We start from the raw sequence: 144,179 nt of genomic DNA, 5'->3' as shown, positions 1-144,179 counted from the left end.
CCCAATAGAAATGTTTGAGAACAGGGTGACAATGTTATTTCAGCCAACCAGAAGCCACCAACGGCAATTAGTCCTCACCACCTGTTCAGGTTTGTGTGTAGCAGGGCTGCGTTCTTGTTTTGTGTGTGCAGTTACAGAGCATAACGTTGGAGCTGAGTTGATAAAAAGTTAATTAAACGACAGAAAAACGGGAGAAAACTAGGAGTTACATTTAAAACGTAAGATGACAGAGGTATTACCAGAGTGGTCACTTGTTAAAGTATTTACTCGTGAGTTAATTCAACTCAGTAGCTGTGTTTACATGTTGTTAGCTCCCGATTGTTAGCGCTAGCTCAAAGTGCTAGCAAATTCGTGTCATGTTTTTGTTTTGTTATTTTTTGATAATTAATTTCAGACCCAGCACAACCTCTAGAGTGCATCATCATCATTATCATCCATCACACCAAATTGGCTCTGCCGTCTAAAATGTTGTCTCTCAGAGTATTACAAACATTTCACAGCTATATCTTTTTCTATCTTTTGTAAATCTACAGACACTGAGGACGGCAAAACAAAGGATCCAAACGTCGGCATCCTCCTGGTGATAGAAGATGAGGTCGTCCTGGAGGATCAGATCATTCAGCATGGCATGAAGGACTATTTGCATATGGTAGCTACGCTCATGGGTCTGCTGTATGCAATTACATTGACTACCAACAGGAAGTGCAGTATACATTTAAAGTCATACAGAAGAACCTAATGAATATCGGTGGACACCACTGCCCCCCTGCAAGGGTCCATGGACTGACAAAGACTTCTTCATCAAGCTGTGTAAGCACTACACTGAGGTCGGGAGTTTTCTGAAAGCTGCCAAGAAAGATTTGAATATTGTCTCAGATCTTTTCTGAAGTGTATGTTTTACCATAGTAAGATCACCTCATTAAATGTGTAAATTATTGATTTTATAAGTTTATTGCATCTGAAAATGCTGAGAAAAGTGACAGATGAATGGTAAATGCAGTGAAAACATGTGTAAATGTTTAGATGCTATTTTATCTGATCTGCTATTAAAGGTTGAAGAACTAAAGTTTGTTGGTTTCTATAATAAAACGAATAACCTGTAGAGATTAAACCTTTTTTTAAATTGTTATTTGAAAGGAAGTTGAAAGTTTCCACAAAAGCAAAGAGAATCACTAAAATGTTAAAACTAAACTGATTTAAGTTGACTAAAATATAAATATATATTCAATTTAAATTGATGGATTCATTTAACTCAGTATTTTAGGTAGATTCAACTTTTGATAAAGTATTTAAAATTTTTCATTTCAAGTCAAAAGAAATTGAAAGACCATTTTGCCTGAAATAGATAATTTCACAGGAACTGAATTGTGATTTAAAGTTTTGTTAACTTAAAGATTTAAGTTCAACTGACTTGATGTCAAGTTTGACTTGAAAATTGTATTTCTTCTCACTTCTTCTCTTTCTAATCACAAATTTATATCAACTTATCTATTTAAGTTCAGTTAACTTAAAATTTTAAGGCAGCCTGGACACAACCTAGTTATAACAACTAGGTTTTATTTTTACAGTGTAGTAACATGACTAAACGGACAGCATTTTACTTCAAACAAAAAAATACAAAGGCATGGGACAGTAAAGGAAGAGCCTTCCGGCTTTGGACTGACGCAGAAAGGATTTGGTCAATTTTGCAACCAGTGTTGTGTTCCTGTTGGTTTCCCTAAGCCATCGATCACTGTGTTCAACTACAGAAGCTGCAGTCTGTCTCTACAATCAGATTATTTGTATATATAGTTAATGTAAGCTTTTCAATTGCCAAAGAGGTTACAACATGAAGTGATGTTTTTTTCTTTGGACACATACATTTCGTAAGGAGAATAAATCATATTTGCAGATCTTAATAAAACTGGTGTCAAACTATGGGTCTGTAATTGTGTTTTGAACATTGATGAAATGGACTAAATCTTGAACTACAACATTTCAATCAGTTTAAGCCTTCATTAGCTGCACAAATGTTCCCAACATAACAAACTGTTTACCACATTAAATTAAATCTCCTATTTTCATCCTTTCTTGTTTTAAATAGATAAAAAATAAAAGTATATTCCAGGTGTGTTAAATTACTTTGTGATCACTTGTCAGACTCTGGAGATGTTTTCCATTTCCAGCAGTAAAGTATGAAACATCACTGCATCAGGCTCTCAGGAGGGAATTTCTCTCTTTTGTCGTAAGATTAGACTCAGTTCCAGTGATTACTCAGAGCTCAGCACTCAACCTGCAGGTGATAATTATATCCATGCATATCTTTGCATATTTAAGCCTGAATATTTGAATGTAGAACATTTAAATCACTGAATATTTTCATGTCGTCGATGTTGATACTGTGTCGTTCTCTTGGTGCCATTTTGCTCCTGAGGTTTTGCCGAGAGCGACAGAGGAAGAAACGTTCCTGGGAAGGTGGCTGAGCGTGGACAGACTTGAAGGACTATAGCCTCCGTACATGGGACGCGTGACCTAACCACTAGGCTACCAGTGCTTCAATGAAATTATTTTTGACTACAACATGAGCCTCTTTACTAAAAGAAAAAGCTGCATCATGTTGCTTCTCTCAAAATGAGTTTGACCTACAGTACAGGATGTCTACATTTCACACTGCTGCAGAGGAAAATCCATACAACACACATATCGGTGCTGGAGCAGGAAATTGGCTACAAAAATGATTCAAGTAAAAAACAAATATATTTTCTATCTAAAACTTTTCTATCAATGTCAGAGCCTTTATCTTGATATCCTGGTATCCATAGCAAACAAATCCTGGATCTCTAACCCTAAAACACTAAAGCAAAACATAAAAGTTGATCTGAAGGCAACCTTTCCTTGAAGAATTTTGAGCTGCATCCTTACCTATGAGAGGCTTTATGTTGGACCTTTGCACTCAGACCATGGATATCTCCACTCTTTAACAAACAGGCTGCAGACACAGCACCCACAGGCCCTCTTCCTTATTACTGGGGACTTTAATCATGCCCACCTTCACACAATATGTCACCTGCCACACCAGAGACAATAAAATACTGGACCTTTTCTATGCCAACACCAAGGAGGCATACACCTCATCTCCTCTCCCTCCCCTTGGAAGATCAGATCACAACCTGGTGTACCTCCTGCCTGTGTACAAACCTCTGGTACACAGATAACCAGCTGTCACCCGCACTGTTAAAAGATGGTCCGATGAGACGGAAGAGGCTCTTAAGGACTGTTTTGAGACATCTGCGTGGGAAGTGTTCTGTGGTGACCATGGGGAGAACATTGACAGTCTCACAAACTGCATTACTGACTATATTAATTTCTGTGTGGATCACACCGTACCCACCAGGACTGTACGTTGTTTTGCCAACAGCAAACCGTGGATTACTCCTGAAATAAAGGTCCTCCTCAAGGACAAAAAGAGGGCTTTTAGGTCAGGAGACAAGGAGGAGATGAAGACTGTGCAGAGAGAGCTGAGAAGGAAGATCAGGGAGGGGAAACGCATCTACAGGAGGAAGATGGAGGAATAGCTGCAGCAGAAGAATGTCAGCGGCGTCTGGAAGGGCCTGAAAAACATTTCAGGTCACAAGGACTCCAACACTGAACTGGTTAGGGATCAGGAGTGGGTGAATGACCTGAACACTTTCTTTAACAGATTTGAACAGCCATCCACCCCTCCCCCTACCCATTCCACTCTGCTGCACCACCCCCACCTCACCCCCCTGCACATCACTCTCTTCTCCCCCCATCAACAACCCCATCCCCACCCCCACCCCCACACCTTCCAGCACACAGCCCCCCTGCTCCAGCCTGTCACTCACAACAGCCCAGGTGAACAGAGAACTGAGGAAGCTGAAGGTCAGAAAGGCAGTTGGTCCGGACGGCATCAGCTCCAGGCTCCTCAAATCCTGTGCAGACCAGCTCTGTGGGGTTATGGAGCACATGTTCAACTTGAGCCTGAAACTGGGGAGAGTACTAGAGCTCTGGAAGACATCCTGCGTGGTATCGGTGCCAAAGATCTCCCACCCCAAGGACTTCAACCACTACAGGCCAGTGGCACTTATATCACACCTGATGAAGACCTTGGAGAGGTTGGTCCTTCACCATCTGCGCCCCCTGGTGAGCTCATCAATGGACCCACTGCAGTTCGCCTACCAGCCAGGCATCGGGGTGGATGATGCTGTCATCTACCTCATGCAGACATCTCTCTCACACCTGGAGAGGGCACTGTGAGGATCATGTTCTATGATTTCTCCAGTGCTTTCAACACCATACAGCCCATGCTTCTGAGGGACAAGCTGGAACACACAGGAGTCGACCTGCACCTCACATCCTGGCTCCTGGACTATCTGACCAACCGTGTGTCTGACCGGGTCATCTGCAGCACAGGGGCCCCACAGGGGACCGTCTTGGCTCCCTTCCTTTTCACCCTGTACACTGCAGACTTCTCCGATAAGACACCCAACTGTCACCTGCAGAAGTTCTCTGATGACTCTGCCATTGTCGGCCTCATCACTGATGGGGACGAGGGGGAGTACAGAGAACTCAACCTGGACTTTGTGGACTGGTGCCAGCGGAACTGCCTCCAGATCAACGCGGGTAAAACCAAAGAGCTGGTGGTGGACTTCCGCAGGCGCAGACCCACTTCTCCCACACCGGTGAACATCCAGGGAAAGGACATTGAGATAGTGGAATCTTATAAGTACCTGGGTGTTCACCTGAACAATAAGCTGGACTGGACTGACAACACACAAGCTCTCTACAAGAAAGGTCAGAGCAGACTTCATCTGCTGAGGAGACTCAGGTCCTTCGGTGTGCAGGGAGCACTCCTGAGGACTTTTTATGACTCTGTGGTGGCATCAGCCATCCTCTACGGAGTGGTCTGCTGGAGCAGCAGCACCATGGCTGCAGACAGGAACAGACTGAACAAACTGGTGAAGAAGGCTAGCTCTGTCCTGGGCTGCCCCCTGGACACTGTTGAGGTGGTGGGAGACAGAAGGATGATGGCAAAGCTATCATCGCTGATGGAGAACGTTTCCCACCCCCTGCATGGAACTGTAACAGCTCTGGGCAGCTCCTTCAGCGGCAGGTCCTTCCTTCCTGCTGCAGTCAGACTGTTTAACCAAGCCTGCTCTCAGTAGATCACAAAACACACACACACACAACTGGACAATTCACTCTGACATTGTGCAATAATAATGTTATATTAATGTTATATTATGTTTATCAAACCACTTTGTGCAATAACATGTTACACTTTATGTGCACTGTGTGCATGTCTGTGTAACACTGAATATTACAGACTACATTTTTGTCAAATAGCTGATCTATTTTTTATTTTGTAAATCTATTTTTTAGTATCTATTTTTTTTTTGTACATTCTTAATTTTTTATTTTATTTAAATTGTACTGTGTTCACTTTTTGTCTGCAATCTTTGCTCTTTGCTGCTGTAACACTGTAAATTTCCCCGTTGTGGGATAAATAAAGGATTATCTTATCTTATCTTAGGACCATTATCAGGAATGACTTGTGGTGTTTGCACACATGCACACAACATTCCTGAATATCTCCTGTAATTCATGCATGGAGTTGGGGTGAGCAGATGGGAGAACACAGCAGGTAATAAATTAATATTTTATTTAATTAATATTTTATACTTTAGAATCCAAAACTGACTTTCACATGAAACGAAAACGGAGACTGATTGCTGCCACTTTTAGTACTGCTCTGGACAACAGTGACATATTAAGTATGAATGCCTTCTGACCAACATCAGACAGAAGAGTACAGGAACTCATCATCTGGTCCCAGGACAATTGCTTGAGGTCTATTTCGAAGGTCAGAACTGAACTGTTGATTTTATCCACCATTTCCATGGTTATTCTTTAAATGGCATGTTCTAACCCCTGAGACTTCTGCCCCCTCCTGTCCAGGGTGTCCAGGGGTGTGCTGCTTTGAGGTGCACATGTGAACAGGCGTATCCGGAACATTTCAGAGGCAGACTGTCTGGAAATTTCCAGCTTTTCAGGAGTGCATGTGTGACAACAGCTTTAGCTAAAACAACTGCATCATAGTGGGGTTTTTTTTCCCCAACATTATTCACACTTTTAAAAAGAAGTTCAGATTTTCTGACTTTACAAAGATTTATTTTATTCCTTGAAGCCTTGGATTTCTGCTAAAAATATTCTACAGATTTCTGTCATCCCTCCAAATCAGAGCAGCAGCTATTGTCATGTGTTTGATCCTCGCTTCCTTCGGTCCTCTCTGATCAGTGAAGTGCTTTTTCAAGGAGCACAAGCCTGCCCGGGAAGGCCAGATGGCGCGCTCAGCTGGCCTTCACAGAGCTCGCCATGACTGTGGCTTGTCCGCACTCAGATCCCTTTGTCGTCTAATGCCTGCTTGGATCTCAGTCAACCTGTGCCAGGCCGGCCGGATCAAAGGGAATATTCACGAGGCGCTTCTGTGTTTTCGTCCGGCTTTCGAAAATAATCAGGAGGTTTCCTCTCCTCCTGCACTTGTCAATCCAGCAGCAGGAGAGCTGAAGGCCAACCTTTAGCTGCTCAGTAAAAGTGCAACCTGCAGGAATATGTGTCAGAGTGGCTGATGGATGGAGCATTGATTTTATGTTGTTTCTAACTATGTCTGCTCTGGTGTGGCTGATTATCAGTTTGTGAACAGTCGCTCTGCATCGAGGCCCCGTGAGAGAGCAAAAAAGCAATGCGATTTTAGCACAGCCCACTTGCTTTATAAATAGGTTATTGAGCCTCTCAGTGACGTCTCCTGATATATGGGCCCATATGGTTCTTCTTCTTTGTATCAGTAGTACTTGAGAGTACTTGAGTGTTTGTGAGCAAGTGCATCAAAATATATAATCTTTGACAGGAGAAGCCGGGGATTGAGCAACTGATCCTACATCGTCATTCATTGTCTCATTCAGATCACAGACCGCAGACACATCAAGCAGTTGGTTAAAACTATGACATAATTTTTAGTGCTGGTGGTCAGGGATGAAAAAGGTCCAAACATTTGGAGGGATTTCTGCAAGCTAGTTCAGACTGGCAACTCGAGCTGCACTGATTTCACAATAGATATTTTTTATTCTCCACAATCACCTGACAAACACACCCTCCCACTTTGGGATTCTATTGAAGCTGCAACATTTCTGAACTCTTCCTCTGCTCTAACATCGCCAGCAGTACTGCACTCTTGCTCGCAACTCCAGCACCTCCCCAGCATCCACCTGCAGGCTTATGGGGTTGAAGATATTTTCCTGAAATTTCTGAATGTAAAACAATCTGAAACTATGTTTTTATGCCATAATAAACATAATAAACCATTGGAATGACAGGTGTTTGACTGAACTGGGATTCCAACAAGGTACCAAAAACCAACAGTAACCTATCTCCATGTCTTACTACTAACTGTTCCCTTACTGAAACTTCTCTCAATTTCTGCAAAAAAAAACAACAACATTCAAATAGTTTAAAAAAACAGCCATCTACCTAAACTGCACCGGGTTTGAAAATTGGATAAGGATATGAATGCACAGAGAGGAACGTTTTAAGTCTATTCTAAAAAGTACAGAGTGTGTCTCGTGGACCCTGACTAGAAGATGATTCCAGAGGAGAGGAGCCTGGTAACTGAAGGCTCTACCTCCCATAGTACATTTAGAGACTATAGGTACCACGAGCAGGCCTGCATTCTGGGACCGTAATGTTCTTGAAGGCTAAAACTGCAATATTATCTCTTTAAGATAAGATGGTGCCTGACCATTATGAACTAAATGAGAAGAAATTATATCTTAGATTTTATTCATTCTATATTCATTAGACCTCTTTATCAAAAAGGTCCTTATCCTCAAGCAAAAATACTCAAATGACACCTCACATGCCTCAAAGGTGCAGGATCTGCATAGATGTATAGTAATGTAAACTATTAAGGAATAATCCAGGTCCTCAGTAACCAATATTATTAATAACCTGAGAGCTTAATCCTCCTACCTTCTCCTTTTTTCTTCTGAATCGAGTGTAGTCCAAGTCACAGGAGCGTTTGATGCAATGAAGGATATTTTTTTGTTTTATCGCAGAGATGAACGTTCCAAGTGTGGGCGTCTGCTGGAGGCCGAGTAATCCTCCTCGGTCTTAGAATCCAAACAGACCAAACATGAAAGAAGAGTGCAATTACCCAGACTTCTTCCAGATCAATTGGACGCCACCACCAATAAATGAAGAGTCGCCCGTCTTCACTCTGACTCAGTAGTGAGCGAGAGACCATGTGGACTTTTACTCCGAAACTCTGTGAGAAAAGTCAGTCACTGAAAAAGAAAATGTTTTAATCATCTATCTGAAAAGGCAAAGTGTAAACACCTCAAGAAACACATTCTTGCAATAAAAAAAAAATTGAAAGATGCTGAGTGATTCATCTTTTTATTTACTTTGCAACATTTTGTCAGACACCATATGATTATATTTAAATGCTGTCATTATTAAAAACTTGTTTATTTGATTATCCCCCCCATATTTTGTTACAGTTGAAGCCCCACCCCATGTATGATTAATCATTGTGGTGTGTGTGTGTGTGTGTGTGTGTGTGTGTGTGTGTGTGTGTGTGTGTGTGTGTGTGTGTGTGTGTGTGTGTGCGTGCGTGCGTGCGTGTGTGTGTGTGTGTGTGTGTGGCTGTGTGGGTGGGTTTCCCTCTAGATTGGAAATTCCATCCACCTGTGCTGCTGGCTGGGGAAGCCTGATTGGTGTTAAGCTGCAGAATGACACGTCGATCAGGGGAGAGCAATCTGACGACCACCTGACGATCCTCTCCTTTAAGAGCTCGACCCGTCATCATTCTGGGCACAGCCTCGCTGGGATCAGCTTTCAGCGCTGCCTTTCGAAAGTGTTGTGAATTATAGTAAACGGTACGAGTTGGATTGTGTATTATCTGTCTGGATGGGTTTAAGTTTTGTTTTAATGCATTCAGACTCTCACACACACACACACACAGCATTGCCATTTGTTAGACTTATGAGTCAGGGGATGCTTGTTAATTTGCTGTTCGGTTTGGTTAGTCAATACAGTTACTTAGATAGATAATGATACAAGGTTGTCTCATGACGTATGAATAGATGAAATCTGATTTAATATTTGGAACTAAGAAACAGGGCTGCATGACGGTGCAGTGGTTAGTGCTGTTGCCTCACAGTGAGGAATCCCTGTCAAACAGGGCCTCTCTGTGTGGAGTTTTCATGTCCAAAGACATGCTCGTTAGGTTACTTGGGTACTCTTAATTGCCTGTCGGTGTGAATGTGAGTGTATCTCTATATGCTACCTCTCTGCCAAATCACAGCCAGAGATTATGGACAGCAATCCCATAATCTTACTCATGGCAATCTTATGGGCTGTGTGGTTGTCTGAACCATCAAAGTTTTAATTATGTAAGTTTGCTCCAACAGCTTACCTTTAACCATTGTGTAGTGTGAGAAGACTCTATTTTAAAGTTATGAACCTTATTGAGAGACTTCTGCGTGAAGTCTGTGTTAAGGTCACTGAATAATCAAGGTAGCATACACGACCTCCTCTTTCACATTTTGCTTGGTGTGAAATTACCATTTTAAATTTAAAACCTGTCAGACAGCTCAAGGTGCAGCTCTGACACTGACAGTCCAATTTCACCTCTCGTTCATTCTGCGCTGTCACCTTTTTAGCTAAATATAGTTTCACATTTCTGGCCCAAAGTATCCGTCTGACAGGCGATGAAGGCATATTCTCCGTCACTCAATCACAGTGACATCCATCCAGGGACGGCTCTTTCACACCACACAATGGCTGCCTTCTATCAAATATGTATTTTATTCTTTTCAGCTACGAAAATGTATCCCATTCTTCATGCACAGGGAAATAACACCACTTGAATGTAAACCAGACATTTCCATAAGCATACAAAAAGTCAAGGGTTTCAGCAGAACTATTTCATTTCACAACAAGTGGAATCTCAATTTTTTTCCACTCCAGAATAAACCCACTCTATATTCTCCTCTCATCTCCTGCATATGGATCCTCAAAGACATAATCCGCCTACACCCTGCTCAGCTTATGACAAATCATCCCGATGCATAACAAATTCTCCCATCCTGAGAGGCCCTGAGAGGGCTCTGCTTTATGTGTTCAACCAGATATGTCCTTCTTTAGCTCTCCCTGAACCATGAAACCATAATTTCATCATCACACATACATTGAACGCGTTCGGCTTTGTAAAATAGATGTTGAATATATCATCCTGAAGGGATAATGGGGTTTTAACTGCAGCTGCTGCATGAAGAACACATACTGTGTGTCTATGTAAATAGAATTTGTAATATGTCAGACATAACTATAAAAAGGCAGAGGTTTATTTTTCTTCCCTGTTTTGTAAAATGAATTACTCCAACTTTAACAGAACCTCATGAGGGGGCAAATTAACTGGAAAGGGAATGTCAAGGCCAATGCTCCCATATCTTTCTATGACAATAAACAACTCTTCACAGCCAAGACATGAGACTTACTTTTATTTATTAATTTTTTTAAGATTTTTTTTTGGGGGGCTTTTTGTGCCTTCAATGGAGAGACAGCACAGTGGATAGAGTTGGAAATCAGGGAGAGAGAGAGTAGGGAATGACATGCGGGAAAGGAGCCACAGGCTAGATTCGAACATGGGCCGCCCGCTCGGACTAACCACGGCGCCACCAGCGCCCCAACATGAGACTTACTTTTAACTTGCAAAACGAATGACTTTTTCCCATGTTTTTTTCTCTTCCAACTTGTTCCTAGCTAACTTTGCTGTGAACTCCTAATTAAACTTAATATATTAACTACGGCTGTCAAATGATTAACATTAACATTGCATGTTTGATATTCCATTATTTTGCATTTCAAAAGTTTTTGTTAAGCTTTTATTTTGAATTCATGGGTACTTTAAGATATTTGATGTCGGAATTTTGATATTATTTTTGACTCGTCAATTGAGCTTTCTTGGATAAAAAAAAAAAAAAAGTGAATTTAGCCGCTCAAAGGCGCAGCGGGGATGTTCTTTTAAATATCTGTGACTGTAAGGAGACGCTGCGATGGCTTACCTACGGTGCGCCTACAGGGACAAAAAAGGCATGTGATTAATGTGATTGAAAAAAATGATCAGTATCTACATGACAGGACACTATTATAGGTAAAGATGGGATAATGTACATCTTTTTTATTTGGTTGATCTGACCTTTAAGCAGTAACCATGTAGCGAAACATTTAGATTCATTTTCACTAATCAATTGTTCATCAAGGCCTTGTGTCCAGCTACGCTTGAAACAGCTGCAACATACCGTCATGATTGCAATGGTATAGAATCTAAATGAAGATTAAACGACCAAAAACTAGCAATCTTAATCTTTTATTTTATTTCTGAAGTCTTAGGGTTGTTTTTATTGCTCAATGATGGCGAGATTAGCAGTGAAATCTGAAGGAAACCGTGAATATAACTCATTTTAGGCCCACGTAAATGTGAATTAATATCGTAATATATTCCACAACAATATGGAATTTCTGAGGCTGTTTTGCAATCACATCACAGATGAGCACCCATAATTATAACGGAGGAAGAGATTTACTGTGGGAGGGGACATCCAGAACATCAAAGCTACAACATGCATGCACTGCTCCGATTCCTACATCTTATGCAAATCAGAATGCAGGCTTTAACATTTCCAACACAAGACACACACAGAGAAAATCAAAGAATGCGACGGAGAAACTGTGTGCAGGATGACGTAACTGTTTGGACGAGGACACTGTGTTCATGGGAGGTAAAACAATACCAGAAACCTCCCAATGTGAGAAGTAGTGATAAAGGAAGCAGTGACCTGGTTTATTTAAAATCCATGCAGCTGCTTTGATCAAAAATTGACACCTGAGGAGACAGCTTGCAGGCACTTGATGCAAGTGATGCAACGATATTGACTTATTGAAGCTGGGCCAAATGTGCTATCGACTTCCTGTGAGATAATTGTTCCCCAAGGCTCCTGTCTTTTGCTAATCTCAGTGAAATGTGGCACTCTCTCTTATACGGGTAAACAGAAAGTGTTTTATAATATATGCCCTAATCTGGATGGCAATTCAGATGTGTTGTAAAACTCATATAAAGGGATGTTATTATCTTTGAAAACCGTGCAAGCGTATTCTTCTCCGGTGTTTTTCTTCTCTTGCTATATTTCCTCGCTGAATACCCTTTGTTTGCTTGTTTTCCATCATACTAAATCCCTGTTTCATAAAAAATATGGGAATTATTACAAAAGAGGAAGGAAATTAGGGTGAAATCATGGCTAAACAGAGCTGCCTACTCGAGGAGAGAAACTCAAAAACAGTGTTAAATAATGACCTATTTGCAGTCTGCATTCTTCCTCTGTTGCTGTGCATTGTGTCGGTTCATTGCATGCAGGAAAAAAATTCCCATGACACACAATCCAAAGTCATTTAGTGGAACTGCTTCTGGCTAATACCCAGGAAATTACATCAGATTGCATTGTGTACAGTGTTCCTATTTTCAATTTGGACTCTCTCTTGAAAGGTTATTTTATCGGCCGTCAGGCTGTTGTTAGCGATTATCTGCTGCTAAATCTTTCATTTCCTCTTTAAGAAAGTCTCACATGAACTCCTTAGGAAATAAACAGTCTACCTTCAGAGAAACCGAAGCTAGAAGCGTTTAAATATATGAACGAGTTCTATTTGTTTCTCAGTATGAAATATAGTAAGACATTGTCTAACAGAATCTATAATGAGGGGTCAAGTATAGAAATTATGATTCCCTAAAGAATCTTATCCTCAGGGATCAGACTTTGAAGAGTAATGTGGGCTTTAATTACTTTTCCATGCCTTATTATTTATAATTAATGTAAGTTATTTGTCTTGCTTTGAGTTTAAGAGGCCGCAAACAAGCCGTAAGCCTCTTTCATACACAGTTAGTTTGTGTGTGTGTGTGTGTGTGTGTGTGTGTGTGTGTGTGTGTGTGTGTGTGTGTGTAAATGGTAAATAGACTTGAGCTTATATAGCAACTTGGGGTAAAGTGTCTTGCCCAAGGACACATGGGACGTATTTCCACAGGAGCAGGGGATCAAACCCTCGACTTTCCGGTTGAGAGACGACCGACTCTACCAACTGAGCCACAGCAGCTGTGTGTTTGTGCACGCACATGTGTGTAGTATGTTGGTTTAAAATGAATGTCTGCAGAATCCCTGGACTCAAAGCAGCCACAGATAGGTCATCGGGTGTTGACACGGGCTGCATTGAGTGAGTCAATTAATCCATTTCTATTTGAATAGCACCAATTCATAACAAATGTTAACCGAAGACACTATTCAAAAGAGCAGGTCCAGATCGTTCTCTTTGTTTTAATATTCAAAAAGACCCAGCATTAATCCACCATGATCAAAGCACTTGGCAAACATTTAGCAAAGTAACATTGGCAAGAAAAAAAACTGACTATTGACAGGAAGAAACCTTGAGCAGAACCAAACTCAGCGAGATGCAGGAAGAAAGAGATGGATAAGAGAACACAAGACAAACAAACTGAGCTGGAAAAACAATTACAGGCGTTTTCAAAGATTTTCTACAGCAGTAACAGTACTGCTGATCATTACAGCAATGTGGAAAAACTCAAATACAAAGTCAAAGTGTTTATGAAAATACTGTTGACAGAAATAGAAAGGAGAAGTTTGTAAGTATAGTATATTTTATATGCAAAAATGTTTGAGAGTGTGCAGAGCTGTAGTGATTCAAATTGAAGTATATCCGCTCCATGAGATCCATTTAAAACTATTTAATAAATATAGTTGAAATGGGTTTAGTGTATGTGCTATGTAAACTAATGACACAACATCAAACATTCACACTATTCAAAAGAATTTATATTTTTATACTTAGTTGTAAAGTTTTTGGGCATGAGCTTATGTTTTTATGTTTTGTAAGACTTCATTTGGGGCTTTTTATGTCTTTATTTTAGAGATAGGTCAGAGGATAGAGTCAGAAACCGGGGAGAGAGAGAGTAGGGAGTGAGATGCGGGAACGGAGCAATAGGTCAGATTTGAAGGACTTATGCCTGTATATGGGGCGCACACTGACTACTTGGCAACCGGCACCCCAGCATGAGCTTTTTTTGATGAAAGTTTTGTTGAAGAGAGGACATATTTGTTTTTAGTTTTGAACATTGTGCTTTGAAGAGCTATGTTTCGTTGTAACTTTGCATCTTCTTTGGAGAAGATTTGATTTAAATGCTGGATTTCAAGTCTCGCGTCAGAAAATATGTCTCGGAGGTTGAGAACAGTTTAATAGTCTGTTATTGCTACTGTATATCTCAGTGTCAGCTCACTCTGAGTGTTGCATTAGATGAATCTGAGCAGTGATCCGTTCTGAGAGGAGACATGGAGGAGATAATTACACTCGTATATTACATCAAATCAGTTCAGGGGAGAATTCTGCCTGACTTTTTTTTTTACCAACCTTGCAGGTCAAAATCATTTTGTTGGACTGAAAGATATTTGATGATGATGCCTCTTATAGGAGGGGGGGGGGGGGGGGGGTACACATTTAAGTGAACATGTCAGAGCTCTTGTCACCGTGTTATTATTGAGGGCAAGATTCAAAAGGATTTTGATTGCAGCTTCATTGCTTTAGATTTCACTGCTTCTCCTCTCTGCTGGTGTTGTCTTCACTCCCCTTTAAAATACTTTACAACATTTGATATGTGACAGAACGTGATGTGCATGCTGCAAAGACTCTCCTTTGGCTGAGCTAGATTATACTCAAACATGTTGAACACAATGATGTGAATCACAATGACAACGTAGCAAGTCTTTGATGATTAAATACTGTAAATTAATTAACTTAGCTCACTTGCTATTAGGATAACTTTATATAACACAACACTTCATCACAAATATTTGGCGGATGGTGAAGTTTTTTTCTTTATTTCTTAATTATGTCATCAGGTTTTTGTTGTATACATCATCTAATAGATACATTTCATTAAGGTTGTCTGATTTCAGTACCATTATCAGCAGCTGTCTAATATTTTTAATCCCACTATCCATACTGCTGCTGTCACATTGAGAAGACAACAGCAGAATGGCGGTCAATGCTTGATGGCGACGCCCACAAACTAAATGTCTGATAAGTCTATTTCAACCTCTTTCCCAAATTAGTGACCAGAAAATACTTACAAGTATTTTTCATCTCTTCTATATGGATATTCTTGTTGTCTTTTCCACCGTACCCTTATCATTTGTTAGAATTGTTAATGCATGCAGCTAAATTACACTTTAAACCTCTGGCTGTTCTGTAATGCGTTTTCATGTTTGTATTATATAATTTGACATTAACCAGATTTCCTCACACTTATTACATAACCTGCAGTATCCCACCCAAAGACTTTCAGTGTTTTCCAAACTCAATGTACATCACCAGTGAAATTGTGGGAGTCATGCTGGCTGCAGAGCTGTAGGCTCACGACGCACAGGTCAACTTATTCTCCTTTCCAAGCTGTTGCTATGCAACTACACGATCCGGCGCCTGAAGACCCAAAGTAAACAAGCTTTTTTCTGTCTTTGCAATGATAACTCTGAAAACGCATGCAGAGCCAAAGCGGCTGAAAGCTTCTTTCAATACACGGGGAGCTTCAATAGCAGTGTCATCTCCTGTTTATTTGCCGGAGGGTTTGCGGTAAACATCTCAGGATGTCAAAAGAACCAGCTCTCAGCGAAAAGCTCCAAGTCTGTCATAATTTGATGATGCTTTTAGTGTGAAATTCAAACCATACAATGCCTCCAAGTAATGTAAAAGCTGAAAATCAATCGAGGTAGAATTTTAAGTCGTCTAACTTCAGAGTGATATTCATACAATAAAAACTCACATTTACATCAGCACTGCACAAATTTCAAAACTTATCTACATATAATTACATTAAGGGTCCCTGTGGAGGCGTCTCTCCATCACTCAAATAAATCAGAGCTGACGTTTTAATGGAATTTTCCGTTAACTTCCATCCATCTTTTTACTTTTCTTTTAACCCAACGAGCAGGCTGATCCATGAGCCACCAGCTGCTCTCTTTAAGCAAAACTAAAAACAATACACCATACTGTCTCTGAAGAACTTATAGATTCACGCTCCACAGACTGTATAGCAGATAGTGTTTAGAAACATGCAGCACAGCATGTGGAAAAAAATGAAATTCAGTGATGAGTCTTTGCACAGGTAAGAATAACCACAGGTGCTAATTGATGCATTCCATTCAATACAACAGCACTGCTTCGACTGCCCACTATCCACATCCCCATTCTCTCTCTGCAGTGTTTATATCAAAAGGCAGAGGGGTTAAATGAGTCACTGTGTGCTTGGAGGCTGGAAAAGACCCCTGTACATATGTGAGGATTGTTAAAACTGGAAATGCAGCATACTCATTATCATTCTGGGTTATGAAGGGCAAAAACAATCATAACAAACATTGTTGCTGCTGTCTAACACACAAAATGAGAGGCGGTAATTTAGGCAACAAATAAATCAAGTCGTCTGTATTTTTCCTCAGGGCAGAGTCACTTGACGACACGTCCAATCGGCGTCATGGAACTGGAAGCAATGTCCGTCGTTTAACACATTTTGTCTTTCGGGAAGACGACACCGAACAAAAATTAGTCAAATAGAAACACTGCGGAAAAACGGTTTGCAAGAAATTATGGTTATTGTTTTTTCTAATGGTTTATAGAAGTTAATTTCTACTTTACAACTAAAACGTGTCGTTTTCAGTTCAAGCTTTGATTTCAGTTTGAAATATTCAATAAATAACCACAAAACAGTTCAACAGATATGCACTCTTTCATTAGAAAAAAGATCCCAGCTTTAATAGTTGAGCATATTTAAAGTAGAGACCTTGTCAGTGAACTATGAGGGCAAAAAACAAAAATGAAATAATTGTCCTTAATCCTAATCGAGGTGAAATGTTCAATTAATTATGATATTGGTTTGGAGGTCATATCGCCAAGCCCTACTAGTTTTGGTAGAGAAATGTGAAAGTTGGAGAAGTGTACAGACTCTGTGGTAAATGTTCATAACTCTTTACATAAACTGTCCTCAGAGGAAACTCTGGTCACTGTAACACTGTTTGAAGATAAAATGCTACTCGAGAAGTTATGGTGGAGGACCCGCAACAGTGAAACCGTAACTCTCCTGGTAGCTTTTTAGATCCAAACAGTGTTCCAGGGACCCTTATTTTCTTTGAATGAAGTTTGTGTATTTAGTTCAGAAAATAGAGCATAGATTTGTTTCACTTCTCCAACTTTCAAAGTCCACAACCAAATCTACATAGTGACCTTACTTTCACATTATAAGAAAAGTTAGTTAGCGTGATGATCATATTCCCAGATGGCCAGAAAGTAAGCATCTAACTTGTTGATGATATTCACAATGCTACTTACATTTTTGGACCAGGCCTTGATTTTCCTTTCTCAACACCGAAGCAGAGGTAGTATGATGGTGTTAAAATACTACAAGGTATTTTGCGCTTCTCTTCTGTTTTCAAGGTTACCAAAGTTTATTTCTACTCCCCTTGTAGTGACCCAAAGGTCTGTTTTTATAGCTCCATGTGCTTAATATTTGCTTTGATTGAGGGATATCACCAAGAAAACATAGAAAACATGTAAACATGCCGATTTTGTCCCTTAGTTGGGTTGTTGCTGGAATCACTTAAGAATATCATATTTAGCTATTTAGGTAGCTGGTCACACTTATTTAACCTTGGCATCATTTGCACATTTGAGATTTAACTACAGGCCACTATGCTTTAACACGGCAACATTTAAAAATATACAAGAGTGAATCAAAATCCATTCATGTGCTCTGTATGTGTGTATAAAGTCACTGTAATCTCCTCTGAATAAGAGTAATGGAATTAATCTCCCATTCTGAGAGCTTTGAAAGCCCACAGGTGCAAATGAATGGCTCTCAATTGACGACAACAAAGCGGCCATTCTCTCCTCCACCTCAGAAAACCAGTGTCTGCCAATTACAATCATTTCCTTCCCTCACCGCACTCCTCTGCAACATCCTGCATTCATCTCCCGCCTGTCTATGAGAAGAGAAGCTACATTCCTGCAAGGAAAGAAAAGGCTTCTTTTTTTTCTTTTTCTTTTTTAAAAGCTCCCCAGAGGCAGAGCACCGCAGGGCGATGATGCAAAGATAGCACAGGCTGATGAAGAGGAGCTAAACACTCCGGGTTGAACTCTTGTTTGTGAGGAGCTTGATAACGTGAGCATACAAACGACAAGAGAGAGAGAGAGAGAGAGAGAGAGAGAGAGAGCACCATCAGAGCCTGAGGAAACAATCTGTGTTATCTGCTGCTTTTCTGGAGGATTTCATTGACATTTGAGCTAATTGTTTAAAGGTCAATCTTTAAAGCACAGCTGTCAATTAAGCAATACAATGAAGAAAGGTTATTAAACACCTGAAGCTCTTTGTGTACAGTTTGTGGTGTTCTGCCCGGGTCTCATGCAACAAACTGTGTCGAAACTGTTTGTTGGCATCCTCAGACAAACATATGGTAAACAGTGTAAAAAGGCCTACGTTGGTTATTGTGAGGCATCAAAACTATTAATCTAGGTTTGGACAAAATATGATTCTGGATCAATAAGTAAGCTTGCACGCGCATCAAAAGGATCATTGATGACTTTGAATTCTAACTTGACTTAAAGATGTTCTTACTCGACTGGCACACACTAAAGGATTTTGAAAATCTTTAACGATTTTGAAAATGTTCGAGAACCCACACCTGACGACAAATCATGACAGATTAACAGTTCAGTTCTTGGTGTGTGGGGTGCAACAAGATGACCTACCCAGCACACAACACACTAACCGATTCGTTCTCGACTATCAAAGCGTATAATCTTATAATCGGCCCGTTTATCTTTCGGTGTGTACATCTCTTTAAATTCACGTGTCCTGAGTAAAAGTCCTGTGTTTGTTTGACTCAGAACACAACACTCACTTCAGCCTTTCTCTTCTCATGATTAAATCAGCACTAGTGCATGCTGTCTAACTTTAAATGTAAGTGTGGTTTGTGTATGCAGCTGCACAAATAACCCCCAAAAAATGTCATGAGGACAATCTGCAAGACAGAGTTACCAATACCTCCATTGAAATACACAGATACAATACACAGGGGTATAAATGGCATTAAAAATAAGTTATTTAATATAAGAATCCTTGGTTGATAAAACTCTTTTTGCTCTGCTTTACAATCACATATACTGATTACACTAAGATGTTCTTTGTTAATGGGGGGGACGACCCCTTAAAGACATCAGCCTGTGCCCATATCCCCAACTTTACCAATGTTGTAATCCATCGTTGCCTTGATGAGTGCATGAAAATGGAGGGACATCAAACACTTTAGTGTTATAAAACAGAAGCAGAAGTTTCGAGCCCCTGCACAGAGTAAACAATAAAAAAAATCCCTCTTAAGTGTTTTTTTCTGGTGCAACACAAAGTTTGATTTAGAAGAGGCAAGAATCCAGAAAGTAAAAAAAAACACTGAGTGAAAGTTTATGCAAGAAAAAAAGAAATGGAGGCAAAGATGTGTGAAATGATTTCATTTGAGCAAAACATTGCGTTTCTGAGCTGTCTTTTATTGTTGATGTCTTCATTTTATTTAATTATTTTTTCCACAGAGAACAGAGAAAAAAAAACTGTCTGGAGAAAAATATGAGAAACAAACAAAGCTCTTTGTGAAATAAGAAATCAGACTGTGTGAGATGTCAGACACAAAAAACACTCCACACACATGTAGAGTGGGTGTGTGCTGGTAAAGTCATAGTGGGGGAACTTGTTGTTCATAATGGGTTAACAAGTCAAATTTAGGGAGTAAAGTGCTGGTGCATCCGAATTGTCCCTCCTATCTCCTTTCACTATCCACTTTACCTTAACCCCGGGGAAAACGTCATGAGGTTAAGGAAAGATGTCAGGAGAATTCATAAAGGACTTTGGGAAAGGCGATCGCGTTGCTCTGTGCTGACCACATTTTCCACTAGGAGACATAATAATACGACGGGCCGGCGGAGGTTAATGACGTGGGTCTGCCGTGATGAAACTACAATGTTCCAAAAATGGACTACAGAAAACGCATCTAATAAACGTTCCCCTGTGCCTTCTTACCGGTGAATAAACTCCTAATTACCACAAGGAATTGAAATAAAAGCAATATAGACTACCAGGCTACGAGTAAGAAAAGTGAAACCGTCACCTTCCTGTCCACTCAGAAATCAACATTCATCCAACTTAGCCGAAGTATGATTGTATGAAATTAATTGTTACATTCATGCAAGATATGCATATACATAATGTTTTAAGCATACAAATGTACAACTGCACAAAGCATTCTTAAGTGAATGAAATATGTTGTATGTATGTAAATGTCCCTTACATGATCTGTGTCACTTTACGATCATCGTTCATTTTCGTGAACAGTCGGATGCGCGACTCACTTTAAATGTTGCGGCCGCAAGGAATTGTGGGGCGGCATATCTCATCTCCTTTGGTAAAGGATGGTCTATTGTATCCTAAGCTAAAGGAGGTTAGAAAGGAAGCCACCTTTCCTTTGCTTTTACAGAATTCAAACTGCTCTTATCATGGCCGCCACTTAAATGCTTCCGGGTCATTTCACTCGGTTAGGAACCGTCCTGAGCGAAAATGACAGTTCGGACGCACCCTGTAAGTTCTTGTGTGAGTTTCCCCATCTTTTTTTAAATAGTACTCTTCAGAGAACAGGAGGCACTTGTTTCACTTGTTTATTTCCTTCAGTCTGTCACATTGCAGTGAACTGTCTAACTTTGTCTCTTGGGTCCAGTTGTGTTAAAAAGTCCATGTGAGTGAATAAATCTGTGGAACATCCATCTGCCTCTGCGTCTCTGCATCCATGAGGCTTCTCGCTCTGATGAAACTCTTACACAGTAACAGTCTGATGCTCTTATTTTACACCAGGGAGACATTTTTATTATTATCAGATGTTCTTACCTGGGGCCCTACTTATGAAATAGTTTAATATAAAATAATGAGACATTCAGAAACCAATATCTTTAGTGTGGTGTATCATGACAGTAAATTTCCTATTACAATGACACATCGATTATCACCGTAAAAATTTTCTAAATCACACACTTTTGACACTTTTTTAAAAAGTTTGAAAACTTTTGCTGTTTATTTAATAAAGGATGTAGAAGCCAGTTGTTGTTTTTTTTCACAAGGTAACATTACTAAAACAAGTTTTTCATTTGCATGGCAAACTGAGGGGCGTCCAAAGCGGCCATGTGGAGTGCCTTAAAACTGATTACTTCTCTGGTCAAAACAAAAACAGACCATTCAAGACCAGAATCTAAATTTAGGAGGAGGACATACTGGCTGCTGCATTGTTGTCAGAGAAGCCAGCACTTCAACATAGCATGTTTCCTTAATGGACATTCCTGCCCTGATGAAGGCCTATTCGGCTGAAACATGTTGGCATGTTTTTATGAACCTTTAGCCCAGATGACTTAAAGGCTTTTTATACTTAACCCTCTGAGTGACTCAGACTTTTTCAAAAGCTTCTTAGTTGGATCCCCGCACTGAAGAGCACCAGAAGGACGAATTACCAAAATCATTTTCAACACCCATGCAGCACTCCATGCATCTGCTTTTCCACCACGTTTCCTTAATGTCTGACCATATAGTAAGGTCATTTTATGATTTAATTCAGTAGATATCTGACATATCGGTCCTTTAAGATAAGCAGTGCGCTAATTCTCTAGGTGCAACAAGAAAAGGACACGGTCAGATTATATATGAAGTGCCACTTAAAATAACTCCACTCAAAGTTATTTTTTTGTCTTAATTGTGTCTGCTGGTGTTTGTTTTGTGTGCTGAATGCTCTTGTTTGTTATCTGAACTTATTTCCATTAAATGTTCTCGAGTAATGAAGAAAAGTTAAGTTGTCAACTTTTTCTGATTTATCTGTTTTTTTTTTCATTAGTCCGTAAGTTACTTTTACTGTTGTACATTTTATTATTATTAAACTGAAGTTGTTCAAATCAAACTTAAATGTCTTCTGCAGCACTGAAACAAACAGGATGCAGGAGGATCCATGATTCTTGTGTCTCTAATGGAATTTCTTAATTACTTCTAATCCCAGTAGGAGAGCAGATACAATAGTATTGAAATAAAGTACACCGTTAAAGTCTATGTAGAGGGAGCAGTGCCTTTGGGAAGGGAACCTTCAACCCTAAAAGAGCAACAGGACCACACATTCAGCTGATTTTCACTTCTTTCCCTCCTCAGAGTCCCAACAGGCAGCAGCTTCATTGTCTCTGCACCTGAATGATTAAACAGCAGCTTAATGGAGCCTCAGGTGGTTTGAATGTGGAGTGGAGCAGGGCGGCTCGGGGGAAAGTAGATACATTCTGCTGTTGTTCCGCTCGGCTCTAAATAAGGAGAGAGAAAACTTCCTGCATCCAGTTCGGAAATCACAGCGGGGGACACTTCCTTGTTTTCCTTTTCGCTTCAATTTAAATTGTTTGTATCACTCTCAAAATTGCAGTGTGGAGAAAACTGCTTCAGCTACGTGTTTGATCAAAGTCTTGACTCGATGTGTCACAAAAGTCTGAGAGGAGAGAGAAAAGCAGACGTAAGGAAGCAGCTGGATGTATTAATCCTCATGAATCCAATGATTACTTTTCCGATGTATAAATCAGGTTCTGTTTTCAAATTTAAAATTTAAAATACTGTGCACACACCTCTTTACTTCAGGACCACCGTTTGTCACACACAGAGAACAGCCAGGCTACTCCCTTTGAACATGAAGGAAAGAGCATCAATATCAGCAGATGTTATAAATCTGAATTAGTGTATGTTGATAAGAGTTGATGTGAATGATGTGGGGTGGGAGCACTTTAACATATTTTCATCTGTCCATGGGGGGGGACAGGCAGAAAAAGTGTTGGAACTACTGCCTTACAGGATAACTTTGTTACCTGTATTCAAACTTCTTCTACAGCTCATATTTGGGATCAAAAGATTATAGGAGAAAAAAATAACATGTTCACCCCAATGATGGAGCAGGATGAAAAATCATCCTGAGGGACAAATGAATTGTTCGCACTGAATGTATGTGAAGCTGCAGCGTAAGTTCAGTCAGGAAGACTTCGTTTTGCATTTACAGTTGTCGATTATTTCTAATTCTTCCCTTTTCATTGCATGCTCATTCACAACTCATGCAGTCATCGTCTGCGACTGTATTTGGTAAATCAGCTGTCCCATCAGACAAGTGGATGGGGGTGATGATTTTTATATCACACGGCTGGTGAGCGAATAATGAAGCGGCTTCTTACTTTTCACGGATAGAGATATGGTCTTTAGCTGATATTTAGAAGATGTCAGATTACAAGTAGCGTTGATATAAAGACAAAAGTAGTCCTCATTGCTTCAGGCGCGGTTGCTCCATCCGCCATTAATGTGTTGTTCTTTTTACATCATGTCTTGCTTCCTGAAGACCCCCCTCCCCCCTCAAGACCAACAAGGTACAGTCCCTCACTGTGATGTGCCACAAGGCGAGTCAGGCCAGTGAATAGTGCAAGCAGTGTGTTCGTGATCAGTCCTGGGCTGTCAGATAAATTACCCCGGGCCAGTTGTATCTATTGTTACCTGAGCACTGTAGCACAAGGCTTTCAAGGGGTGGAGCCTAATCAGTTCAAGACGGAGGTGTGAAAGAGAGGATCAGATGAGGGCAGCGAGAGACAGATCAATGAGGAGTTGTTAAGATCAGTCAGTCAATAGAGGAAGTAAAGGAGCTGATTGTTTGCATTGATGCCTCTCACTACATGAGAAAGAAACAGGCCTGAGGAGGATTACAGAGCTGAGACGGAGCGACTGTGATTCTGTGGGAAACTGAGAGTCTCTCTGCTCCCAAGAAACTGCGGAGATGTCTGAGGAGGACACTGGTGTTTGTACATGTGTGGGTTTATATACATGTCATTCACGTTTGTGAATGAAACATGTAGTGCTGAGAAAATGTAAATGTCCTGAATAACTAAAAAATGTTTTACCAAAATAACAAAGGGCATCAGCAATCACATACTATACAGAAAACATATAATGTCACAAAATCAGACCTTAGTTAGTAGTAGCTCAAGGTTGCCAAAACTGCAGTACTAATTTTTTTGTGCTTTTTGCCTTTATTAGATATTAGGTACAACTAGAGAGAGGCAGGAAAAGTTGATAGGAGAGAGTGGGGGGTGATACGAAGCAAAGGGTTGGGGGCTTTTCTACTGTCACAGAAAAATTAGCTAATTATTGTTTGCTTCTTTAGTTTAGATTTTGTCCTCAGTTGCCTGCCTTGCCTGTGGACATGCAGCGCCTCTAGTCACAGCAGAGAGTGTAACAAATGTTGTCGTGTAGCTTTTGGCAGGTCATTTTGGCCCCTCTCCAAGCTGATTTTTTATTTTTGATGGCGGACTTTTGTTAATTCATTAATGAATTAATGAACTACATCTCTCTCAAAAGTAATTTGCTACCAGGTGATTGCTAAAACAGTAAAGCCAAATAAATAACATAAATACAAGTCTCAAATAGGCTCAGTCAGATTCAAAGGGTCTAAAGTTTCTTCAGTTTTAAGTTTAGTTTAGACAAAGTTTTTTGAAACTTTCACAAGAGGGAACCAAAGAAAGTGGTTCCCCTGAGGGAGAAAAATGAGCCCTCCTGTCTCCAGCTGTGCAGAACAAATGGAGAGGAGAGAGGACAACCAAGACCAGAAACTTTTTCCTTCTTATTGAGAGGAAAGTGGAAAATTTCTTCTCACCAGCTGAGAAAATTTGGCCATGCCAGATGAATCTGTGACTATCGTGCTGTTTGGCTCACAAGAGCCTCACAGGATTTGTGATGAGCCCAGCTGAAATAATCACAGAGCTGTAAAGGAAATGTTGGACACTTGGTCAAAATACACTCGATGAATCTTGAGTTTTCATCACATCTGCAGCCAGATGTGGCATTTAAATGACTTTCGAGGTCAATGAATCTCGTCCTTTGTGTCTGTTCAAGCATTGGGGTTGTAGCGGTCAAAAAAGCACCAGCAACACTTTTTGGCAAGATCAACTTTATTAACTTTTTTATTCCTCAATGTATTTTATCCATCCATACATTATCTATACCGCTTTTCCCATTCAGGGTTGCTGGGGCCGGAGCCAATCCCAGCGGTGTACAACCTAGACTGGTCGCCTGTCAATCCCAGGGCTGACAGACAACCAGCCACACTCACATTCACACCTACGGGCAAATTAGAGTCAAAACTTAACCTAACAAGCATGTCTTTGGACCATGGGAGGAAGCTGGAGTACCTGAATAGAACCCAAACATGCACGGGGAGAACATGCAAATTCCACACAGAGAGGCTCCTGTCTGCCAGATTCTAACCAGGAACCTTCTCGCTATGAGGCAACAGTTGTTCCTCTGAACAACCGTGCAGCCTCAATCTATTTTATATGTCATTTAATTAATACAACTCCTTTTTTTTTAGGTGTGGATAAATAGTTAATGCAGACTGAAATAAGCTACTTCTAATAATCTTACATATTATTTCTGCCCCAAGAAAACGTGTTTTAAGCTCCATTCTCCAAACTCATCCACCTACAGCAAGTTTTGTATCCAACCTAAAGTTATTTGATCTCAGTTTGTGGGTTTCCTGAAGGTTTAAAGAAGCTAGTTTAGACATACTATTTTGTCCCCAAAAACGACCTAATAGACATGCAGTGATTTATTTCCTGGATACTTGTTAGCTTTAAAGAGCAAAAAGCTACTGCAGTCTCTGCACCACTTGTGTAGTTTCCACACTGTATATACAGTAAGTACAGTCTGCTTCAGTCTCAGGGGAGGTAGTGATGTTTACACAGATTCACCACAGTTTCTCTCCTGTGAACCAATCTGTGAGGCTGCTAATTGGTTCATCCATGACTTCCCTCTGCATGCTTTTTTGTGTATGTGTGCCTGTCTGCACGTGTAAGTTTGAGCCTGTGTGTGTAGGGGTGGAGGTTGAGAGCCGTTGCCATGGGGACAGTTAATGCCAGGGCTTTGGGAGATGCTCCTCTGAGTGTCGTTACTCCCAGCTCATAGGTGATGACACCAGCTGTAGTTTTAAATCCAGCCGACATGGATCACAACCCGCAAGATTCGGCTCTATGGTTCTTAAATCAGCAAAACAGGAGCATAGCAGAGTCTTTTTTTTTCTTCTTTTTTTTAGGTACAAACCATCGGCTGCAAAAACTCAAATCTTTTTTTTAAGCCCGGCACAATTAGGCAGATAGATCTTCTGTGCCATCTCTTCAGTCAATTTGATGTTCTCGTTACTCTATAGTTGCTGCTATACTTTCCATCCACAGAGCACTTTGTTGGATGCAACAGTGGGATTTGTAGTTTCTTTTGCTCTTCAACATAAGTCTGGTTTTGCCCAAATATTCAAGTTTTTTCTTGTCCTTGTCTCATGTTGGGTATTTGTAGATATGACAACAAAGAGTAAGGTCCTTTACCTGCTATTTTTTAGTGTCTTGAGATAACATTTTCTACGAATTGATGCTATAAAAATGTAGATTTATTGATTGATAAATGCAAAACTCAAGTCATAAATTCTCATATAGTTTCATTTAACGTGATTTAAAAATTCTCCTGGAAAAGTTTTTGTTCTGTGGCATTCAGCAGTGTCCTCCCCGTGGAGCCGAAAGATGCTTCTTGTGTTCTCACCTTTTTTTTTGTGTCTTGGTTGATGAATTATTGACCTTTTCTTCTCTTCGGCTCTCTCTCTGCCCTGCATCGCACAGAAGCAATAAACCAGAAGCAACAATATTGCCAAACCCATAAAGGGCGAAGATTGAGAGTAAATGAAAGGAAATAAATATGAGAAAATGAAGTTATGAAAGAGAGAACCATAAAAAAAACTCCTGTGAGTGTGTGCGGTGTTTCCTCTCTGAGGTGCAATGTTCTCAAACTTTAAAGGTTAATTTTTATAGCTTTCTTAAATTTAATAAACTATTCCACCCTGTGTAATTCTCACATTTATTGGGATTTTATTTGTGATGACCAAACTATGAATTTCTGTCTTTTATAGGATTGATAAGTACTCAACTGATTGTCAGTAGCCATGTTTACTGTAGATCACAATCTTTGATTTTTCAGTGGAGACGTGGCGGAAGTGAAAGCTGCTGTCAAAACCAGCAGCTCTGATGAGATCACTCCGCTCAGGTCGGCCCTCGCTGTCAGTCCAAACCACGCCTGTCGAGATGCATCAGGAGAAGTGCATACCGGAGCCGTTCCACTCACCAATCCCCTCCTTTTACGTCCATCCAACCACATCCGCTGGGTCACCCGCTACGAGGAAATCCTGTTCGTTTGTGGCACTGGCTTAGACTTCCTCATCTGCTGTGACCTCACAGCTGTCAGCACGTTCAGATGATGTGGCAAAAGGTTGTTTCAGGACATCTGTAACTGTAAGAATCTCCCACAAAATAAAGACATATACAGAGCTGGATGTGTGTCTGATCTGTTAAGTGTTAAAGCTGGCAACTGCAGCTCTGGTGGTCCCAAGAGAAACCCTTCATTAGAGCAGGGGAAGAAGAGGTAATACGATTACGTTGTTGACTAAAAACCAAACTGTGCAAAAACATTTTATAACAAGTAGAAGTCCTCACATTGTCTGAGAGAGTAAGTGAAATTGAATGGATGTTGAGTGAAACTACTGCATACCCTTTGCAAAAAAAAAGGGAAGGCGGAACAAGTGTTACACATTCTGCTATAAACTCAGGGTCAGTCGCCACGGAAACCCTGCAGCTATGAAGACTCACAGAATGGGTGAGGTTTGGTTCAGCATCATTATCCTGAGGGACGGCCTGGACACACACACACACACACACACACACACACACACACACACACACACACAAAGTACGGAGATTGGTATTGGACCGTTGTTAACTTGGAGAAATATTACACAATAAGTGGAGCTTGTAAGAATGAAGAATCTTCTTCTTTGCAGAGAATTGAGGGACAGTTGTTTGCACACTGGATTTTATTGGCACAGTGCATTTCACAAACAAGTGTTAGGACATACCAAATGTTTTCTTTGCGGACTACAAAGAAAAACGAACCAAATTTACAGGTTCATTTTTTCACATGTTTTGGTCATGCCCAGAATGTGACAAGGCAAGTTTATTTATATAGCACATTTCAACAACAAGGCAATTCAAAGTGCTTCACACAAGACATCAAAAGCATTATGACAGAGGAAAGAAAAGAAACATTAAAATAGAAGATTAAAAAAAAAAAAAAAAATCACTGGAATTATTCAATCTGAACATATGTTCAAATAAAAATACTTCAAATGAAATAAATAAAGTAAAAATATAAAAAGAGTTAAAAGTTACAGTGCAGAGTTAAAATTTAAAATCTTTAAAATTGTTTAATGAAAGGCAGCTGTAAACAGGTGTGTCTTCAACCTCGATTTAAAAGAGCTGAGAGTTTCAGCAGACCTGCAGTTTTCTGGGAGTTTGTTCCAGATATAAGGAGCATAGAAACTGAACCCTGCTTCTCCGTGTTTGGTTCTGACTCTGGGGACAGAGAGCAGACCTGTCCCAGACGACCTGAGCGGTCTGGATGGTTCATAATTAATCAGGAGGTCACTAATGTATTCTGGCCCTAAACCATTAAGCGCTTTATAACCCAGCAACATGATTTTAAAATCTATTCTCTGACAGACTGGGAGCCAGTGTAAAGACCTCAGAACTGGACTGATGTGATCCATTTTCTTGGTCTTGGTGAGGACTCTAGCAGCAGCGTTCTGGATCAGCTGTAGTTGTCTGACTGATTTTTTAGGCAGACCTGTAAAGACACTGTTACAGTAATCAAGACGACTGAAGATAAAAGCATGGACAGGGTTTTCCAGGTCCTGCTGGGACATAAGTCTTCTAATTCTTGATATGTTCTTCAGGTGATTGTAGGCTGACTTTGTAATTGTCTTAATGTGGCTTTTAAAATTGAGGTCTGAGTCCATCACTACACCCAGATATCTTGCCTGGTCTGTGGTTTTAAATCTTACTGACTGAAGCTGATTGCTGACTCTTTAGTCACTCCTCCTTTGCTCCAAAAACAACAACCTCAGTTTTGTCTTCGTTTAGCTGGAGAACATTTTTGCACATCCACTCATTGATTTGTTCTATGCATTTACCCAGTGCTTTTATGGGACCATGGTTGCCTGACAAGACACTAGTTATGTCATACAACATGCAGTGATACTGCTTTTAAATACTGTAGCAGCCTCTGCCTTTGATGTGTGAAAGTGTAGGTGTGACCTGTGGTGTTGAATCTTTCAAGCTACCTGCAGCCTTATCTTAATGAGTCGCTGTACATGTTTCTTTGTTTAACAAACACATAAACAGGATGTAAACCACAGAATACAGTCATCCAACACCCTTCCAGTGTCATATCTTGATTAACAGCCCTGAGTTTGACTCTTGATGCCCTGCTGGTGTAATAACAGCATCGTGTGGTAAAACAGCAGCGGTGGAGAATAACACAAAGATCCACACAGTCTCCACACCACAGACCTGGGTAATGAGTCAATAATATGGTTTCCCTCTTCTCATTTCACACTTGTGAGCTCTCCACCCACAGATCCTGACTGAAATAGCTGCCATCTAATGGTCCTGAGAAAACAAACAACACATCGCAGCCTGTCGTCTTCTCACCGTAATTCCTGCTCAAACTGCGAGCAGTGTTCTCCACAGGAGGAGCCGCTGAAGCCAAATGAAGTCAAATATTTATCATTTCACACCAATAACCTCACATTAGCAGCACTGTAGAGAGGATTAAAGACATCCTTTTTTACGTTTAATGTTCATGCACATAATCACAACCGAGTTGGCTCAAAATGCCCTTTCAGAAAGTATCAGCAAAATCTGAACATGATGTGCATGCGTGAAGAAAGTAGTTCTCGTGAGCTCGTTCTCGAATGCTCAACAGTTTTCCATGATACGTTCAAAACTTCATTTCGCATTCGGAAGTTTTCTATCATACATCCATCCATCCATCCATTCTGGTTGTAACGCGGCTGGAGCCGATCCCAGCTGTCACTGGGCTACAGTCAATCACAGGGCTGACACACAGAGACAGACAACCAGCCACACTCACATTCACACCTACGGGCAATCTAGAGTCTGGCATTCAAACCCGGAACTTCCTCACTGTGAGGCAACAGCGCTAACCATTGAACCACCGTGCAGGCCAAGTTTCTATCAGCTCCTAATAATTAAACTGTTTAACAGCTGTGGAGCTGCCATGACTGTCACGTAAGAAACCTGTTATAGTTTTATCTTTTTATCCATTATTTTAACCTGTTCGGAGTAACAGACTGGCACCATAGCATCAGATGAAAGAAGACAACACTGCACTACTACATATTCCAAACTCACTCCCTCAGTCACTGAAAACTGAATAAGTCACAAAATATTACCATTCAAGTTATGACAACAATAAAAGTCATGAATATTGAACAAGGAACAAAAAAAAACACCTACATTTTTACAAAATAACATCCCATAATTACATCCAGGTGTGTCTTAAGCAGTTTTTTTAAAAGCCCCAGCAGCTGCAGGGTGTACATGTATAGGAAGCAGGCCCAAAGTGTCAGAGACAGAAATAGAAAGGCACGATCACCTTATGGAGTTCAATCGGACACAACAAGTAGACCCTGGTCAGAAGACCTGAGGGGTCTGCTGGTCAGATATATATATATATATATATATATATATATATATATATATATATATATGTATGCAGGTGCCTGATCATGCAGAGCTTTTTAAACAAAAACAAGGATTTTAAAATGTAGTCTGACTTTCATTAAAACTTATTGTAGAGACAAAAAGATGGATGTAAAATGAGTGGACCTGCTGGACTTAGTTCACAAAATCTTGCAGCAGCATTTTTAATCATTTGTAAACAATCAAGGGAGGAGTGATTGAGGCAGGTGAAAAGGGAATTGTAATAGTCAAGTCGGGAAGTTATAACAGCATGAAGAAGCATCTCACTAACTCAGCTGGAGAGACAACAGGTTTTAATTTAGCAATGTTTCATAAGTGAAAGAGACACGAACGGGTGAGGGAATTAACATGCTGATCAAAAATTACTCCACGACTTTTCAAATTTGATTTCACAGAAGTGGAACGGGATCCGATGCACTAAGCAACCAATGCAATCAGACGCAATGATGAGGACCTCAGTTCAGTCTGTGTTTAACTGAAGGAAGTTGTCACTCATCCAGTTCTTGATGGCGCTCAGACAGTTGAGGAAGAAGGTAAGTTGGTCAGTGGCATCAGGCTTAAAAGATACATATAACTAAATGTAGTAGTGATTTAATAAACTATGATCACATGGGGTTGATTGCACCTAGTGTTTACCCACATCTTCTGTGAAAGGAAATGCAATTGGACGGAGGTAAAGTCAGAGTTCTGCAGTTCACTTTAACCTAAAAAATGCCACTGATTTATAGAATAGACCATAAAATAAAAAACCCATATAATATTTTACTTGTGTAAAGTAGTCTGTCATCCAAGTCTCACTGTGGTCTAGACATTTCCCTGAATGTGTGGTTTAGATTTTCAGTGTAAAAGTACACTGTGAAAAACACAGAATTTAGACTTATTTTGATTTTTGCACATGCCCAGTAAAACAAATGGCCTCTCATCTCTGGAACGGGTATTAATTAGAGATTACAGTCCCGACACAATCAGACAGAATAAAGATCAGGATGTCACACCCACACTGATTTTCCATTGTTACTTGTATTGCCATGGGACAAAACGCTCAAATATCAGCAGCAGTGCTTCAGAAAGCATGAAACTCTCTGGGCGATGAAGTGTCTCCAAATGAACACACAGCTTGCTGAATATCTTTGAGTAACAGCTGATGAGTGGTTCTGCTCTGCTCTCACATCTGCTCTGCAGGAGGCTCGAAAATGTTCGACTCCTCCACGAGTTTTCTTCTGCGACTGAAGTTTCACACAAAGAAGTTTGGATTTGCCTGCTGTGGTATAATGTGAAGAACTTTGCAGATGTGATGACATATTATGACCTTTTTTAAGGCTGTTATAGCTTACAAACCAAGGCTTCCAAATACACCTATCAGGTACAGAAAAACCTAAACTTTATTTTTAATTATTTTTATTGCAGTATTACGAGTAAAACTCACGCCTTCAACCTCCTTTTTAATTGGTTTTCAATCGAGAAATATTTATGGTTCCATAACTGCATCTATATGTTTATTAAATGTGTGTATTGTTAGAGAAGCTTGCAGGGTTGTGCTTGTGGCTGCAGAAACAAAGAACAAAATCAGACTGATACAGAAACAAATGGGCTGCAGAACCAAAAAACAATGAGCCAATGGGCAGTGAGAATGTCCTTAAAGCTGCAGAGATATTGCAAATTGGAAGGCTTTCTTTTACATCTCAACATGATCACACAAAGAGTCACCATCGTTGAATTGTTCAAAACGAGTCACATTTTTTAGAAAGTGACCATCAGGGTTTTAGCAGAATCATGAAATGTCAACATAATGGACAGACATATTGAAGGTTATGCAACACAGCTATTCAAATGTGAACATGATAACTACACAGATGAGTCAGAACAGCAGGAGGAGCACTTTTAAAGGCATTTATTGATGAAATACACACTTAGGTTTTGACAAAAGCCTCTGTAGTTTTTGTACGTAAGAAATTCCAGCCCCATTCTAGACCCCAAAACTCCTTGAATTTAAATGTGGCAATGAAAACCAGTTCAAACATGTGCAATAAATAACGAGAATACAAAAGGAGGCAAGGAAAGGACACCTGAATGAGTGCTTGAATGAGTAACCTGAAAATAAAAATAGTCACAGGAGAAAAAACAGGGAAACGATAACAGAGAGACGAGACTCAAAATAAAATCCAGTCGTGTTTTTTTTTTTTTTTCTTTTTTCCGGGTGCATTAGTGTATGTTCTGAGATTTCCTGGTCACCCTCTGGACCAGAAGGTGTTTAGTGACCTGAGGAACTGACTGGAAAACAGAAAAACAGTCAAAAGTAATACTAGACAAAAGAGATTGGAGTTCTATGCTGAAAACCTGGAACCATCTGAGAACCGTATATTGCACATTTTCCTTGCAAATACAAGAACCACATTACCAGATTCACACAATTTAGTTCTGTTTTTAGCTTGACCTTAAAAAATGAAGACAGGTATATGTTTGTTATGTGGACAGAGCATTGTGTAGTCATAAACACACGTAGAATTATACAAAAAAATAAGGGAAATATTTGTAAATTCGTAAATTTAAGCAATTTATGCAAAGTTAGATCATTCTCACTGCATGGTTTTAAAATACATGAGTTTAGTCAGTGGCTGAACGTGTCAAAATCTGAAGCTATAGGTACCCCTTTAGTCTTGATACATAGTTATAGAGAGCAGGAAAGTCCACTTTGGGTGAAGGTCGGGGTAGTTCAATCCCCTGACTTCTTTAGAGGTTGACTCTTTCCACTTGAAAATAGAACCATTCCTTTGCACATCTGTTTCAGAAAACAGCTGCGTAGGAGAAGAATGAGTCCAACACAAACTGAAAGCAAACTCCTGCACACTGTCTGGCTTGCAAAAATATATTTATTGTCTGGTAATGTTTCAGGACTAGACCTTCATCAGCCAATAAAAACATATTCGCAAGATAGACTGTGCAGGAGTTTGCTTGCAGACTTTCTGTTAAGTTGCATTCTATTGATCGGTCGTATACGCTGCATTAATGCAACATATCTAAGTGTCTATGTAACAGTTAGTGCTTCTTTTTAAACCCAAATGTGGATCTTTCCCTCAAGCTAGAAGTACTCTTGACGCCTTAACATACTGCATTTTATCGTGAACGTCAAAAGTCTTTAAATGTGAAAAGCTGTCTGCAAGCGTCGGTTAAAAATCTGATGCTGCTCATGTACTATGGCTTATGAAAACCCTAGATTGAATATTTATTGTAGCTGACTTGATTGCAGAGCCTACGTCTGCACAAAGGGCACTAGAGGGGAACTGAAATAGTCATTTTGAAGTTCAGGGCCACAAACCAAGCAGTTTGAATTCACGAGTTTGGAGTAAGAATGTGTTTCACAAAAAAACAAAAAGGAAATCGAAACAGAGCAAATTTGTGAGTACAAATCTCTTCTCAAAAACTCACTAAGCATGAAACTACTGCAGGAGTCACTTTCAGCATTAATAAATAACAATAATCAAAATAAAGTGGACAGATTATTGGTGACATCTGCTATGGCTCACGAGGGAGTATAACTGTTTGCAGGTTTGGTAGCAGTTGACTGGTTTTCCCGATTTCTGAAACCAGCAGTCTCATTCTAGCTCTCGTAAAAACACAAAACAAACAAAAAAGGGGGGGGGGGGGGGGGGGGGGGGGGGGGGGGGGGCAATTTCAGATTCTGCATCTTTGAAGAAGCAACCTTGCCGATCCTACGGCTGGGGAACAATCTCTAAAAGCAACAGTCACAACCCTCAAGTGGTGAAACAATCCATATTTTAACCGGTCAGAACTGCACCACCCACAGAGACGTGGCTCTGTGTGCACGTGAACGCAGGACTTTTCAGAGCCGAGCAGCCTTTTCAGAGAGGAGCCACCGGCTGCAGAACTGAGCGGTGCTACCCCAGCCAGACAACAGACAGATATAGAAATATATTCTGGAGTGTGTTTTCAGTCCATGTAGCCGTCTAAGTGACCCTCGAGGTTTCACACACACACACACACAAAGCCCGGCATGGGAGATTACCAGGCTTTACGGAGGACTCTGAAAATGAAGGAAACGAATGAGCTGGGCAACAAAGAAAGCTATCACACTCCTGGAGTGGACACTTATTACGGAGGAAAGAACACAGAAGAGGCTTTTCAAAAGTTGCCAGGAATGATTCTGCTGCCAACAAGCTTGAAATGAACGTTGCTGCCTTTAGAGAAGTCTCCAAGCTCTCAGAGAAACTCCCTGCACAAAGCAAATCCAGACACATTGTTTACTAGAGGTATACAACGATCTCCTGGTTCTGACTTTGAAGACGCGAAGATGTGAAACCGACTCAGCTCAACCCCCGAGCCGCACACAGATCCATGCACACGATAACGAAACAAGCCGACAGGTGTTCAAGGTCAGAGCGGAGAAGATGAGGCCCGAGAGCCGAAGCTCTGACAGATCCAGGCCTCCCCATCACGCCGGAGACCTTTCCAAGTTGATACCATCCCGTATCAGCAGCGAAGCAGACTGGAGCCTCCTGTAAGCCTCTTAGCTTGTCTGTCAAGTGTGGCAGCACTGACGTTTCAATGTTAGCCCCGATATATAAAGCGGCAACATTGATCCACTCTGGTGCAAGGGCGGTGGGAGAATGCAGCCGGCACATACAGACTTTTGAAGGTCAAATCTCCCAAGAGCTCTGGAGAACTTTGGAGACTTTCATCTAAGATCAACCGTGTGTGATTTTTTTTTCTTTAGTTAAGGATGTTGCACACTTGCAGAGAAACTATCAGACTCAGAAAAGGTGACAGCGTCTCACCAGAGAAGCCAACAATAAGTGTGAGGCAGGAGGAGACTGCAGCTTGCATTCCATTTCTCACCAGTTTTTTTGTATTTTCACAGCATCATGTGCGTCACAGTCTTATTTAAAAACTCCCTCTGTTTGCTTTCCATAACAAGCCTAGACAAGTGGGTTAACCAAAACCCGACAAATCAATAACAAACAGAACAGGAGCTGGCATGTTCTTGATCTGCACAGCTCAGACACGCAAAGGAACTCCAGGACTCAAACAGTGCAAAGACGTGTGAAAACAGCGACGTGAGAAATTTGCGACACAGTGCTTTTTCTGTCTCTGATTCCACCTTTCTCCAAGAAGTTTGAAGATTTAAAACCAGGGAGTTGTTAGCACCAAAAGAGAGCACCAGCGGCAGAGACAGTTTCTGACCGTCACTGTGGCAAACACTGCACCATTTCCCACCAGGTTCCTCCAATCATCACACAGCTCTCAGAGACATGACATGGCTTTGTTCACACTGCAGCTTTCTGTGTTATCCAAACTTTCTCACATCAGAGTTTTGTGTTTTTCTTCTCTCTACTGTGTGATGTAACTTGGGGGGAAGGAGAGACACTCAGGTTGTAAAATAGATGCAAACAGCTGCAAAACAAAACACTGTTTTCTTTTTAATCGACGGGAACGTTTAAGACCATGATCAGCTTTTTTATAGAAATCTTTAGTGCAAGAGTTGCCTGTTGCACATTTTTAGTCATTATAAGCATACAGGTCAAATATGTATGAATGCAATCCGTACATTTTCTGTTAAAATACACATGATGCATATGATATATGCACATGCAACAGGCTTTTGGATCGTTAACCAACACAGTGTTAAACTATGACTGAGGTGAATTGAAACCTGTTGTGATCTAATGAATATCATTTAGAATCTATATGACCAGCAAGATTATTATTATTTTATTAAGATATTATTGGGATTAGTTTAACTGTTACAAAAAAAAAAGAATTATCCATTAATTATTAGTCAAATTTTCCTAAAAGAGCACATAACATGATTATGTTATGCACATCTTTCCTAAGTCTGAAACATGTAACTTTTAGGCTAAGCAATGTCTGCAGGATGACAGAGGAGCAGCTTCTGTGCTCATATGTCTATACTGGATGCATTCGGGTACAGTGTTAAGTTTAGGTCGAGCAAACACAGTAGTAGTAGTAAATTGCACGCAGAAAACAGGTTTTAAAATGTGAAATAAGCATCTGACTGCTCCTCACATAGGGACAGAACTATTAAGGATAGAGTGGGATTAACTTCTTTGAATCACTTGATTGTTGTGTGTTGTGAAGAAGCACAGCTTGTGTGTAGTTTGTTGTACAAATGCTGCCCATTAAATAGCCTGTGTGTGTTGAAGAGTTTATTAGGATAGGAGGGGATCTGTTGCATCAAACCTGCAGGTAACAACTGGAAACAAAGCCCAAAGAGCTCATCTGACACTGTAGTAAAGATCTGTAGATCAAAGAGCTGACGTCTGAAATACAGACGAGGGGAAACTCTGATGTGAGAGGACAACAAAAGGTGCGGTGTGAACACCACCATGTTCAACAAAAACCAGGAATAAATGAACAAATACTGATGTGTCACCTTTGATTCAACGCCAGTCATTCCCACACAGCAGTGAATGCACCGTTCTGTTACAGTAATGTAGAAAAAAAAACAGTTTGCAGTTATTTTATAGCACCTTGTGGGGGGGAGGGGTGTTTAGCTTCATCACCTGAGGAAAAAGCTTCTTAACATTTAGGAGAGTTTATCAGAAACAGGTTGAAGGGTCACAGGATGAAACACTGAAGACGACTCTGGAAGGAAAATCACTTTTAGGTTTTCTGATATCGGGTTCAAACATAATTTTTTTCTAACAGCAAACCAGATCAATGTGAGGTCAACCTCAGAGACATTGAGGAAACAATGTACTGACAGTGACCTTATCTCTATGAAATAACCTGATTATAAGCCTTTAAAACACCAAGTCTGCACTTACAAAGACATAAAAGTGCACATGGGTACATCAGTCCTGTGGGTTGTTATCAAACTGGTAGGGCTTGTTGTTTTGGGTTTTCGTTTTACATTGTAAGGGTACACTCACTCCATTTTAGTCCATTTTGTTCCATCTGAGGAAACAAACCCAACCTTATGTCTGATACTCATGAAGAAGTTGCTCAACGTTGTGAGGGCTGACAACGTTCACAGAAAGACTACAGCCACAAAAACGCTGTAAGATTCAAAGAGAGTGAAAAATATCTGCTAAAAGTTTGTGCTGCTGATTCTATTTGTAATATTTGTTCATCCCATTTATCTCTGAATACAAGCTGAAAGACTGAGACTTTTCTTGATACTTAAAATGTCACAAAAACCCAAAACAAAGACCCTTTTTACAAAGGCTGGTAAAGAGCAGGAAACTTAGAAGAAACGGTGAGAAGTGAACCGAAACATGTAGAGTTGTTACCAAAAACCACAGGAGGAGTTTTGGTTGAGCTGGTTAGGTACAGACCTGTATGCTTTCAAAAGTTCATCAGAGACACACACGTCATAGGTCCTTATTGTGCAGGGTTCCTAAACATTTGTCCGAGTTTTCAGAGCAGATTCTCCATCTTTGTTTTAAATATTATGTTTTGCAAAAAACCAAAATGCTGGAGTTGGAGTTGTTTCCTACCTTTAGAAAGGTTCTTCTTATGAGAGGTTTTTAAAATGCATATAGTTGGATGGATAGAAACCCTGCAGGGGAACATACAGCGTGTTATGGGTAGGTACGATACAGAGGGTTAAATAAATGTCGCAGAACAGTGAGGTAATACTACTTGAGGTCTGACGAGGCGTTCAGGGATCCAGTTGTGGTTTACGTTAAAGACAGTTTGCTTTGAATGTTGCAAGTTTAAGACATTTTGCTGAGAAACCAAAAAACATTGGTTTGCTGTATCACAGTTACAGCACTAACAAACACACGTTTATGAGCACCAAATGACCAAACAGTAGTCATTTTTATCCAGAACTTCATTAAAAAAAGGTTCAAAAAATCCCTCAGTCCCTGTTTGAAACCTGAATTTGCACGTTACTTCCTTAAAAAAAAAAAAAAAAAAGACCGATACATTTGTGTCTTTTGAAGTATATCCTGCAAAAAAAAATTTCCAAGTTATTCTCTGATTTTGAGACGGATAAAAATCCTCTCGTCTTTCAGAAACTCTTCACACGTTTTGAAACTCTTAACTGGCAGTGAGAAGTAACCGAAAAACACCCCATAAAAACAGATTCATGTGCCATCAGTAATCTCCACTCATGAGTTTAGAACCAGCCAGCTGAGGCGCCTCACACAGGAGAAGTCCAGCTCTGGTGAGAAAAGTCTACTATTTGTTCTGAAATTAAAAATCTTATTTCACTTTCTGCAGGTCAGAAAATGTCCATACTGCTCCTTGTTTTTGCACAATATGGACTCAGGTTTAAATAGCAGAACTGAGAAAGAAGGAGCATTTGAACACAATTGAGACTAAAGTTGCAACGCACATGTTCTATTGCAGCGTTGAGAGACTTTTGCAGCACGATATCAATAGATGGAAGCATGGTATGAGGGCGCAGGGCGTCGACACTGATGCTGAGAGCTCAACCTAAAAGCTGTAAAGATGTGGGAGTACGGGTGTTCTGCTGAAAGACTGCAGAGACATGAGGATGGATGCAAAGGAGTGCACGGTGTGATTAAAATCAATAAAATTACTTCAGTTCTCAAATGCACAAATAGAGTTTTTTTTATGTCTTGCAGGCATTTTGGAACATGAGGGTTTTAAGTAGCGTTATTGTTAAGACAGAAATGGTTGATATTGGGTGTCAAAAAAAAAAGGAGAAGAAGAAAATAAAACAACAACAAACAAAAAGGTATCTGTGTTCCTTGGAAGGCAGGTGAGATGAGGAGCACGGAGGATGGATCGGAAGCTTTCTTCTTGTCTGCCTTAAATTCTCATAATGCTACTGGAGCAACGTAACACATCAAGAGCCCACGTTCACACGACCTGGCAGAGGATTTGATATATTTGTTTTGTGTCTTTCCCAGACAACATAAAAATGCTTTTATATATTTTGATACTGATAATCAGTCTGTCTTTTAAAAATCCTAATTTATCACCTCTTATCGCCCAAAATATAGATAGCACTTCTTGGATCCACTCTTCTTCTTTTTTTTTTAACAGTCTAAAGTCTCTCTTTCAATCTCTCTCTCTCTCTCTGTAATGACATTTTATGTACAATATTGGTATATAGAACATAAATTACTACACAAAACATTTGTAAGCCTATTCACAATTGACAATCATCAAGAACCCAATATCAAAATGAGACAAAATGAAAAGAATTAAAAAAAAAAAAACGGATTCAGAGACTTGATAAAACAGCTTCAGATTGATGCCTGTTATATAACTTTTCCATAAACTTTCTGTGCTCCCAAGACGAGTTGAGTGTTGTGAAAAGGAAACAAAAAAAGAGAAACACCTTTTTTTTTTATAGAAAAATGTCCTCCTTTCCTCGCGGTCGTCGTCTCAGGAGGAGGAAATCTGCATGAAGCTGAAAAAGACGGTCACGTGATTCCCGACATCTTGTTTGTGTGTAAACAGAGCACCAGTAGTGTCTTGGTTCCATGTGTCTCTTCTGTACAAAAGTATAAATATATGCTTTCTCTCCAAATTTTTTTTGTTCTTTTTTTTTTTTTTTCCTTTGTTCACATATCTAGGATGTCGCGGACTCAAAAAAAAAAAAAAAAAAAAAAAAAAGAAGGTTGTTTGAGTTCTTAAAAACAAACCAGTGTTGCAGTTTCTGTGCTGGAGGTTGCCAGTTTGTGTTGTTTTTCGTCCCCCCCATCCGACCCCCCCTCCCTGTCAGATCCCGATGTTGCTGGCTTGTGTTGACTTTTACCGTCGGGAGTTTGCTTGGTGTTGGTTGGTTGATCGTCTTTGCATAAATAAAAAAAGGTTTCGGCACAGTCTGCGGCCACCTGGCCCAAAAGAAACACAACAACAACCGTTTAGTCCGTTTTCGCTACAGCAGATCCATCTTGGGTCTGTAATGGAGCAGGAGGGGGGATTTCTGCAGAGAGAGACAAAGACACAAACTCAGCAGGAGCAGCAGTTTGAGGAAATCTCTTAAAGGCTGACTGCTATATATCTCCTAAAAACATCAATTAGCTTAACCAAGCTAAGCTAACCATGCCAACTAAGCTTTGCTGCACATGATGAGGCGTAGTAAGAGTTAACCTACTCTTCTTTTCAGCTTTGTACAACTACAATTAAAAAATAAAAATGTTTTAACAGTTTGTACTAAAAGTCAATTAATGATACTCTAAAGACCAAAAGTAAACAAATCCTAAGTATAAAACTTGAATTACCGAAAAACTTGTCTTGTATTGACGCCTGTCCCAATTAAAGCAGGCTCATTTTATAGACTGAAGTGACTCAAAGCCTGGGCCATTAATTAAAGTTTTACAGTTTATAGTCTTTTGAAAGAGTTACCTTAAATCTCCATCTTGTCACAACAACAAATTTCAAAGTGTGGTCCTTTCCCAAGATTTCCTCGTTGCATAAAATGTCCAGCTGTTAGAGAAAAACAAGAAGAGCTAAGAAGTGAACAATGTCAAACAGAAGGGTGCTTCAACTTTTGATCATGCTGGGAATAGATCTCTCATTTCCTACAGAGAGGTTTACAGGATGACTGAACTGTTGCTTCTGATGCAGAAACAACACTTCTACTCCCTTCATGCTGCCCCCTCCTGCTCTCATCTGTCTGAGTTATTACATCTCTGTGTCTTGAAAATGAAGCTTGTTTGAGTCATAAAGTGGCCCCTGGCTCCTGAGCGACAGCGGGGCTTTTCAGGGAAAACACAGAAAATTCAATACTGAACACGGGGCCAGCTCGCCAAATCCAGCCAAATCCTCCTGTGAAGTCAACATTGATATTCTGCTGAGCACGGCCTCACATCTGCATGTGCTGATCGATACTCTGAGACACAGAGGGAGGGGAGTCTGTAATCAAACACTGCCACAGCGTCACCTGCTGGCACACACGGCAAGTCGCCTTGATTCATAAACACCGGGGCAGCATTAGTCAGCACTGACAGTGAGGGAAACTGTCCAGGTGTGGGGGAAAAACAAAAAAAACTGAACTAATCCCGAGGGAAGAGGGAAGAGTGAAGAGCTGTGATTTCATCTTGGAAGACAAAAATGTTTTTGTGGTGGAATAAAAGAAGTTTGACGATTAAACTACAAAAAAAAAATCCTTATTCTCCTTGTCATCAACAAGGTTATGCATCACAGCTCTGATAAGGTTCTTATTAAATCTTAAAACTGTTCTCTCTCTCAAAATTTCACATTTGAATTTTTGCTGGTTTTTTTGTCCAATGTTAAGGTAAATTAACAATCTTCCGTTTCCTTTGGCTATAGGCAGCAGAAAACAAACCGATTTGAATAATTTCATTTTGACTCTGGGACATTGTTACATAAAGTTTTCACTTGTTCCTGAAATGTTAAAGATCAAAACAATGGATCTGTTAATTGAGAAAATGGGCGTCAGATTAACAGAGACTAGGACCTAATTCACAAAAATGTTTTTCAGAAGACATTTCCTCCTAAACACGACCTCTGAAGTTTCAAAGATTGAAACATTCACCAGCGTTTTCGTATCTGGGATTTGTTTTTAGCTAAGAAGATAATCGACCAATACCCAATGGAAACTCTCACATGTTTGCGTATGAAACTATGGGTTATTGTGTTCTGTGGAAAAAGTCAAGTGATGTAAAGCTCTGCAGCTAAAAGCAGAATGTGTCTGAACAACAGCTTTTTATAGTCAACAGAAAGGACAACAATGGCGGCTGGGGAGAGTGGACACCTCACTAAAGTTGTTTGCCGGCGATATAATGAAGCCTACCCACGCATTTCTGTGACAGCAGGCGAGAAGAAGTAACACACACAAAAAAAAAATCACAGAATATAAGACACACGGGCGCCTATGATGGGTATGTATGGCATTCTTAAAAATCCATCTGTCAAATAATCGCCCACAGTCCTCTGAGCGAGTGTTAAAGGCAATAAAAAAAGAAGACAAATTAGACATAAAGGATTGTTCTCGACTAAATATAACAAAAACTAAATGTCGTTTCATGAGTCAGCAGAGAAAAGTCGACTAAACTGACCTTCAGTGTGATTAAACTAAACTTTTCTTAGACACACAGCCCACATCGCCCAGCTCGTGAGCCAAACATGTTGAAACAAAAAAAGGCCAAGAATGAAAAAATAAAAAAAAGATTTGTTTCAAAATGCTACAAATCCAGTTTGGAAGAAAACATGCAGTTGTACATTTTGATCGTAAAGCTTTGGAATTAAAATGGATGAGAACAGTGATCTCATTTAGTCACAAAAAATGCAGAAAAACATAATTTTGGACTCCAGAAGAAGGCAAACAAATCTGTCTCTCTAATAACTCATCATTGTCCTACCACCCTTTCAACACACCATGAAGAAAAATGGATGAACTCAGGTGATTTTCTACGATTTAAACGCCATTTTTTATGAATAAGACCGATGCACTGTGCGGGTTAAATCATGCGTCTAACAATGGAATAAGGTTTTTCAGTTCTAAGCTGTTAGATTAAAGGTCATCAACATGTACAGAACTGTTCTCAACCTGCAGGAAATCAATCACATCCTGTTATTTCTGCAGTAAAGTGACTTAAACTACATTAAGAATATGACCGATCTGGCAGTGGTGTTCTCTGAGCCGGCTGCTCTGCGGTCTAACGGAGCGTGTTATTATCTGTAGGTACCTCATTAAACGATGTCAGGTTAAGCTTTTTGGCGATGAACTTCTTCAGGTGGAGGACTGTGGCTTGTGCTGAACAGCGGATCCACTTCCGCTTCAGACCTCTGAGCTTGCTGCTGTTGCACTCCAAACAGATGCTGACCTGTTGGAGGAAAACACAGAACAAGGACACATCAGTGAGGAGCGTTTAATGGTAGTTTTCACAGGCTTATTAGGACCAAAATGCACAGAGATCACGTCCAATTTTATCAACCCAATAACTTTAACTTAAATCGAACATATGATTACTTAGAGGATCTTTGAATAGCAGGTTGTCTTCATTTCTCATCAGTTTTATAAATCTTTGTTTGTCTGTGGGATCAAGGTTGTTGTTCTTTCATTAGCGTGCTAGCTTGGCTGTTGTCTTCTGGTCTTTTTGCACATCACAAAGTCTGAACACAGCAGGCGCACAGCTTCTGTTGAAACCAGTTTGAGTCTGCAGCTAACACAAGGGATGTATTTCGAACACTGCTAAATCGGTATATTGGCCAAAAATGATCCAAGCTACGTATGTTCCCCCGTTCTTCATGAGGACAGACTTTAGGATTATAAAACGCGTCTGATATCATAGCAGCCTGGTGCTGATTGACAGTTCTGCTCGTGCAGCACGTCCCATTGAACCAGTATTGTCTCTCTGTGTGTGTGTTTCTGCATATTGGCTTCTTTCATGCGACCGGGTGTCACTGCCAATGGCCTATGCTCTTGTTCCTCCACCCCCCCCCCCCCCCCCCCCCGGGGTGACACGGTGGGTGGTTTTGGCAGTTGATGGTTGCAGGAGTCAGAATGTATTACTGCCGCTGAGCTCTCGCCCCCACACATCAGAGACAGACGGGAAGAGAAGCGATGTACTTCTTTATTTGTGGGAGTCCTTCTGTCACACTCTCGCGCTCTCCCTCTTATGAGACAAACATTACGCTGGTTTCTGATTAAACTTGGAAATCATCTCTGTTCTTGAGTAAACATTGGCGTCGCTTCGGTGCACCACCTGCCCCGCTATAAGCAAAGAGAAACACCGTAATATCTCTGTTTCCAGTGGAGCTGGCGATGAGGGAGGCTCATAATGTGATATAAAAGCCTCAGTGGTGATCTGGACTCCACGGCAGCTCGACAGCAGTTTTCAGTGCATTACAGAGCATTAGTAACGTCGTTATGGAGCCTGAAACAGCTACACACACACACTTTTGACTGATGCAACAGTGAGGCACATCAAAAAAATATCATGTGTGTGTTTTTGATGTCACGCTGAGAAAGCTTTTCACTTTTTTATGGGCTCATTACTGAAAGCTTTCTCAGGTCTGAGGCAACATATCTGCTGGTTTTGTGGTTTTTTGTAAGGCGGCATGTTTTTTGTGTGTAAAAGAAAAAAGCTGAGTCTCTCTCTGAGCGAGTGTTGAGTTCGGATGAATCAGACTTTGAGAATACAAGGAGTGATTAATAATTCAGAGGCGAAGCTGCGATATCTAGTTCCTCCGAAGTAGACTCTTTAAGCCCAAAATAGCGGGAGTTTAATAAATTTACACAATCTTTCCTCACCCTGCTGAGGTCTTATCAATAATTGATAAGAGCCTGAAGGTGACCCTGACTCATACCACATCTAAAAACTCTTAAACTCCACTTTCTCCTGCTTTGCATTTAGAGTTGGTTTCTGTGGTTAATTGTGGCTCTGTTGTGGTCCCTCTGTTGTTGGTCCTCTGGCACTTCTTTGCTCCACAAGGTTACACTCTAAAAGGTCGTCCACAAAACATCAGGGAAGTGCCCCCAAAGTCAACCAAGCCCACTTGACTGCTGGTTCCGTTCAAGCAGCAACCTTCAGTGCTACAAAATTAAGCCGATGCTGAATTGAACTGCAGTTCCTCGAGTGACCACTTGAGGTTAACTCCAAAGGCCATGAATCCTCCATAAGGTCCCATGTTAAAATGCCTGTTTTTACAGCATAAATAAACATGTTTACAGCCTGGTACAAAAAAAGGTGGGGGGAGATGTTCCCTTTTCTTCATTCCTATTAGTTGCCACTACTCCTACTGCATATTACATTTTCTTTTCTGTTCGATTTGTCAAGTATCCCTACAATCATAATTGCTGTTTTATTCCCAGTGCTCTCTCTCTGCTATTAGGACAAGTACCTCAAGCACTATAGGAACGTACTTTTTAACCACCTAACCCTACTTGTTACTGGGATAACAAGTAGGGTTAGGCACCACTTGATTTTTGCAAAGGACTTCTTTGTTCTGGGGATAGACTGCAGCATTAGTTTGGAGAGAACATAACAAAATGTGGGAGCTCTGCAGCCGAACAGATCTGTGCATTATCCAATGGTAATCTGCACATGTAATATCAGAGAAAGACTGCAGGAGAAGGTCTACAAACATGAGTTCCTGGGAACTGTTTGCACTTCCACAAACCACCTTTTCTTACACACTTAACTAAAGGTTAATGAAAGGATTTCAGGACGCTACAGTTATCACAGCAGCAAATCCTTTTTCATCCTCCAGTCAAGAAGACTATGATGGTGATTAGAGAAGAAAACCACTCGTCCTTCTGCCAGGAGTGACCTGTGAGTGCAAGGTGTGACCTGATATTGCTGCTTCTATTGTCTTTGTGCTGCTGCAACGCCCACATTTTCCCTTCTGGGGATTTATAAAGTATCTAATTTTATATCAGAGCATTTCATTTGTCTGTCTTTGAAATATCTGCATCTGTGCCACACACCAGTGTCCACAGTCTCAATTTAACACATAAGTCATTGATGGATTTTTTGGATAAAGTGTTATTTAGTGCAGTCCAAAGTTGGTATTGGCCTGGTTTTTATTTAAACGTTGCACAATGTTATTATAAAAAGCATTCATTATTAGAAGGGTGAATTTAGGATGTGATTACCAAATATATAATCAAACTTAAAGCATTGAAAACTAAAAAAAGAGAAGGATCATAGCATCATCAGTGGTTTCATTTTGAGAAGCCATATGCTTGAAATAGGTCATTATTCATTAGGGGTGGGAATCACCAGGGACCTCACCCTTTCAATTTCTCCATCACTCCATCACTGATCCCTGGGATTATCATTCTATCTTATTTTTTTTGACACCTCAGGTGATGAGGCGTTTTCATCAGCAGGGCTCTTTTCTCTCACTATCTGGTAAATCTCCGGTTTTCATCCCTCATCTTGTATTCCTCTGCTCTTTCCCTCCCTCGTCCTCCTCCTCTGTGACATTTGACATGACTGCATTCAGCTCACACAGGCTGATGTATTAGCTATTCAGAAAGCATTTCTGCACTGCTGCTGAAAAATCCAAAAAGGGCAAGATCTTCAGCCTCTTCGTGGCAGCGTTGCTTGCCTACATAGCAAAGAGAGCTGCTCGTCTTGGAGAGCATCGGCTTTGTTTTTCAAAACGTCTCCGTTGGTTTTTCCACCATTTTAGTTGGTGTCATTTTTTACGATGAATAGAAGATGAGCAACATGAATTTAAAAAAAAAGGTTTCATCATGTGCATCATTGCAGGGCAGGGCGTTTCTGTCCGGTACAACAATAAATCTTCTCTCTGCATTATTAATTCCATCTTGCAGGGGTTGAGATTGTGCCAGAATACAAATCAAATGAAGAATGGCCATTTCCATTTTCAATGCATTCGGCTGATGGCAGACGTGTGGTGCTGTGCTGTCTTTACAAATCAAAAAGCCCAAACAGTAAAGACAAAAGAAGCCGGTGATTGTACAACAGCCTGCTAAATCACACGGGGCGGGGGGGGGGGGTTCTCTTTAATAAAGGCAATAATTGATGTGCAGGCTTTTAAGGCAATTGTACCCACAATTATCACCAACCGTATTTTTCCCTTTAGTTATTTTGTTCCTGACAGTCTGCTTTGTAACCTACAATTATTTTATCCAGTTTACTTCCTTTAATCTCTGCTTAAAGAGAGAAACAGTGTGTAGAGATTTTTTAATTTCCATGTCAATGATAAAGCTGGAGTGGTTGACCTAAATTAAAACATTTTACACATGTTCTCACTTACGGTACTTCGACATGTATTTAGTCAATGCAGATCGTTTCTGATTAATAATTGTCCCCTTACTTAGATTATTCTGTCTTAATAGACACAATCCCAATGTTTGTGTACAATAGCTTTGTGTAGAAAAGTCACAAATATTCAAAAGAGAGGAAAAGACAAAATCATTTCGAGTTCGGTGGTTGGGTCTATGTGTGCTCAAAGAGAGCTCTTGTTAGTGTGTGAAAAAGGAGTGGTGACTTAGACGACATCACCGATGGAGAGCGCTGGTCCAGTCAGCTCTTTTTTAATCGTTAGTGTTACACCGTGAGTCTTCACTCAGTGTCTGTGGTTTCAAGGTTTTACAGCATGCCACTCATTTTATTGAGTGACGCTAAAGGGCTGGGATTTGTTTTAGAAATGAGTTGTTTGAAGTGTTAGGTGTCAGTGTTTGGTAGATTTGGTTTTACAGACTTTAAGATAAGCAAGGCAGAAGCATCAGGTAGGCCATACCCGTGTTTTACCAAGCATCTTTAAATGTTACTATCTCTCGAATCATATCCATAAACTATATTGTTATGTCTGCTCAATGAACTGGGGATAACTGTCCTGAAAATTTTCAAGACATTTTCAGTGGTACATGTGTGATAACAGCTTTTAAGAACTCAAAAACCATGCTTGTTGCTTTGTCAATCTTGGTGGGCTTACCTGCTCGTCGCTACGGTGATAGTCGTTGTCCTCTTCAGGTTTCTCCTCTCCTGCCTCCTTGTTGGCCGTTTCCTCTGATTTTGTTTCGCCTGTGCAGAAAACACAAAGAGAAGAAGAGCATTGAGCTGCTGTCTTACGTATAATAACACATTTTTGCCCCACAGATGTTAGACCACTAACATTTCTTTAGTGTTTAGTTAATGGACACTTCCGGTCTAAACCTGCGTCTGCATGTTTCTGCTTTAGCTTCAGCCGATCAGTAATGAAGCAGCATGCTTCTCTTATCTTCCTCATTAACTTAAGTAAAGAGACTTGAGCTTAACTGATGTCAAAGTTGACAACAAGACATGTCAGAAGCGGATGGAAACAGGCATGTTTGTCTCCTTGCAGACTTTACACAGCCTCTGCCTGCTGGAGCATTAAACGCCTCCTGCAGAGGTCCATTTATAAAGCAATTACATGTCCGAGGGTGTCAGAGCATCCTTTATACAACTTATCCGCTGTCTGGGCACGTCTCCCATACATGGTGACTTCTAACGAGGAAAAAAAAAAAAAAAAAAAAACGCAGCCCGTCCCCATTATGATTAGCCGACATGAGGTCTGGAATCAACTGCACCTTAATTGAGTTTGTGCAGTTTGTGCCTTTTTCAGGGAAATGGAAGCAGATAGAAGAGGGAATTAGAGAGCAGCATCCCCAGCGAGCAGACGGTAAAAAGAGAGACTTTATTCACAGTGTGTGCTGTTACGTGTGAAGCAAGAAAGGTAAGGTACTGTTTCATAAAACACCTCATAGATCTTTCGGTCTGGAGCTGCAGGAAGCCTGAATCACACAGTCACATTATTTCATTTCATTTCTATTTAAAATAAAGGTCTGGTTCCCTCTGCAGCAGAGCTAAATGTAAAGATACATTTATGCACAAACTTTAAACACATATCTTTCTCCTTACACTTGTTATGTTTACATGGACCACTTATCATCAGAATACTGTTCAGGTCAGATTATAGGAGGGGTGTTTATCCCTGATTTGACTTGATAATAGTGGGGTCGTCTTACATGAGGGATCTAGACTTTTAAATGTAAATATAAGGGCCGAACAGTCGATTGTCTGTACAGTGTGTGTACCGCTCATGACTGAGGCCATCTGTCACTCACAGCTGCAGAGGCAGAGGGAAACACAGCGATCGTCTGAAACACAGGGGCTCAAAAGTAAGACAACTCAACCAGCGACTGTGGCTGTTGTTATTTCAAGGCATTTTTGCTGTCTTTATTAGACAGGACAGCCGAAGATAGACGGGAAACACTAGGAGGAGAGAGCGGGGGACTACTTGCAGCAAAGGGCTGAGGTCAGATTTGAACCCAAGGCCGCTGTGAAAAGTTCAGCCTCCATACATTGGACACGCGACCACTAGATTATCAGCTCAAGATTTTAAGATAATTGCGATCAATGCAGGATTTTAGGAGAGAGAGGGAGGGAGAGAGAGAGAGAGAGAGAAAGAGAGAGAGACATTCAAAGCTGCAACAAATAAATGTTTACGTTTCCACAGCGTCGTGCTCTCTCACAGCAGAGACTAAATGCATTCATACACTCGAGATCTTAAAATCTGTGTAAAGAAGCTGTTTCTTAGTTGTCCAGGACAGCCGATGTTATACATTTCTTTATTGTTTTCACTTGTTTCCTGTGATTCTACAGCAGGATTGGATTTTTAGATACAAAACTCAGTTATCAGAGAATAATATTGCCATGCTGAGACAATATTACCACACAGATAGGTATTGCTTTTCTGTAACCTTTTAAAAATAAAAGGAAATGGGTCTTTTCTTCCTGGGTATACTGGATGAAATAACACTGCGTGTTCGTGTGTGTTTGTGTGTGTGTGTGTTTCAGTACAGTTGACTTTAGCTCAGATTGCAGACAGGATTGCGTTCACCTCTCTGTGACCATTTTCTTTCAGGTTAACTGTCAACATTTCCCCTGAGTATTACCAGGGAAGGTCTGAGCTTGTTCTGGTGTCTCTGTGGCGACCGTCTCCTGAGTCACACTCGCTGATTGCTTATCAAGACGGGCTTATTTTTTATTGTCGTGTTCCACCTTCAAACGACCCTGAAGTATCTAAGCAACTCCGAACAGACATAAAGACCAAGCTTGTGTTTGAGGGAAAGGGGTGATTGCTTTGGTCTGTGGATTTGTGAGCAGTCTGTCTGTCCAAGGGTGTCTTTCTTTGTGATCTCTAACAGACAACAAAGGGGTGTACACTGAAGCTACTTTGGGAATAAGATGGAGTAAACTAACCATGTGTGTTGGAGTTTATATATTATTGTGACAGAGGAAAGTGACTCACTACAGCATATCCCTCCACTGTCTTGCTTCAAGTGCTCAGGAATAGGCAATCTATAAAAATGGGGGAAGCAACCTTTTTGTTTCGCTAATTTCAAGAAGTATTTTGCGAAAAAAATAACTTGTTCTGTGCGCATTTTATAGAAAAAAAAACATTGGTTTCTGTCCCTTTTATCATGGCAATAGTTATCTGCAGACTCCCAGATAGTGAAATACCGAAATTATTAGGAATGGGTTTTTTGGGGGGGATTTTTTTCAAATATCACATTATGCTGATTATTTTGCTCATTTTGGCCGGGCCAGTCATCTTTCCCAAAGTCTGTTTGAAAAGATTTGTGACATGACAGCACCCCAGAAGTGAACGCCAAAACATTTGGAGCTCCCCCTACTGGCTGGTTGGTTGTCGTACAGGTCATAATGCCCACCCCCTCCATGTTGACAGATGGGAAGAGGGCCAAACTATAAAACAAAATATACATTAAACAAAATGTTTCTCAAACATGGTTTCTGTCATTATAGTTACTTCTTGTCATGATCATTTATGTCTGAGTGTCAGGTTTTCTGTGAAGCGTAGTTTTACTTCGGTAATTGAAGAGGGTTATAACTCCATGATTGACAGCTCCTGTTGAATTTAGTGCACCAGATTAGCAGAGCGGAGTAGAGAGTACACTAACACAAGAGTCATTAAACTCTCATAATTGTGAGCGCTTGCTTCAAACTGACTCACCTAGCGCTCTTGTGTTTGCTGTTTTATCAGTAAGATAATGTTTGTTTAGGTTTGGAAGAATTAACCGGACTGAAATACATCGGCTCCACCAGCCGTTCTCAATGCAAAGACTCTGGCTCCATCATGCCTCATGTAAGCGCCTTTAACAGGGATATTTTGTCTTCAATTTTCTACAGTGGGATCGGGTGGAGACCCAACATCCATCTTTATATTCAGTTAATAGCCTCTCCTGTAGCTGAATATTTTGGTATTCCTACTCTTAGTGTTTTCACTTCAGCTGACCTCTTTGGTTTTTAACACCCTTATCCTTGGTGTGGACATTTCTTTAGAAATAAATATCAAACTTGCAGCTTTTCAAAAGGCATAAAGTAATTATAATGTGGATAATGGTAACCAAAGGCAATGCCCTTCAAAACATTTTAAATCATCTTAAAAAGTCCTTCAGTTCTGGCCCGTTGAATAACATGGTCAGTCGTTCTTTAAATTGCTAAATACGCTTCTTCTGACGATGAAGTTTAAATGGTGAATGAATTAAGTGTTTTAAACTGTTTTAAAAAGTACAACACATGCTAACGGCTGCCCATGGCAAACTTTATTGTGCACACTTTACAAACAGCAAGAGTGGTCTACAGTTATAAGTCAGCCAAAATGTGATAAATCATTCCTCGTGTTGTGAAAAGTCAAAATGCATCACTGCTGGGAAATAGAAGAGCAGATTTCGTTCTGATGAGCATTTTCCTTTTTTAACTCAAAAGCATCAGTTCTACTGTATGCACTGAAGATTTAAAAGGAGTTCAGAGGGAGAGAAATCCAATTATTTTACTTCTACAAGTAAAAAGTTGCCTTTTTCATTGGACTTAATGTCACCGGCATTAACATTTCTGTCCCTGGATTCAGCTCTGAGGAATTAAGAAGTCCTCCTCTGTCTTCTATGCCAGAGGAAGATTCATTTAACTCAGCCGGTGAGAGACGACCCAGGAGAAAGTTTTAATTTCTAAAGGGATTCTGTATAAATGAGCCTTTAATTAAGTGTAATGTAGTTCAGCATGGCTGGCAGGGGCAACATTACCAGAGTGCCCAAATGTCGCCTGAAGTTAGCATTGTGTGATCTCTGCTTTACCGTGTGTTCACTTTGGATTCTCATTCTTAAATGAAAGCTAATGGAGGAGCTAATGGAGGAGCATCTTTTTTCTCAAGAGTGGAGAGGGGAAAAAAGGATGTAAACATGCTGGGAATGTTCTTTACCGAAAGAAAAGTTACTTTAAAGCCCTGTGGTGTCACTGAATATGCAAATTCTGCCCGATGATTTTTGAAACAACTGAACGTGTTTTGCTCTTGTAATGAAAACTTCCCATTCACAATAAACAACAGCAGCAACTATAAGGCTGTGTATCTTCTAAGTTTCTTGTCAGACAATGAGCATTTAAAACAAGTCTCGGACCCATGAATTACAAAGATTAGAAATGTTCTTAAGTATGAGACCTGTTTGTATTTCAGTTTGTTGTTTTAGAACAAGCTGGAGACTTCTGGTAGTCCTGTTTCTGATCTTTTGTTAGTTAGCTTAGTTTTGTTGGTTGGATTGGTAGAATGGGAGAGGCGCTGGATGCAATGGTCCATTGCCTGTTTAGTCCCAGCACCTTCCCATCTTTTCATCATTTTGGGTTAGGGTTAGAGGTCAGGGTCTCCAGTCCCCTTTGTTTTCATTGGTCTGTTTTCCTCCATTTGAAAATTATAAAAAGCTTGGGGGACAATTGTTGGACAACCTTGTTTGGTATCCTTCCTTTCATAAGTTGCCGTCTCCACATTTTGAGCCTTGAGCCCTTTTGTTGGGAGGCCGTACTAGTATCACTTTAGCGCAAGCTGAACTTTGAAACATGTTTTTAGCTTTGACCATGGATTTATTATGATGTTCCCGTTTCTTTGAGTGGACTAAATTGTCGGTTTGGATGGATGCAACTCGAAAGCTTCCTAGCTGCACAAAACACCAACTAAAAGAAAACTCACAACCTAGCCTTCCTATGTCAAATCGGTTTTGTAGAACATATTTTACCCAAAAGAAAACCAAAACTGTCTGTAACTTAATCAAAACTTTGATGGTACTTACTAAGCATCACCAAGTATGAAGAACATTTTTCAAAATAAAAGCCCCAGGGACTTTGATTTTTATCTGGCTGATTTAAATTATTCAGTTCAGACCAAAGTTTGCTCTTCAATCCTTTCAATAGGGGGGAGTCATTGAATAAAACATGGGAACCCTGCCACATAATTTATACATTTTGAATCTTGCATCCCATTTATCACAGCAGGAGTCTTAAAGGAGAATTCCTTAATTTTAAAACCTGGGCCCATTTTTTAAATAGAACTTTTGCTCTTGTAATAGCTAATAGGTCATAGGCTGAAATACACACACATGATCCTATAGACATGCATAACTGGAGAGATTTCAGAGTGAGGGGGGTCACTCCGTCATTCAGGCCCCAAAATATGAAAAAAAGGGGCCCAGATTAAACAATAAAAACACTTCACCTTTTAAAATCCTTTTTTGATTATCTCTAAACAGAAGCAGATACCGACATTTTTTTTAACTTTGTTGACTTGTGCACGGGTGGCATGAAGTTTGTGTGCACACTCACACACATGTATTTATCCAATCCATCTCCTCTGATTATATCTACTTTAACCAGGGTGGCCAATCAGATTTCAAGAGGGGGCCCAGGCCACCTCTGCAATCCTGAGGATCCGCCCCTGTCTCCAACTATCTGAATCCTGCCCTTGGAAAAAAAGATCCAGAGATGTCTGAGTGGATGGCATGTCTTATAACTGTGTTTTCATGATGGAAGGCACCCAGAAGAATATTCTGTTTAGGTAAATGTACAGGTTGAGATAGGCTGAACATGTCCCGTTACCATCATCTAAGAGATGTGTAGCTTTCTGTTTGGAGCAGGAAGTAGATCAGGCAATCAAATTATTTTCTCAACTGCGCTCGAGTTTGACAGCTGCCTTCATAATTAAGATAACTCCCATAATTCAGTTATCAGTACAGAGAGAAATCTGTCAACATGCTGGTATAAAAAGAAGCTTCAAAAATACAAAACTATTGATCCAAGAGAGAAAACTCTCTGGTCAATGAGCCTCGAAATAAAAAGCAACCACATTGATTTTTTTTAAGGTTTTTCTTGTGTGTCAAAAGCCAAAAACATTACATCCCTATCCACAGCTACAGACGGGTTTTTCAGCAAACTGATGAGGAATGATTATGCAAAGCAGCCAGGTTTCTATTTCTGTTGACGCCTGTACAAACGATCCTAACAAAAGTGTGAGTTTGAACATGTATGTGTACTTGTGTTTGTGTGTGTGTTGGCTGTAGCTAAACCTGTCTTCGAGCATCGAGGCACAGGAAGCCAGAGAGCACTTCCACTTCCATTTGAGCCTTAATTACCAAAATCAGAGAGAGAGGGGGATTAAGCAAGCGATTAGGCCTGCCAGCGTGACAGCCCTCTGGGCACACATTTACACCAGCACTGTGGAAGCAGGCTGCTACTGAAAAGACGTCGTGCACAACAAGTAGGCCGGGGACTCATTCGGATTGGCCAAATTGCCTTCATTTCTGCTGCTTAATGGCTTCCGCTGTTACTCATGGTCGTGCATCTAATGTCACTTATTATGAGTCGAGGGGTTTCATTCCTTAAATAGCACAATCAGAAGAAAGACACTGACACCGCTGAGGAGTTAGTGACACCATCTTTAAAGTGTTTGGTCCAAAAAGTAGAAACAGACAATTTTTTCCAAATGTAATATTTAGCCTGCTTTAGTCGTGCAGAGCCGTGCCAAGTCATGGACACTTGTGTTTCAAGATTCCCCCAGCAGGGCTATTGAAGCTGGCCTGTAGTGTTTTTGTTTCTTACAAATAAACTTGGCCGTTAAACTGCACACAAAGAGAAATGGCTTGTCTTTGAAGGTCTTGTTGTACTTCTTCCTGAATAACTGGATCTTTGTATTTCAAGCTTAGCTGCATCTCTTTTACGCCATTAAAAAAAGAAGTCTAGAAAATTTCAAGACAGCCTTCCTCTGAAATCTTTCTGATTTACTTGTTCACACATATGCACCACCTATACTGTATGTGTAAGCATGCAACAAACCCCCCTCCTTCTCAGTGGAGAGGAAAGGGGGGGGGGGGGGGGGGGGGGGGGGGGGGCAGGGTCTCAGGAGGCCAGACATGAGAAAAAGGCTCCAAGACTCCAGACAACAGAACAGAGTCCGACACTATAATGACGGTTTTTACCTTAATATCGTTTCTACGTGTAATTGTAATGATCACAGTATCAACAGAGGCAGCTGTCACGTATCGGCTAACCCTGACTTATGCTAGGTATGTGTCTACCTGACCATTTCTTGATGGCCGTTTGATTAGCATTCATAGCTAACATCAAAACAGTGCAAACGTGTGACAGACGTCCCATGGTAAGCAATCAAAGTGAAGCATCACTTCAGACAAAGTGCATGTGGAAGGCTAATCGGCTATCAGTCAGTTTGAGGTGATTTTATTATCTGAACATCTTTCAACATAAGATTACATTTTGGTTTTATCGATGGATTTATATTCTCTTGGCAACATGACTGATGTAGTATTTATGGTATATTTAATGTCTGAGCCTGTGTTCCTGTGTTCTGTATACGGTTCATGTTTTTAACTGGCTGCAAAACAAATTTCCCCCATGGAGACAATAAAGTTAAAGTTCATTCCTCGTATCTTGATTTGTAGCATCTAGCCACTTTTTATTGTTTTGATCTCTTCTTAATGATCTCACTGCTTCATGCTTAAGGGTCTTTTTTACAGCTTTGTTTATCATCTAAATCAGGGCCAAACATGTACCCTTTATTTCCTTTTATCTGCTTTAAACCCACACTCACACTAATGTAAGGTGGTTTTATTACATGTTCATGCTTCAGTATGTTCAAATGTGTTTTTAACTCAGTACATTAGCTTTTCTGTAAACCATCCGTCACTTGGGTTGTATGGTGTAGGGAGTGTTTTCTTTAAACTTATTCTTGAATGTATTTATTGATCTCTACTGCCACTTGGAGGAACTTCAACACATTACTCTCATCGCATCATGAAGGTCAAGAACACCTTTTGGCGTGCTGTGACCTCCACGTCTGTGAAGTACTACCTAAAGGTCAAGGTCAACCAAGCCACTAAAACAAAGAGGGTGCCGTATTGGATTTTAACAGGGGCCGGGCTCCTCTTTTTTACCACGAGAGTTTGTGAGGAATGAAACAAAAACTAAACTGTACGTCCTCTGAGTGTTTATAAAAAAAACAGATCAAAAGGAGCATGCGAGGGAAATGATCTTACCATTCCGCTGATCTAGATGAGTCTTCATGTTGCAAAGTTCTCCTTTAATGTCTCCTGGCACCTCCATCCCCAACTTCTGATAGAAATCTCTCTGCTTCTTTATCTCCGCTGCACAACACGAGGAGAAAGGAGAGGACAGTGTTTTATTCTCAAGGTCACTGATGTCACCGGAGCTTCAAATTCAACCGTGTGTCGGATAAGTTTTTGTTTGTGCACTGAGAGATGCTCCACTCGGTTTTTCAAGGCCAGCAAGACTTTTGTATAAAAAAAATCTCAGAAGATAAACTCAGTGGTGCGTCAGATGTTTTCAGTTAAAGATAAACTGTTTGAATCCAGGAGAAAGATTATATACAGTACTTACCCTCTTGTAGCCCCGGTACCAATTTGTAGACAATGTCTTGCATTGTTCTGTCATGGCTGAAAAAGAGAAAAGTAGAGAAATAGATTATGTACCTTCATCTATCTATTCATGGTTGGTCTAAAATGTAAACACAAAACCGCCTGCAGATGTTGGTAACTTCTGTTTGAAACAATCGTTATTTTTTACAAATGTTATCTATTTGGTGGCTCTAAAGATTTAAAGGCCATTTCAGCTTTGATTTCTAGTCTTTGTCTTAACTTCATAACCTTAACGATGCAAATCTAGAGGCGCAGATGGCCTAGCGGTTAGGTCACGCCCCATGTACGGACGCCAAGTACCTCCAAGTGAGCGACCTTGGTCTGAGTCTGGCCTGTGGTTCTGTTCCTGCATGTCATTCACAATTTTCTCTCTGTGGTTTCCCGCTCTATCGACTGTCCTATCCAATAAAGGCAAAAAGCCCCAAAATAATCTAAAATCTAAGAAAGTTGTTTATTAATATTTCACACATTAAACTTGTGTTTGTTTTCTTTTCTTGCAAATTACTTTACCCACTCAGATCTCCAAAGGGGGCTCAAATAAAGCCGCCTGAGGAGAAACACTCAAGTCTTTTTAGACACATGTACCCTGTGTCCATTTTATTTAAAAAACCACTCGTTCTTTTTTTTTTAATTCAGTTGAAAAGCAGATGAGAGACGGATAATACAAAGAAGAAAGAGAAAACTTGTTGAAAAAGGGTCTGAGTTTGAATTAAACCCGGGCTGCTGTGGGAAGGACTCAACCTTGGTACACAGGATGAATGCTCCAACAGGTGAGCTATGAGCATGCCCCTGAGGGAAACAGAACTAAATGAGGCTTACAATTAAATAATAGCGCACTCAAAAATAGTTTGGAGGCCAAAATCTGCACCACAGATCTTGGCAGAGCTATTAGAGTGACCTCCCTGCTTAATATTTGTGTTTCTAAACCTCACATGCATGGATCCATGACTCACATGTTCTACCAGACTGAAAGATGTGAGTGCTCATGAGACCCGCGTGTGCTCAGTCTGACACTCTTTCACTGTGAGGCTTTGTGGGTGAAGCAGGCGCAGCGTGTGTGCTGCTCAGGTCTGCCATCACAATGTTGTTGTTGTTGTTGTTTTTTACAACTAGTCAGCTTACAGTCACGACTCACAACATGTTTACTTTGTTTCACTATGATTAAGGACAACATGAGGAAAATATGTCACCCCTTTTTTCATTGAACTGTTTGATAATTGTAATAGGCTGCACAGTGCAGTAAAACACTGACCCCTGCTGGACAGAGCAGGTATTTATCACAGCAGAGATGGGATGTCTTAACAGCAACTGAAATCAACAAAAACCACACAAACACGCTCAGCTTTAATTAAGATAAACCTCCAATGTTGCCTTAGAATTTACATCAAAGTCTGTAAAGCTTTAATGGAGGAGTGAATCCAATGTGCAAAACACATTTGTCTTAACTAAGGGACCTTTTCTTTAGAATCTCTAGAAGATGAAATCAACTAAACCGCAAAAAAAAAAAAAAGGAAATAACCTAAAATCTAAATAAAGAATCAGAAAATCATGGAGGAGATGCTGTTATTACTCATTTTGTAGGAAATGTTGGCAAGAAAGTCTGTTTATACATTTCACAGCAAGCTGAAGTATAATCTAAATACCTGAGTTGATGCACAGATTAACTCCCAGGTGCTGTATCTTTCATCCTTCATCTTTACTGTGGCTAACACATACTCTAGTGTTCAGGCTGTCTGCAGGCCACACCACTAAATATGATGCTGTGTTGGTTTTCTTGTCATAAGCAGAGTTCTTTCAAGTAAAAAATTGGATTAAATCCATCAACTAAATCCACACTCGACAGTACAAAAGGAACGATTAGTTCTGCTGAGTCAATTCTCTTTTAGGAGACGCCTCGGACTTGATTTGAGTTCAATCTCAAGCATCAACTTTGATCAATCTTCCTGAAAGGGAAGACGAGTTAATGTGTCGTCTGTGGGCTGTCTTCCCTTCAAATCAACTGTGATGTTTTCCATCGACTTCAATTTCCTGCAAACAATGAGGCAAAAAAAGCAGCTGCTGTGTGCGGAGCTAATGTGTTTGAAATGGAGCCTTTCCTGCCAAACAATGAGCGCGCAGGCAGCACAGTTTAGAGACGCTAATGACTAAATAGCTGCTCCACATTAAGTTTGGGCGGCGCATTAATAAGACATTAAAGCATGAGTGCACCGAGGGGAGGAACAACAACAAGAGGATTCAGTCTGGCAGAGAGAACTTCTTTAAACAATAAGAAGAGTTGACTTTAAAAAATCTAACTTCTTCTACTACTGCTTGGTTTTCATTGGAAGTAATCAATGATTGAAAAGAGAAAGTGCAAATCTACTGGAACTTTTATGCAACATGTGTCTGTGTCAAATTTAGTTATTTTCTTCAAGAAACCTGGTTTTTTATTGCCTCCACTAGCAGGTTAAGTAAATGATGTGTAAAACAAATATCATTCTGAATATGTGTGGGGTTTTAATATATAATTCCTTTGCTTCTCTCCTCTCATAATTTGATGGCTCATGAAGACCTCATGAAAGCACACACACACATTTATCCAATCACGTAATCTGGAGCACCTAGGTAACCATATTTATCATTGGGTGCACAAAATCTGTTACTGATGATGATTTTTTTTTTTTTTTTTTTTTTTTTTAGGAATGACTGATTTTATTGATTTTTTTTACTTAATGTGTTAATTACTTGTCCCTTTTTTTTTTTTTTACTGGAGTGTGACGCCAAATGAGCAGAGACCTTCACAGGCTCATATAGAACAAAGATATGGGATGAAACTGATAACCAAATATTTTATTAACATCCTCTTTATATGTGGGGAGTCAAAGCTGCATTATCTGTTTGACTACAAAAATGTGTTCAAACGCAGGAACATATTTTTAACGTCTGTTTCCTTATTTAAACACACAGTAGTACAGACTCCCCTCGGCAGATGTTTGGGGCTTTTTTTTCCCAGCAGAAGAGCAAAAATATAAACCACAGAAAGACCGGCAGCACTTTGTTCCTGGATAGTTTATTCTTTACTGTCAGAGCTCTGCTGATGCTCCCAGTGGCAGCCAGCAGCTCCCTGCTCACTGATGGACCCCTGACAAACAACAGTGTGTGTGTGTGTGTGTGTGTGTGTGTGTGTGTGTGTGTGTGTGTGTGTGTGTGTGTGTGTGTGTGTGTATGTGTACGAGTATGTGTTCTGCAGCAGCTCCCTCACTTACCCGATGTACTGCAGTGGATGGCTCTGATGAATAACAATCCTACACGTGGGGCACGTGTTGTTTTCCTCCAGATACTTCACTAGACAGCTTCTACAGACTGAAGACACACACACACACAAAGAGACACACACACACAGACACACAGACACACAGACACACAGACACAGGGGAGAGATGTGGTCACTCTCAAGGGTACAGGATTATTAACGAAGCCTTAGGTAACAATTAAACTGTGGAATAGTAAAGGTTTTCAGATTCATGTTTAAGATGTGAAATTAGGCAGAACATCTCTGAGACTGCTGCTAAACTCTTGATGATGTAAGAAAAGAAAAACTCAACCACACATTAAAGCTTTTAAAAATCTCTCATAAACATCATCGTCAGTGTCTCTTAACGAGAACCCAGCAGACAAAACTGCAGCTGATATCAGCTGTTCAACAACATATTTATCATATCAACAAGACGGCTGATAAGAAACATGACACGTCAGAACAGGAGAGGAGTGCACGACATACATTAAATATCTGAGGTAATTAAGAAAGTCAGTCTATGATACCTTGTTTGTCAATCAAAGACAATATTACATATTAATCTACATTTTCATTTCACAGTATAAGATGTCAGATTACTTCTTGTTTTCAGATTTTAAATGATAGAAAAACCCTTATCTAAATGTTTTATGTGTACATATTGAAAATCAGTTTGCAATGCTGCTGATTTTCTGTACAGGTGTACGTGTTGCAGTGGTGACATCATCAGCTGAGATTTTAAAATGTAGATATAATGATACTATATTTTATCTGTACTCACTGTTTTCAGCACCTTGATTTGGACACAAAGTTGATTGTTTCATGCTTATTATCATGTTTAATACCTTTTAATTTATGTATGTACTGTCCAAAGCATCACTAAAGAACTACAACAACCAGTACTGATCACTGTGCCCGATCTTAGTTTTATGACTGAATCAGTGTTGTGTATCAAATGGTCAAGAGCAGCACTCCTCAGTGTCTCATAGTCAAGGTTTCTGACTGACAGATTACAACAAAGAAAACACAAAAATGCAGCAAATAATCAAAAGAAAGAGGCTGGAGATTTTTGTTTTATGAATCTATTTCTTAATTTACTGACTGATATAAAGACTGTACATGGAAACTCAGTGACATGTGGTTGTTTATGAAGATTCTGCACATGTTGGATGACAGAAGTCAAATAAAAAGTGATGCCCAAACACGTTCACCTTAAGAAACCTTCTTCGGCATAATGAAGAACATAGTTTATTCTGATTCACTGAATGTCAGCCTCCACCTGACGTTTTTTATTGCATTCTCTTGTGTTTTTGCAGAGGAGCTCCGTCTGTCGGAGCAGCTGCAATGGTGACGTGATGAGAATCTCTTCTTTGTCTCAATTCTTCAACAGACGAGCCGTCTTTTTTTTTTATGTGAACAGAGGAATCAGAGCATCTTGACTAGAGAGAGAGACAAAAGCTCTCATCTGTAAGGGAACACTGCCCTCTGGTGGACAGACGAGTCATTACACTGTCTGGGTTTTTTGTTTTTTGAACGCTGCATGCTCCCGTTTCTATCCAAGTCTCTAGTTCAGTCTGTGGTTTGGGGAAAATGAAAACTGCTTTTTCTGCAAACATCACGTGAGATGATTTTGCTTTTATGTATCGAAAAGACAAAAAACAAACTCTCTGGTTAGGTGAGCTTTTTTTCTCCCTTTGAATGGGAAAAAGAAACGTGTTCTTCAGCCTCTTTCCTCCAGTGAGCAGCATATTGGTTCACACTACATTTTGCTTTGATTATTCTCACCAACACTGTGTACCAGGAATAAACGAGTCCAGTTCGATTAAACCGCTCCAGACTCAGCGTGAGTGAGATGCCCCGAGGCTCAATATTCACAGACTGCTTTCAATAATAAATTGGGATTTCACAACAGGAGCTTGGTACTTTGTGAAGCCACCAGTTTGAGCTAAGCTATCAGCATTAAAGGGTATTTAAGGCCACAAACGAGGTAATCAGGCCGAGGCTTTTCAACTCAGTGACTCATAAAGTGTTGAAAAATTACAAATATAGGACAGAACCAGGCAGCAACGTCCAGTGTTGAAAAATGAAGCCAATGGTGAAGTTAAAAAAAAAAACTTCAGTTTCTCGAGTGTCCACTTGAGGCAGCCTGCGTAAGGCCTGGAAGCCCTATTAGGTCTTATATTACAGTAAGAATGTGCGACATTTTACACATAAAACAACAGAAATCCAGAATATCCTGTGTAAATGTCTCTATGAGTCATGACTGTCTACAATGAGGGGAGGAGAGTGAGTCCCTCCAGTTGTGTTGTTGTCAGAGCCGTGTTTACATCGTGTTTACATGAACGGGACGGCCTTGTGTATAATGCTGTTTTAATCAAGGACTAGTTTTTGGTTTCATGCTTGTGCTCAAGGGCGACCTCTATTGGATCAAAAAGTCGCACATTCTTCCTTTAAAATGCCCTTTTGTTTAAAGCAGAAATAAACATGTTTACAGACCGGTTTTGTTTCGAAAAGAAAATACTATTTAAGGCGGACAGCCGTCAGATGAAAGCAAGTTAAACTTTCATAGTTTTTGGTTGGCGTTTTATATGTTGATACACTCTTATATATGAATAGTATTTATTTCCCTTTTCCATTTCTCGCTTGTGTAAAGAGTTTTGTAGCTCCTAAAAAAGGATCAAAATAAACCAGTTTTAATGATTTAATTCATCTCTAAAGATGTTCAGAAATGAAAGCACAGAAGGACCTTTGAATGAAAAGCTTAACAGGCTTCAATGACTTGCTCTCTCATGAAATTGGCTGCAGATTCAGCTTTGGAAACCCATTTCAACACTCCAATTGTTGTGTTAATGTTCTGATAATAATGTTTATTAAATGTTTGGTTTATAAAAACAGAAAATGTGCTCCATGAGGGCTCGTTGAGGCTTTCTATTTTAAGTTCTGATTTGCACAAACTGAGCGACTGTTTCATGTGGTTTCCTCTCTGTTTATATTTTAAGATGTAACCTGAAACTCATGGTGTGTTTTGAAGAGAACTTAACGAGCGTTGAGGCTTCAGATGTTTGAATGGGAGTGACTGCTTTTACCAGACTGTTCTGACTGTCACTGAAGATGCAGACTTTATTATCCTTCTTTATGCAAACATCCCGCTAATGATGTGGCACTGCATGAACGAGAACTGACATCTTCTCAGCTTCTTATGAGAGCTCATAAACGTGCAGATAACCTGACGCTGACAGCCGGAGTGTGTTTACTTCAGGTTTAAAGACTCAAAAATCATTTCAATTACATTTAAACTATGATAGCTAAAGCTTGTTTGATGGCTGATATGAAGATATAAATAAATAAAATCAGAGACACGTGGTGATTCAGGGTTGTGGGGGCCTGAAACTCCCTCGACCCCACCAACAGAGACGTCGGGCACTTCATCTCTGCTGCTGTGACGGATGATACAGAGAGGGTGGTGCTTTAAGTCAAAACAAAGCACCAAAACAAGGCTGCGCGGATCACAGAGGCATCACTCCGCCTCCAGGATTCTTCCCATCAGGGATAAATCCTGAGAGCAACACCTTTTGAACGTGGAAATCCCCCCCGGAGACAAACACAGCCGAGGTGTCAAATAAACAAAGAGAGAGGAGATAAAAAAACAAGAAAACAGCTGACAGGAAGAAGGAAAACCAAACATAGGACGACAAGAGTTTTAGTGTGAGGGGGGGGGGACCTACATGTGTGTAAGCACTCGGTGACGGTGGTGGCGTCGATCAAGTAGCCCTCACACAGACGACATGTGATGTGGGCGTTGATGTGACACAGCTTTATCTTCCTCGTCAGCATGTCGGGGTTCTGCAGAAAACAGAGGAACAAAATGAAGGATTAGAACTCGATGTTAAACATTCAAACAAGCGGACGTAACAGCATCCAGCAGCGACTCTTATTATATTCTGCAGAGCGGGTTGTTAAAATAGTGAGTGACCAGTGCACCTTGAATTTATCTCACAGGTTCTTATCAGACCCACCTTTGGTCTGAATGCACTGATTCTCTTAGTAAAAGGTACAACATGTGCAGGATGCAGACTAAACAAGGAGGCACCACATCCTTTGTCCCACACAGCGTTCAGCAGCTTCACAAGCTCCTCAAAGCACTGTCTACACCATTCACTGTCGAACTGAGATACGAGTACCACTGGAGGTACACAGGATCCCTCTTGTGGTACACTGGGAGTCTCTTATGAGGGAGTCTCTGATTTTTGGATTCTTTAAATAAAAGATGTACAAAACCAATGGTTGACAAGCAAAGCTGTAATGGCCAGCGGAGGAAACCAAATAAAACAGATAAAAAAATGTTTTTACATTTGGGGCTCCAAACGAGAAAGTGCGGTGGATAAATCGAGGAGCACAGCAGAAACTGAAGTCAACGACATATGACTCGAGTCACGTCCACTTTGGATTCTTTTGGAGTGGCACAGAGAATGAGCACAGGCCGCAGTACGTAGTGTGCGGTCAAACCCTAACCCGGTCAGTGATAAATAATATGAATGTCAAGAACAAATTGGCCTCCTGTGTGAACTACGTAGATAAGCAGAGGGAGAAATTCAGGACACATCTGACATGTGGCTACAGGAGCTGGGGATCGAACCCACAACCTTCCACAACTGCTTTCATAGTTTTCTTTGTGTACTGTACCATGTTTGTTATTCATATTGTAGTGTTCAATTCAAAAAATTAGAAGTGAACATCTCTCCCACTTTTCAGACTCACAAAGACTGTCAACGTTTTGACAGGAGAAAAATGACTGAATGAGCCTTGAACACTGGAACTGCTGTGTTCATACTAAAGAATGCAAAGACAACAAAACAATAGATCGCTCTGCCTAAATTAATATATTGGCATACCCAATGCTCGTTGTTCTTATTGTCTTCTCTGCCATTGTTTTAAAAATGTGACCGTGAAATGCATCACTTTCATTCTTCTCTATGTCCACTAAAAGGCAGACTATCCAGGGAGCACCAGGGGAATCCCTTCACCAAAAAGGTTTTAGTTTTAATCCCTTCATCCACTAATCTGCCCCACCAGCCAGCGGGCGACATCATGTCCCACTTCCTGCTCACTGTACTCATCGAGGCCTGCTCCACAATTACAGTCCAATAGCTAAAAGGGCAAGTTTAATGACATCATAGATGATTCTAAAACACAGACAGGCGAAGATAGCAGACTGTCACATCGAGGTTTTTTTTTAAAAATGTGTCTTTGCTATATGAAAGCACACACACAAAAGAAGTAACGTTTCTTTAACCTCTAAAGCAGGAAGCCGTTTGGGTTCATGTTCAGATAAGATTAGAAGGGGAAGTTTGCCACATGCAGCTGCATACCCTTCATTAAATACATTTCTAATGTGTGACAAAAAAAAAGCATCAATAATGTGACTGATAGCAAGGGGTGGAAATCACCAGAAGCCCCAAGATACGATTTTATCACCGTACTTATTATTGCTGTTTTAAACATTTTGCGATATGCAGAGAATTGAGATACAATATGTTGAGATTTAACTTGTTTAACTGGTTACTATTTCCACAACATGAAACTAAATCAAGAACTGTTCTGTCAAATAAGAAAACATTCTCAGTCTGTTCATCTCACTTCAGTCTTTTTATTTCTACACAATGAGAGTCGAGCCCACAGACTGACGACACTGTGATCAAAGTCAAACTCTGTAAAAGGCTGCGTGCACCTCACAATCTGAACTGTTAGTATTTCAGTCTAATCCAACTTAACTTTTAACAATGCAACATGTTCAAATGAATTGTGCAACCCCTTCATTTGCTATAAATATAAAAGAAATATCGATACTTTGCGGCCATGAGACGATATAAGATCGGCACGCAAAATATTGCGATTGCTATGATGCATCAATTTTTCTCCCCACCTCTACTGCTAGCCCCACTACCACTCAACTTCAGATTATAAACACCAGCAATCCCAGACCTGTAGCTTCAGTCCTGCCTGATGTGCCTCGTGTTGGCAAGAAGAAGAGGCGAGCAGATCGTTCTCTCTATCCTTTCTGTAAAATGAGCTTTGATTCAGTTTACAGCTGGTGTGAGCAGGTGCATAAGTTTTGATTTATGAAATTTGACCTTTGAAGGAGCAAAATCAGAAAGAATATAATTTGTTTGTGACCAATAATTGAGTCATAGTCTGGTAAACTAAGAAAAAGTACAAAATCAATGTCCACTCTCTCCCTGGTTTCCGACTCTATCCACTGTCCTATCTCTCTCCATAAAGGCACAAAAGCCCAAAAACAAATCTTTAAAAAAAAAAAAAAAAAGAAAAGAAAAGATGAATGCTCCATAAACATACCACAATGCAAATACAACAGCCTTTAAAATCCTGCAGTAACACCTGTTACAACAGAAAGAGAAGCCATTTTCAAAAAGTGCTTCATCTCTAACATTCACCAAGGAGAGCTGCTGCAGAAAACAAAGCGATGAACCTCTAATCACAAGAAGGAACATTTGGCTGGATGTCACGCAGCTCTTCGTCCACCAGCTTTGCTCAGTGTGTTCTGCGTCTGGTCTTATTGTACCCATGTGTCCTTTTTTCATTACTGCCCTCCTCCCAACCACAATCATTACACCTCCTGTGTTTTACCTTCTAATCATGCTCATATTTTTACAGATGCATTTTTAAATGCAATGCAGCCCGGCTAGTCTGTTTGAAGTTGCTTGCCTTACACTGCTCGTCTCTTTATGTAACCACATCACACTCTAACCAGAGATGACAACATCTCCACTAAAAAGACAGATTCTATTTGTCTGCGGCCGCAAATTTAAGGCTGCACAATAAACTACTATTTCATCATCTTGCAAAATACTTTTTATGTATCGCAACCAATGAGAAGAATCTGTTTACCATGCATGCACAGACATCCACACATGCCCACGTGAACCTTTCACCAATCAGATGAAGCTCTGAATCCACTGTTGGAGCAGCAGCGAGCAGTCAACTACCCTCAGTTATTGTCAAATTGGTGAAGACTGGCAGACGGAGAGAAGAGTGAGGAATATGTGACTGATGAAGACTTCGCGGTGGACGATGCACTTCAGCTTCTTTAAATCATTTCGATGAGGTGAGAACTTGTTTCCACACACTGACAAAAAAACGGTTTCAGCTCAAATCCTCTTTCAGACATCAGACATTATGGCACCACATATGCTCGTCACATCTTTGAACAACACTGATGATTTTCCTCTTGCTAATCATAAATACAGCAGGTCACAAACAAAGTATCGTAAATAATTGAAAAAAGCGTTAACAAGATCATCCTAAGACGATCCAGTCCTCAGTTGAACATGAACCTGCACGATCAGTATCAGACGAGCAAGGCTAACAGGCAGAGTCGTGAAGCTCAGCCGGTGATTCATTCTTTCTAAAGGAGGACACAGGAACGATGGTGAAAGCAGAGGTTTGCAGCACTGGAGTGTGTTGAGTAACTGAACGACTAACTTTGTCTTCACGGTGTGAAGTCACAGGGAGTCCTCTCTGTTCTCACAGAGCAGAACAAGGAGACAAGAACACTTTTATAATTAATCATTATTTTATTGTGATTATGTCTTTTCAATTATTGTAACTTACTTCAAAGCCTTGTGACTGTGTAAGGACGGGCGAAGTTGAGACAGAACGTACCATTACATCAATGTCTGCATTATATTTCACATGTGTTCCAGCTGAAAGAGCAAACTCTAGCTCTTTTCTCCCCGGGGTTAACCTCTCTTTAAGCCTCTGTCAGGATACAACAAGGCCTCCCCTTTGTGATGATGCAGCTTTGTATGCACACACCACTCAGGGTTGAAAAAAAACATTTACCCCTCAAACAACTAAAAATGTATTTGGATTTATTGAAAACAATCAGTAATTGGGGGCGCCGGATGTTTATCAGTTAGAAGCTCAGGAGGCCTTGCCCTGGCAGCAGAAGCCGGGCTCTCGAGTCTCCAACCTCCAACCTCCAACTCAGCGAGGAAGTGTGGACAACAGGAACGTGAGGAATACAAAGGAGAAATCCTTCCTGCATATAATCCCATCTCCCTCCCCATCCCATTTTATAAACAATGAGTACATGGTGGTCTCGTGGTCTCAATGGTCTTTTACATGCTCGTCTGTAAAGCGTCTAAACGCTTAATTGGTGCCACAGAAATAAGGATTGATTGATTGATTGATTGATACATAGACTATAGTCCTCATTGCAGCAGCTGTGGGTTTGAATCTTGCCTCTGCACTTCACAGCATGTCATCCCCTACTCTCTCCTCCCAGCATTTGAATCACCCTTTGTTATCCTTAATGACCGTAGGTGACTGAAATTAAAGTAGGAGTGCCCTAAAATGTTATGTAACATCCTGTCACAGGTGATGGTAAACGCAAGTTGTCTAAGGGTCTTGTACTCCAAAGTAAGTCCTGTGTGCTGCTTACTGACAGACTGGTTTATGAGGTGCATCATACAGAGAATATCTGTTCATCTCTGGCAGGGAGCACTTCTTAAAAAGAAACTCAGAGAGAGTGTCTGCGCTGCATTTCTAAAAAGAAGTTCTCTTGTGATGAAAGCATTCAGTCTCTGTTATGAGCCTGAGTACAGACGGACGCCCTGAGGAGGCTGCTCACACTTCACTCCTGCAGCTCTCTCTCTCTGCCTCCTTTTTTTACATTAAAGATATCTTTATGTCAGAGTCAGACCATATAGTCACCTTTTTTTATGTTTTTCAAATCAAACGCTTCGAACCCGACCGCTTCCGTCTCCGGCATCTGTCAAATCATACCGCCCAGCAGCAGCAGTCTGCTTTTCAGGATTTTAGGGTAGAAGAGTGATTGAACGTCTCTTCTTCAGCACATGTTTAATACAATAAATAATTAGCTTTCACTCGTTTAAAGATTCAATAGTTTAATATCAAAAACTGCTTTGTTAGCATGCAAAATGTTGTGATATTTAGGGGTCAAAATGACTCTGAGGCTCAAAACGTTTTTGCCACTGAAAAAGCTCTGATTATTGACAACAACATCACAGAAAGATTTCCTTCATAAAGAGGTCCCTCATTTATTTCACAATGCTTTTTCTTATAAGAGAAACAGCTAACTCAATCTTCTTTTTAAAGCCCCCAGACTCTATTGACAAACAGAACACAGGAGCTAATGGTGTACCTCTGCATTGATCATTTTGTTTGTGGACTTGCTTGAAACGTTAAGTGCCGACCTGACACAATATCTGATAAAAACAGACAAAAGAAATTGCGAAAAAGCCGGTTGAGACAGACAAGCAAAGTCCAACGTGTTGCAACTTTTTTTGTGGTTGATGTTTTTTGGGCTTTTTTTTTTTGTTTGCCTTTAATGGTGGAGAGCTGAAGAGAGACAGGAAATGTTGGGAGGAGAGAGTGGGGGATGACATGCAGCAAAGGGCAGAGGTCAGATTCGAACACACGGTCGATGCGACAAGGACTATAACCTCTGTACATGAGGTGCACGTCATAACCGCTAGGCTATCCGGCACCGCACGCGTGTTGAAGGTTAAAATGATTTTTCTTTGTCATTTGAGTCTGGTAGTTTCAAAAGAAGTACTCTATTGACTGTCTCGTGTTTAAAAATACATCTCACTCCTTTCCAAACAGATCTTTAAAGTGAAACTCTCTGCAATGTTTTCACACTCTGAATAAATATCTGATTACAGATTGAAGATTGCACAACAGAGCACAGGCTTTAAAATACCAGAACAACTCATCAGAAACTACAACTACTACTATACAGTATTTGTGGTCCAGAAGAAAAAAACAAATCTTGACTGCCAGTCTAACACAGACTGCGAAAATGGTCAGATTAATTACAGCCAACAGCCACTCACAGCCACTAATAGCTGGTTTAGTCTGGTGAGTTAGACACTGAGAAAGCAGACATCCGTCATTTAGAGGCTCCAGCCCGATCCAAAACTCTCACTGAATTCTCAAAGAGGGAAAGTGTCTTGACAAGAGAAGAAGAATTGCACTGCCACTGACGACGAGCTGCTAAACTGTTTTTCGTTGTTATTATAGCAATGACAAGAAAGATATATTCTAAACAAACACAGAATAGTTTCAGTCATTGTGTTTGCAGACTGAAAAAGGGCTCTATTATTAAAGTTTTGGCTTTGTAGGAATCGAATAAAAACAACTTCTTAGAGCACAGACCTACTTTTTCCACTTCTCAGTAACAAACAATGCATTAGCTAGTGCTGCTAATGTCAGACACACTGGTGGTTTACTTTACACACACAACAATAACCCAGAGCCACCTTTGATTATCTAATTCTTCAGGCAGAAATGATAATGATGAAGATTTTTCTGTTATTTTTCTCTTCTAGTGTAGCAAACTAGTATCTTTGGTTTGTAGTGTGCATGGCTTAAACGAAACAAGCTATTTGAAGATGTTACTTGAAGATGTTGAAAGAGAAATATTCAGTTTTCTTTGTATTATAAGATATATTAAAATGGGACAATTTCATGCTCTTTGTTAAAAAACATAACATTCTGTCCTTGAATTAAAATATAGAAATGGAAGAAGGTTTAAGTTTCCAAGATCAGTATTTATCAACTTATATAGATCCGTACCTTGGACGTCCTTTTTGAGGATTATAGCCTCCTAACATGGGGCGCGCAGACTATCCACTAGGGTACCAGTGCCCTTCAATTTATATTTTCAAACTCCCCATTTACTTATTTATAATTCCTCAGTAACACGTTTCTCACTTCAGCATCAACATCTAGTCTGTGCATCAAGAGAAGACTCTTTACTGAAGATAAAACCAAAGAAGACGTTTAACAGTCCAGACAGATACATCACAGTATCGACCAGAGTCCATTAAATGTATCAATCCGTTGGTAAAACATTTTCCCTTTGTTCTCAAAGCCCAGAAAACACATCACTGTTCCTCTGTGATTTCCAGATGTGATAAAGAGACTTAAAGTGAACTGCAGTGTCGTGGTTCTTACCCCTAATACCGCCATGCGTGGACTGTGGGTGGAGCAGCAGCCACGTCTGTTCCTGCGGTTGTGCGGCCGACAGTGTTAGCTCCTCATCATGGAGAGCCTCTCATTGGAGCCTGGAACAGAGATGGAAGAGAGAGTGTTTTAACAGATGGGCTCTGAAATCTCAAAGAAAGACATTTTAAGCGTGGAAATTTCTAAAAATATAATTTTGCATTGTCACAGGAGAGGTGTGATGTCGTACTGAATATCAGCACGGCCGTGATTCAGTCGTAGGCACAAGGCTGCAGTGAGCGAGTATATCATGATGATCTCCAGTTTGACACAATAGTTATACAAGATGCAAATAGTAGTAGTGAAAAGTACTAACAACAAGTGATATCAACAACAGATGACAGACAAATGAACAGACTGTTGCCAAGCAACCCAAGCATTCTCCTGCACTCTGAGTGTCTATGCAATAAACTTAAACCAGCCACTTGGTATCATGTGTTTTAATTTATGACTTAACCAATGACATGAGAGTCTGTTGTGTGATTCTGAGATACCAGATTGAGAAACACCGTTGATGTTAATAATCTGTATTTAAGACACCTTGCTCGAGCAGAGTAATATAAATTATAATATGAAATGTATTTAGTTTCCCTTTTCTTCATTTCTTAATGTCTGTAAACAGGACGTTAGAAAAGTCATTCAGACAATGACGGAGTGAAACTGTGGAATCCTCTAGATCAGTGTTTCTCAACTGGTGGGTCGGGGGGGGGGGGCCATTTTCAGTGGGTCGCGAATGTGTGCCTGGAAAAAATATTGTGTCAAAAAGTCTCAAAACATGTTTGTTTTCGTTTTGTGTCATTGTTCTGTCACGTTTTGTACCGTCTGAGGTCCAAACGGCACCATTTTTCATTCTGATTGGTTAAAAAATATCTGAAATTCGGAAAAGTGTCCTTTGTTAATTCAAAATGTAGAAATAAGAAGAATAGGTGAATAAAAAAATAAATAATATGAACTATAAATTCACTGCTCTTCATAAAATATGCATCATTATCTGATGATCTGTTGTCACCTGAGGCTGTTTTTGGAATACTTTGGTAACTTCAGCTTAATTGAACAATGATTTCCAGGTGTATTGGACTAATTCTTTCATCAACAGCTCTAAATTTGGTCAGATTTTTCTTGACAATCTTAAAAAAAGAAACCAGCATTCAGTCAATCTGCCGTGTAAAACTCAGAGGTATAAATACTTAACTACTGAACTACCCACACCGTGTGAGTGCGGTACGAGCCAAATGCGAGTGCTTGGCAGGAGAGATCAACTTAAAGTATGCATCAGCACTTAACCACACGAGTTCAAGCCTCTACAGTGTTCCTGAAAGTTGTAGCTCTCCTCCGCGGAGGCAGCAGCCGACTCGTCACTCTGTCTGAATCACGACGGCTTAATTGTAGGAGTCCGACCACTCCAGTCACGATGAGAGAGGGAACACCGGGCGAGCACACACCTCCGTTTTTTAACTTTCTCCAAACACACACACACACACACACACACACAGCCTTTTAAGTCTCCGGTGACAGCGGTGAGTCTGCCAGCCCGCCTCTGTGTGCTCATCAGACCGTGAAATTAGCCCAGTTAGACGACAGAGATGAAATGTTGTGGTGGTGGGGGGAGGGGAGGGGGCTGCTGAGGACACACACACACACACAGACACACAGACACACACACACACACACAGTACCGCCGCCTGTTACAGCGCCGTCACACGCCGATGAGCTTCACACAGATGTTATCGACACATGACGCCCGGCGACTGCTCTGTGATGTAATGTTGTATTTGTGCCGCTGTGGTGGGGTTGATTTGAGGTCATGTTCACACCGAGGGGAGCTAAAGATAACTCAGGAGTGTTTCCTCTGCTTGTTTTTAGAGTCCCTATAAAAGGTTTGAGAACATAAACCGTCTGAACAAACATAAAACGAACCCAAAGACGTCAGAGGCTCCGAGGACAACACAACAGACAGATGTTAGCATCTCATATCCAGCAGTTTCCTGCGTAGAGAAAGCTCAACATGCACGCTTAGCCTGCAATAGTGATTTGAAGATTAATTTGATGATAAATGTAAACATAATTAAGCATATAAAAACGTTTAAGAAATGTGGACAATGCGTTTTTTTATTTCCTAGAAGCAAAAGTGATGATCTCAAATTGCTTTTTTCATCCATCCAAACAACAGTTTTGAAACTCAGAGACTCTTCATTAACCATCATGAACGACAACAAACACAAGAAATCTAAATGTAAGATGCAAGAATCAGCAAATCTTTTTTTCTAAATTGATTTCAAAAAACATTGAAGACTTAAGCCTGGCTCAGACTGCAGGATAATCAGGCCGATTTGGGGTCCTCCTTCCTGACAATCGTGGGGTCGTTTCCGACTCGAGGCTGCTCTGAACCGATGATCCTCCCAGATTATCTTGTTGTGCAAATCGTATAAAGATCCGATCTTAACGCCCCCGATCTGCTCGCCGATTGTCGGGTAAAATCTTGACGATTACGTCATGAAAAGGATCGGGCAGAAGTTGTGTGTGACTACATTAACAGTGAGAGACGAGGGAGGAAATATAAGTGGACAGTAGTGGCGACCAGCGGCCGGAATATCACACTCACAGTAGGGCTGCGCGATTAATCGGTAAAAAAAAAAATCCTGATCTGAATTTATACCTACAATCGATCTCCTCTCTTAATAACCGAGATTCACTTCCATATGCATTCAGAACAAGCTGCAATCACGTGTTCACTATTTGCTTCACAACAATCCCAGTTGATATATCACACACACTCACACAGCGAAAAGCAAAACATGCATTCAATTCATTAATCAGAACAAAGACTAGCCCTATGATTCAGACATCATATTCCTGGACAGCACGTGTTTTAATTTGTGTACAACAAACTTTTTTGTTGGAAAAAACAGAATGGTGCTTTATTAATAAGAGTGTGCAGCCCTAACTCCACGTCCTCTTAGCCATATTGTTGCTTTAATGACATTCCAATATGCATTTGGATTTACATTTCACACCAACAAGAGAATGAAAAGCAATACATATACAGGGCAAGAGGAAAAGAGTATAATGGAACCACCAACCTTTTCCAATAAACCAAAGCCATTAACACTTCCTCTTGCTTATCAATGCTCCGGCCAATCACCTGCTCTGTTCACAAATCAGCTCATTTGGACATTAACAAGTCTTTGTACAAGGAGGCTGTCAGGTTTAAGTGGTCAACATGAGGGTACTTTCTTGGTATGCTCAGATTAGCATGTGAAAGGGGTTTTGGTGAAGGTCTAACATTGTTATAGGGAAACAGATATTAAGGTTTCACATGCTGTTGGACGGGGAGTCGGGAGGCTATCACACACACACACACACACACACACACACACACACACACACACACACACACACACACACACACACACACACACACACACACACACACACACACACACACACACACACACACACACACACACACACACACACACACACACACACACACACACACACACACACACACACACACACACACACACACACACACACACACACACACACACACACACACACACACACACACACACACACACACACACACACACACACACACACACACACACACACACACACACACACACACACACACACACACACACACACACACACACACACACACACACACACACACACACACACACACACACACAACAAATACAGCACACTTCTGAGTCGATGTGGGCTTTGTTAGTAAGCTCTGCATCACAATGTGACTTTCAGTAATTATAAAAACTCTGACACTGTTTACTTCTCACCTTGGTTTGAACAAAAATGTAATTGAATTCTGTTGTGTGATCTCATCCTCAGGATGTTGTTCTGGTTAAATGTCGTTTTTTTGGGTTGTATTAAATCAAACATGTAGAGAGCACTTTCAACAAGCGGTCTTTGAAAATGTATTTGTTCTATATCTGTCGTCTGTAGGAGGGGTGGAACTGCTCTTGTACTACTGTTGGATGACTGGAGGGATGACTGGAGGGAATAGATGCTTGAGAGACAAAACATCAGACACACAATACTGTCGGTTCACTCCAGTTCAGCTCTGAAGTCAGACTGCTGCATTCAGGGTCATTCGAGGACACCGGTTATATGAAAGTCGGGAAGCAGACATTAAAACGACAGCCTGCATCCGCAGCACCAGAGAGCCTGCTCTCACCATCCTATTGGAGCCACTGTTATCTGGAGTAATGGTCTGATCATATTAATGCTATGATATTTTGGTAATAGAGGGGAATGTTAATATAAAGGAAGAATTTCTGTCTGTCTGCACGTATACTCTAAAAGCACATTTCAAACACTATTGATCCTATTGACTTCATACTTGGAGGGTGTATTGATGAAGATTAAAGAAAGTGTTCAGGCTGGTATAATTTGTCCTGTTGGGGGCGCTACAACAACCAACTTTTTGCTTAAGCCTTTAATGTTTAAACTACAAGCCTCAATAACAATAACATAATTAATGATCCACTAACATTTGAATCTTTACGGATCTGGTAAGACCTATAAAGAGTAATACTTTGAAATAATGTACAATATGTCCCTAGATGGTTCAAGCAAATGCAAACACAATCTGGGAGGAAGAGCCGTGGTTCTTCATGGTTTTTTGTGGCTGACCTGTTGTGCTTGCTTATGCACTCTTTTATTCTACTCTACATGTTTAAGTCTGTGAACATCATATGCTCATAGTAAAATTTGAAGAGCGTTTTCTGATCTGCCACAGGCCGCGTCCTGAAAATAAAAGTTAAGTAGACTCTCATTACTGTTTAAATGCTCTGTCCCACTTCTGCTTTCCGTTCCCTCTTAAATAACAGCTCGTAAATTAAAGTAAAATGTTGGATAATCATCTCGGTGGCAGCTTCACAAAGACATTTATCACAGCTTAAATAGTGCACAAAAGTGGAACAGGTGTTCAGCCAACAACACAGCTTGATTCTTAATTGACGTTGACTCTCCCAGTCTCAGACATCTGTGGGAGTGTTAGTTTTTTAAGCCAAACAATGACACTAAATGAACACATACAGAAATATAACACAAAGGCTGAAGCTTACAATAACTGTCAGTGCAATTACTGTCATTGAAAAGGCCGTAGACCAGTTTTAATAATCACAATTAAACTATCATCATGACAATCTTACCACAATGAAGTAAATGTCAATCGCACAATGAAATGGGCGGTTTAGCAATGACACAATTCCAGTTCAGATTGGTGCTCTGAATGCCTTCCTTTCATGGTGCAACTCTGTCTTCAAAAAAGTTTCATCTCAAACACTCTTCTTTCAGGACAATAAACGCTCAATTTAGGACAATAAGGAAGAAGTGTCAACAACTTCACAACCAAAATATAATGCTTTTATTTTACTCAGTTTGTAGTTGTTACTATGCACAAGAACAAACGACGGTGAATACTAAATATTCAATTTACAAATCAGACGAGGACTTAATAAAGAGTCATGTTTAAGAAGCTACAACCAAAGACTTCAAGCAGTTTGGCTTTGGATTGACTCAAAACCATCAATTTGATTAACTGATAAAGAGATCAAGACAGAGGGGGGTCTTGCTGCTACACAATGTATTAAGGGAGATCTAATGTACTCACTTTGACCATTAATTATGTCAGTGTGGGACACTTATTGAGTAGCGTTGGGATATGCGTAGCTCAAAAGCCTCCTCAATTATCTTATACTGGCGTCAGTAAAGTCCCTCATTTCAGCCCCTGCCTGAAATGGTTCATTTCAGCTTCTGTCTCTTTCAGCTCCTAACTGAGACATGGCGAACGTCAAAACTTAAAAACTAATATTTTCCCTAACAACAATCTGTGTAACTAGCTGGAGGCTGACAGTCAGTCGTACAGTCAAACCAATATGGCTGTTCTTTTAGGATCATCCAGTTTAGCTTGAACATAATGCAAACTAACGTCACAGATAACAGGATTCACACAGGAGAACATTTCAGGTCAGACCTGGAAAAATCTCATCCCTGATAAACTATAAGGATGGGATTTAAAAAAAAAAAAAAAACTTCAGACATAACTGACTTCCAACATTGCAGTCAATGGCGTGAGACAAGTGGAGTCAAGTGGAGTCTCCTGAAGATTTAACCAATAGTTAACCTTTTGGGCCCTTTCCAGCCAGAAGAACTATGTCGCAACAAACTAAGGCCTCAAACTGTCAAGATTCAAGCAGCCCTCACTATCCTCTGTGGCAGCAGAAGACGTGGAGGGTGGTATCGACAAACGTCAAACTTCTCTTTTCAATCCACCATGACATAGCATCTGAAGCAGAATATGCCTTGTGTGACCTCTGATCTTCAATTAAAACCAAAGAGCTATGAAAAGTGAGCTATCTACCAGCACGTCAGAAATTCAAGCAGACATGGCAGAGTTGAAAATTTAGAAATCAGAGGGGTAGCAAATATCAACACCAATGTACCTACATTTTTTTTTAGCAGTTTTAATAAAGTGTTGAAGTTAAGTAAGAACGTGAGCTGAATGTGGACGAAACTGATGCTCTCTCTCTGTCGTGCTGTAGTGTTTCACGATGAGCCTGTAGGTTCATCATCACACATCAACCTCCTACTGAAACCTGTCGGGCTGCAACTGCTGCCCACCCACACACTCTCACCATTCACGGAGTGAAACCAGTCACTCTGGTTTTTATCAATCAAGTTCTACAACCAGCCAGCTAAAACCACAAATATTACAACAAAGCTGCCTTATTTTCCTTCAGCGTCCTGTTACACGACAGTCAAAGCTGAACATCTTTGATAATGCACAAGTCCCTTTGAGATGAGGCTTCCTTTAAAACGGGTTTAAGGTGAAAATAGCCAGTTAGGGTTAGGGAAAAACAAGAGAAAAAAGAAATCCAACACCTCTGAAAATGATTCTCTCTTTTGACTTAAAATGACTGAAGCTAGAACTGTTTGACTTTATAAAATGTTTAAATATGGCTCTATAAACTCAACACAATAAGTCCAACCTGACCTCATATTCACATTACAATGGTTTTAAATCCACTTAGGCTAAATTTGCTTTAAGTAGTCTCTTTTCTGAGGACATGGCTAAATGATCAAGACTGTTACTTGAATAAATGGTTTCTTGTAATGCTTGTGAATGGAATATTGTTGCACCCAGTCACTCTGTCTAAGAGGATCAGCTAAATGCCGTGAATATGAAACATTCAGAGTGTTTATTTCATTCTTGGTGGTCTTACGTAAGAAGAGTTAGGCTGCCTCAGTTTAGGAGGAGCAGAAATAGCAGAGCTGGTGAAGGACGGGGGTTTCAGAGGTCTCCATGTTTCAGGGTGAGAGGCCAGTTTCCTTTCTTGATCTCTGAGATGTGCAAACTGTGCATATCACATAACACCTCCAAGTGATGAGTGCCAGGTACAGTCTGACGAGCACTTTCTTACACCTCATGATAAAAGATCTTTTGCCATCAATTTATGAAGAAACTTGAGTTTCTGAAGTGATGAAGAAAAATAATATTTTCATTTCAAGGCATAACTCATCTTGACTTCAAACTTTGTTAGTTATCTATTGGCTTAAGTTGACAACAGTAGCTGGAACGTGGTACTTTAATTAGCTAAGCCAGTACACCAAACTTAAATTATTACAATTTGAACTACTATTTAAAGTGCATACGGTAAATTGTATGCATTAAGTTGCTGCCTGGGTTTGTGTCCAATTGGAGACCCAATATGAGCAGAGTAAAGAAGGAACTGCTAGAGGAAACATAACCAACACCAGGGGTCGTTAAACTTTCCATAACCGTGAGTGTCTGCTTCAAACCAGCACAAGAATCTGTTCTGCTGTGCGCCGTACTGACCAAAGGGATCTTTGACGTTTTATAGGTAAATTGGATGTGTGTTTTCGTTCTGAGAAGGGGGGGCGTGGCTTTTGAAATTGGGGCTCGTCCAGCCGGTCCCTATACTGCAAAGACTGGCTTCAAATGCACAATATTCCAGGATCCGTCACTGGGGGTGTTATGGCTTCATCTTTGAACAACAGGAGGAGAAAGAGGTGAAGTTGTCCATCTTTATACACAGACTATGGTCCAAAAGCCTCCGGAGCATTCATTACCTCTACATCTCTAATGTAATTCATGCATTAACCAACACAAACGTACTGATAGAAGTCCTCTGGATGCAGCTCAGTCTGGAGATTAACAACATTTGCAGTCAATCATGAGCTCCAACAACTGTCCCAGCAACACACACACACACACACACACACACACACACACTCTGGCATCACAAAGAGCCCCTGTTGGCCTGCCTGTGGGTATTGGAGTGTTTGGCCTCGGGATAAATTGGCAGCCAGCTGGAGCGACGGACACTGAAGGCCTGCATCAGTGGACGGAGGCAGGAGGAGAGGCCTCTGCTTGTTGTGGACGCTTTGGCTTCACTTCAAAATCCACACACACACACACACACACCAGAAAGAAAAATCCACACAAACTACACAAAAACTCCTGCCCGCCTTCCGTCACACACACAGTTATTGTCTCCTCTTAATTCTGTTTGATGGCCCTCAATCCTGCAGCCAGGACTCGCTGCCTGGGGAAATCAGGCAGACAATAGACGTGATTCCAAAGAGAAGCAGACTCCAGCGAGCCAGGAGCCGAACGTGCCGCTGCCAAGAAGCAGCAACACTTGAATAATTGAGCTTTGAGTTTAGGTTGTGAGGGCCAGGAGTGAAGTTGGAGCTAATGTGTAATACGCCTCGCAGGTCAGACACGAACACACACGAGTAGACCTGAAAACTGAAACTGATGCTGCTCAGAAAGTCTTAAAAAGGCTGTTTCTTCTTAAGATAGTTTTTACATTTACAATCTAGGATGGGTTTCCATTTTTACAACACTTTCTGGTGTGATAAAGAGCTGAACAGTGTGTATCAGAGAGAGCAGCGAGGAGGAAGAGATGGTACATCGAGTTCTTTCTCAAAGTGTCAGCGAGACTCTCTGAAGAAGCAGACAAGAGATCACATATCGGTTGCACTCACAAGATAAGAAACTGAACCAGCCGAGGAAAAACATTTTTCTAAAGTAAGTCTACCTCGCTCACTTACTTCTCAAGGTAACACTCCATCGATAGGAGGCAAAATTTATGGGACAGAAATCAATGTGGTCCATGCTCAGAATCCTCCGTCCATGAATACTAGTTTAATTCACCTGCCAATGCAGAGGAAAAGTTTATCTTCTGTTGCTGCCAATCAGGGATCAAAAATACGACTATCCTGAGTGTGAGCAAAGTGGATGATCTTGGGCACTGAGTACATGTCTTGTGATTCTTTAGGACTACGCTTAAAATGTCTACAAAATGTGGCTCACAGCATTTCTGTTTCCCTCAGTAGGGACCTTGGGGTCTGTTTCAAATAGCTCCATATGCTTAATAATTGCTTTTATTTAAATAAAATTCACCAAGAAAACATGAAACCATGTTCCTAGACCTGGAACAAAGTGACAACAAAGGGACGACTCAATTAATGGACATGGGCTGTCAAGATTCCCATAATCTTCTACAAAGGTTTTAAGACACAAAAAACCATTTGGTCCAAGTCTGTCAAATTCAGGCTGGATTAGTGGGATAACAAGATGACATGAAATATAAATTGCTGTTTTGGTGCCAGACTATCCAGCACAACAACAGTCCTATGGCATTTGGTGTGGCTTTGACAAGAACTTCCAATAGTTACCCTAGACCCTGTGAAGTTTTTCATACATTCCTGATATTTTAAAGACTTATCTTAACACCCCCCCCCCCCCCCCCAATAAATAAATAAATAAAGGATTGTATGATTCCTCAAACAACCAATGGATACAATACAATGCACAAGAACTGTATAGAAAAGTCATAATTAGGTAGATAAAGTGTTAAATAAAGGCAGTGCACACAAGTTCTCTATCTGCTGATGCATCTAGACATCATTTGCAAAGCAGAAATGCAGACCAAAGCTTGGTTATGAAAAGTGACACCATGAGTTATTTTTTTCTTAAATGGTCACCAGAAGTTAAAGTGTTGGAACCACTAACGCTCTACAATCCACTTGGCGAGAGCACCTCTGGGATGACTTCAATTCTGTCTGAAAAGGAGCTGTTACAGTTAAAAAGACTGGACTAAGTTAAAAAGACTGACTAAGAATTACTTTCCAAGTCACCCATGAATTATTTTAGCAACCTTTTTTTTTCTTCTGATAAGCCCTGTTCAAAGCTCCGGTCAGGAGTAAAGAAAGCAGGTTGGATAACTTTTATTTACCAAATCATGTCAATCCATCCATTTGGTGAGCGTGTCAAAAGCACCCAATACAGAACGCCAAATGGGCTTGTCATGTTATTTTCATCTCTTATAGAAGCTGAAACAGACAGGCATCCAAGGTCACACTAATGACGTCTGTTTGCTTCTGTTCCGCTTGAGTAACTGTGAATGATTCTGTTATTGATCGCAGGACTCGATGCCCTCTGATGAGAGAGAATGTGGAGCTCCTCTTTACTTACCAGCAGGACGAATTCAACACAGGCAGAGATTAGACGGGAAACAAAACGAACAGGAAAGTCAGTATCTCAGTGTTCAAACTTTTCTTTGCAGCTTAATGGAGGTTGAAACCTCTTTACAAAGGAGAAGAAGATTACGTTTTTTTTCAGCTGTAGACGTGAGAAGAAAAACACTGCTACTAGAGGTGGAATGAGTTGGATTATAGCAGTAAAACTATCTGGGTTAGTGCTTTCTATCCGTACTAAAAGGGTTGGGGATTCCCTGTGGAGACACAAACACAAAAAAATGATGCACTCCTGACACTGTAAGCAGCTTTGGATGAATGTTTCCATTATACAGCATATGCTATTAGCGTTGCCAAATGGGCTTGTTATCCAGCTCCTCCAAGTTATTACACACAGGCGTTATTATGGAGCGTGGGGTGGTCTTATTGTGCAAGCAGACAGTAACAAGCACAGCCTTCACATGAGAAGAAAATATTATGGAGTAAGCAGAGTTAACACCCAGAGGCTCAGGACACAACGGCCACCCCAACGGCAGGGAGACAAAAGAGATCAGCTTCCAACGAGGATTAGAGACTGAAGAAATCTGCTGCAACATCGTCTGCTCTTCATTCTTCATCTCCTTAAAAAAGGAAGAATGTGCGACTTTTTGATCCGGTAGATGTCACCCTTGAGAACCAGCACTTGAGAACCTCCGCTATTCTGAAGCCTCCGCTCTCCTCCAGCGGCACACCTCCAAACCATCTCCACTCGAGTTGCACGGAGGATTTATCAATTAGAACCGACCATAATGAAGCACCATTTGGAGCAAGAAGCGGACTAAATTGTCCTTTGCTCGAGCTGCACTTGCCTGTGACCTGCATTGTTGTGTTAGCAGGCTAATGTTTGCACACTTTGGTTAACTCATAGCTTCATAAAACACAGACAGACCGTGATCTAAAGACACATGTGATATCCAATTTTAGCAAACTTAAACTGTTCCTGAGGTACTGTTTGATTCTATTTCGATTTTAGATGTGCATGTCTACCTGTGCAAACGAGAAAATATAACAATCCTCAACTCCATGACCACTGCTTGATTTAATTTTCAATCAGAGAACAACTTTGTACAAATTGCAATCCAGCAAAAAGCAGTGACCACTATGAAGAGTCAAGGCTCAGGACACAACGGCCACCCCAACGGCAGGGAGACAAAAGAGATCAGCTTCCAACGAGGATTAGAGACTGAAGAAATCTGCTGCAACATCGTCTGCTCTTCATTCTTCATCTCCTTAAAAAAGGAAGGAAATGCTAATTTAGTCATTAAATAAAAGAGTAATGAGCATGGCTGACTGTTGCTCCCACAGTGATGGGAGACAACAAGAAAAGCAGCTCTAAAAACTAACAATAGTGTATTAATAGAAATCTTGAATTATCTAGAGACTGAAAAACATCTGTCTGAACTGTCAAAAGGATGAAGCTGTCAAGCAATCACAGGCATTCCCTAAATACACCTTGATAGCAAGATGGTGAAAAGTCCAGAAAATAGAGGATCACGCACATTTAGGGAGTCGGATAACATGGTAATGCAAAATGCTTTGACTTTAAAGTGTTAGAGTTTGATCGTTATCTTTGCACAGCAGATAGCAGCATCTTAAACGCAGCCTAAAAATCATGAATGGAGCTGAGACGACCACCTCATCGACCTTCAGACAACCGTTTGTGTTGAGAGGATTAAATAAAAGACTATCAGAGGACAAACGCTGTCTTTCTTATTTCCAGTCCCAGCAGTGAGCGAGGCTCTGGTGCAAAAGTTGTACTTCTTGGCTACGTGTTGTCGAGGTGCAAAGCAGCTCTTCTGTATCCCCGATAATCATCCTCAGGACCACCGGCAGCCAAACAAATGGTGCTTCATTTGATTCTGGCTGGAGCATAAGCTACAAAACAAACAGACCTCTTTTCTGTACAAAGAAAAACTCTGGTCTGGAGGAATATTACTGGAGGAATATTTAGTCAGGATGAGTGGGGCAACTTTTAAAGGTTAACTGCAGTCAATTTACATTTCAAATATTTGACTTTTTTTTTTTTTTTTTTTAATGGTATGAAGAAAATGGTACAGAATATCTCCACGTGTTTTTCAGCATGTGATGTAGAATTTAGTGTGTGTTTGATTTTTGTACAAAAAAGGAGCAATGCAAGTTGAGATATTGACAAATTTAAGGGATAAAAATGATTTTTTTTTTACAAAATTCCAGGCAAAAATGACTTGGCAATATATTTAGACACAGATTGACTGCTTGTAATGTAGGAAAGTGACAAATCCAATGACATCGTAGTGACTCCAGCTTGAGCAATGGGAAACAGACTGCATGACTCGCCTAGTCATTGAATTCTTGAGCATTCAGCATCATTGAGTCTGTTCAAAATGTGTGTTTTTAAATGTGTCTTGGGAGGTAAAATCCTCAAAGGACAGCTGAAAACAGTGTTACCAGCCATCGTGATACAGGACGGGTTGTGTACTGTGAGCACCTGGTGGACAAGACAATAGTCTGTGACAAAAAAAGGTTTTCCAGTGTTCAGTTGAGACTTCCTATCATTACTTAAAACGCCTTTTTTAATTAAGTATAATCATAGGCTTTAAAGGCTCAGAGGAACAAGCATAGTTTCGACACCACACACAAAATACACTCAGAACTTAAGAGAGAATTGGTAGAGACGGTGTGAGGAGCTGTAAGATTATGCACTGAACAGTCCCAACTCTCCTTATTAAACTGTAGTATGCTGTACTTCAGTTTACTGCTGACTCTGTCCAACACAGAGTGACAAGTCTGCTAATGGCACGCCACATCGGAGATTCACTTTCTTTGTGACTTTTATGTGACGAGAAGTTCATGGCAGCAGCTGTAGCATCACCTCAGACAGATTTAGCACGGTGCCTCTATACTGACTTTCTCTGGGTTCACTTTTACAGCCTCTAAAACACACTCGCTTAAATTAACTGTCTGCCTAAAGTTTGACTTTTACAAGCTGTTCTCTCTCTGTGACAGTGTCCCGAGGCAGTGTGCTCTCCCTCCCCCCCCCGTCATGCTCAAAATAATCAGCATGAAAGCATGATTAGTACTGAAACAAGCCTTTGTCTGCTGGAGAGAATAATCAAAGGATTTGCTTTTTATCAGACAAAAAGACAGTCTAGATATAGTTTTTACAAAAAGGATAACTTTTTTGACTCCAGGCTGAACAGAAATGTCACAGAGGTTATTGTCGGGTTAAATTGATATTTTGAAGAGCCAATTGATACTAATTAAACACCAGATACTTTGCTTATATTTGGCCATTAAGAAACTTGTAATTTCCACCATCACCTGCTTCGGTCTCTGATTTTTCCATTGTACATTTTCATTTTCAATACGAATACCCTGCAATTTTGGATCCGCTTAAAGTGCCATACATGGAATTAAATGTTGCAGGCTCAAGTTTTCTAATGACTGACCATTTTTTCCCTTCCTCCTGTGTCAAAATTCACTGAACTCGTCTCTCCAGTCTGTCATGAGGTTCCCGTCGCCTATGAAATAAACTCAGTGCTGACAGTGTGCACCAACCTGCCACTTATCCTGACAATGCCTCAGTGATACTCTGTATTTTAGACCCTAATATTTACACAGGGAGGGGGCGCTGACTAAGCATGTATGCTTCCAGATAGCTCAGCTACATATTCTTTTTTTTTATTTGAGCTCCACTGGTGTGACTGGGATTTTAACACTTTGCTTAAACATCTATGAAGTGTAGCAGCTCAGGGAGGTGGTTCCTCAACGTCCTTCATGAGTACTCTGGTCAGACATTTAAATCAGAGACCTTTGGCTGTTTAGGCCACAATCTTTACAATATTAATGCTTTCCCCTTAACACCTTTACTCCCTGTTTCCTCGTTTATGTTGCAGAAGTCATTGAAAATAAATGATCTGTTTGCACATGCAATGAGGTGAAGTAGGTGGTGTAACAATTACTTTCAATTTAGCTTGTTGATGTCTTAGCAACACTGGGAAAAAAATAATTAATGAGACCAATTAGGGAGGCAAATATGAAGACAAAGGGTCATCATTTCTGGGGTCAAAGTTTTGAATTCTCAAACAAAAAAAGGATATCGTTTGACATTTAAGTGGTAAACGGACTTGATCATGTATAGAGCTTTTTCTAGTCTTCTGACTACTTTTACACCGCAGGTCACATATATACATTCTGTTCAGCTTTCACTCCTGAGTCCAGCCTCTGTCACCTCTTCTGTTTAAAATCAACTGAACACACAAATAAAAAATCTCACTCACTACGTGTCCCTTCTTGTTACATCTGTCACTGGGGTCAAAACCAACAGCACAAAAGAGACAGATCCTCGGGTCAAAGTGGCCTCTTCTAAAACTCTTGGCCTGCTGACCTCCATGTTAATGACACCAGAGAGACTGTGGGTGGGGGGTGGAGGGGGGGATTTGGGGGAGGGGTAATGTCCTGCACCATCATCACCCCACTGTAAAGTAAATTCTCCTCACAGCGGGGGACTATCCCTGTCAGAGGGGAGGGGGATCGGGGGATTTCCTGACGTAAGACGTGACGTAAATAAACAACGCGGAAGTAGCGGCCGAAGCAACAGAGTCCGCTACACAACGTTATAATGAGAATATTTGCCTTTATATCAATGCTACATGTAATCCAATGGAATGACAACATCCACAAAAGAGAGGAGAACAACATACTGACCAACAGAAAACATAATGCAGCCGTTTAATTACGTGCACGGAGATCGTAGTGGTCGCGTGCAGACACTTTGGGCAGTCACTGTATATAAATGTCATTCTCTTTCTATTGGCTCGAGTTGAAATCTCTGTAATATATGCTGCCACGTTCAGACATCAGCTCACTCTGACTTTCTGCGGAAAAAATACTAAGGGTCTGGCCGGAGAAACTTCCGGGTAAAGTCTGCGCGAAAAATGCGGCTGTTTGCGTTCACACATAGCCTAAAGAACCTCCGGGTAGCCAAATCTCCGGAGTTTTTCAGGAGATTTCCGTATGTGTGAAAAGGGTTAAGGTGACTTTATAATGTTTGAGTCTGATAGATACTTCTGCGTCTAATCTATACAGCATAGGTTCAGGTAGTCCTGTACCTACAGAGAAGTCTTTGCATGTAGCCTGGCGTACACCTCCTACATGTCGGAGCAACGCAGTCTGCCGGGAAGCATCGTGTTTCTTACAATATTTCAGACATTGCGTTACTTTCAAAATTCTGCAAATGAAGAACTCTTCAAGACAGCGCAACCAACTGCTGCGCAATATTTATCTCTGACTCCAATATAATACGCTTGGTTTCAGTTGCCATGGTTTCCTAGACACAAACAAGCAGAAAGTGTGGCAGAACCAAAAATGGCGATTTAACACAGAAATCGGCCTAGTATTGCAGAGATAAGCAGACGGCGTAGGCCACTAGGGCGTACATTCGACACAGAATACTTAAGGCTAGAGAGAAGGACATCAAAATCTAAAGAAAAGATGGAGGTCATAAACCAGTAGGAAGGTATTTCAAACGACCACTGATTATTGACCATGATTTCATGATTAACCAGTTATAAACTTAGAGCAGAAAATGTCTGTAAACAGGAACAGAAATAAAAACCAAAATTCCCCAAAACAGAAATAGTCGCCTTCTCCGTCCGCTCAAAATAATACTAATTTAATTTTCAGCATGTAAAACAGAAAAGCGACCAGAAATGAAAGGGCTGCCCCTTACAGTTAATCATTAAAAGAAACAGTGTAAGTTTCAACTCTGCATTCAAGTTTTAATCTGCAACATTTTACTCAGAGTGATGAAGGAGTACCAGCTGATCAGACTATGAACTGTATCATCAAAAAAACTTCAGAAGCGTCATATTGCATAGGAACCCTATTGTCAAACCTGAAGAACCTCACTATAAAACAGTGCCCTGTTAAAAATCTGCGTTTTCTGATACTCTTAAGCTTTTCTGCGTCCAATGTGACGTGAGCACTCGCCAACAGCTAGTGATAGATTCTTTCAGGAAATGGCAGAGACCCTCGAACATTGGATGTCGCTCTCGAATCGTGCAACGTCGCTGATTGCTGTCCACAATACAACCGTCAAATTTTTACTTCTTTTCTCTGTGAATTTCAGTTTCCCCCGTACAGTTTGAGCTGTTGACTCAAATCACAACACTCGTCAATAAAACGCCTTGCAGTTCGCTGAGTAAAGTTTTTCTCTGGTGTCAACACAAGTCAAAGCACAACATTTTAATCCACATCCATATGTGGATATATTGGTGATGCACCACTATCTCCACTTTGTAAAAACAAACTAACAAGCGCTGTTGAGCTCGTTCCTAGTCCGTCTACGGGACAGAGTGGAAAATGGAAACGAGGCATCAGGGTTAAAACAGCGCAACCCTTTGTGATGCATCGCTCACAAGCAGTTAGGACTCCTCATTAGGAAACAATAGAATCATGCTGATTTAGTCACTAAGTCAGCTAAACAAAGACCCAAAGTTGAAAATTGACTCCCCTAAAGGTGACAAAGTTGAAAAAGATTCAGAATTGAACAGCAAAATCTGATTCCTCAGAAAATGAGTCATGCAGCATTTCAGGAAGCTCAAATCAATAAATAATTCTAATTTTCTTTGATAAAAAAAATACTGAAATGATAAACTGTCCGCTCATTTTTTATTAGTTGAGTAATCTATTTTTAAATGTTCAATGCTAAACCCCTCCTCATCAGTTCTTAATGTCTATGTTGTTATTATTGCAACCCTTAGTTAACCCATAATGTAATATGTAGACCAAACAAATGCTAATAATGTCCCTTTTCTAACTCTCAGAGTAAACATATTCAAATGCTTGGTTCAGCGTGTGGTGGAGCAGAGACCTGCTGCACATGGTGGGGGCAATGAGCCATTACGTGGGTTTGTTGGTTAACATGCTCAGCGGCTCAGTGATGTCTTGCTTTTCCAGTTTTGACCACAAACTGTGGGCTCGTAGCCGCAGGCATAGAGAGGGCGAGTCGCACGTGCACCCGGAGATGACAGTTATTACCCGTTTACTGTACAAGCTGGGCTCAAGTAAGAGGAAAGACAGTAATTAATTCATCATTTGGCCCACCGACGTTCATTTACAAAAGACTTGCTGGGCTCATTAAACTGACAGGGATGCTAAATGGCGCTGTCACTTGTGCGTCGCTCTGTTTCAGACTTTCAGGGGAAGTTAGAGCAACAAGCAGACCCCTCGCTGACCCCTGACCACGCCTAATCAAACAGCTGACAGACCGCTTAATAAGAGCTGACCTGTGATATTGTGTGTTTGGTTCTTTACAGAGAGAAGCCTTGGCACAGAAAAGTGCAGTTTATGAGGAGAGGAGCAGGTGAAACTGTTAAAATTGCCGTACATTAGCAGAGTGAAATAGTAATCATGAACATCCTAACAAGCCTCAATATAGTGTTAAGCATCATCTACCTCTTTTTCAGTGTAAAGTATGTGAGTGATCTCTGAATCATTCAGCTGACAAATGAGAAATCAGGTATAAGTATATTACAGTATAAAAAGCCCAATATTTAACTTGTCTAGGACAAAATTATGTTTGCACCAACAAGGCAAAGGATCATAAGAATTTAAAATATAGGAAATGTCTTAATATAAGTTTGTCAAAAAAAAATCCTGGCCATCTGAAAGTTGGTTGCAGGTTGTCTTTTTCCTGCTCGCCAAAAATGGACTCCAAGACTAATAGGCAAGTCATAAAAATAAAAGTAACAGTCAAGTTCCTGTCATGACAACAGGGTCTTCCAACTGTTTATACGATAAAAACATTGTTTGGCTCCAGATGTGCATATTGACTAACTTTAGCCACACGCTTATAACCACAAGTCAGTATAGAAAACCAACAGGCTTACATGTGGAACAAGCCCATAGATAGCAGTAATAGTGAGACAGTGCTGAAATTACCAGAACCAGCCAAGACCAAAACAGGAACTCAACATGTAGAAACTCACTCAGCAGCAACCGCCCCCCAATCAGTCTGCCAGGAGAAAGGAAAAATCACCATACAAATGCCAAAGAGAAATCCCTTTTAGAGCAGCTTTTATCCATCCTGAAGCTGTCCACCTTCTGGTTATTAACACCTCCAAACATATCCTACCATGACAGTTTCAGAGTGACTTAAAGAATTGTGGCTAAAAACAGAATTAAACGCGAGTGCCATGAATGTCAACCATGTTTAAGAAAAACCTTGTTCTCCCTGAATAAAACACTATAATAAAGCAGACAGGACATCAAAGTCACCAACAGAACAATAAGACTTCTTTCACTCGTTTAGCAAAGTGTTTCTCATGCCAACACAAAAGCACGTCATTTCACAACCTGTTGACGATCACTTACTCAAGATGTTGACATAAAAAAAGAAGATACGATCTGTGAACGCAGAAGCAAGGCCGTGAATCTTATCTGGAGAGACCGAGGAGCAACCTGACTAAAGGATTCACATGTGCACTGATGAAGTGTGTACTCTTTTTTTTTTGTCCTCTTGACCTTTTCTACGGAGGAGAGTCTGTCACCTCTCTGCCTGAAGTCTAATTTATGCATTTCTGTTACCATATTCTTCATTGAGAGATGTGTGTGTGCCCTTCAGTCTCAACATTAACTCAGGAAAATGACTCATCGTCTGTTAGATTCAGAGGGGAATTTTTGGTTTCTAAGAACATTTGTTGTCTGTGCTCTTAATACTGCTTCAGGTGATATCCAGTAGCTAATATCTTATGACTGCTTGTTAAAAACATCTCTGATTAAAATACTCATATAAGAGAATTTACAAAGATGTTATGACATTTTAAGTTTCATCTCTTAATGTCTGGCCACGTCAAAAAGCATGTGGACAAAGTTTTGTTTACACTTCGCCAACAAGACAAGTTGATGAACAGTAGAGCTAACCGCTAATGTGCTAACCAGACATGAACCGGCTCTACGGTTAGTCACAGTAAATATCCAAGTGCTTCCCCCCCTTAACCATGCCATTTATTCCCTGGATTTTAAAGATTATATCCATTCAATAAAGAGTTAATAATAGAAGGGTTAGATACTCAACACCAGCAAGCTTTTTAATTGGCAGCTAACTGCTGACTCATTAGCTAGTTGGTATTGCTAGTGCTGGTTAGTAGCTCTGCTAGCTGTTGTTATGCAGCTTATGCCATTTTTAACCTCTAGCATTTTGTTGACAAATCTGTGCAATCTTTTAATTACGGCAAAAAACATAATAAAGGACTATTTTGATTGATATTGAGATTACGATTATTAAACAAGATTAGCCTACTCATTGATTTTACAGCATCTTGATCACATGCATTAACCTAAATTAAACTCTTGAACAATATGAATACCATGAACAAAATCAATACATGAAAAAGATAAGTGAAAAACTATGGTAAATGGACTTGAGCTTGTAGCGCTTTTCTAGTCTTCAGGCTACTCAAAAGTGCTTTTACACCGCAGGTCACGCCTACACATTCACACACTGATGGTAGAGGTTACTATGTAAAGTGACCACCCGTTTTAACTAATCCCATACATTCACATGTATGCACCACCAACAGTAGCAGGAGCAACTTGGGGTTAAGTGTGTTGCCCAAGGAAACATCGGACATGTGACTGTAGGAGCTGGGGATCGAAACCCTTGACCTTCAGGTTGAGAGACGACCGACTCTACCAACTGATCCACAGCCACATAACTGTAAATATATAAAAATAATACTATAGAATAATAAATACAAATAAATGAACTATGTTATTGAGGAAGCGTTGATGGACTCTTGTGGCCAAAATAGCCAAACAACTGGCAGCTAAATGCTAACAAGCAGTTAATCTGCTTTGCTAACCGTCTCTGTTCCTTTAAGCTTCTTTTCATACAAGAGTCGAAGCAGGATAGAGAATTAAACCAGCTTTCTGACCGACTGCTTCCTGCCAACAAACCAGTTAGCTTTTACACCGGAAAGCTGGTAACCTGAGAGCTCAGGCCAGGTGTAATTGCTCTCCAATTTTATTTGTTGCTTTGCTGTGGCCATTGTCTTCAGGTTTTATATTTCTTCACAGATGTTTAACCTTTTACCAAAACATCCCTTTTTCAATATCATTATTCTTTTTAGATACTATTTCATATTTTAAGTGCTTATATAGGCCTGTATTGTTGTTGTCTGTACATCACTGTGTTTTATTTAGGTCTTTAATGTACAAGCTGATCCAAATCAACTGCCCCTTAAGGGATTAACTCAATTGGTTTAAATTGAATTTGTTTGTCGCTTTCCGTGCCCTAAAACGTCAAAAAGCTTCCAACATAGCAATACAATTTGCACTCTGTTTTTGTTTTTACCTCCTTTTGTGATGCAAGCGCTGCACAACATTTCCCTCGAGGTAAAGTTCCCTTCTTGTCTTATCAACAGACGAAATTTGCATGTCAAAAGTAGGATTTAATGCCAAAGAATTCATCCAGATATACTTCCAGTAAATCTGCTGATATCAGTGGAAACCTCAATTTCAAACGAATTGGTTTTGCAGCATCATTTTTGCTGGTTTTATTGGTGGTGTGATCCAGTCCCTGCTCAGAACATGAACGTTACTGCATGAAAAGAAGGCAGCTCCATGATTAACTTTAATAAATAACTTTCTGTGTCGAGTATCAGTCACTGAGCAATGAATATAAAAAGCATGGGGGTTGGTGCGTTTTGCAAGGATACGTCATTATTTTTAATTTACCTAGTGAGGAAAAACAATTGTTTTGTCGTTCCCTCTGAAGGCCCTGGCACACCAAGCAGACGGCAAAGAACTAGTGGCGACGAAGGCCGCCTGCAGCATCGCCTCACTTCTTGGCCAAAGAGGTGCACTTGAACACACCACAAAGACTACAGCTGACGTTCTGTGCATGCTTTAGGGGCGGCGGTTAGCTCGTTGTTATCAGTGCTGTGGAGAGAGGCACTGGTTGTTAAGATAAGAGAAGCCCATTTTCACACCGCTGTCGCCCACCACTCGTATTATACGTAGCCTTCTAATCCAGAGTATCTGATAAAAAGTTGAAAATGGCTCTGGCGTTGTCGCCCCTTGGGTTTTTAGTGGAAAAAGAAAAGACGAGGCGGTGGCGACAAATAAGGAGAAACCGCACTAATGGGTGAAAGCATGGATACTACAGCGGAACGCTCAAGGGGCTTTACTGAACCTGTGAGAGCTGGAGATCAATGAAACCTCCAAACAGCCAATCAGAGAGATCCCTCTCACCGATGCTGTTCCAGAACAAGGGAGGGTCACCACCATATGCGCATCTGGCTTTCCAGCGTGGACGTGGATTTGGCCTGAATTTATTATGGACAGGCAGGTGCAAAACACAGGTAGTTAGCATGTGCTAACGTGCGGTAGCTTGCAGTGTCTGGGTCTAGGTACAAGCAGTAGACGTACACACTACGTCCTGCAGTGGGCGTGCACTTTTTGGGGGCAGTGAGCCCAGGAGGAGGGGCCCAGTTTGAATGTTGTGTTTACAGCCTGCAACAGACAACGCTACTGACTCTGCCTTTAAAATAACACAACAACCACGCAGCTCTTTCCGTTTTTCAAGTCTGTTGAAAAACCTTCCTTATAGCCAAAGTAGATCTTCAAAACAAACATATTTCTGTTTGGTGTTATCGCATGTAGATAAGCAAAATAGCGTCTTACCCATTGATGAGTTCTATCTGAATCTGAAAGGATAAAAATCCCATTGAGTGGACTTATCTTGTCACATACTATCTAGACTTCACAACGTTGCTGAAAACTCCAACTGTAATCTCATTTTCCTTCTAACGCAGTCGGCTTTATCCTTGAAAGAAACTGAATGTGTTAAGGGGGAGAAAGTGAGAGAAGTGCTGAGGATTTCTCCAAACTGCAGCCCGATTTGTAGGCGAGGGGATTCTCCACACTTTGCTCAGCAGCTCGTTTAGGAAGCTGCCCGAGATAATTTCCTGCAAAGAAAGACAAATGCATCTTCTGTCTCTGAAGTCACCGTTGAGTTATTTTTCTTTGCACTATCAAGCAGTCCTAAAGAGGCGCGTGTGTGCCTGGCCTGTTACACTGACAGCTTTATCTGACTGCCCAATGGGGCCATTAACGCACGTTTGGAGGTAATGGGTCAAAGTAAGTGTAATCTTCCCGCTGAAAATAAGATGATAAAGTCGTTCAATTCCAGGTCAAAGATCAGCAGTCTGAAAAGGCTGCAGTTAATTTGGGGTTCCCCTGCAAAGTCAGCAGAAAACTGACATGAAAGTTGATGCTTGCCGATTCGTGCGGTCTTATGCAACAGCCATATCGTATGGTATGTCTGAGCACGGGCCAAGTAACATTAAACGGACTCTGAGCCATCGCTCTGGTCAGGGAGGTCCTTCAGCGTGCTTCACAAGAACTTGTGAAATCTAGAGTTGAAAGAGAAGCGGCACACAGAGCACTTACAGATTTTTGGTTTGATTTCGGTGTCAAGCTGCGACGCTTTTCCAAAAGACCCAAAAACAAATCAAGATAAAAGACACGACTCAGAGCCCCGTTTGAGAAAATGTGGACTTACCAACTTTAGATCTCCCTCCCCACTCTGATGGTATAAAGCATCAGAGAGCATCTAAAACTGGAGCACGCGGGGTGCAGTTTTAGAAGAGAGGAAGCACAAGCAGCGTGCGCACTCTCAAAAATCACAAAATGATCAATTAGCAGGCAACACGTGAGTCAATCTGCGCGCGACAAGCACCCTGTTAGTCAGGTTGTGGAGGTTCAAATGTTGTCGGTTTACTCCCACTGGTGTTGGGAGCACATGATGATGACGATGAAGCCCGGGGCAGCTGCGGTGTCAGTAATACACAGTGAGTGCCCTCGCATGAACTCAACACCAAGATGATTAACATGCTTTTGTTTCACTGCAGTGTGCTCAGTGTACGGGCCCTGCGCTTTATAATGCAGGCATTGATTTGTAATACCTGCAGATTGAAGATTTCTACATGCCACATATGCTGCAATTGCATGGGCTAAATATGGATGAAAAGGCAAAATTCGTAGTAGTTTTATGTAACCTGTGCTTATGTCCATATGCTTCGCCTGGACCCAGAGGATAACAAAGTTCAAGATGTAAGGGTGCAAAACTCTTCTTTTTATAAAGTCATATCTCGTATCCTCTGACCTGGTTTTCTCTAAACTAACAGAAAAAAAGAGCCGATTGTAACCAATTTCTTGTGGTGTGCAGAAGGAGATTTTTTTCCCCAGAAATGCGTGCCTGTACTGATCTAAAAAGGACAAATTAAGAAGGCTGCTGCAAGCAAATTCAACTTTAAAGAGAGCCAGAGAAAGATCTTAACATAATTAAAGATGAAAAAAGATTTTCTTCGAGGAATTGTGTGATGATTTCTTTTCCCCACAAGAAATACTTACATAACATTTTACAAAAAACAATTAGGCCTTCTCCCTCACAGCAAAAAAAAAAAAAAAAACAGAATGGATGGTTAACACTTCACATCTGACGCTCCTGCCGTATGAAAAGTAAACTTTCAAGTGTTTGTGCACCTGAGGCCTCACATCACACACACTTAAGTTACATCGTCAACCAAATCCAGCTCTTAAACTTCAGACTAACAATGGCATAGATAAACTTTCCATCTTGAAGTGATATGTGAAAACAGCCTCCTTGTGTGAAAGTGAAAGGGGGGGGGGCTGCTTTCAGGACTGAAGTGCAGACAAAAGTGAAGCTTTTGCAGTCTAGCCCCGCAGATGTGGTTGAGACAACGCTAAGCATAAGACAGTTTAGAGAAGACAAAAACACTTTGCCACTACAAAACAACCTTGTTTTCACCTGGAGACATCTACATCTTGTTGACCTGCAAACCATGCTTCCTGTGCTGCACAGTGCCCTGCGTGGAAGAAAAAAAAAGTTGAGGAAGCCCCAGAATTTAAACGCCTGATTCTGCCAATCACACAGACACGTTACTCAAACAGAGAAGCTATCTTTAGGTTGCATCTAATTCCAAAATAACTGCACAGACTTGTTGGCTGCTCTGCATGCTTTTCTCCCCTACAATGTCACACAGGGCTTGCTGCAGCAGCAGCAGCAGCAGCCTGGCGAGGGGCGACATCCACCCTGAAGAGAAAAAATGCACCAACTTTGTGTCTTGATTTAATCCAAACCTCATGTAGATCCTCCACACAAACACACACTGCCTCACATACACACACACACACACACACATAGTGAACTTTGGACGGCAGGAGGAAGAGGTTAGCCTAATGGTGGAGCAGGAGATTTTTTTTTTTTTCAAGAACATTCCTTCTCAATGGGGAAAAAGAAGAATTGGTGTTTGGAGCTGAGAGGAACAACAGCGTTGAAACATGACGAGACAGGCAGTGAGGCGGCTGGCGGAGCCTCCTCTCCGGTACGGCTAACCGAGAGCATCCCGGTTAGCTTTAAAGCCGCCTTTACAGTGGACGTTTCCCCTTAGAAACCCCCCATCCCCGGTGTGCAACTGCAGGGCCCGGCGCCGCCATACACCACCACATAGACACATAAAACAACACGTATAGCATGCCCCGTAGCAACCAGCGGAAAGAGACATGCGAAAAACGAGGAGGAGGGGGCACAAACCGGGACCGTAAACCGGCCACAGACCCCCCCGAGGACGGAACATAAAGAGAACAAGTCCAGTAAGGCGAACTAACCTGTGTGGGAGCAGCACGGTCCGCTGGATATTGGGTTGGATCCGAGTTAAATCCACTATCAGTACAACAAAGAGGCGAAAATGACCGAGCGGCCGCGGAACAGGCCGAAACAGCACTCCTGGAGATGCGTGTGCGCATGCGCAGAACAAAGCCGGAGGTAGTGGTGGGAGAAAAGGGGGGTGGGGTGAGAGAGTGCAACTAATTTTTTAGAATTGATCGACAGAGTGTGCCATTCATTATTAATTATGAGGAAGTAAAGCGAGCCAGTAGCTTTTGTTTTCATTGTGGGACACAAATACAATAAAGATGAAATAAAACAATAACGCTGTCTAAACAGAGAAATAATACTGGTAATACAGGATATACTAGTGATCAGAAATCAAAGAAAACACAAGGAAAGTAATAAAAATGTTATTACAATCCATCACATGATTGTTAATATATATGTTACTGTGAAGCAAAATAAATATCAGAATAAACAAAATTAAAGTTGCTCTTATAAACAGGAAAAAAATGAATAAAAGGAGAATAAGAAATGTAAATAAGAAATAAAGCAATTAGTCCAAAAACAGAGGATATTTGAATAATAAAGCTATGTACAAAGAGGAAGTAGAAATGAGCTAGAACAGCTGATTAAATAGACATAATAAATAGACAATATGTACAAAACGCACAGTATTGAACATTACAGATATTGCAAAAATGTATTGCACATTAGGCCCAATCAAATACAATACTATCACGTTTATGTCAGTAGTGCACACATACGTTAATGTAATTGTTGATTGGCTTAGAATCGGATTGCCTATTAAAGGCTGATGTGGCTCAGTTGGTCGAGGGTTCGATCCCCAGCTCCTGCAGCCACATGTCCGATGTGTCCTTGGGCAAGACACTCAACCCTGAATTGCTTCCACAGCTTCGTCAGCGTATGAATGTGTATGAATGCCGCAGTTACTTCTGATGGTCTCACTACACAGCAACCGCTGTCATCAGAGTGTGAATGTGTAGGTGTGATCTGCGGTGTAAAAGCGCTTTGAGTAGTCAGAAGACTAGAAAAGCGCTTTACAAGCTCAAGTCCATTTACCATTTAAAAATCATGTATACAATGGAAGGGTTAACTACGGTGGTCCTGATGGTCAAATACAAAAACATTTCACTGAAGGCAAAAAACCTTTCTCTGCATGGATGCGATATTTAAAAATGCAAAAACATTTCACAAAACGCAAAAAATGATCACGAACCAGAATAGCGTGTCAAAAAAAATCACAAAAACACTTCACAAAACTGAACATATGTTTCATGAAATGCAGAAACACTGCTTGTTTGTAATTGGAAAAAACTGAAGTCCTTAGCAACAATCACGAGTCATTGCCGTTTACATTTGACTTTTTCTACCAAATAAGCCAAATAAGCAAAATGTAGATATGAAATGTTTTCGCAGTCAACCTACACGGCCACATCTGTAAAAGGTGAATTAAGTCCAGGGCCAGACTTACGTGTGAGCTTTAAGTCTTAACTGTTCAAACTGCCTTTAAAGTACTCCCTTAAATGGTCCATGCCAGATGACAGATCTCCATCTGCTGGGGAAAATCTTTAGTCAAAATCAAAAGCTCCAGACCAGCAGTGTAATATAAACAAATCTGCTGGTGGGACATTTTATTGTCACAATAAGTTTTTAAATCATTTTCCAAAAGAATTGAATGGATTCTTAATTATTAATAATAAATTCATGTGCCAAAGATTCTCTTAAGAAATAGGAGCCTATCTATGGAGCACGGTGAAATATAATAGAAATTGCCCTTTGACATATTACTGTGCAATGCATGAATGAAAGTGGGCAAACAGTAATTACTGTGTTATGAATTATAAAACTAGAATCTGAATCTGTATTACAACCCTGGCTGGGTGCCTTCCCTGTCTCTACAGATTCTCCTTTCAGTTTCTGTTTTCCCTCTTCAGGTGTGTGTTTGTGTGTGTGTGTGTGTGTGTGTGTGTGTGTGTGTGTGTGTGTGTGTGTGTGTGTGTGTGTGTAATCGGTGGAGCGGGGGGGCTTGCTGTCTGACCTTCTCCGAGGTGTCGTGGGACTGGCTGGACAGGGGGCCAGCGGGAGCATGCACTTGACGGCCCGGTGGTGTCCTGGATCTTGCTGACCATTGGTCTGCATAGTTTGGTTTTGGGGCTGATGGGGCGGGAGGTGTCGGTTTTGTCACTGCCTGGCGGACGGGACACTCGTGGAAGGGGCCTGGGTGTGTTTGGGTTGTGGTGGTGGCTGGGGGCCGTGTGGCTTGTCAGTGTGGTGTATACGGGCAGGGTTGGGGTGGGGGTTTCTTCACTGAGCCCTTGTCCTTTGATTGGGGCAAAAGTATCTTGTACTTGTATAAAAAAATAGTTTATTTGCCTTATTATTTGTTAAGTGGATTTGTTATATTTATTTTTTGCTCCCTGAATTTGAACATTTAAGTCATCAATGATCCTGTAATTTATCCTGGAGTTGATGTTTGATATTGCTGTAAAAGTACTGTACCCCAGCAGGTGTTTTTGCTTTGTTATTGTTATTACTATTGTTGTTATGTCATTCTGTTTTTTTTTTTTGCCAGAAAGACAACACAGCACAATTAATGATCAATTGAATGACAGAAAAAAATATAATGACAGCTTTTTTGATAATCCTCAAATAACTTTGACCATTTGTTAGTCATGTAAAATGTAAACAAGGAGAGGAGATTTTCTCCTGTTCTTTTCAAATGATTATCATCACCTTTTTTTTTTTAGGTTTGGACTGGTTTTTTAGGTTTGGACTGGTTTGTTGGATGAAAAAAATCATCCAAACATTTATTACAAAAGTTAATTTCCCTCCCTAAACTTGCATGCTTTTAATAAAGAATTTAATCACAGGCATTTTACTTGCAGCAGAGTATTATTGGTGGTTTTATTTGTACTTTCACATAAGATTCCTCCACAACCGTAAATGCAATGTTGGAAATAAAAGTGTTGTAATATAAGTCAGAACAAAAATAACACATAAGAAATGTTGTCTTCTCTTAGTAACTGCATTCATATGAGTCCAGAAAAATAGAACAATATTTTAAATCAAAGTAAAGTAATTTAACTGGGACTATTTTTAGTAGTTTCACTTTCTCATCCAGTGATTTTTTTTAAAGGGTGAGAGAGAGGGAGGAGTGTGTTGTGTTGCTCTGCCCATCTGCTCAAAGAGGTTGAAGGACTAAGGACGTCTCACTCTGCTCATATAACCAGTTACCTGACAGAAAGATTACCAACAGGAGAGCAGCAATCTCATTTAATAATTTAATAATGCAAGCACGTTGCACTCATTGGCAAACAGGTATAGTTGTTGTTTAATAGCACAAAAACGAAGCTGTCAGAGGATGCAATTTATCAAAAGCAACATAGAGGCTGTCGTTAAAATAACCTTACTTTAAATGTCAGGTAATCGTTTAGAAAACTTTTTCTTTTGCAGATAACCAAAAGTAAACACGTTATTGTAACATTAAAGAAAAATGACTGCTGTCCTCTTCATGAACCCTGTAATTGTGCTGCTGCCTGTCTAGGCCAGGACGCTCTTGTAAAAGAGATTATTAATCTCAATGAGACTTTTTCCTGGTTAAATAAAAACATTAAAAAAAAAATTAAAAATATGTGTTTGTCACTGACAGAAAAGGCAGTTGGAGCATGTTAAAATTTAATTTAGTTTCAAATTAATTTCCTGTAGTTTTGTCTTGGACTGATGACAAGTTAGATGTTTATTTTAGATAGTTTGTTTATAATGTTAAATAAGCTTTCCTCTATAGCTTTCTTTACAACAAGGATTTGATTTGATAAGTACATCCTCTTCACATTGTCTGCCTGTTTGTATTCATTTTACTATCAGTAACTAGAACTTCAGGAAACCACCTATCATGATAGTACAGGTTTACCATTGTTTAATTTTGTTTGGGTTATTTTAGTCAGCATTGACCATTTCTCCCCACAAAAAAGACATAGAAGTAACATGAAAATTACAAATAAATACAAAGTTTCCAAAATAATATATTTTGGGATTGAACCAACCAAAGGTGTAGGCTGATCATTAGTATGCTTAAGATCCACAGAGGCTTACTTTTCTAGCTCCGTCCACCAGATAGTTCAGGAATGAAGGAAGACCAGTCCAGTTGCCTTCAACCAGTCCAGTTGCCTTTGGATCAACCTTTGAATTTACCATGACCTGGATGACTGAGAACACAGACACTGTGTAAGCTGATCAGTTTCAGCTTCTGTAAAATGGAATTGTGTTTCACTTTTTTTCGAGTTAAATTCAAAACATACAAAAAATGTTTATACAAAGTCTTATAAAGGATGAACATGCAACACCAAAATACACAGGAACAAGTTAATTCAAACATAAATCAAGACTAGGGGGGGTTATATATAAAAATAAATAAATAAAAATCAAACTTTCCAAAAGTATAGTGATTAATTTGAAGCTAATCTCACATTGATTTTTTTAATGGCAGAAACAGTATATATATTGTATAGAAGCCCATTCATTCATAATTTTTTTTAAAAAACTGAGAAGTAATGGTAAGCAATACCACAGAGTAAATTCACTCTGATAAAGGAAAACGTTAGAAAAAGAAAGAAATCACACATTTTTGTTACAGAAAACATCATCAAACCTTTAAAAAATGTAACTTTTATGGTAGACCAAGTGTGCCAATGTTAAATGGGATTCTGTATTTATTTAAGCTGCATATTGGATAATTGTTTTTAAATGTCCAGAAGGTTGTGGTTATATCCAGTGCCGTTTATTTAGCAACCGAGTGGTGTATCGTTTTTATAGAAGATCTTTGGTACAGTACCGTGACACTCCCGGCGGCTGACCCGAATCGTGAAGGGGTGTTTTCCGATTTCTCCCAGCCGTCACATTTTAAATGGCTTTATAATACTCCTAAAGACAACTTAATGGATTAACAGAGTGTATTTTAAAAGATATAACCTAGTATATGTGTATTTTAAGGACCCTGTGACCGCCGACATGAACTTTGTGATGCCTTGGATATTTGTACTGTGTTAACCAGCTTCAACATCGACCACAACAACAATGGAGGAAGAAGGCGAAGTTTCACCGGCAGTTCAAAGTGTTTACTCTGCCGTGAATGCTCTGAAAGGACCAAACCAAGAACTGAAGAAACTTCTGTCTTTTAAGGTTTACAAGAGGAGGTGGTTTGTCCTGCTGGTGCTGTGTCTGTTAAACTGCTCCAACGCGACGGTGAGTTAGCGAAGAGGGTTACACGACAGTAAATTACAGGTTCATTTTAATACAGCTTGACGCAAATGTAGATTTTATGGAAGCCGAATTGTGCCAAAATTAAACAATCCGTGATGGACGGACTTCTTAAATCTTAAAGCAGCAATGTGTAGGGTGAGTGTTGGTAAAATGGGACACTTTCTGGATCAATTTGTTGAACCATTCCAATGCCATAACTCCTAACTTTATACATTTATATATGTTAAAGAGGACACATTATACCCCTTTTCCACCTTTTCAAACAGTCCCCTGTGGTCTAAATGAAACATCTTTGTTGTGCTTTGGTCAAAATATAACATGAATCAAGCACCAGAGGAGGTTTGTGACCCTGTATAAACCATCTCACTCAGAACGCTTCGTTTTGGTGTGTGTGTCTCTTTAAATGCAATTTTGAAACTGAGCATTTTTCTCTGTGTTGTAAGACTTAGGCAGACCACAAACAAAGGACCGGATGGATTTATTTCACATTTTGTGGGTCAGTAGACACTCAGGGCGCGGTCACACTGGCCATCCGTACCGTGCTGTACCCAAGCACGATTGCCCCCCCCCCCGCAGCGCCATTCCCACTACACAGGACTATCCGTGCCTAAGCATGATTACCTCTTGTACATAACGTCGTAATACAACACATGCACGCTTTATGTTATTATGAAGCTCAGTTTACAAACAAGCGGACGAGAGAGAGAGAGAGAGAAAAAGAGACGCGCAGTCGAGTCCGCGTCTGTACATCAGAGAACAACACAGAGCATGACAACTACTTTACTGACTTTTCAGCTTATTTTAAGCCATTTTAATCAGACACAGCAATAAATAAATAAAAAAAGAACAACACAGAGCATGACAGCTACTTTGTGGCTTATATTGTGTCATTTTAGTCAGATACAGCCATGAAACTCTGGATTTCTCCATAATGAAGGCTGTCAGCGTTGTGTACCCGCGTGCTTGTGCTCGTGCATGAAGTGTACCGTGCCGAAGCACACCTCTCCGAAGTGTGCCAAAGCCAAGGAAGTGTACCGTACCTTAGCACGATACAGAGCGGTCACACTGGTCAAACGAACTGGACTTTAGCGTTGAAGCGTGCTTGGGCACGGTACGGATGGCCAGTGTGACCGTGCCCTCAGGTTACCCAAATATATGTTCAAAAACACTGTAAAGTGGATTTTACATAATATGTCCCCTTTAACTCGTTTCCTACAATATACAGAAGAAAAAATAAAGACAAATCAAACAGAGAATTTATGACTTAAACTCAAGCACAACATGTCCTGGGAGTAGTATGTTATATTCTGGTTTGAAAAACACAGAGAAAAATTAAAAGATAAGTAATTTCAGCATTTAAATATATTCAAATAACCAAAGAATGTCAAAATAACAATACAATGGGTACATTTAACAACCAACATTAAACAATTTAAAAGCATTTGTTGCAATAGTTTAATAGTTTTTAAGTCGCTAGCTGGTTGCAAGCTAGTTGAAGCGTAGTCCAGTTACATACATGAGAAGAAGACATAATTCAATTTTTACACTCTGTTATCAGAGATACTACACACACACATATAGGCCAGGTATACACACACATGCACAAACAGGATCCAATGGTCATGAACTAAATGAGAGATGTCAGAGTGAATGGCTGCACACAAGAGAGAGTTTGGGATTTGGTGCAGTGCTTGGAAAGTGACCTTCTCCAGCAACCAGACCAAACTATACCAGCAACCCTCTGCTTCCCAGCCCATGTCCCTATAATGACTGAGCTACTGCGTCCCAAAATATTGTGTACAAATTATTAACTCATTACTATTTCTATTAATATTCTGAGTGGAGAATGCCACTTGCTAGCTCATGGGATTTTCTTCTGGCAATGCTCACTCACATTCTCATGTCAACTTATTATTGATTTGATGTGCCAATAAAAAAAATGTAAATTTACGAGGCATTGGCATTCAAACATACTCAAGTACAAAGGGTAAAGATTTTTCATCTATCACATTAGTTTAACAAGATATTGTGTGTTTATTTACCACACTAGAGTCAAATGTTACACTAAGTTTTTTATATATGAAGACTTTTTATTTCACTCAACAAAATAAAACGGAGAATAGAATTAGAATAGAAGAAATTCAAAATGCAAAATCATGCAAAAGAGAACTATGGTGTAAATAAATCTACAAAATATAGTTCATTATTCGGTCTATTATTTCAGATTATTCCAACACCAAATGAATGCAGTTTTATTTTTGGCATAGTCAATACTTAGAGATGCTCTGTCACCACCTAATCATACTCAATGATTAGGTGGTGTAATATCTCTAAACACAATTTTTTTTTGTTTGCTTTGATTGTTATTTGGTACATTATAATTTTGATCTCAGATATAATAGCTTAGAATTCTTATTTGTCATACATTTCGGTTTCTATTATTTGCTTATTGTAGCAATTTTAGGCTTCCGTATTATGTTGAGCTTCACTCACTGGTGTCCTGTGTTAGGTTACACATAATTTGAATAAATCTTTACCTGTACGATATATCAATTCATCCAAAATGACATTCAAGTCATATTTAGCATTACTGGTAAGCTCGCCCCCTGTATACGATGATAAACTCCTGTTAGACTGTAGAGAGGTTGTTGTTTCACTGTCTTATTAATAATCAAATAATGGAGACACACCCCCTTCTCTTTGTTTACATGTTTTCCTTATGAGTAAATAGCAGATGCCACTTTAAATACTTCCTTAAATTGACAGCTTTATTGTCTCAGATGTCAGAAATGCTTAGTGGTTAAAAGACGACGTGTTTGTTACCACGGCGTTTGGATGACATGTGGTGTGTCTTTATGTTCAGAGAAACTTGATATCATTCCCTGGAGATGTTGTCATTGTAAAGCAGAGTGTGCCTGGAGGCAAGTGTGCCCGTCTCTGTCATGCAAACACAGCCCCACCCCCCCTCCTTTTACCCTCACCTTTTTTTTTTGCAGCTCCCAGGGGACTGGTCCTCTCTATGGGAGCTATTGTTTACACAGAGCTGGTGTTCACACGCACAAAGGATCCTCAGCTGGCCAAGACTCATTCATGATGCATCAAATAACAGCTGATGAGCCTGTTAGACATCAATCTGTCGGACGTTAGCCGGGATCAGGGTGGGATTTACAACAACAACAAAAAGCAGTGGTGGGCTGCTGATTGTTGTCTTGTAAATTGATTTAGGAGGAATTTTGAGAACCTAAACAACATTTTATGACGATATACAAACCTGAGAAACCCAAACACCTCTACATGTGCACACAGATCATTCAACACAGGTTATTTAGTTTATCACCAGGGTGTGACAAAGCTCAATAGTTCAAAATACAACCCAAGTTTGTGTCATCCTGGTAGAAAATTAAGAACTGCCATGCATGCAGAAAAGCTGGCAGTTAATGCTGGGTCAGACTCTGTGCAGGGTTGACCTCAGACAGGCTCCTAGGCCCCATTAGAAAATGTGTGTTAGTGACCCACACAAAGAATGTAAACAACACTGATATAAGACCATGACGAGTCTAGATTGCTTGTTTTTTTTTTTCCAGATCTCAAATTATTGAAATATTTGATCAAATTTTAGACTTCTTTGATGAAAGGTGTTGCACAGTTTTTCAATTTAAGGACAAAATACAACACTTTTAGTCTTTGTCTTGTCCTTGTGCAGACCCAGAATACCAGCGCCCGGGACGCCAAAAAACGATGAAGAGGGCGCCGCAAATACCAACAAAGTCTTGCAGCAAGGACATTTAAGAAGTCTTTTTTTTCTGAACTATTTAGCTTTATCTTCAGGGTAAAACAGAAGAAAACGTTTCCGTAGAAAGTGGAGGAAGGTTCAGGTCACTTTATTTGTATCCGTGTGTACATTTGGTTGAAGGGAGAGAAAGAAATTCAAAACAGTGGCTCAAATTTAAAAATACAAAACAAATGCAATAACCTAAACATGCTACGGACAAAAATATTGAAACAAAAGGACAGAGAGAGCATCAGAGATTTCTCCAGGATTCTATATGAAGTGGATTGAATAGTTTCAACACAAGAAACCTGCTCTGCTCTGCTGTGACCTGTTGCATTATCAGCTATTAAATAACACATCTTCAGGCTCTGCAGATAAAGCTGTCTGCAGGATGATCATTTTGTGTTTCATATTTAAAGATACTGTCCTAATTATAAACACCTAATTGTCTTAAAAAAACCTGTGCACTATATTCCCATCTCAGTCTTTAGGAAGTGATTTACTCTCAAATGACTCAATTTTTCAGATCTCATTTTTTTTAAATTGATTTCTTCATGTTTATTCTTTGTAGCTATGGCTGACTTTCGCTCCAGTAGCCGACCAGTCTGCCCAGTATCTGAACGTGTCTCTGGAGGACATCAACTGGTTGTCACTGGTCTTCATGGTGGTGGCCGTACCGCTCAGTCTGGGAACCACGTGGATGCTGGACACCCTCGGGCTACGGATCACGGTACGACACTCGCTCTGATCTGATCTGAGGCCTCACCAGGAGCTCCTTTATGTCGAAGGCTTTGCGTCAGTCCCTGTTTCCAGTACCCTTTGGGTTTGTTTTGTTTTTTACTGGGAGATCTCTTTCTTGATTGACTGTTTTAGGTAGAGCCTGTTCAAACAGTGCAGGGTGGGGTTTGTTTTTTATCAGAACAACACAAGTAACCAAGTGGAAAATGACTACAACAGGGGGAAAAGAGGAAAGACTGCAGGAGAACAAATATTAATCTAATGTTACAAATAGACTAATACTCTAAAATATTCATTATAAATGCTGTAGTCTTCAGGCAGAGAGAGAGAGAGAGAGGAGAATAAAAAAATATAATATTAAGAGCTTTCATTCTTTTGGCTGCTGAAAGTTAGGATTTCAGTCTTTTTGTGTCATCGCGTTTTTTAAAAAATAAATAAGGTTCCAGAACGACAGCTAGAAGATGTTTCACTAATTACTATAAAAAGAACATTATGAATATACTACCTTTATGTAAGTGGGGGTTGGGTTGGTTGTTTAGATAAATACTTTGGTGCATCAACAGTTTTTTGATGAATCATTTTCCTATTTAATGATCTGCCTCTAAAACAATGAAACTCCATATAATATAGAAGTCTGTCAAGTGTGTTTAAAAGCATGCAGGAATGGGAACTGTGTGGTATTCTGGACAGAACTTAAATGATGTCTTTAGTAGTTTGTTTCTGAGCAACAACAACAATAATTTGTTTGTTTGGGAGTAAACAGATGTAAAGCTGCCACAATGATCAAACTGACTAAAGAATCCTGAATCTGTGTCACATCTTCACTCTGTAGTTGATTCTGGGGTCCTGGCTGAACATGTTTGGAGCTCTGCTGCGTTTCTGCGGGACCCCACCAGGTCAGGGATTTATGATCCGGTACCCCATAGTGATGTTCGGTCAGACCCTGGCTGCCTTGGCTCAGCCCCTGATTATCTTCACCCCCACCAAGCTGGCAGCTATCTGGTTCCCCGACAACCAGCGTGCCACTGCGAACACCATCGCCTCCATGTGTGAGTGATTCACTGTTTATTCAGATGAAAGCTGAGTGGAAATCAGAAAGCATTTAACATCGCTTTAAGGCTGTGTACTTTGTATATTCATCAATCTATGGTTCCAACTTAAAGAAACAGCTGTTCTTGTTGTTTTTACTTAGTCACCATGAAGCAGTTTTCTGAAAAAGTCTAAACCTCTTGTCATTCATTGTTGCCTCGAGTGCTTTTTTTTTTGTTGCTCTTTGTACCTAAAACAAGTAGGAAGTGGGTCCATGTCATCATGTGCTGTGAATACATTTTGGCATGTCAGCAAATTCTCATGCATACAAAGCAGAATGAAGCATGTGTCCAGACATGATTAACCACTGTTAAAAATGTTCTCATTATAATTTCTCTACTTAAAGATAAGAGGTATTATATGAAGTATTTCTGCAGATTCAGTGTGTGTATATATGTAGCGTGTAAGAACAAACAGAAACAGAGGAACAGAGAGGGTGGTAATGCTGCATTTATTCTTAACAGGACATGAAACAGAATCGCTCTTAAATCCCACTTCTCGTTTTCCTCCTCAGCCAATCCCCTGGGCATCCTCCTGGCTAACATCATCTCTCCCATGATCGCTCGAACATCTGCACAAATCCCATCCCTGGTGAGTCGAACTAGTAGAATAAAAAAACTCCAAATCCACCGATGAGAAGTCTGGGCAGGCTTCTGATTGAGTGTTAAGTTACCGCTCAGAAGCTGGCAGAAGACTTCCTTCATTCTTGGACTGATGCATATAGGGATCAATTCAAAGGCTATAGGTTGAGTCTTATTTGTGGACTTCTCTCTTCTTCTCTTCTCTTCGTCTTAAAGAGGTCTTCCATCTGTTTGCCTAGAATTAGGGGATTTCTGCGGGGCATTGTGGGATATCAGCTGCTAATAGAGAGAGAGCTGCTGCAGCTGAACTGTGTGTGTCCTTTTCTGGGGTTGACTCGCCTGCTAATGATGATAAATAGTCTCTGGTTTAAGGTGCTGACATTCATTTATCAACACATTATGTGTGTCTCTCCCCTCCTGTAGCTTCTGGCCTATGCAGTCCCGGCATGCATCATCTGTTTCCTAGCAACAGTGGGGCTACGGAGCAGCACCCCACCGACGCCGCCGTCAGCCAGCGCTGAGGCATCCAGCTCCGAGCCGTTTGTACAGGGGCTCAAACTGGTAAGCAGACAGGAGGGTGGAAAAGGCCAGTATTATACAGGCCGGGTGTCATGGACAGACAGATTGAAATTTTAAACTCTTTTAAATCTCTGAATCAGCTGTGTCACTTTTTTTTATTTATAGAAAGACTAAAGCTGCAGCATTAGGGACCATGTCTTCTTCCTTGGTAACATTGTGACTTTCAACTTATCTTTTAAGGTCTAATGGTTAACACGTTCCCTCCCTGTGTTTAGTAAGGACATCTGATATCTATGAGAAGAGATGTCTTGGGGTGCACATGGCCTAGTGGTTAGGCCCCATGTGAGAAGGCAATGAGTCCGTGATGCAGACTCAATGCCAAGAGAGGGGCAGCACTCTCTCTCACTCACACACACACACACACACACACACACACACACACACACACACACACACACACACACACACACACACACACACACACACACTGCACGGGCGGCTGATGACGTGAAATAAAACTTTGTTACAGTTCTGAGGTTTATCTTTGAAACGTAGGGACGGCACAGCAGACTGGAGTCTCCATTAACAGTGAAAAAAGATTGGCGTCATAAACACACAGTTCAACATTGGGGCAGCTGTGTCTCAGTTGGTAGAGTCGTCGTCTCGATAGGGGAAGGTCGAGGGTTAGATCCCCAGGACCTGCAGCAACATGTCTGATGGGCAAGACACTTAACCCCAAATTGCATCTTTTGTGGAATATGAATGCATACAGTGTGCGTAATGGGATTACGGTAGTTACATCTGATGGTCTCTTTACACAGCAACCTCTACCATCAGTGTGTGAATGTGTAGGTGTGACATGTAGTGTTAAAAAAGCGGTTTGAGTAGTCTGAAGACTAGAAAAGTTTTATACAAGTCCATTTACCATTTAACATTATGTCTCATGCAGTAGTAAACTCTGATAATATTGAGCTGTTCAGCTCTCTTTGTGTTATTCACAGCATGTATAAGAACTGATCGTGCATTATATTTGAAATACAGGACAGATCGCCTCATTGATGCAGTAAGACTCAGAGCATGAAAAACCAAGACAGATTAGAGTTATACATTTCCATCTCCTCTAATAAACATGAATCACCTGTATTCTAAGATAAACTACTCATGCTATCTTTCACTTGTCTTCTCCGGTTACCCTCTTCTCATTGCAGGATTGTCCCTTAAAAGTAAATAAAATCTAGGGAAGTTTAGGACTTCTGTGCATACTAGAGTATTTCATTTCATTTCCTTTATTACACATGAAAGATTAAACTGGCCTGACTCAGTTAAAACTGGTTTACAGCAGGCTCCTGTTCTGCAAACAAAGATCACATCAGACAAAAGACACGACCAACAATCGGCTCCATCTTTATTCTCAAAACGAGGAGAGGACATTAATTAGACCACACATGGACATGAACACAACTTACACAAAAGTAGAAATGTGTAAACCTCGTCCAAATGCACAAAGCAAGTTCAAATAAAATACAATCTACAACAAGCAGCATCATGGCATAAAACATAAGAACACCTCCACGTCATCATTCACCGCAGTAATTAACATTTTATCAGCATCAGCATCATCTTGCTCCTCCAGATGTTTTCTGGTGATGTTGTGTGGGTCTGCACGATGAGCTTTCCTCCTGCAGCGACTGACATTTCTGTCCGCAGCGATGACGCTTCTTACCGTGCCGATGATGAGTTTAGTCCGAGGCGATGACATTTCTACCTGCAGTGAGGATGTCCTCACCTGCATCCGTGACATTTCCACCTGAATGTGACGCTCTTACCTTGGTTCTAGCTGCAGTGAATGTGTTGCTATGCACATTGATAAAAAAAGTCCTTCTCATGAATACGACCTCTACAAGGCTTGATGTGACAGATCCCATTTCTAATCATTTCATGCATTAAAACTTTACATTAATTTAGGTTACAGTTACCATGGAGATAAAACAGACAGCTGTATATAGGTGTGGGAATCACAAGGGGAATCACAAGATGTCTCACTAGTGGTGCAACGGATCACAGATCTCACAGCTCGGATCAGATCGAGGATTTTTGCCTACAACTTAGGTCTAACAGGAATCGAATGATAAAACTATACAGACGGGGTCAGTTCATGGAAAACCCAAACTCTCTGAAACATATCCACAGTGCAGCAGCTCATTCCTGTTCTCGGTGTGTGCTCGTTGCTCCACTGTTGCTGCAGTGAGCTTCCATCCCTCAGAGGCCACTCTTACAAATCCTTGTTTATTCTGTGTCTTTCTGCAGTTGATGAAAAACAAAGCCTACCTCATCTTGCTGCTGTGCTTCGGTGCCGGCATGGCTGTTTTCAGCTGCTTCTCCACCCTGCTGGAGCAGATCATGTGTGTGCAAGGATACACCAACGTGAGTTCACTCGAGGATAAGACCGCATGAATTAGATCAACAAGTATGTGATGAGCAGTACAAGCATAACACAGAGATGAAATGTGTGATAGAGAGATGTGTAAGTGGGAACATTGGAGAGGGGGCCATAGATCTTTAATGAGTAAACAAATATTGTTAAATTTAACAGCTAAAGTGCAGTCTTTATGTAACAGGAACTTAATCATTATTTGCTCAATAAACCGGTTCCATGTCCTCGCTGCAGGACTTTGCTGGTTTATGCGGCGCCCTCTTCATCGTGTTTGGCATCCTGGGCGCTGGGATTCTGGGTCTGTACGTGGACAAGACCAAGAACTTCATTGAAGTCACAAAGATCAACTTGAGCCTCACTACTCTGGCCTGCATCGCCTTCTCAGTGGTGAGAACATCAAACAGAAACAGAACTGTTTGGATTTCAAGTGAATTCAAAGGAGAGCAGACTTTAAAACTGCTGATGTAAAAACAACAAATGACCTCAATGCCTGTAAAAGCCTGGGGATTGAACTGTAAAGTTTGTGTCAAATCTGATTTCCTTCACTGTAGCAGCTGACGGTTTGTTCTGTCCGCTCCTCTCAGGTGTCTCTGATGCGGGATCAGAAAATCGCCATCGCTGCCGTCTGCTCTCTTTTTGGCCTCTTTGGTTACGCCATTTACCCCGTGGCCATGGAGCTCTCTGTGGAGTGTTCGTATCCCGTGGGAGAGGCGACATCAGCTGGACTCCTTTTTATATCGGGGTAAAATCCAACATTACAGTACAGGCAGGAAACAGTGGATCAAAATCATCATAAAGATTTAATGATCAGGGTCAGATTAAAAGCATTTTGTTTTTTTATCCATCCCTCAAAGTAAACCTGTTTCTGTTTGTGTTGCAGATAGTTATTTATAAATCTGCTCAGATTTTAAATATTAATATTTTTTTTCAACAGAATAAACAGTTTTCAGCCCCCAGACTTCATCTTTCTACCTAATGTGAAATTTCATGTTTAAATAATCTCTTTTGTTTGTGTCCTTTCCAGGCAGGTTCAGTCTGTTCTCTTCATAATCCTCCTTCAGGCTTTGACCACACGGCTTGCAGACTCTCCTCTGTCGACGTGCGGGAGCGCCGTCCTGAGCTGGAGGGGTAGGTCATGTGATGTCACAACAACATGAGTAGCATCTTTGTTTGGAGCTGCAGCGCACTGAGCCGTCGTAAATTCAGCTCTGTCACTTTCAACCTCTTCAGTGCAAAGGCAACAAACAACACTTGTTAAGAGTCGTGTTCAGACTTTTTTTTTTGTGAAGAAAAAGTAGCAACATTTAAAGCATTTTATGATTTACATCTGATCTAATCTATAAATCCTTAACTGTTTCAGAGAAGATGTTTGAGATATGTTGCTTTAAGTATTAGCTAACAGATACACATCCTCCTGGACATTAAGAAAACTTGTGTTTTTCGATCAGTGGGAGCTAAAGTTTAATCCTAACGCTGATTTTTCTCTTCTTCAGTGCCGCTGATGGTGATGGCCGGTCTGTTCAGTTTCTTCACCTGCATCTTCGTGATTTTCTTCCACACTCGCTACAAACGTCTGGATGCCGAGGAAGAAGCGACGAACGGGACGGGACCGGGCAGCGGCTCGACGACCACCGAGCACTCCCTGAGTGTAAACACTTGAACCTCCTGAGAGGTTACAGACCCGCAGCTCGGGGGAAACTTGTGGGCATTTGTGTTAACCTGAGATCCAGAGAATGTTCCTGTTCAAGACATTCCTGTTCTCACTGATTCTTTTAGGTGATGTCAGGGCCAAACTTTTTTTTGTACTTTGATTTACAAAAACAGATTGTAATTTAATTTAGTTGCTACCAACAGATTCTTTCAATTTCTAAAATTAGGAAAACAAAGCACTTCACACAAAAACAGGGACTGTAGTGAGATAACTCTGTGAAAATGATAGTTTCATGGCCTCTTTGGAAAGTTATCTGTTTTCATTAGAAGTCCAGGTCAACTGGAGAAGTGAAAAGTTAGCATTCCTGTACTGATCATGTGTTTTAGATGATGTTTGGTTAATTTCTTACAAAACAAACCTTGTACCTTTTACTGACACAATGGGAGAGAGCTTTATACCAAAAATGAATACAGTCTGGTTTTTGAGAAGTGTCTGTATTCACTTCCTCTTTAAATGGATGTAATCAGTTCTAATCTACTGATGCCTCCTTGTTTTGTTTGGGACTTGTAGTCCCTCTAGTGAACGGTTGTCAGAGTCTGTTAGTGACTTTGACGTCTTGCCTTTTCTCTGCAAATGAGCCGAGAGGAACTGTTGTTTTTGAGGACTGACCTCTAAACCACAAGTGTTTACTGATGATGTTTTTATCCACTGACACATGCTCTGCCATCAGACTGCACTGAAGCTGCTTGAAATGAATCAATGACGCTGACATTTAAAGGCAGAACGGAAACTAAAGAGTAGGTTCAGAAAACGGTTACAAATATTTGAGATGACGTTTGAAATAGATACGACCAACATACCTGGAACAGTAGTTACTTCTCTTAGCAGACCTGCTTCTATAACTCGTTATTTTTTTAACGAATCATTTGCCAACTGTTTTGATAACTGAACGTTCCATTTTCCGTTTCTTAAACATGAATGTTTCTCTTTTAGCATTATCAGCAGCTGCTATGGCTGGATGTCCTGGTTCGGTTTAAAGATGACATCTTTGAAATTCTCTGTTACAATGGTATGAAAATGAGTTCAATGTTAAAGAAACTATCAACAAAGACTGCTCTTATCTTCAGTATTCAAATATTAAATCAGTCATCTCTACAGTTTGGCTTCATGGGGCAAAGTTTAACATCTGTTTCTTTCTGTATTGTACTACTACCACTGAAAGAACCTGCTTCTTTTAAATGATAACAAGCACATTTAGGTTGTTTTCATGAGATTTTGACTTATTTATCTTGTTGGAGTCTTTATGAATGAGGTGATTTCAGTAATTTTCTCAAAATATGGAGACATTACCTCGTTATCGTGGGAAGACTATTATCCTGAGAGAACGACATAAAGGAGTCAAGTATGACTCTCTGCCACAGAAAGGTGGAGTAAAATAAAATGTAATGTCTTCCTGTCTGCTTTGGGCTTCCATTTAAAAGGTCATACTTACTGACATTGACGCTATACAAATAATGATTGATTAATAACATACACTCAAAAAACTTAAGTCAGTTTCTCAAAATCAAGGAGTTCACACAACTGCCAAGTGAAATCAGTCTTTTCTAACGTATATAAAAAAATATATATATATAAATAAAAATCCAATGAGTTGTTAAACCAATCAGAACAACTTGAAAAAATAATCCCCTTAACACACTATTACCTGTTGCTATGAACTCTAGATATGTTTCAGATATTCTGCAGAGACATCAGGACAGGTTTAAAGATGTCAAAGTGTGACGTGTGGGTTTTATGCAACAAAGACGAGAAATCCATCGACAAACTGTGGAGTGCCTGATGATGCAAAACAAAAATGTAAATGGAACATTTGTACTCCATGTTTCCAGGGGAACCAAAGTTGTGATTCCCTATTTTAACCACTAACTCTGTTCAATCACTCTTTGATGAATATGTTGTAATTACATGTACGGTAACTTGTGTAATTTTTCCACTGACCAAAACCTATTCCAGTGTTTTTTTGTATTTCCTAAAGAGCGCACCGAGGGGGTAAAGATTTAAAAAAAAAAAATAAAAAAAAAACTCAGGCTGACTGTAGTAAACTAAAACTGGGACATCATCCTTTTTCAAATGATTCGTTACATTTTGTGAATAAAATGTTACCTCAATTATTTTGTTCCTTTTTTCACCAAGTCTTCAAACGTTTGTATGTAAACATCTCAGAAATAACACGCCATGTACAACAATAATAACGGCTCGTGTAAAGGTTGAACATTTTATCCTTAGACATTGAATTTCACTTGATGTGTATCTGCTCAGTATTTGCTGATTACCTGTGCAGATTTTTCCATTGACTGGATTTGCACAGCTCTCTATTAAGTAACTGCACTTTCACAACTGTGATCACTGTCTTGCCCCCCAGCAGTGTATGTTTACGTTCAGTTATACACTATTGTCTAATTTGTTCATTTTAATTTGTCATTGAGACTTAGTAGTAATGTTAAGCTAAACTCTGGATATACAGTAAGTATATTTCTGTTCTTCATTTTTTACATCTGTTAGGGTTTATTTACTCTTATTTGTTTTGATAACCTGCTGCTGTAACACCACTATCTCAGTTTAGGATCAATGAAGTACATCAATCTATAATCTATCTAATAAAGAGGCAGGGTACACAATGCATGGTGAGTGACCTCGCCCTGTACATTTTACTGATGATACTTGTGTTCACTCCTGAGATAATCACCTTCAGAATGAGATCAAGCTAAGAGGTAACGTTTAATCTGTTTCCAGCGGCTGAGATAAAGAAAAAAAACGACACGAGACCAGGGAGCAGGCGGATAAAGACTCCGTAGAGTTTTAATTCTTTCCCAATTCCACATAAAACAAATATAAAAAAGTAGAGCGCTCTCTTGATTCAGAGTTAATCCGTAACAACCTGAAACTTCCTCTTCTGTCATCGTCAGCACTGTTTTTAAAAAGACCCATTCATAAGAACACGAGCAGGTTGAAAGAAAATCAAAACATAACTACAGAGTATATTTCAAAACGGACTCTTGTTGAAATTCCTACTTCGAAAAATGTCCTCCGTTGTAGTTGCACAGAAACACTTTGGATGGCACCGATAAGACGAGAGAGAGGTCAAAAATAAAAAAAAACTGAAATGAGATTCTTGATGCAAGAGCTGCTAACTTTCTAATGTGTTTGTTTAGCACAGGTACTGTGTGAGCACAGGTACACATTCCATTGTATCCAATTGTGTGTGTGTGTGTGTGTGTATGTGTGTGTGTGTCTCAGAGCTGCAGGGCACAGAACTGCTGATAGACGGCGAGGATGTGGGGGTCGAGCTCTGCGGTGAACAGCAGGTTCTCCAGGGTTCCCATGTACTGCTGGATGGTCACATGGTGCTGCAGAAAGAGGAGATACACAACATCAGTGAGAGAACACACACACTGTGATACTGCACTGTGTGTATGTGTGTGAGTGAATGTTTTACCATGAGGAAGACCTGCTGCAGCCGCTCGATGCAGTTCTTGTACCAGGGCGTGCTGACGTCGACGCTGCCCGTCTCACAGCGAACCAGATGCTCCGTCAGCAACATGATGAAGCGCTGCAGGAGAGAAGACAAACTCTAAAGCGGTGCACTCGTTTGTAACAGCAGCTTTTCAAAAAGGTCTGTATACGTTTCAAAATCTGTCTTATTTGCTTTTATTTTTAATTTTGGGAATCTCACATGTTCACAGATGATTAAGTCATGGTTGGTTTGATAACACCCGGAGTGATCCCTCTTTTAATTATTTACAGTATTCATAGAAAACAGAATGTGGGCTCTTAAACATAAACTGTGAATATTAATGGTTGAAGCCTGAGTGACGTCAGCCATCTGTTCCTGCATGGAGCTCAGGGGGCTCTGGAGGCTCATAAGCAGCAGCCGCCATGTTGGAAATCCTGTTTCAGTCTAACTTTCAGTCAACCTAACGACAGGCTGAGAGCTGAGGCAGGTTTTAAGCCTTTTGACGAAATGTTACATCGCGCCCACCTGTCAATCATGTCAGCTACGCCCCTAACTATGGATATCCCATACACTCTGTGCCCATCAAGACAATAACTAATCAGACCTATGTCGTTTATTGTTCCAGGCTGTAAACATGTTTATTTATGCTGTAAAAACAGTCTGTTTTTTTTTTTTTGCCTGTTGTTTGATGTGACTTCAAGTGTTCCTGGAGCCAGCATCAAGCAGACACTTAATGAACAGCAGGGTTTTGCACTTTCTCATTGGCTTCATTTTTGAAGACAGGAGATTGCCGCTTGGGTTAAAATCCATCCGATTTGAATAATTAATTAATTACTGTGATTTTCTTCTTATGGAAAGATTGGTTTCTATCATAAACAAATGCAAGTCAGGGGTGAAATTCCCCAGATCACTGGCCCAAGCAGAACTACCTTATCTTTTCTAAGCTCATCTTACTTGTCCTCATATTTTGGCATCTTTTCAGCAGAAGTCTACATTTTCAGCTGCATCGTGTTCCAGCCAACTCAAGCAACAAAAAAAAACATCTAATTTCTGTGCTGCTACCCGCTGTCTATTCTTGCAGTAATAAGAGTTATAAGTCATCATCATAACTCATGGACCTGAATCTGCGTCAGGTGCCAATAAAATACCACAGAAGAAGAGCGGGACACCACATATTGACATTCAGGATTTTTCTCAGTGCTCTGGGTAACTGGTCAGGAAACTTGAAAAATGTTAATGTCAGAGAGTTAAGTGCCCCGTGAGCCGTCAGTACCTGAAAGATGACGAGGAAGAGGTTCTTCTGCTCGCTCTGAGCCGACTCCACCTTCTCCTGTAGCCTCTCGATCTGCTCCTCCAGCTGCCCCTCCTCGTCCTCGCTGTTCTTTTCCATGTCCTCGTCATCACCGCTGTCCCTCTGCTGGAAAACAAACACACAAAACACATTTAAACCTCTAACTTAAACAAACTGACTGATGTGACCCTGATGTTTATATAAAGTATGGTAAAGTTACCTTTTTATGTTGCTGTTTCTCCAGTTTGTCTTTGGCCTCCTCCAGCTCCACCTGGATCTTCTGCACGTGTTTGTTCATCTTGCGGATGGTCGAGTGGAGAATCTCCCAGACAAAAAGTCTGAAGAGGGATAAGAGTTTAAATTAACAGAAGAAGGAAAAGAGAAGAATTCATCTTTTACCATCTGGAAAATAAGTCCATGATAGAAGCTTCAAACTGAAATGTTTTCATGTTGAGCGTCTGCCCTTCTTCAACGTGTTGATGTCTCATCTCTCACCTGGTGAACTCGTGAGCCATGTCCTGAGAGAAGAGCCAGTTAGCGACAGCAGCACAGTCCACGATCTGTGTCCGGATCATTTTGTCCACCAGCACAGCGATCATCTGTAAAGCAGCAAAAGACACACGTTGAGGTTTAACTGGAACTCTGAGATATCTTCATGTAAATCACAACAACTGAAATGAACTTCTTGAACAAAATCATCTGCACTGTAACTGTCTGTTGATTCTACCTGCGGGTGATTCTTCCAGGCTTCATAAACAACTCTGAGGATGTGGAGTTTTCCCTCATCGCTGTCTGTCAGGACCTTCAGGATTTCATGGAACCTGGAGAAGGCAGATGCAAGTTGAAGCCAGCGGGACTGAATTTATTCAATAATAAACTGTCCAGGTCTAAAGTTTATTCACATATTTAACTAGAGTAAAACACATCAGCCTTCATTTAATTAGGTCACATTAATTATTACTTCAATATTATTTCACATAGTTTCTCTAGAATCTCTTCAGTTTGCTTGATCATGAAGAACATTTTCTAGAGACGCTCCAATGTATCAGTGGAACGTCAGGTATCGGTCAATATCAGCCATGTTGACAGACATCGCCCCATTGACAAATAATGTGGCATGCACATTATGTTTATCTGTTTGGTTTAAAGCTGGCAGGCTCGTGTACATAACTACTGAAGCAGAGAAGAGGTTTATCCAGAGCAGAAGAAGTCAACTGTGGGAAAAACAATGATTTGTTTTCACGGTCAAATGTGAAGAAGAAAAAAAGTCACAATGTGGGAGTCTTACACAGTCTCTGAGACAGATTCAAGAGGAGGGACAAATAAAAACTATTTAAATGTTGTAGATTATTTGAAAAACAGACACGTAAATTAAGAAGTAGTAATGAAACAAACATCAGAATGTCCAATCTGCTAAATGTCTATTGGAAACATCAGTACTGTGTGCACTATCAGTACATCCCTAACATTTGCCTTGTCTTATTCCAGAAAGTATTGATATTTGTGTCAGACAGTTACATTCATAGCTGTTGTTTTTTTAAGTGGTGCTTGTCATGGCAGGTGAACTTACTTGCCGAGGGCACTGAAGGAGTGGCTGAAGGACTTAGCTGCCAGATGAAGCAGAGTCTGCAGGAACACGTCGATCTTCAGCGGGTTGAAAGTCTCACCCTCGTCTGAGAGGAGACAACCAGAGAGGAATATAGAGGATAAGAAAACACTTTAAGAACAGGATGTTTTACACCCAGCAGACTGAAATGATCTTTAGGTGGAGAAACAACATCTAAATGGCATTCACTTGTGTAATCCACCCACTGTGAACAGAAGCCTACATCCCTATTTATGATCCAAAATGTTATTTTATGACGGTTTTAAAAGAGACAATCATCCTTTCTTCGTCCTTTATGCTTTATATCAAATGTATATTTTTAAGTGGTGATAATAATCAGACTTTCCTTGTTAAATGTGTATTTGTTCTTGTTTGTGTTGTCACATGAATTTGTGAAAAGTCAGAGAAATTAAGTCTAAAAACAACATTTCATCCTGAAGCCAAAAAGAAAAGAGGAGTCAAACCATCGTCGTCTTCTTGGTTGGGGTTGGGCACCTCCTTCAGGATAGTCAGGATCTCCTCGTTGGACGCTCGGTTCTTGATGGCGTTTGAAACGGTGATGGATACCGGGTAGCCGGGTAACGAAGCTGTGAGGCAGGAGAGATGTTAAGTTCAAGTGTTCCTTTCTAAACTCTTACACTGGTTACAGAAAAGTCCAGTTGAATCTGTTCAAGGCTGACACGGGATCAGCACATTGCTCGGTAGCTTGTGACAGTTAATGTGTTTCATAAGAGGGAAATTATATAATATTACAGTCTTAGAAGACGGAATGAAGAACCAGGAGTCATGATGAAAACAGGGCTGCAGAAGTTAACCGTAACTTCTTTGTCCTACTCATATCTAATTATCTAAACTAAAAACATCTGACAACATGTTGTGTTGCACTCTGAACTGCCTGTAGGTGTGAATGTCAGTGTAACTGGATGTCTGTCTCTGTATGTCAGTCCTGTGATTGACTGGTGACCAGTACAGGGTGTGACCCCGCCTCTCGCCTAATGAGAGCTGGGATCTGCTCCAGCCCCCCCCAGCGGTAAAGATAAGGAATGGATAGATGTTGTGTTGCCTTTCACCATTCACAGTGTAAGCAGTAGCAGCTAGTTTCGGTTGGCATTAATACTTTCTCCACACAAGAAAACATGTAGAAGTTATATGAAAATTACAAATAAATTCAATAAATGATAGTGTTACTGTTGTGTAAGAAAACTGCATGAACATCATAAATGTGCTTACCAGAGCTCTCATCCATGTATTTGTAGACGAAGATGGGATCAGCTGGGATCAGTGCGGAGAAGGTTGGAGGTACGATGTCCACTATCCTCTGGTGATAGGAAAGTCTGCAGGGAGAGGAGCAAACAGGCGGGGCTTTAGTCCATGGAGAATTTGTCAACATTAAAGAATGAAAGATACAAAATTCAGGGACAACCATTTGGAACAAGATGTCCAATAATTTACTTCTTCACATGGAAATGCATGAGCGCTCAACTAAGTATAGAAAATACTAAAAAAATATATACATGGGATAAGTTCTCAATAAAACCCACAATAAAGCAGATTTTAATGTCCAAGCAGGATTCTGACAGCCAATCAAATGCATGTTAGGTAAATTAGAAAGAATATTTAACAAGCGTGTATTCCACCAGGAAACCGTCTTCACAAAGACTTTATAAACAGCATATTTTCATTTAGAGCTTGTCTTGTTTCCTGATTTCCATTTAGATTAGCATCTTAAAGTCTTATGAATATGAGGGGAGGGTTTCAAAGTAAAGCATAAAAATAAAGAAAGTATTTAAAGGTATATAAATCACAAAGTACCTCATGCATTTCTCCAGAACCTCTTTGACAAACTTGGGTTTGGGCTTCTGCAGATCAACGGCCAGACAGTCAGACCTACAGAGATAAGACGTGTGATTATAATGTCAGTCGATTTGTTTTTACAGTAAAAAAAAAAAAGTCCATGACAGAATCCCTCACCAGTCATCCCAGCTCCATCTAAACTGGAAGTTGCTCAGATGGTGAGAAAACCAGTTGATAAGTCTGGAAATGGAAAGAGATGGGAAGTTAAAATCACAGACAAGAGGAACATCAGTTCAGTATCCTGCTCATTCAGTAAAAGAAAGGTGTGGTTATAATACCTGTCGATGCAGGAGGTGTTCATGGTGTCCAGTCTCATGTACAGCATCTCTGTAGCTTGAGCCAACTGACAGGAAGCTGTTAAGGCAAAGTCTGAATACTTTGAAACCCATCATTATAAAATCTACAGGGTTAAATACTGTTTACTGGCAGAATGGAAGAACATATCTGATCTATTTTAATGCTTTGCCTTCCAGCTTTTCAGTTATTGTTATCAACAACATCACAGCTAATTGTCTATGATGCTGAAAGAGGAAAATAATAAATGGAGATAATATGGCCACACTCACACTAGGCGATCTGTACCGTGCCTAAGTACGATTCACCCCAAAAGTCCAGTTCGCTTGACCAGTGCGAGTGCTCCGATCTGTGCTCAAACACGGTACACTTCCTTGGCCCTGGCACGCTTGGAAGAGGTGTGCTTAGAGTACGGGTTCACAACAAGGACCGCCTTCATTATGGAGAAATCTCAGAGTGTTCTGTCTGTATCTTGACTAAAATGACTTAAAATAAGCCACAAAGTCAGTAAAGTAGCCGTCATGTTCTGTGTTGTTACATGATTTGCAGACTCGGCCATGCGTCCCCCTTTTGTTGTTTTTTTCCCGTCTGTCTTGTAAACAAAGCGCGGTGAAGGTGAAGCCATGCATGTGTTTTTCGCAAAGCACGGTACGGGACAACTGGACCTAGTGTGAGTACACTTTAAGTGTTGATTCATTTTAAGAAATGAGTGCTGGTTTATGTTTTCAAGTAAGGGTGGCAACACCACCATTATTCTGACATGTCTTCCAACGACACATGAGGTGTGTCTCCTCACTTCTTCAGTCTGATCTGGTGATCATTTCCATTAGATGTTAATTTGAGAAGCTTCCGGTGTGCGGACTTTGTCTTCCTTCTGTCATTGGATAGATTTTTTGTCCTGCACATAGTACTCAGTGATTCAGATGTGCGTGCCGTTTGATATTTTTGTCTTAATTTGCAATGTAACCATCTCTGCACGCTGGTTAACGTTCTGTTTTATCAATATTAAATCCATGCAGATCACATGCATGTTTTTTTTAACATTTGTTTCTGTTCTTGTGTTTAGACTACAAATACAGAGTCGTTCGATAAGCGGAAAGGATGGGGGGAGGTTTAAGAACACTCACAAGACACAGAGAATATATTTAAATTTAGGTTCTGTAGAGACATCAGGTACATGTGGCTGTGTGTTGATATATAAACAATCAAGGATACAACTTGTGGCAGGGATCCTGGCTGCAGTTTGCAGAGTTCAATGAGCAGTGTGGTGTACATGACGTCGATGTGAGGCGGACAGGGCAGCTGGAAAAGTTCTCCAAAGATCACCTGAGAAAAACAGAGACACAGAAACATTTAGAGCTAGCCTTTTGCTTTTCAGAACTTCTCAGGATTTCACTTTTTTTTTTTTTCAATCTTGTATACCTCCACAATGTGATAGTTGAGTGGAATCTTGTTCTTCCCTGGATAGCTCAGTAACTGTGCAGCACTGAGAGGCGATAAAAAGAAAAGTTCAATCATTCGTGTTCAACATGCAAACAAATTTAACTTCATAAAGCTTTTTGCCCACCATGTTTTCCTCTCTCTCCAGTGAGTCTGGATGATACATTGCAGGTTTTCCTCTATGACATATCTCTCCACAGAATGGCTGCCAGGCATAACAGGACCCTGAGAATTAAGAGGACAAACGTTTTCGTACTCTTCATGAAGGAGAACTCCTGAAAGGTTCTCATAGAAATATATATTTTTTAATTCACCTCTGGGGCATCGGTGTAGTCGAACATGCGGAAGACGACCCGGGGCATTGGGTACTGGGCGTCAGGCATGTGGCCCGGTGGGGTGAAGGGGGGCAGGTTGTGTTGCAGAGCCTCACAAAGCACGCTGTCAAAGGCGATGTATGGACGCAGGACGTGGCGCTCCTGCCAGCGGTCCTTCTTTAACTTCTGAATCTGAGCCCAAAGGCAGTCCAGGTACTGAGAGATTTGACAGGAAGGGAGAGAAAAGAAACTTAGACACACACACACACACACCAAGGTTCTGCATATCCAGAAACTGAAGTGATGTCAACAGTTTCCTGGGAAAGTGATGCACACTTAATGTTCTTATTAAAAAATAAAGGGAGAAAGTATCTCACCTCCTCTTGTGGGTGGGGCTTCTCTGCTGTCCACACCTGCAGCATGGGGACGTGTGTCTTTACTCGGCTTCTAGGAATTTTAGAAAGGTGAGACATTAGGGGTAGAAATGGCTATTCGAAGGTTGAAGAGATTATTAAAGCAGACAAAATAAATCAGACATAACAGTGAAATCTAAAACCTGACACTAATAAAGAAGAAAGAAGAAGAAAACATCTTCTTTATTGACGTCTTACTTGAGGTAGCCTTCGATCTGGCTGAGAAGTCGGTCCATCTCCACATCTTTCTTCTCATAAAGTTCTTTGCCCACCCAGGGCAGACAGGACAGAACCACATATACAAACCAGTCTGACCGGACCTGAGAACACAAACAAGACCATTTTAGGTTATTAACACAATCATATATTCATCTACTTATGGTATGATTTATTGTAGACTGAACTGACAGGTGATTTGTTATATTAATGATCTTATTAGATTTGACTTGACCTTGTGAGTAATGAAAAGTCGATTAAATTAAATGTTTCTCTAAACATTCTCACTAAAAGTCAAACAGTTAGAGCCTAAATCACTCCTCCTCCTCCACCCACCTGAGGTACATCCTCCTCTTGTGTAACACTGACAAAGTTTTCAAACATGGCCACCATTGAAGGAGCAGCAATCACGTGGCAGTTGACCAGGTCCGACAGAAAACGCACCTTCAAAAGAAAGAAATAATGTTACAAGAAAAAAAAGTCACCATATTAAGTGTTTATAAAATCAAATGGAATAAATGAATTCAGCTTACCAAGTAAACAGCCTCATGGTACAAGTTATTCTTTAACGTTTCCTTCAGTTGTCTGATCATGGCCTCCACAAACTCGCCCCCAAAGTTGTAGTTCCTGGCATTCAACAGGCCGACTAAAGTGGTATACACGGTCAGCTTCTCAGGTAGGAGGCGGGCACTGTCCAAAAAAATAACCCACAACTCAGTGAAAAAAACTACTTTTAATTTAGACCAAGTATTACAGTTAAAGGAGGAGAACTGGTTTGAACTTACACAGAACATAAAATGCGCAGGATTTTGTTTTTGTAGTTTGGAAGGTCGGCCTCCAACACACCTGCAAGGCCTTCCAAGTTGCTCTCGAGAGATGATGTACTCTGTAAGAGAATAACACGTTTAAATATTTGACAAACCCAGTTCTGCTCGGACCCGGAGAAGGTGAGACGTTTGCAAAATGTATTTGATGCAAGGTTATTTATATTGAAAAGAACTACATTGCCCATGACAGCTGTTTACCTTCTCCCCAACACGACATATCAGTGACTCTAAGCGGTCTTCGATTTCAATCGGCTCCGATGTTCTCCTTCTTTTGTGGGCCTGACCTCCTAGAAGGGTAAAAATTAACAACACAGTCAGAGAGGGAACTGAAAGATAGTTAAAGAGTATCTCTTCAGATCCAAACTGATACAACTGCGATATTACAGTTTGGGATTCTGTTTTAAATTCTTGTTTGTTTTTTTATTTAATACATGCAAAGATACACTCTATACTGATATCACAAAATGTTATTTTCATTATTCAGATTTGAGGAAGTTCTCTGGTAAAAACACAAATCCCACTTTTTTTTTGATAAATCACCAGATATGAGGTTTTAACTCTGATTTTAAGTTGAATGTGGAGTTTAATTGTACAAGGACAGTCTCAGTCCTTTAAGTTTTAACACATGATGCATGGCCTTGATTATAGCTTCACAATATAGTGAATTGTAACATCTGCATCGTGAAAAATTAAATGTGCACTCCGTTGTTTTGGTAGAGACATTTGAAAAGTGGAGAAATGTACCATTTATGAGAGTAAAGTTTGTGTATTCAGTTCAGAAAATATATCATAGAATTGTTTAATTTCTCCAACTTTCAAATTTCAAATCTACATAGCGCACCTTTAAATAATTCGATTTTAAATGAGACTAAAGCTAGTGGATCATGATATTAAAACAAGCAAATACACTTTTTAAAGCTACGTTTACTGTCTTATTTATTACATTTAAATGAATTAGTATTTTATTAGTTGGTTGCCGCCCACATATTGACTAAGAGCACTAACAGTAGCAGCTAACCAGCTAACGGTAAATGTTCTAACCTTTGGGGCAGTTTTACTCTTTATTATCGATTACAAGCCACGAGTTTGAATATAATTATCAAGGGATAACTGGTGGGGTTTGCATTTCGATATGAAGATTGTAAAACACAATCACGGCCTCGCCAATAACCATTAAAGATTCAAGGCGTTTGTGCATCACGCAAAAAGATTAACGCAAACACGCTAACGACCGCTAGCCTCCACTCGTTAGCCCACAACGTCTGAAACTACAAAAGTTAAGTCTTCTCACCGTCGTTCTCGTCGCTGTGCCTTCTCCTGGACATGTTTCAATCGCTATGTGAGTTGTTTTTTTGGGGGGGTGGGGGAAAGAAGATGATTATGAAAGAAAAATAATAACTGGGTAACACACGCTTCTAGATGATTCAGCCTCTAGCTAGTGCAGGAAAATAATAGCGGTCTGATTCAAGTGAGGCACATCCGGGGCAGTGGCGGGTTAGCCGGAAGTTGCAACGTCGTCTTTTGTCCGTGCTTTACTGCCTGCACCTCTCTGCACGTTTGTTGTTTGTTGTGTATGTGAGAGTATGTATGTATTGAGAAGGTTTATATTAAATGTTGATCATATTATACGGTGATAGTCGTTCCTGTTCAGACACCAGAGTTAATAGAAAGTTCGCTTTAAGATAGAGAAACTTAACATTACCTGTGTGCTAGCTAACTAGTTAGTTAAGTTGAAAATACTGTGTTTAAAATCTGATAAAAGCATGGCATCGGATGAGAACCCGTGCTCTGAGTTTGTAGACTTTGAACTTAGCAATTCAGCATCTAATGGACTAAAACAAGAGAAACAACTTTCTGCTTCTCAAAGAAGATATTACAGCTTCTGTAGAAGGAAGGTAAGTGACAACCAGAAACACTGAACATCTGAACATCTGACTGTGGTTATATGTTTTTAATCTTTACAGCATAAGATAAGATAAAATAAGATAATCCTTTATTTATCCCACAATGGGGAAATTTACAGTGTTTACAAAAAAAATAGATACTAAAAAATAGATTTAAAAAATAAAAAATAGATCAGCTATTGACAAAAGTGTAGTCCGTAAAGTACATGTAAAGTAATCAGACAGCAACTTTAATGAACACACATGAACTTGTGGTTGTATTTGAGATTTGTGTAGAGGTACTGTTGCAGGAGCAAGTTTTAAGATGTAAATCCAAATCATTATTGCATTTATATGACAAAATATAGCTAGCAATGAAATAAGCTGGGCCGGTATATCAACTGCTATAAGCTTTTTTTTGGCATTTCTTGATTAAATATTTAGAAATTGCATGGTACTTTTATTACTACTTCATACTTTGTCCTAAAGAGATTACAGGAGAATCTATTTTCAACTATAAAATGATTATGATAATTAAATCAAACCCTTAAGTTCCTATGTAATAAATTAAAGAAAAAACACAAGGGACATCCATTTTTCATTGAACTACGCCTAACCTATAGACAGAAATATGATCAGCAAGTTGCTAGTAGTTGTTCTAGGAACCATAATCTTGCAGTTGCTACTTGTTAAACACATTTGGAAAAATAGTCTTTATTTGACTTTGCACATTTTTTTTTACCACAGTCATTTGCTGCCTTTGTGGCAAACAAACAGGATCTCAATCCGGACGATGGAGGCACGTCTTGGTGCTGCTGTGAAGAGACCTTTAAGGAACACTCTGCCATTCACAAACATGTGGCCAGGACTCATGATGCTGAAATACAGCAGCTCGCACGGGCCGCGTATGAGCATTTGTTGAGCCAGCTGGAAAAAGAGACTGAATCACAGCAGCAACCGAACAACTGTGAGGCCAAGCCAGCGGATATATCTGCATGGATCCCTGAAACTGGACACATTTCTGAGGAGCAGCTTCAGAAGTACTAACACATTTTGATTATCTTGTCTGAGTTCAGTTATATCTGCCTGCACATATCTTTAGTACGGTGAAACGTTGTAAAATCCAGCTGATGTCTGTCATTGCAATTTCCTTTATAGGGGTCCAGGAAAGGTTCTCCTCTATTATCACTACTGCCAAGTAGACAATCCACATGTCATCTGTGCGTGGCAGAAAGCCTTGTGTGAGAAGCTTCACTTAAATGGCAAGGTATAAAAAGCTATCTACTAAGAGACACCAGAATGTTTATTTTGGGAACAAGACATAAAAACGTGTTTCTATAATTCTATTATTTTTTTAGAGGAAGGCTTATTAATCCATTTGACCTTTCCCTTTACATAAATAATTATGTTCTTCAGGTGAGGGTGGCGACTGAAGGCATCAATGGAACAGTTGGGGGCACCAACGTAGCCACTGACATCTACATCAATGCTATGTGTTCACACCCACTCTTTAAGATGGATACGGAGGATTTTAAGGTCAGGCTCCGATTAAAAATATATTTTTTAATAATAATAATTTTAATATTTAATACAGTAGTTGGATGATAGATAAGTAGAAAAAATACCTTCTGTTTTTAGATATTTATTGCATAGTGTTTCTTCATGACGTCAATCGGCGTCTCTGTAATTCCACAATACCAACCTTAGTTTAAAGCCCAAGATAACCGTATAATAATAATTAATTAATATGACAAGTGCACGTTTTATGTAACTTCTTTTAGGTATATATGTGTTTGTGTGTATGATCAGACAAGTGATGGTGGTGCAGAGTGTTTTACAGACCTGAGGCTGGGAGTTTATAAGGAAATTGTCCCAATGGGAATGGATCCTGAAGTTATCTCCTACAAGCTGGCAGGTATAGTTTATGAAAACAACAATAACACAATGCTGACAACACAAATATCTCATCACAATTACCATTAATACTATTGTGTTATTATCATTTTATCAATGTGTTTATTTTGATTAGATTTTCTATAAAATGTTCTGTTTTGAGGTCAGCTGATTTTGGGGTATGTGAAGGCTTTTTGGTTAGTCGTTGTATTTTCTTGCTGCTCAGGAATACATTTGGAGCCGGAGGAGTTTCATAAAGAAGTGGACGCTCTTTTGTCTAAAGAGGATTCGAGCAATGACACCGTCCTACTGGACTGCCGTAACTTCTATGAGAGTAAAATTGTAAGTGAACATATGAGCATATCACAAAAAGTAAGGACTTGTTTAGATTCTCCATGCATTGCGTATTGGCTTTTATGGTCTATATTTACTATTTATTTTCTATAATGTACCTGCCTCTTTGTATTATATCTGCATCAGCTTAACTGGTTGCAGTAAGAAAGTTTGTCTGCAACAGTAACACCAGTACTGAGATTTGCTTTTTACTAAGTTTGAGTTGATGGAAAACAGTTCAAAAGCCAGATTGCAATATTGGATTGTGATGTAACATTCTGCAACATGATTCTTTTTGACTGCAGGGACAGTTTACACAATGTCTGGCCCCAGACATCCGTAAGTTCAGCTACTTCCCAGACTACGTGGACCAGAATCTAGAACTGTTCAGAGACAAGAAAGTCTTGATGTACTGCACAGGAGGGATCCGCTGTGAGCGGGGCTCTGCATACCTCCGTTCTAAAGTAAGCTGACATGTCCTTGAGGTGAACTGAAGATTTTTTTTATTTTTTCTATTAAGCTGCTTATTGAACTGGCCTGTCATGTTGTCACTTACTTCTTGCAGTCTGCTTATTCTCCACAAGGGGGAGCTGTGTAGCTGCTTGCCTTTTCAGACATACCTGTATTTCTTGGAGCAAATGGTCAAAAAGAAATGCCTCATCAGTTTGCTAATTGTACATTTGTCTTACTTCCCTGTCTGTAGGATGTGTGTAAGGAGGTTTACCAGCTGAGAGGTGGAATTCACAAGTATCTGGAGCAATTTCCAGAAGGTTTCTATCGAGGGAAACTTTTCGTGTTCGACGAACGCTATGCCATCTCCTCCAACAATGACGTAATATCAGGTTAGTGTGTTCACAAAGCGCCTCATCAACATGTTTAGTGACATATAGAAATTGTAACATTATCTAAAAACTGATGAATATAATGAATACAATTGCATTTCTCTGCTTAGACTGCAGGTACTGTGGCTCTCCCTGGGATCAGTACAAGCTCTGTTCCACCCAGTTCTGCTGTCAGCTGGTTCTGTCCTGTGTCGCCTGCAGAGAAGCTGGACACACTGCATGCTGCCCCACATGTCTAACCAAAGGACGGGCTCAGAGCGAGAAATCATCTGCTTTTCAGCATCACAAAGAGGAGTGTGAGTGTACAGGTGGACGACCCAGAATCCCTCAGGATGTGTAGCAACAGGACGGTTATGATTGGACATCAATAAAAGTGTTGCTTGTCCAGGGACATTCATCAAAATGTACAACTCAATTTTTAAGACAGTTTCCTGTATATTTTAATGCCATGGATTATTTTTATATAAATGATGGGAATGGAGACACGGTGTCCTAATTCTGGAGACGGGTGTTATAGCCATTCTAATTTTACATGATGAGACTGTTTATACAGCTTTTATTGAGAACATGTTAAATGTATCTGCAGACAAGTTTTATTACATGAATTTTGTGAAACACCAATGCCTCTTAAAAAATACGTTTCAAGAAAAATGAACATGTGGTTGTGCTTGTTCCTGTAAAACTGGACTGGTTACTTGGATTTTCTTTTTTAAATCCCAAGGTACACATCTGAGTACCGAAAAAGCTAGCCTCTCATTTCAGTTACAGAGTTAAGTTTTAATTTCAGCAATCTAAGGGTAAAGTAAGAATGTGAGATTTGACGCCTGCACCTGGATACATTTGCATGATTTTACACCTTCTCTACAAAAATCTTCTCATCCAGATAAAACTTAAAAAAAAAAAAAAAGTAGTTTGTATACTAATGAAAGCATGTTTCATTTGTCATTTGAAAGAAGATACATTTCTGGAGGGTAAATTCACCTTAAACAATTTTTTTAAAAATTCATCATATATCAGAAGAACAACAATATAAGTATAATAAAACAACAGCGTGAAGAGGTAGGAATGATATTGAAATCAAACATCAATAAAGGGGATTTCAAAAGCTAAGTATGTAGTATACATCAGTAAAATATTTTGCCAAACAAAATGTGTGCACTTAACAAATAATGTGTCAAAAATAATGACTTGTTAAGTCATACTTCAATTCAATTCAAAAAACTTTATTTGTCCCCGGGGGGCAATTCAAAGGCACACAGAGCAGTAAATTAACAACAGTGCAAGTAAACGAAACATTTTAACCTAAATATAAAGTGTCAATTTAAATACAACTTAAAGCTTAAACTTAACTTAAAAATACAAAATATAAAAGAGTAGACATGAGTGGACAGTGATCGGACTAACAGATGTAAACAGAACTATGTGCAGTAAACGATAAATAAATAGTAAACGCATGGTACTTATACTATGGTATATGGTCTATACTTGGTAGAGAAAGGTACCAATTATTTTACATATAGGACTTATATAGTTTAGTGTCTTAGTTAAATAGTAGATTATAAATGAATTATTATCCTACTATGATACAGAAGCTTCTTCATTTCAATAATGCGTTCAAGTTATTCAATTGGTTACGCTCACTTCAGTAGAAAATCCGCAAGAGGGAGTGATAGGAGCACAGCCAGGAGATCCTCACCATCATCCCGCTGGAGGCTTCAGCTCTCAGCCGAGTGGACCTGCTGGCTGCCCCGGCTCTTCTTCTCCCCCCCCCCCCCCATCACAAGCAGGCTCTCTGAAAACCAGGCTTTTTTTGGGGGGACAAGTACAGCTCATGTGTGTGCACCCAGTCGTGTATCTGTGGGCGTAAGGAAGGGAGGACCGAGCGATGTCTGCGCCGGGTTTCACCAATCTGAGCAGCTCCGTCAACTACAACCAGAACTCGACCCCGAACGGCGGAGATGCTCCCCCGTATCAGAACGGTACAGCAGGCCGGATGATGCGATTACCAAGAAGGCTAGCGTTAGCATGATAACCCTATGTGATGTCAGATAGCATAATGAGCGTTTATGTCTGTTTTCTTTTGCACATACAGCTGCCTCCTGTTGATTATAATAGTGAATGTGAATGTTGCGTTAGGGTTGACCTGTTAAATTGGCAAAGAAAAAAAAATAGCTTCAGCTAACTGCTAGTTGCTAACACAAGCTAACTTAAGGTATTAAAACTGAGGTAGCGGCTAGCATTTGGCTAGCAAAGTGTTAGCAAGATAAAACCAGGGTGACAGGTGGCGCATTATCATTTAATAGTGTTTACTTTGTATTGGAGGTGTGGTAAACAACCAGTTTTGTTGATTTTACACCGAAATACTGGACTTCGTATGAGTTGCTGTGCTGTCAGGGATGTTTATTTAAATGAGATCTGTTAACCCTCACTGGTGAAGTAGCAGATGAAACCTGTTTATAGATAATCTCTGTCCGGGACTTTCTTTGTGAGCCTTTTCCTTCATGCTTTTGCAGTTGTAAACACTAAGCTTATAAATTGTGCACTTTCCTGCCAACTCCTCCTTTTTCAGGTCCAGCACAGACATACCAATCTATGTATCCACCTACAGGCTGTTATGGAGCCCCACCTCAACATCAGAGCTATCCCACCATCCCTGCCCACTCCACTCCAGCTCCCAGTAAAGCATCTATTACGAACAGTGCCCACAGTGCTAACTACTACCAGAGCAACCATCAGCAGCAGCAGCAGCAGCGCCCTGTCCCTCAGCATCATGTAGCACCATCCCCATACAGTGCTCCTCCTTCTCAGCCATATCCCACAGTCCCCTCTTCAGGACCTGTACCACCACATGCCCAGTACAACCAGCAGCTGCAGCATCCACCATATGCTACTCCAGGATCCTATTATGGTCCGCAGTCATACCACCCTCCCCCAGCACAACACACCTCTCAGCAGCAGCAGCAGCAGCAGCCCACTTTGGTGCCTGCTCCAGCTAGCGGCCCTGGAGCTCCCCTCCACCCAATTGTCTCTTACCCCTCTGCGCCAGGAAATAGCCAATACGGCACCCTGAGTTCCTCCCAGAACAACACCACACCAGGAGTCTTGCCTACCCAGATGGGTGCACCCCTACATCAGTACAGCACCTCTCGGCCAGCCTCAACAACAGCTGCACAGCCTGGGTACGGTGTGGCCCCTCCTAGTCAGCTTGTGCCGACAGTCAACGGTCAAGGAAGCACAGGTACGTGTAAATGGTTAAATCCAACAAGGCTGTTAAGCTGCTGGCTAGAAAGTAAGGCATTTTCAAGAGATCCCATGATGTTCCTTAAAATGTTGGTTTCCTTCCAGATCACTTTGTGCATATAGTGTTGCAAAAAACACGTGTATCTCACATTATAATAAAAGAAGTGTGGGTATCAGTTGAATTCCTTGCTGCCAAATATGTTGATCAGTTTACATCTCTCTCTATGTGTATGTCCCTTATTTGAACTTTAGACATTTAATACAGAAGTTTATGCTGCTGATAGCAGGTTGTGAAAAAAAGATAGAACGCAAACTATACACTATATTTTTTGTATGTGTGAACACACTAAAGGTTATTTTGTGTTGACAGCAAGGACAGATACACGCAAATACCATATGAGAGAAGACTGTGTATGCAATACATGAAGAACTTCTCCATAGTCGGTTTAATATTTACTTTAATTCCCCATGTTTCTACATGACATCATGTATGTATGTATGTATGTGACCTCGGCTACAAAGACTTAATGAATGATCATTACATGTGAAAATGCTGTTTAAAATTATTTTTCCTCGGGGTCAGTCTTCATTCAGGGTTCAATAATATGCAGACGTATCATTATCCTGTTTATGTTTATTAACCTTTTCTTTGTTGACATTTTTTTTGTCAACAACAGTCCACCAACACTACGACCAAAGCTGTCAGTCGTCTCTGAGCTACAACACCTACAGCGGCGCTGAAGCAGACCAACTGCCCTCAGGGACTCCCTCCACTTCAGTCCATTCCTCACCAGGCCACCATCAAGGTAACAAAGATATTAGTTATTAAGTTTTGTTTTAGACTGCTGGCCCAAGACACACAGAAGATGAGACACATTGTAACTGTTCTTAAGATGAATGACAGATTGTAGAGTTGACTTGTTAAATGTTTTCACTGGGTTGGATAGCGCTGACCTCCTCTATGCTTAAAGGTGTCTTTATGTAGAAAGTTGATTGTAAACAAATTGCCAATGTGCATGTTACCTGAAATGTTATTTAAACTACATAGCTTGAGCTGGAGTTCATGAAGATGTTTTGCCTCTCACTTGTAAGTCTTCTTCAGTTATCATAAGGTTATGAATGCAGCAGTTACACAAGGCAGCTCTTGGTTTTGCTCTAGTTCTAATTTATTTTCTGGTGCATGCTCTCCACAAGTCTATGTTTGGATGTGCAGTTAAAAATCCTGCTCTAGAATTACAGTGCAATTGTGTGTGTGAATGGTTTACATGTTCACAGCTGCACTCTGGCAATGCAGCACACGGAATTTGTTGCACACACATACTTTCAAATGTGCAGGTGTGAGTGTTTACGCAAATTTCAGGGTTTCAGGTCAAAACTTAGCTGCCAGCTGGTGGTTTACTTTAGCCCTGACGTGTTAGTCTATCCACTGTCAGCTCTGCAGGTTGAAGCCAAATGACTCCTGCACCTGCTGCACCTGCTGCACCTGCATTTAATCATAGTTTGGGTTGCAAAACTATCTAATGGCTTTGAAACTTTGCATGGTCTCACCATAATGATGTGTTACTAAGGTTAAACAATAAACAACTATGTCTGCAGAGTTGTCACACTCTGCAGACATAGTTGTTTATTGTTTAACCTTAGTAACCTTTTAACCTTCACTCTGTAAACTGTAAAATGTATCACTCAGTAAGTTTCCTCTGTACCAGTCCATTAGCTTGAGGCAATAGAAAACTATGTTGTACAATAGCAAGAGGACAAACGTAGGACACACCCTGCTAACAGGCACATCACGTTAAAAGGCTGGTATTATTGTTGCAGGTATTTTAATTGGTTAACTAGCGTAAAATCAAATGGTGTGATAAAACAATTTGGATTATCTTCCAGGAAATGTTACCTTGATAATTACTTTGTCTTACTGTTAGTCGCACACTTCCAACTCTCCAACGATATTTGATGCCAGCGTAACACCTGATTGTGTGTACATATTAGTGTAAATTGCTTGTTGGATCATTAATTTGAATCAACTTTTTAGGTGGCCTGTAAAATGTTATTGGTCTGAAATGAAAATTTTGAGGAGAATTTTTTTTAAAACAGCAAACCTAAATGCAAAGAACGTTGGGACTCCTCCTGACCTGTGTCTTTGGCAGTTGGCAGGCATATTTAAATTTGGCTTCAAAGGCTATACCTGTTTGCATGAAGTCACCAAATCATGCAAACATCATCATTATAATAGAGTGCTGCAGGGATGACTTATTTTTGTTAGCCTACCTGGAAATAAACATCACTCTGGATTAGGCTTGCATGAAATGAAAAAAAAAAAAAAGAAGCTTTGTGCCATATAATTGTGCAATATTGTGATAACGATATGAATGCGCTGTACCTCAGTTTCTGTCTGCATGCTTTTCTTCATGTTAAACGGAACACCTTTGTGTGTAAGACATCCCTTCTGAATCCAAAATAAATCTAAAAATTATAATTCTTTCTCCACTAAATTGGAATTATTTAATCCAAGAGTAGCTGACAGTTAGCTTCAGCTTTATCTGAGTGCATCCAAATGCTGTGAAAGCATGGCCATCATGCACAGGCCTCCATACAACTGGAAATATGTACGCTTGTTGAGGGAGAGAATTGCTTGACTATATCAAAAGTGGTTTTTTTTAATGTATTGTGATAAATTCTGGCTTTCGCAACGTGTTTATTGGGAATTCTTATATTGCGATAAAGATAAAATCGCTATCTATTGCCTAGCCTTACTTAGGAATTCTTCGACAAGAGGGCAAATGATTTCACTAATTTTTTAAAGATGTAATTACAGAAAGTAAGCTCTGTGTCAAACAACAGCTTATGATGTCAGGTTTTTTTTAGCAATATCATTTTGTCATTTTTAAATGACTTTCTGAGGCATACTGTCAGTACATTCTCCAGAAACTAAAAGCTAATGTTAAGCTGCTTCACCATTGTTGTTAACTTAGCCAGAGCTAAGCTCTCAACATGCCTGTGTTCGGCCTGATGATGTTATGCATCTTCAAGTTTCTCTGTTTTTAATCCGCTTGTTAGTATCAGCATTTAAAAAAACACGAGTGAGTAAAAATGCTTCTGGTAGGGCTTTAAGAGTCATTCATGCAGCACTCTCTTGGTATTTCGCTTGTTTTTCTGCCATATGAGAAAAACGCCAGCTACTTCCATCAACAAATATATCCTGCCTCCCTGTCTTCTGAAAGTTTTCTTCACAGTATCCTTTCCCACTCCCCCCTTCCAACAGGCGTGCCGTACGGATATGTTGCTAATAGTGGAGCTAGCTCTGCCCCTGCCACCACCGCAGCCCCCTCGTCATCCAGCTCTGATGATGACGATGATGAGGAGGAGGAGGATGAGGAAGCAGGTCTGCTTTAGCTTTTACTATCCCAATAGCCCCTCTCTAACCCCATAAAAACCATTCAGTTCTTCTTCAAAACCTTTTGATTCCCATTTCAAGAAAGAAATCAACAACATTTATATTTTTTCAATTTGTGCATCTTCATCCTCTTACCCCATCCTCTTTGTCTTAGTGTCACTTCTACTCCACCTGCCAACAAGCTTAATCATCATTTGAACCTGTCCCTTTCTAATAGGCTAATCAGATTGTTCCCTCTCCTCCCTGCTGCCTCTTCAACAGCTTTCACCATCTCCCCCCCCTCACAGTCATCATTACTGCCATTGGATCATCTTTTAATTCTGTGTCTAATCTGCACTGTTAATCCATCACTCAGAACTAACAAGAAACTTAGTCTCTCAAAAAGCTGAGAGGTAAGTTGGACTGCATTTATCCTGAAAATCATTTGCTAGCTTCTGCTGCTGAAAAGAGTAGCCCCATGTATGCTGTCTACGCTTCTCTCTCTCCCCCTGTCTTAAAGTGAACCTCCAATTACTAGCAGCAGCCGAACTGTAGATACTGATGGAGAAGAAAAAAATCAATAGTTTTGTTTTCTACTTCTGTTTGGCTCACATCTTTTTGCCTTGGGTAACTGTGAAATTAGATGTTGCTCTTTTATTCTAAAATTCATATTCAAGTGTTTTAAAAGGTATTTGTTTTGAGGTGTTAAGTGCAGAAAATGAATCAACAACATAAATGATAGAGGCCTCAGCATAGCAGCTGAAATGCAAGGATTCTTTATTTCTCTGGGTTTCATTATACAAGGTTAGCAAAAACAGTCGTACGTTTGGGAAATTTAATTTGATCACTATAGTTTCAAGGTAAAGAATATGCTTGGAAACAGTGTAGTTTATTTTTTTTCCACGGGCCATTGGGCTTGTTTCGTCAATTGTTGTCACACAGACTTGGCAACCCTGGCTAGCTTGAACGTGAAGTGACGTTTCACGTTCAATTTCGCACAGCATTGTGGGTGGTAAAATACAATTCATTTCCTGAAAGGATGCATCTGATCCATACTGCATAAAACCCGGAAGTTAGTACCCATGCTGAAATGTTGAGTCTACTGAGGTGGACCCGAAAAATGCATACTGAATGACCGTGGAAATTCAGTATACTGAAACTCCCTACTGAAAAGAATGCACTGCATACTGAACTTTGGGTATTCGGAAAGGGCCCAGGTGTACCTCATGCACCTGCTACATGCTACTGATTGCACCTCACGTGCAATCAGTAGCTTCACCTGGGCCGGAGACAACAGAAGTGGAGAAGGAACAAACAGCACTAGGAGCATACTGCCCTAACACCTCTGACATCTGATAGAGTTCTTTAGTGACAAGTTTCATTAAAAAAAGGAAGAGATTAACAATAATACTGTGAAGCCTCAAGTTAAAACTCCTCTGAATAACATAAGGCTAAAATGTAAACATAGTTATTAGCTGCAGCACCAAAAGTGTGAACCAGAGAAAAACCTGTAATGTCAGCAACAACAATGTTAAAGTTTGCTTCACACTTACACAAAAACTGATTGAAAATAGCGTTCCTCTGGTTACATTCAAAAGGGGTAGACCGTAAAATAAGTATCTCCTTTTTCTTCTTGAATGTCTCGACCTCATAATACTGAGCTGCCTCGAGCTTAAACAGTCTCTTGCAGTCATGTGTTATGTACCACTCGGGTGTTCTGCTGTTAACTTCCCCTCAGGAGCTGTGCCATCAGCCAGAGGTTAACACGTTTTTAAATATAACCGCTCCCCTGCCAGCAGGTCACAGCTCTCAGTGCATGGATCTGTGTGTACGCTGACTCTCCTGCTTCCCATGAGAGAGCATGGGTGAAGAAGATCTTGTCCGCACGGTTAGCACTTATTTACACGTCTATAAATAAAAAGAGCCGCTTGTTTTAGCACTCATTGTTTCCCCCCTGTGATCCGTCTAAATCTCTAGAGTCCGTCTCTGGCTGTCTGATGCAATGAAATGGTGAATCATTGTAGGCTCTTGTAAGCAGCTCTTGGTTATATGTTGATTTTTCATAGTTCAGGCTGTTCAGTCCTTTCTTAGGGATCTAGCATATAGGAAATATGCTGTTTTTTATTTCTATGTTTTCTCTCGTACTTCCAGTTACAAATAAGTCCCACTTGAGTTACTGTTATTTTCCACCTGCAATTCATCATAGACCTGTAAAATTTATACAAATGTTGAAAAAATGCCCTTTACACCAAAGAGATTCAATTTCTAATCGCACAACAGACAAGAGAGCTAAAAAAATCCTCACATTGAAAGGCTTAAACCATGAAATATGTAGGGTTTTTATGCCTGTCACTTATCATATTTTAAGTCGAACAGACCTTTCAAATCACTGATTTTTACTTTCTTTGCTTTGTCCTCTTGTGTCCCCCTTTCTGTCCTGCTGAGTCGCCCTGCTGCTAGTGCCAAAATGATAAGCCTCATCTCGATTTAACGACACAAGATGTTACCTGTTATCATGGTAGTCCTATGGCAAGTCTAAGTACATGGTTCATCTCTTAAAAAATACTCCGGATGTGTGTGGTCCTAAACATAATCCAGAAACTTCTAGCTGCTTTTCTGTGCGTCTCACATTGACTGCTCATAATCAGATCTGGTTAGAAACACATTAGAAAGGGGAACACTGTCAGCCACAGTGTGAATGGAGCTATATTAGAGGGTTAGAGAAACAAGGCATCTGCTGCATGGGAATATACACTTTGGTTTCAATCCTGTACTTGGGAGTTAGCAATTAATCTGTGGGCTGACAAGAGGAGGAGGAGAGGGTAGGAGCATCTTCTTGGAGGTGGACTAAGCTGTTCTCCTCCTCCTCCTGCTCTTCCTCCTGAGCAGATAATCCAGTAGTCTCTTTAGTCAGAGATAATTGGATCCTGTCCCGTCCAATGAGCTCTCTGCCAGAGTCCTGCCGTGTCTTGGTTCGCTGTTGTTGATCCTTTCTTTTGGCCCACGTGGATTAATGGCTTCATTCAAATTTTCTACTCTTGTAATCCTTTTGGGGGAAAAAAAAAACTATTCACGAGAGGAAAAGTGCTCCATAATGCATCTACAAGACTTTATATTTGGGAGGGATTATTTTCTGATTGATTTGATAGGATACAGTAGAGACTAGTGTGACTAAAGAGAGAGAGAGAGAGAGAGAGCGGGAGGACATGTCAAACCAGGAAATTGTGATGACATATCATGCTGCTTATTCTTCTTTCAGACTGCAGGCAGAAGTGGGCAGACATTTAAATTTTTTGGCCGACATGTGACTGAGATTTGTGGGTTTTCTGTAGCAGTGGGAAAAGATCCCAAATCACATGGATCTGATCTTTTCAGTTCAGATATCGGCCACCAATTCAACTTTGATGTCCCTTTTGTATGAGCAATTTTTCACTAGCCTATTCATCAGCAGCATGTTTTATAACGGCGTCAAATTAACCTCACTCAGCTTGTTCTTGTAAAAGGTGACCCACGTTGAGACTTGTTTCAAAATAAATGTAGATAGTAGATTTATAAAATATCTTTAGACCGGCTTTGTTTACATCGACAAGACATACATTTCTTTGCAACCTTTTGCTTACTGAAAGCTACTATGTGTGGATGTCTTTCAAAGTCATTAGTTAATGTTATAAAAGTGAATATTAGAAAAAATAGAAGAGGAAAATGGATTGAACTGAGTTGGTAAGATGGATATTATTAATGACAGTCAGATGTTATGTACCCATTACATTATCTCTGTGAGCATCTGCAGTTCTTGTGTTTCTAGAATCCTCCTTATTTTTCCTCCATTTCCTGCATGTTTTTTATTTTTATTTTGGTCCTTAGAGGCTGCTGCTTTTCTCCAAACGTTCAACAGCTTGTTGGAGACTTAAGTGCATCCTTTCATCATCTTCACTCGTCTTTCTCTCCACGTCTCTTCCTCTGAGCGCCTCAGGGAGTCCAAACACGGCAACAGTCATGGTCAAGCAAAGAAAAACAGCTGCTTTTCATCCTCCTAATGTTTTGTCTTTTGTTCTTTCTGTTTCAAGCTCCTCTTTTATGTTGAATCTAGACCCCCCAGTCCTTTTTTGAATTGGTTTTATTTACATCTTAATTCCTTTTCAGCCTTCAGTCCTTGTTGCTTTGTATTTCAGATTTTTTGTTTCTCTTTCCCACTGGGGGCTTGACTTACTATTTCAACTTATTGGTTGAAATAGTAACTTCGCCTCCAGTCCTTAACTTCTTTTGTTTTGTTTTTAATATTCTCTGTGTTTTACTCTCTCTTCCTCTCTCAGGTGGTGACACCTCCTCTTCATCTACTGGCAGTGCCTCTCCGGTGCCCAACAGCTACGATTCCCTGGAAGGAGGCAACTTTCCTGGTATGTTTTGATCACAAGCATGTTGCTCTTCCTCTACATAACAGTGTGCTAAGCAGGTCCTCTTGTCTTTATTTCACAAAGTTGCAGCAATTTACATCAACAATGGTAATAATAATGGTGCACTTGGAATGCAAAAAGGCGACCAAAGACATGTTGACTGGTCACCTGTCTGCAGATGTCTTTAATTCTTAACTCTCTCTATTTCAGATTCCATGCCGCCTTCAAACGATATGACCAACCAGGCTGCGCCCTACGGTAGCTATGGTTACCCCAACATGCAGCAGGGCTATCATCAGGGACCAGCCTCCCACACTGACTCCTCCCCCTCTCATGACCCGTACGGACAGTCGAGCTACCAGCAGTACTCCCAGGTGAGGGCACAGCTTGAATCAAAGTGACCTTTTTGGTATCTTTGTTGTTGTAATGACCAATATCAAACAATGACTTGATCCTCTTTACAACTATAACCTCTAGCTTTATATGTGCTATGCCTACAAAGAACTGAACTGTACAGAAATAACATAATGTAAAAACCTGTTGCCCTGGGTTTCATATTTCTTCATGTCATCAGCTTGAGCTGTAGTTTGTCATTTTGTCTTTCATTAAAACAAATATTTACATATAAGGAAACATGAAAACACATTTTCATTAAAGTTTTCAAGACATTTAATGTCAGTTTAAAATTTAAATTTTGAACTGTTTTTAAAGTTGGTATATAAACTTACTCTGATCATTTATTACCAGCATGGCTGTAACTCTGGACAACAGTTTAAATTTTCAGCTGTTTTGGCAGCAGCTGTCTTGTTATCATTGTATTGTGGTATCAGTCCTGATTTATTTGAATACTAAACACAAGTTATGTCACTCTCTCCATCCTCTTCAGCCCTTTCCAAACCTGTCTCAGCTGTCTGCGGCTCTGGGGGGGCTGAGTGGGGTGCCAGAGCTGGAGGTGGAGGCCCTGACGCCGATCAATCTCCTACAGGAGAGAAGCCTGCTGCCACCCAGACCCCTTGAAGCCCCCGAACCCAACCTCAGCCCTGAACTCAAGAAGGTCAACTGTAGTCCACAGTAAGTGCAGTCAGAATTTATTCACGCTACTTTACTACCTTACATTTATATTAATTATTTTCTAAGATATGAAGAGATTGAAAACGAGCAATAAATGTGGAGAAAGTATGAAAGATGACTTGAATAAATACATAACAAGATCCGTGTTATTTTAAACATTTTTTTTATACCAGCACTGAATGTCTCACGCTGTCTTGGTCTTCTTTGCCCTCTACCTCCCCCATGTTTCATCAGGACATTTAGGTGTACCCTGACCAGCATCCCACAGACCCAGACTCTACTCAACAAGGCCAGGCTCCCTCTGGGACTCCTCCTGCACCCCTTCAGAGACTTGCAGGTATGATCTGATGCCTAAACCCCCCTTAGGGAGCTGGCTGGTGCTCGTTCTCATAACCAAAGCACACTCAGAACGATGCAGTCCACAGCAGAACAGATTCTTTAGTCAAAGTTCAATGACTCTTGTCGTCTTGTCTGTATGTTTTCTATTACCATTCATCCTCTACTGCAGTATTTATCAACAGAGCTGTCAATCATGAAGTTACATCCACTCTTTAACTCATTCAAACAAAACTACTGTGAGAAAATTAACACTTGACATAAATCTGCATGATGAAAACTACGCCAGACTCTGGGTTTGACAGTTTTTATTTGACTGTATTAAAGCTTTCCAAATCCCACCTGTAAACACGGAGGAGGCAGGTTTAAGACCTTTTACTTCACCTAAATCAATCAAATTAATATCAAGTCTTTAACCCTTTTCACACATACGGAAATCTCCTGAAAAACTCCAGAGATTTGGCTACCCGGAGGTTCTTTAGGCTGTATGTGAACGCAAACAGCTGCATTTTTCTCACATACTTTTTCCTTCTCCAAATAAACCTCTGGAGGTGATGTTGTATAAAAATAAATCCCAACTTGTGCAGAGAAAAGGCTTTTTACCCCCCCAGGTGACTCGAGAAGCAAATAGATTTGTGTTGATTATCTGAGCATTTGATTAGATCTTTCACTTGTAACATACTGAAACAGTTGTGGGTCTGTTGTTGTCAGCTCCTTGTGACAAGCAGCTGAAGTGATTAAAGGACTGTCAAGAGGAGGAGAGTAATGGTGAGGTACTAGAAGATGGCTGAGTTTATTTATAAAAGTGTTAGTTGATGTGGTGTTAGAAGGTTTGAACTGATAGAGAACAGGGATGCACTGGTGCAGAGAAAAACAAGCAGGAAGTTAACCGCAACAGCTAAATGGTAGGAAGGGAAAGACAGGAATACATGTTAATCAATCAATCTGTAATTGTATTGCCCCAATTCATAACAAATGTTGTCTCAAGATACTTTGCAAAGAGAAGGAAAAAACTTTCCTTCATTGCTATATTACAAGACCCAACGTTAATCCATCATGAGCACCGCACATGGTATACCAGCAGAAGAAGTCCTTCAGAGAGAGTCATAGAAACAGGAGACAATGACAGAGAACTGGGGAAACTAGAGTTTCAAGATGTGTTCACTCACATTCCCTGAGACACAGAAACAAAGCTGCTCTTCAGTAATAAGCCAAGGAATGAGTAGAGGAATGTTTTGAAAAGGTCACAATTGGAAAATCAAAGTGAGGGGGTGCAAATGGGCTTGAGATGTTTGAAAGTGCAGCTCCCAAGAAATTTTTTCTTCTTTCCCTCATTAACTCAATTTCTCTCTCTCCTTTTTCCCCTGCTCCCTCTGCAGCAGCTACCGGTGATCACGTCGAACACAATAGTGCGCTGTCGCTCATGTCGAACCTACATCAACCCGTTTGTCACCTTCCTGGACCAACGCAGATGGAAGTGCAACCTCTGTTACCGAGTCAATGATGGTAATGATTTTATGTGCTTATTCAATCTATTCCACTTAGTTTTCACATGTCATACCTCGTCAAGGTTCAAGGCTGTTGTATTTAATGGAGTTGCAGAAAGTGCAAGCACAGTGAAATTACTCTGTCTTTATGAATGAATGAACAATTGAAGGTCCAGCTGGGCTTATACAAGAAGAACTTGGATGCAATGAGACAAATTAATCAACACTGTAACCTGCACAACAAACTATGACTCATAGTTGTTAAGATATATTATAGTTTAAAAGCCTGTTGTCTTTTTTCTCTTCCTTGTTCAGTTCCAGATGAGTTTATGTACAACCCGGTCACCAGGTCATATGGCGAGCCCCACAAGAGACCAGAGGTCCAAAACGCCACAGTGGAGTTCATTGCCTCCTCAGATTATATGGTAAACTTTCTCCTCCATTCTTGAACTTTCTGCTGGCTGATTGTTTGTCCGCTAGAGGGCGGTCTTGTCTTGAGAAATGAAATACAGTAAGGTGACATAAAAACTGGAATTTGGTTTGAAGGTGCAATAATTGATACCTCTCTTGATACTAGGCAAAAATAAATCTCAGAAGTGGGATTACTGCCAAGAGGCTTCTCTAATACAACAAGTTTGTGTCAGTGTTTTGGTGTAAAACAATGAACACAAAAGTAGATTAAGATGTAAGAGTTAAGAGTTAAAAAAAAGTAGTGGTGAGTGGAAATATATTTTCGTATAAAATAAAACGCAGTGTTAGCAATGTAAACGGTAAATATTAAAGTGTAATCAGTAATTACTAAAATCCAGTGTACTTTAATGTAACTCATAGGATCTGATCCTGGGCACCCAAAACAGC

At 40.3% G+C, this 144,179-nt stretch overlaps 5 protein-coding genes across 7 annotated transcripts in view; 3 read left to right on the top strand and 2 right to left on the bottom strand.

Moving 5' to 3' along the window:
• Positions 1 to 32,776: 32,776 nt before the first annotated feature.
• LOC132982205 (polycomb group RING finger protein 3) lies at positions 32,777 to 96,761 on the bottom strand. Its single transcript, XM_061048558.1, has 10 exons — positions 96,633 to 96,761; positions 71,334 to 71,443; positions 64,058 to 64,175; positions 60,304 to 60,400; positions 57,021 to 57,076; positions 56,660 to 56,767; positions 48,241 to 48,329; positions 43,515 to 43,652; positions 41,209 to 41,289; positions 32,777 to 40,786 (listed from the first exon to the last, which is right to left on the bottom strand). The coding sequence occupies exons 2-10, from the start codon at positions 71,346 to 71,348 to the stop codon at positions 40,739 to 40,741; spliced, it is 750 nt and encodes a 249-aa protein (XP_060904541.1). The 5' UTR covers positions 71,349 to 71,443; positions 96,633 to 96,761; the 3' UTR covers positions 32,777 to 40,738.
• A 4,735-nt stretch (positions 96,762 to 101,496) lies between these two features.
• On the top strand, positions 101,497 to 113,857 carry slc49a3 (solute carrier family 49 member 3). The gene is made up of 10 exons (XM_061048547.1): positions 101,497 to 101,898; positions 106,260 to 106,418; positions 107,259 to 107,475; positions 108,030 to 108,106; positions 108,520 to 108,657; positions 110,923 to 111,039; positions 111,284 to 111,436; positions 111,634 to 111,791; positions 112,074 to 112,177; positions 112,543 to 113,857. The coding sequence occupies exons 1-10, from the start codon at positions 101,731 to 101,733 to the stop codon at positions 112,707 to 112,709; spliced, it is 1,458 nt and encodes a 485-aa protein (XP_060904530.1). The 5' UTR covers positions 101,497 to 101,730; the 3' UTR covers positions 112,710 to 113,857.
• A 1,686-nt stretch (positions 113,858 to 115,543) lies between these two features.
• Positions 115,544 to 125,916, bottom strand: LOC132982195 (nuclear cap-binding protein subunit 1). Its single transcript, XM_061048545.1, has 23 exons — positions 125,761 to 125,916; positions 124,668 to 124,756; positions 124,428 to 124,528; positions 124,176 to 124,332; positions 123,979 to 124,086; positions 123,625 to 123,746; positions 123,391 to 123,460; positions 123,014 to 123,229; positions 122,827 to 122,924; positions 122,682 to 122,745; positions 122,475 to 122,585; positions 121,244 to 121,308; positions 121,083 to 121,145; positions 120,924 to 120,998; positions 120,342 to 120,445; positions 119,576 to 119,698; positions 119,076 to 119,178; positions 118,233 to 118,326; positions 118,001 to 118,104; positions 117,726 to 117,843; positions 117,488 to 117,631; positions 116,197 to 116,310; positions 115,544 to 116,107 (listed from the first exon to the last, which is right to left on the bottom strand). The coding sequence occupies exons 1-23, from the start codon at positions 125,792 to 125,794 to the stop codon at positions 115,994 to 115,996; spliced, it is 2,391 nt and encodes a 796-aa protein (XP_060904528.1). The 5' UTR covers positions 125,795 to 125,916; the 3' UTR covers positions 115,544 to 115,993.
• A 76-nt stretch (positions 125,917 to 125,992) lies between these two features.
• On the top strand, positions 125,993 to 130,075 carry LOC132982197 (thiosulfate sulfurtransferase/rhodanese-like domain-containing protein 2). Its single transcript, XM_061048548.1, has 9 exons — positions 125,993 to 126,364; positions 127,100 to 127,392; positions 127,511 to 127,619; positions 127,769 to 127,888; positions 128,162 to 128,267; positions 128,472 to 128,587; positions 128,884 to 129,042; positions 129,282 to 129,420; positions 129,531 to 130,075. The coding sequence occupies exons 1-9, from the start codon at positions 126,233 to 126,235 to the stop codon at positions 129,758 to 129,760; spliced, it is 1,404 nt and encodes a 467-aa protein (XP_060904531.1). The 5' UTR covers positions 125,993 to 126,232; the 3' UTR covers positions 129,761 to 130,075.
• Positions 130,076 to 131,185: 1,110 nt separating this feature from the next.
• Positions 131,186 to 144,179, top strand: part of sec24b (SEC24 homolog B, COPII coat complex component) — a 24,804-nt gene continuing 11,810 nt past the window's right edge. The window contains exons 1-10 of one of the 3 annotated variants that reach the window (XM_061048543.1): positions 131,186 to 131,399; positions 131,990 to 132,658; positions 133,338 to 133,466; positions 135,923 to 136,042; positions 140,347 to 140,430; positions 140,638 to 140,801; positions 141,314 to 141,498; positions 141,733 to 141,835; positions 143,217 to 143,340; positions 143,637 to 143,746. In XM_061048543.1, coding sequence (XP_060904526.1) covers positions 131,306 to 131,399; positions 131,990 to 132,658; positions 133,338 to 133,466; positions 135,923 to 136,042; positions 140,347 to 140,430; positions 140,638 to 140,801; positions 141,314 to 141,498; positions 141,733 to 141,835; positions 143,217 to 143,340; positions 143,637 to 143,746 — 1,782 coding nt within the window. In that variant the 5' untranslated portion in view covers positions 131,186 to 131,305. Of the gene's footprint in view, positions 131,400 to 131,989; positions 132,659 to 133,337; positions 133,467 to 135,922; positions 136,043 to 140,346; positions 140,431 to 140,637; positions 140,802 to 141,313; positions 141,499 to 141,732; positions 141,836 to 143,213; positions 143,341 to 143,636; positions 143,747 to 144,179 lie in introns of all 3 variants that reach the window. The other 2 variants (XM_061048542.1, XM_061048544.1) reach the window with 2 other exon arrangements.

Source organism: Labrus mixtus, chromosome 10, assembly GCF_963584025.1.
Source record: "Labrus mixtus chromosome 10, fLabMix1.1, whole genome shotgun sequence".
NCBI lineage: Eukaryota > Metazoa > Chordata > Actinopteri > Labriformes > Labridae > Labrus > Labrus mixtus.
The sequence above is the reverse complement of the archived record's forward strand: the minus strand, read 5'-3'. Positions and strand labels throughout refer to the sequence as shown.

Bases quoted from the DNA above. Each gene is read 5' to 3' on its own strand.
- slc49a3 (XM_061048547.1), top strand. From the start codon at position 101,731: ATGGAGGAAGAAGGCGAAGTTTCACCGGCAGTTCAAAGTGTTTACTCT. The intron at 106,419-107,258 runs GTACGACACTCG...TTCACTCTGTAG, and splicing joins CCCTCGGGCTACGGATCACG to TTGATTCTGGGGTCCTGGCT. The intron at 108,107-108,519 runs GTGAGTCGAACT...CCCCTCCTGTAG, and splicing joins CTGCACAAATCCCATCCCTG to CTTCTGGCCTATGCAGTCCC.
- LOC132982195 (XM_061048545.1), bottom strand. From the start codon at position 125,794: ATGTCCAGGAGAAGGCACAGCGACGAGAACGACG. The intron at 123,230-123,390 runs GTGAGATACTTT...CAAATCTCTCAG, and splicing joins AGCCCCACCCACAAGAGGAG to TACCTGGACTGCCTTTGGGC. The intron at 116,311-117,487 runs GTACTGACGGCT...TCTCTCCTGCAG, and splicing joins TCTTCCTCGTCATCTTTCAG to CGCTTCATCATGTTGCTGAC.
- LOC132982197 (XM_061048548.1), top strand. From the start codon at position 126,233: ATGGCATCGGATGAGAACCCGTGCTCTGAGTTTGTAGACTTTGAACTT. The intron at 127,393-127,510 runs GTACTAACACAT...TTTCCTTTATAG, and splicing joins TCTGAGGAGCAGCTTCAGAA to GGGTCCAGGAAAGGTTCTCC. The intron at 129,043-129,281 runs GTAAGCTGACAT...CCCTGTCTGTAG, and splicing joins CTGCATACCTCCGTTCTAAA to GATGTGTGTAAGGAGGTTTA.
- LOC132982205 (XM_061048558.1), bottom strand. The intron at 57,077-60,303 runs GTAAGTGAGGGA...TCTCTTTTTCAG, and splicing joins CATCCACTGCAGTACATCGG to CCATGACAGAACAATGCAAG. The intron at 56,768-57,020 runs GTAAGTACTGTA...CGTGTTGTGCAG, and splicing joins GGTACCGGGGCTACAAGAGG to CGGAGATAAAGAAGCAGAGA.